General features: G+C 52.4%; 6 protein-coding genes, 4 non-coding genes and 1 pseudogene across 13 annotated transcripts; 4 read left to right on the top strand and 7 right to left on the bottom strand.

Moving 5' to 3' along the window:
- Positions 1-9,188: 9,188 nt before the first annotated feature.
- LOC136138390 (E3 ubiquitin-protein ligase TRIM47-like) lies at positions 9,189-21,266 on the bottom strand (annotated as a pseudogene).
- Positions 21,267-25,542: 4,276 nt separating this feature from the next.
- Positions 25,543-38,017, bottom strand: KCTD2 (potassium channel tetramerization domain containing 2). The gene is made up of 6 exons (XM_065897519.1): positions 37,679-38,017; positions 35,951-36,059; positions 33,328-33,419; positions 28,936-29,031; positions 26,713-26,838; positions 25,543-25,572 (listed from the first exon to the last, which is right to left on the bottom strand). The coding sequence occupies exons 1-6, from the start codon at positions 38,015-38,017 to the stop codon at positions 25,543-25,545; spliced, it is 792 nt and encodes a 263-aa protein (XP_065753591.1).
- A 313-nt stretch (positions 38,018-38,330) lies between these two features.
- On the top strand, positions 38,331-43,320 carry ATP5PD (ATP synthase peripheral stalk subunit d). 2 transcript variants are annotated; one of them, XM_065897278.1, is made up of 6 exons: positions 38,331-38,343; positions 39,916-40,046; positions 40,330-40,426; positions 42,604-42,675; positions 42,914-42,976; positions 43,120-43,320. In XM_065897278.1, the coding sequence occupies exons 2-6, from the start codon at positions 39,925-39,927 to the stop codon at positions 43,249-43,251; spliced, it is 486 nt and encodes a 161-aa protein (XP_065753350.1). In that variant the 5' UTR covers positions 38,331-38,343; positions 39,916-39,924; the 3' UTR covers positions 43,252-43,320. The 2 variants fall into 2 exon arrangements, with proteins under 2 accessions (XP_065753350.1, XP_065753351.1); XM_065897279.1 differs by lacking the exons at positions 38,331-38,343; positions 42,604-42,675 and having other exon boundaries at positions 39,925-40,046.
- An 8,406-nt stretch (positions 43,321-51,726) lies between these two features.
- TRNAR-CCU (transfer RNA arginine (anticodon CCU)) lies at positions 51,727-51,799 on the bottom strand. The gene has a single exon. It is a non-coding gene; the product is annotated as a tRNA-Arg (tRNA).
- Positions 51,800-52,322: 523 nt separating this feature from the next.
- On the top strand, positions 52,323-52,395 carry TRNAR-UCG (transfer RNA arginine (anticodon UCG)). The gene has a single exon. It is a non-coding gene; the product is annotated as a tRNA-Arg (tRNA).
- A 327-nt stretch (positions 52,396-52,722) lies between these two features.
- Positions 52,723-52,795, top strand: TRNAR-CCU (transfer RNA arginine (anticodon CCU)). The gene has a single exon. It is a non-coding gene; the product is annotated as a tRNA-Arg (tRNA).
- A 457-nt stretch (positions 52,796-53,252) lies between these two features.
- On the bottom strand, positions 53,253-53,325 carry TRNAR-CCU (transfer RNA arginine (anticodon CCU)). The gene has a single exon. It is a non-coding gene; the product is annotated as a tRNA-Arg (tRNA).
- A 3,322-nt stretch (positions 53,326-56,647) lies between these two features.
- Positions 56,648-63,857, bottom strand: MRPL58 (mitochondrial ribosomal protein L58). Of its 2 annotated transcripts, none has more exons than XM_065897516.1 (6): positions 63,656-63,857; positions 60,610-60,646; positions 58,199-58,258; positions 57,536-57,618; positions 57,261-57,430; positions 56,648-56,988 (listed from the first exon to the last, which is right to left on the bottom strand). In XM_065897516.1, the coding sequence occupies exons 1-6, from the start codon at positions 63,839-63,841 to the stop codon at positions 56,904-56,906; spliced, it is 621 nt and encodes a 206-aa protein (XP_065753588.1). In that variant the 5' UTR covers positions 63,842-63,857; the 3' UTR covers positions 56,648-56,903. The 2 variants fall into 2 exon arrangements, with proteins under 2 accessions (XP_065753588.1, XP_065753587.1); XM_065897515.1 differs by having other exon boundaries at positions 56,869-56,983; positions 63,656-63,841.
- Positions 63,858-68,327: 4,470 nt separating this feature from the next.
- CDR2L (cerebellar degeneration related protein 2 like) lies at positions 68,328-77,674 on the bottom strand. Its single transcript, XM_065897648.1, has 5 exons — positions 77,596-77,674; positions 71,402-71,514; positions 70,945-71,093; positions 70,183-70,347; positions 68,328-69,219 (listed from the first exon to the last, which is right to left on the bottom strand). Exons 1-5 carry the CDS (start codon positions 77,672-77,674, stop codon positions 68,328-68,330), a joined length of 1,398 nt encoding a protein of 465 aa, XP_065753720.1.
- A 9,434-nt stretch (positions 77,675-87,108) lies between these two features.
- HID1 (HID1 domain containing) lies at positions 87,109-106,415 on the top strand. 2 transcript variants are annotated; one of them, XM_065896888.1, is made up of 19 exons: positions 87,109-87,256; positions 92,940-93,089; positions 93,655-93,825; positions 94,448-94,561; positions 95,145-95,251; positions 95,499-95,615; positions 97,996-98,209; positions 98,411-98,467; positions 99,299-99,439; positions 99,588-99,678; positions 99,889-100,040; positions 100,145-100,223; positions 101,723-101,887; positions 103,081-103,308; positions 103,552-103,658; positions 104,145-104,225; positions 104,811-104,902; positions 105,063-105,221; positions 105,491-106,415. In XM_065896888.1, the coding sequence occupies exons 1-19, from the start codon at positions 87,191-87,193 to the stop codon at positions 105,552-105,554; spliced, it is 2,355 nt and encodes a 784-aa protein (XP_065752960.1). In that variant the 5' UTR covers positions 87,109-87,190; the 3' UTR covers positions 105,555-106,415. The 2 variants fall into 2 exon arrangements, with proteins under 2 accessions (XP_065752960.1, XP_065752959.1); XM_065896887.1 differs by having other exon boundaries at positions 87,191-87,256; positions 94,445-94,561; positions 105,491-105,554.
- Positions 106,416-107,116: 701 nt separating this feature from the next.
- OTOP3 (otopetrin 3) lies at positions 107,117-113,924 on the bottom strand. Its single transcript, XM_065897534.1, has 6 exons — positions 113,447-113,924; positions 113,220-113,356; positions 112,039-112,097; positions 111,635-111,753; positions 108,999-109,813; positions 107,117-107,811 (listed from the first exon to the last, which is right to left on the bottom strand). Exons 1-6 carry the CDS (start codon positions 113,841-113,843, stop codon positions 107,641-107,643), a joined length of 1,698 nt encoding a protein of 565 aa, XP_065753606.1. The 5' UTR covers positions 113,844-113,924; the 3' UTR covers positions 107,117-107,640.
- Between the last annotated feature and the right edge of the window lie 2,144 nt (positions 113,925-116,068).

Below are 116,068 nucleotides of genomic sequence, written 5' to 3'. Positions count from 1 at the left end.
TTTTCAAGGCCAAGAGGTAAATATTTTAGGCTTTGCAAGCCAGAGAGTCTCTGTCGAAACTACTCAACTTTGCCATCGTGGGCAAACGCAGCCACAGACAATATGAAAACAAATGAGCATGGCTGCGTTCCAATAAAGCTTTATTTATGGACACTGAAATTTGAATGTCACCTATCTTTTTTTTTTTTTTTTAATTTGGCCCTGCTGCACGGCTTGCAGGATCTTAGTTCCCCAACCAGGGATCAAACCCGGGCCCCGGCAGTGAAAGCGCAGAGTCCTAACCACTGGACCGCCAGGGAAGTCCCTGAATGCAATTTAATTTTCAGGTGTCACCAAATCTAATTCTTCTTTTGATTTTCTTCCCCATTAAAAAAATGTAACAACCTTTATTAGCTTACAAGCTGTACAGAAACAGGCGATGGGCCATAGTGTACCGACTCCGGATGGATTGAAACAATTTTGTGATGAATCTCTCTCTTGCCGTCACTAGATCATAGGCTCCGGGAGGGCAGGGACTGAGTCTGTCTCAGCTCATCACTTTTGTCCCCACTGTTTGACCTATGGGAAGAATATTCTTCCCTCTTTTTCTAGCACCCCTCACTCAGCTCATTGAATGAGTGAATGAGTAAAAGCAGCCAGGTATGTAGACTGACTCGCTCAACCCTCTCTGAGGTGGGTACTACTGTGTTTCTCTTTTCTTTTCAAGTTGGGTGTTTATTATTTCACTCCGCTGCTTATGTACATTTGACATCAATTATTCTGTACGTATCAAATACTGCATCATTTTACAAAGTGAAATCAACATGCTGCCTGTAAACCTTCTGTCTCTGGGATTCCCCCGTCCTTGAGGACAGTTCTGCCTTCCACATAGAAGACTGGGGCCGCTGGGGCCCTTTCCCTCCCCTTGGTCCGCCCCCTCCAACCCCTCACCCCCCACCCCCGCCAACACACACACTTAGTCAGATGCTGCCTCCTGGCCCTTCATACCTTCAGCATCTCCGTCCACCCTGCCCAGCCCGGAGCGGGCTGTCTTTATCTCTCCCTGAGTGGCTGCAGCAGCTTCCTGACCACTCTTCCTGCTCTAACTGATGCTCCCCTCCCTCCTCCAGGCCGGCGCTCTGTCCAGATCCGCTCAGCTATCTCCTGCTGAAACCCCGCAGTTTCTTCCCACTGATCCTGGATAAACCCTAAAGACCAAAGAGGCTGTTTACAAGACCCTGCGCCATCTGGCTCCACCCACCTCCTCAGATTCATTTTCAGCCATTCTCAGCCTCTCTCCCCAAGCTCCAGTCATGCTGGGATTCTCTTTGCTTCCTAAAATACAGAGGTGGGTACTATTGTTATTTTGCTTTTTTTTCAGATGATGGATCTAAGGCACAGAGAGGTTAAGTAACTTGTTCAGGGTCACACAGCTGTAAGGGGCAGAGCCAGGATTTGAACCCGGCACGTCTGGCTTTGGAGTCCAGATGCTTAACGAGCACATCATGTTTGCTGAGGACTGTCATGGTGCAAGCTCAGTAATGATGTGGCAATAAAACCGGTCTCCACCCTCCACCAGCCACCACCCCGCTTCCACCTGGCACACCCTCCCCATCTCAGGTCAACTTCTTTTCTTTAGGGACACCTGGTGTGGGATGGCTCCTTGGTCATCTCTTCCCCTGAGGAGCCTTAATCTTAGTGTGTGGCTAGATACACTCACCACCATGACTGAACTTAGGGTCTGTCCCCTCTACCCCCTCAGGCTGCGCCAGGGCAGAGACAGGGTCTATCTTGCTTCCCACCACCCCCTCCGCCCCTCTCCTCCCAGGAGCCCTGTGCCTAGCGCCCAGGAGCCACACAAGACACATCTGTGGAGCACTGGAACAAACTGGGTAGAAACCTAACCATTGGTGTCATCTCCAATTGCATGTAAAAACACAAAAGGCACCAAGGTTCACACTCTCCAGGCAGGAAGCATCTGTAGCAGGAAATGAAGAAGATTCAGCGGTCAGAAACACTTGGCAGGGAGCCAAAAGCCTTTTAATGGGTGCGTTTGGGCTTCTGACACTTTGATTGTGATATTGGCAAGGCTGAGCAGCGAAGCAAACATTATTTAACTTAATCATTTGAAGCATCGGTGTACATACACGTTACCAACAACGGGGCATTATAGGCGTTTGCAGAATGACTGTTCTGAGCTTGCAGGACAGTTGGCATCCCTGACACCTCGCCCTGGTCCAGCTATGAAATTCCAGACATGTGACACCCCGTCTGGGGTGAGATGAGTGAAGCACTTGCCTGGAGCTCACAATGTACTGGGACACCAGCAAAACTCAGTGATCAAGATCAATGATAACCTAATAATAATTTAAAGGTAACATTTTTAGAAAATCAGACCAATAAAGTATGGCCAATGGAGTGGTCACTTGGCTTCATGAGTAAAATTTTGTTGGAATCAGGGCTGGGATTAGTGCGAGGGGTATGGAGCAGGTAGTACAAGCAATGGGTCAGGTCATAAAAGATGGGTCTTTTTTTTCTTCTTCTTTTTGGCCACACTGTGCGGCTTGTGGGATCTTAGTTCCCTGACCAGGGACTGAACCACGCCCCTGGTGGTGAAAGAGTGGAGTCCTAACCACTAGACAACCAGGGAATTCCCAAAAGATGGGTCTTTATTTACAATTTTGATATTCTGTCTATCATGGATTTTTGCATTAATTTTGATTTTGTCGTATATTGCCTTAAAGTATCATTTACTTTGATTTCTGAGTTTTCTGGCACCTGCTCTTGAATGTTATGCCCTTGGTGAGGGTCTCACTTGCTTCACCCTAGTCCTGTCTCTACCTGAAATGCCCCCATTCCCCAAGCACCTGGTTTGAGAAGCCCTGGGAGTTGTATAACCTTCAGCAAATATGGGTGATATCTCGATCCATGCTTTTTAAAAAAATCTGTTATTCAGGCTTCCCTGGTGGCGCAGTGGTTGAGAGTCCACCTGCTGATGCAGGGGACGTGGGTTCGTGCCCCGGTCCGGGAGGATCCCACATGCCGCGGAGCGGCTGGGCCTGTGAGCCATGACCGCTGAGCCTGCGCGTCCAGAGCCTGCGCTCCGCAGCGGGAGAGGCCACAACAGTGAGACGCCCGCGTACGCCAAAAAAAAAAAAAAAAAAAAAAAAAATCTGTTATTTTATTTATTTATTCATTTGGCCTTACTGCACAGCATGTGGGATCTTAGTTCACTGACCAGGGATCAAACCTACGCCCCTTGCATTGGAAGCACGGAGCCTTAACCACTGGACCGCCAGGGAAGTCCCAGTCCATCCCTTTCTATAGGTCAGGAAACAAGGTCTGTGTCTGTGTCTCTCCCCTCACACACCTGCTGGAGGGTCCTCAGCCTCAAAGAACCTTCAGGTGGGACTTCCCTGGTGGCACAGTGGTTAAGAATCCGACTGCCAATGCAGGGGACATGGGTTCAAGCCCTGCTCTGGGAAGATCCCACATGCCATGTCGCGGAGCAACTAAGCCCGTGCGCCACAACTACTGAGCCGGCGTGCCACAACTGCTGAAGCCCGCACAAGCGAAGCCACCGCAATGAGAAACCCACGCACCACAACAAAGAGTGGCTCCTGCTCGCCGCATCTAGAGAAAGCCCGTGCGCAGTAATGCAGCCAAAAATAAATAAATAAATAAATATATATATATATATATATATATATATATATATATATATATATATATATATATATATATATATATAAAGAAGAACCTTCAGGCTAGAGGCGAGATCGAGATGGAAACCCGGGAGGAATAGGCAGGTCCTTTGCAACTATCTGGATGCAGTAGGTGCATGGAACTGGCTTCAGGAGGAAGCAAACGGATGGCAAAGGGAGAAGCAGGTGAGCGGCCATGCCCGGGCCACTTGCACCCAGCCTGGCCTGACCCAGGAGAGGACCTGAGTGGCCTCCGACCCTCCAGGGGTTATGCAACGGAGGCAGAGCTGAAATACCCGGCCAGGCGCTGGTCTGATGGAGAATTCCCACGTGAAGCAAGGTGGGTGTGAGGACGGATGCATGCAGAGGGCGATGGCAGCAGAGGGGGAAGCCCACCTGGCTTAGGGAGAGGAGGGTTCAAGAGTGGCTTTCTGACGCGGCACATCTTAGCTGAGACTTAAGGACTAGGGAGGAGAAAGTAATCAGTAATGAGGAGGAGTAAGGAAGGGGCTGAGGGTGGAAGAGGGCTCCCAGCAGGGGCGATGGCAGGTGCAAAGGCCAGGAGGCAAGTGCTTTGAAGAGTAGAATGGAGTGGGGGCTGGTGATGAAGCCCGTGAAAACGAGTGAAGACTGATGTTTGGCAAGGAGCTGGGGTGGGGTGGGGTGGGACTGGGCTAGCAGGGAAGGCTGGAGAGGGTCCACCTCTCCTGAGCTGGTGGGACCTGGTCCAGGTTACCACCAGGTGCCTTCCTCGCTGGAAGAGGGAGGAGTTGAGCATAAGCCCTGTTGGGTGAGATGCTCCCAACAGCATCAGGTGCCCACTGCATGCCAGGCAGGGCCTCTGCCAGAGGCTCCCACAAACATCCTCTCCCTTCCACCTCCAGCCTGAGCACACCCTCTCTTGGGGGAGGGAAGGGTTAAGGCTCCCTCCCAAGGCTCCTGCCATCTGATCCTGCTTCCTGCTCTGTCCTCACCTGTGGGATGGGATGGTGAGACGATGGAAACCGTTGATGCTGCCAGCCTCCTTCGGCTCCGTACTTTAACCCTTCCCCTCCTGAGTCAAACTTATGGTGACATCCAGGAAGCAACATCTGTGGCTCTGGCTGGGTTGCCACTTGCCACCCACCTCTAGAGGGAATCAGGGAAGGTGTTAAAGACAAAACAAAGATATAGGACAGATGTGTAGGATGTAATATTATGCAGCCAGTGAGTGAACAAGCCATTTTTGTATTTTGAAAGTAACTTTGGAAAATGCACAATACGAGTTGTAACTATCTTTTAGCTATCTCCATCTTCAACATCTACATCTGTATAAGAAAAGAAGACTGCAAGGTGGAATTTCCTGGTGGTCCAGTGGTTAGGACTTGCACTGCCAGGTGCACAGGTTTGATCCCTGGTCTGGGAACTCAGATCCCACAAGCCGTGCAGCATGGCCAAAAAAAAAAAAAAAAAAAAAAACACTGCAAGGAAATTCTCCAGGAGCGGTTATCTCTGGGGGAAGGAAGTAGTGATCTCGGAGAGGCAGCAGTGAATGGTGGCATGAAGCGAGATCTTAATTCCCTGCCCAGGAATTGAACCTGGGTAGCCTGGATGAGAACCAGGAATCCCAGCCACCACACCTGCCCTGCCCTAGGACCCTCCCCAACATGCGTGCGCAACTTTTTCCAAGATGGATTACAGCCCAGAGGCCTATGGGACGGCCAAGGTATCACATATTATGGAGTAGTGCTCCCTCCTCTTTGACCCCCAAGGAGCCTTTCTGCACATGTGCAATGTTTCCCTTGCCCCAAAGATGGGAAATATATGACCTTGTGATCTTTTAACAGGGTTTAACCCCTCTCTGTCCCTGCCATAAAAGCATCCAATATCCAGTTACCTACCCTATTCCTGTTGTTTCTTATATCGAAGTGCAGATCTTGAAATATAGACAGGAGTCTGGTAAATAAGTATGTAGTCCTGGAGCCCGTATGTCTCTTGCCTCAGGAAATGTAAACAGGGGGTTGGTAATGAATGTCTGGCCTGGAGCCCATCTTCTTCTCACCCCAAGAAGTGTGAACAGGAGGCCAGTTATAAATGTCTAGTTTGGGGCCCACCTATCTCCTGCCTCAGTAGGATCATGATAGGAATATTTTATTTTCTTTTGTGTTTCTATATTGTGTACATTTTCTATAATGAATGTCATAGAAGAGGTGGTATAGCATAGTGATTGAAAAAGCAGACTGTATGGGTTCAAATCCTGGCTCTCCAATTTATGTACCTTCAAGACCTTGGACAAGCCACTTAGCCTCTCATCCTCAGTTTCCTCCTGCATACAATGGGGAGAATTAATACCTATTTATAGTGTTGTTAGGATTAAATGAGTTCATATTTGCCATGAACATTTCATTTGCCATGCACAGGGCCTGGCACGTAGTAGGCACTATGTGTTTGTTAAATAAAAGCAAAGTTACTTTTGGAGTTCCCTTGGTGGTCCAGTGGTTAAGAATCTGCCTTCTAATGCAGGGGACGGAGGTTCGATCCATGGTTTGGGAACTAAGATCCCACATGCGGTGGGGCAACTAAGCTTGCATGCCACAACTAGAGAGAAGCAACGAAAGATTCTGTGGGCCACAACTAAGACCCAACATGGCCAAATATAAATATTTAAAAAATATACAGGTTATTCTTTAAAAAAAGCAAAATTAAAAAAAAAAAGCAAAATTACTTTTATAGAATATGCAAAAACTTTAATTTAAAAATTATCCAAGTAATACAGGAACACAGTCTTCTTGTAAGGAATAACATGGGAATTTTTAAAGTGAAATAATCCTTGGGGAAGGATTAGTTTACAGCCTGTCTGGATTCACATTAAAAAAAAAACTTTTTTTTTTTTGTCTTCGTTGAGTCTTCATTGCTGCACGCGGGCTTTCTCTAGTTGCAGCGGGCGGAGGTTGCTGTTCGTTGCAGTGTGTGGGCTTCTCATTGCGGTGGCTTCTCTTTTTGCAGAGCTCGGGCTCTAGGCGTGTGGGTCTCAGTAGTTGCAGCACGCAGGCTTAGTAGTTGTGGTTCGTGGGCTCTAGAGCACAGGCTCAGTAGCTGTGGTGCATGGGCTTAGTTGCTCCGTGGCATGTGGGATCTTCCCGGACCAGGGAATCAGAACTCGCGTCCCCTGCATTGGCAGGTGGGTTCTTAACCACTGCGCCACCAGGGAAGTCCCTGAAAAACGTATTAGTTGAGTGCTAAGGCAGGAGCAGGAAGGCATGAGAAGTGTGTGGGTGGCATTCCAGGGACAATCCCCTCCCTGCTCGCTCCACAGTGGGGGAAAGGGCAAGGCCAGGATTCACCAGTGTGGATTATCAGCACTGGCTGATCCTGCGCCCCAAAGCTCCCGCTTTGGTATTTTCCCCCAGGAAGCAAATGCTGAGCCAGGAACCCTGACATTCTGGTTTGCTGGCCAGCCTCACTGACATGCAGGCCTACTTGTCATTTGGCTTTTTGAAATATTGGCAAGTATCTGACGACCCCCAGAACTACCATTGTGGATCCCTCGGGGCCTAGGAACTTCAAATCAGGAACTGTTTAAGAAAGCAAATGGCATGCTTCTGATACGGATTTCACACCAATGTGTGCCTGAGGGCATCACCGTTCCAGCATCACGCACCACGTGAAGTGTCCCTGAGAACCAGGAGGAACTGGCGAGGGTAGCCCCCCTCGTCAGCTCCCTGATGGGGAAGGACTCAGATCCACGCAGCTACACAGTTACCTCCTTAGCATTTCTTTCTTTCTTTTTTAATATTTTTTTGGTTGCACCAGGTCTAAAGTTGTGGCAGGCGGGCTCCTTAGTTGCAGCTTGCCAGCTCCTTAGTTGTGGCATGCGAGATCTTAGTTGCAGCTTGCATATGGGATCTAGTTCCCTGACCAGGGATCGAACCCAGGCCCCCTGCATGCGGAGCAAGGAGTCTTGTCCACTGTGCCACCTGGGAAGTCCCCTCAGCATTTGTTGACCTCAGCCCATAGATTAGGAAGCGTGCAGCCTCTCGCCCAGGAGGAATAGGTTTTGGGGGTGGGGAGGCAAGATTTGAGCATTTTGGCATGCAAGCTTTCTGTTGAATGCGAAAAAGTTTAGATTTCATTCCTACCCATCCACACCAGTAGCAGCCTGTGAGGATGAAAGAGATTGGACTGGTGCTGAGCGGAGCCTCCAGGGAGGAAGGTCAACGTGAGCCACAGCCCAGGTTCAAGGCAGCCAAAGGGCGCCCCACCCTGTGAGGCCGTCAGAGCGCACCCAACACCTGCTGCGTGGCCGCCCTGCCAGGCTCCACAATGACGGCCCCCCCAGTGAGAAACTAGGGTCACTAATTTCTCCGAGAACAGGCCAGGCGGGGATGGAATTCAGGCACACCCTGGTTCTGGATGATGTGGCCCCAGGGATTTTCTCCCCCGTGACTTGTATCATTTCCTCTTGAGAGCCAATCATTAACCTTACCGAGGCCCTCACATGAGAAGCCACAGAAACAAGTGACTGGTTGAGGCTGGAAATGCCCAGGCTGCTTCCCCAGAGGGGCCGGGTCCCCAGTCACACGCCTGCCAGGGTCGCAGGGCAGGGGCCCAGCCCAGGCCCAGCCTCTCCTGCTGACTTCTACACACCCTGCTGGGCAGGTCAGATGGCAGAGGCCTGCATGTGGACGAAGCCCCTTTGCTTTCCGGCAGTGCTACCCACGGCAGCTGAGTGCCCTCTGCTTAGGGATGGGGGTGGGGAAAAGAGCTTTCAGGAACGCTGGGGAAGGTGCAGGGGGGTTAAGGTTTTCCCACCCGGACAGCCTCAGTTCCACACCCCCTCCATGCTGTAAAACACCTGTTGTGTGAGAAAGTCTGCTGGGCAGCAGGGTCAGGGGCACCAGCCCCGCCTGGACCTAGTCCCTCAGCCTTTTTTTCGGGGGTGGGGATGGGGTGGGGTCTGGGATAGTCATGGATTCCTTGGCTTAACTTCCCAGCCTCCAATTAAGCCAGTAACACAGACAGAACACCTCTACCCTGGTGGGTCAGGCGCCAACCCTCAGTCTGGCCAGCTGCGGGGGAGGAGCCGGAGAGAAGCCACCTGGTCAGAGCCCCGCCCATTCTCGGGCAACAAGGCCCTGGTGCTGAGTAGCCAGGACCAACCCGGAGAACCTCTGATGGGGTTTGGTAACTCAAGCGCGGGGGAGGCCGTGCATCCTGGCCAGAAACCTCCCCGCCGCCCCGGAGGCCACAGGGCTGTCCCCAGTCCAGGGGGCTCTCCATTCTGGTTCAGAGCCCTTCTCCCGTGACGGTGAGGCCAGAGGGGTCGGCCTGTTTTCTGGGATTCCCAGGACCTCCCGGGACCACTGGGCAGGCACCGCAGGTCAAGTCCAGGCAGCGGGTCGGGAGGCAGGTTCCCCGCCCACCCCTCAACCACGGGCCAGGGGTCCCCGCGGGCCGGCCACCCTCCCCAGCGCGCCCCGCCCAGCGGGCCAGCCAGCGCTTGAGTCCAGCTTTATTGGCCGCCGCCTACGCCCCCGGGCGCTGCTTGAGGGTGACCGAGGTGCCGCTGCTTACCATGACTGCGGGGTAGAGCGGCTCCAGGAAGGAGGCCAGGAAGCGGTAGATGAGGCTCACGCCGCCCGCCACGCCATAGGAGAGGCAGCCGGCGCCGCAGTCGAGCGCCACGCCGAGCGTGCGGTGGTAGCCGCCGTGCAGCACCGTCTGCGTGTTGTGTGCCACACGGAGAACTTGAGCGAGTCGCACTCCAAGCACCACGAGTAGGGGTTGCGGCCTAGCAGGTAGATGATGTTGCGGCGTGGGCGGCCGCTGAGCGGGGGTGGGGGGGATGCGGCGGTAGGTGACGCCCAGGCACGCCCACGAGTTGGACACCTCGGCCTCCCACTAGTGGCAGCCCTCTGCCAGGCCGTGCGAGCACAGCACCTGCGGCCACTGCTTGAAGCCGCCCGGGAAGGGGCCGCCCCCGGCGAAGGGCTCCAGGAGGATGCCCAGGTTTAGCACCGAGTGGGTCTCCTAGAACAGGAACAGCTCCTCACTGGCCGTGGCGGGGTGGAAGTTCAGGTTGCAATAACCTGGGGCAAGGGGGATGGGAAAGGAGGCCAGGGTCATTGGCCCCGGGTGCAGAGTGCTGGAGGCCCAGGGAGGGGCCGAAGCCGCATGGCTTTTGCACAGAAGTCACCAAATGCTTCCACCCCCAGCTCCCAGAAGTGGCCCCTCTATACCCCCCTCTTTAAGTCTCCAACTGTGGCCCCCTGGGGGTGCTGACATAGTCCGGAGGAATGATGAGTTGGGTGCTGTCCAAAGGTCTGCCTTCCTAGAGAAGTTGCGAACCGAGAGTCCTCCTATCTGCCCCCCTCTCCCAAAACCCTAACATAATCTCCTTTTTTGTTTGTTCAGGGCACAAGATTGAGTGGGACTGAGGGAGGGTCAAGAGCTCCTGGAGCAGGTCACTCAGAAGGGTTCATCAAAGGCAATGCAACCTTAACCCTGGAGATCTCAGAGAAATCACCGGTGATTTCTTAGAGAATCACTTGGCCCCTAGCCCAGCCTGGGAGAGGGGCTGCAGGGACATTAAGTGAAAAGGGAAATTGGCTGAGGAAGAAATGGGCTGGGTCGTCCAAGCTGGCTTGGCTAAAGTCCAGGGGTGGTCGGCAGGCACCTAGCTGAGGGCAGAGGTTGTGCCATATCAGGGCCACGGGGGGCTGCAGAGCTGGCCTCTGGGTAGTAAGTGAGGCCTTGCCCACCCATGGGGGTGGGACAGGACGGCCTTCTCCCCTTCCTATCAGGGCCTTGGAGTCACGGGCCAAGTCCTTCTGAGGTCTCCAGCCCAGAGTGCGAGGTCAGGGCAGGAGAGAGCTGGCACCTCTCTGGAGCCCTGGCCTGAATGGAGGTGGGGCTCGGTAAGTCAAGGCACCCAAGGGCCCTGTTCCTTTCCTTCCCACCCCTGGGGCTGGACCCCAGTACTGAGGACTCACACTTGAGAAGTGTTTCCCTGTCCACAGCTGGGGGCAGCACCTCATAGGAGTTCCTCTTGATGCCTGGGGAAGATGGAGGGGCTTTGCTGAGGACACTTTCACAGCCCAGCATCTTTCCAGAGAGAGGCATGGGCTTCTAGGAGGTTGAGTTACCTGGGGAAGGTGCACACAGACAGGCAGGGTTCTCTACAAGTGCCTGGAATCCCAACCACTGCCCTGTAGGGCCGGCCCACACCCAGAATGCAGGTGAGTCTTCAGGAGTCCCAGGCAACCAGGTACTAACCAACCCTTCAGGAAGAGCTGGTTGATGAAGCTGAGACCCACGTCCACCAGCCGGGTCCGGAGCTCTGCCAAGGTCTCTGGCAGCAGGAGGAAGCTCTGCTTCTCCTTACACTTGGTGCTCATCAGGGGTTCCATGCAGGCCGGGAAGTGCTTCAGCCTGGGGAACTCCTGCGTGCAGGGCCGGGCTGGCAATACCATTTGTTAGCCAGGCCCCAAGCAGATTCCAGGAACTCCTGCTTATGCCAGGGGCTTAGCGGTCCCCAGAACCATGGGGCAGGTGGAAAAGCTGCCCATGTTCAAACCTGGACCTCTTTCTCCCCTCCTCCCGGTTTTCTGGACATCTTAGGTTAGGGATGTTAAAGGCACAGCCACTGTGGCCTAGTGGAGGTTGTGATGGGCGTGGGGCAGAGGTGGGGGTAGGGTGGGGCCTTGCCTGCAGAAATTGCTGGTGGCTCTGGTTGGCAAGCAGGGTGTGGAGCCAGATGCTGTCCCCCCTCCAGCTTCAGGAGGCGGTTGTGGCTCTGCTGGATGGAGCCGCCCAGCTTCCCCAGGGCGGCCGCCTCCTCTTTCTCCATGAAATCCAAGACCTTCATCTGCATCTGTTTGACCTCCTGGATGACCTCCGAAAAGCAGGCGTTCACCTCATCCTGAGCTGTCTGGATCAATTTCTGGGGGGTGGAAGGGCGTATAGAGAGGCATCTCTGAGCCCCAAGCCGGTACCGCCGTTGTCTTCTGCTTAGGCATTCCGTCTCTGTCCTCCTGGCCTCACCCCATTCCCTCCAAGCCCTGAGAGGTCCCCTCAGTCTGGGCTGCAGCTGGGGGTGGACCAACCTTACCGAGAGAAGTGCCACCTGGCCCCGGCGCTTTTGGCTGTCAGAGGTGACGACCGGCATCTGGCTCTCCACGTTGGCCTGGACCTTCTGAACCTTGACCTGGGGTGAGAGGGTGGGGTGCAAGAGGAGAGAGCCACTGATTCAGAGAGGTGCCCCAGCAGAAGCGCTTCTGTAAGCAGCCCCACGTCAAGCCCAGAAGAGACGGACCTCTTACATTCTTTGTTTTTTTTTTTAAAGAATCAATTTTATTTAGTTAGTTATTTTTTGGCTGTGCTGGGTCTTCGTTGCTGTGTGCAGGCTTTCTCTAGTTGCGTTGAGCGGGAGCTACTCTTCATGGCGGTGCATGGGCGTCTCATTGCGGTGGCTTCCCTTGTTGCGGAGCACAGGCTCTAGGCGCACAGGCTTCAGTAGTTGTGGCTCGCGGACTTAGCTGCTCCGCGGCATGTGGGATCATCCCGGACGAGGGATCGAACCCATGTCCCCTGCATTGGCAGGTGGATTCTTCTTAACCACTGTGCCACCAGGGCAGTCCTCACCTCTTACATTCTTAAGAGGTTTGAATGAGAATGAGGATGGACAGAGCGGAAGGGTAGATGGCCCAGGGCCACCCCTCTTTTTTTTTTCTTTGGCCAAGTGGCATGGCATGCGAAATCTTAGTTCCCCGACCAGGGATCGAACCTGTGCCCCCTGCAATGGAATTGCGGAGTCTTAACCACTGGACCACCAGGGAAGTCCCTGAGGGCCACCCCTCTGCTCCTGTTCTCCCACTCCCTGAGAGACTCTCTCCTCGTTCTTAGGTATCAGGTTCTTTGTCCCTGACAGTGATGACCATTGGGTTTCAGATCACAAGAAGCTGCTGTGGAGGGTTCAGTGACTTGAGAAGCCTGAGAGGCAGTGGGGCGAGGAGGGGCCCATCAGATATGGAGCACTTGGCTCCCTGGGCAGTGCTGCCAGGCCCAGGCAGCATTATGTTTCCAAGTTCCACATAAGCCTTTAGTCTCACCTGTTCCAGAGGTGGGCACTGTCATGTTTTACAATCCGCTATAGGACAGTACTATTCCAAGGGCCTGTCTATGAACTGTTGCTGACCCAAAACAGAAGAAGCAGCTCCTGCCAGACTGTAAACCAATGCGCTGCTTCCTTTGTTGAGAAAGTCTCGCTACGAAAAAAGCATCAGCTGAACCGCAGAGTGCGATGAGCTGGCTTACATTCCGGCACAAGCTCCATTCTTGCCAGGGACCATCAACAGGTGGCTACATTGGAAGAGCACAGTTCTAGAATATACATGATAGAATGTCTAAAATATAAGTGTTCCATTATAAAAGCAATACAAATACAGTAAACAAAATTTTAAAATAGAAAAAAGGGGGATTCCCTGGTGGCACAGTTGTTAAGAATCCACCTGCCAACGCAGGGGACATGGGTTCGAGCCCTGGTCTGGGAAGATTCCCACCTGCCGCGGAGCAACTAAGCCCGTGCGCCACAACTACTGAGCCTGCGCTCTAGAGCCTGCGAGCCACAACTACTGAGCCCGTGGGCCACAACTACTGAGCCTGCGCTCTAGAGCCTGCGAGCCACAACTACTGAAGCCTGTGTGCCCTAGGGCCTGTGCTCCGCACAAGAGAAGCCACCACAATGAGAAGCCCATGCAGCACTATGAAGAGTAGCTCCCGCTCGACACAACTAGAGAAAGCCCACACGCAGCAATGAAGATGCAGGGCAGCCAAAAAATCAATCAATCAATAAGAAAAAAGGAAGGGATTCACCCAACTGAACATGACATGTTTGTATTTTGACATGTTCTCTTTCAGCCTTTCCTTTTTCTGTGCAAAAAAAATTTTAATAGGATTCATCACAAATAATTTTGGATCCTTATTCATTCAACTTGCCATCACTTTTCATGTCCTGGCAGGACCCTCGTGACCATCTTTTTTTTTTTTTTTTGGCCACGCAGCACCGCATGTGGGAGCCTCGTGCGCAGACCAGGGATGGAACCTGTGCCCCCTGCAGTGGAAGTGTGGAGTGTCAACCACTGGACCACCGGGGAAGCCCCATCGTGACCATCGCTGTAATGGCTGCATAACTTTCCTCCGAGGAAAGGGGTGCCCAGAGCTTCTGAGAGACTTTCCCTTTCCGCAGAGGGCTCCCGAGTGCCCTGGCTCCTCCCCTCCCCCTCCCCCCAGCCCCCCAGCCCCGGCCTCACCTCCTTGCCGGCACACTCCTCCTCCAGGGGGATGGTGTCGTGGTTCTTGTGCTCCTTCAGCAGGCAGGCCCCGCACACGCAGCAGCCTTCTGTGCAGCAGTACAGCCTCTGTAGCTTGTGGTGCTTCCGGCACAGCCGGCTCTTGAGGTCCCACACGGGCTCCAGCAGCTGGTGGCCCTGGAACACCTGGTCCTCGAAGTGGCTGCGCAGGTGCTTCTCGCACAGGGAGGCCATGCACCGCAGGCACGACTTGACTCACTTGAGCTCCTCTGGGGCACAGAAGTCGCAGGGCATGTCTCTGGGCCCCCGACCAGGTTCTGTGAGGACCCCAAGGCCTGGCCCTTAGCCTGGGTGAAACAGGTCACCATCTCCTCCAGGATGACGTTCTTGCAGAGGCGAGGCCTGGAGGGGAAGCTCTCTCGGCACTGGGGTCAATAGAGCATCTCTCCCACAGCTGCCTGGTGGTCCCAGAAACCCTGGAGGCAGGTCCTGCAGAAGTTGTGCCCGCAGGCGGTAGTGACCGGGTTGCGGAACACCTCCAGGCAATGGGGCAGAGGACTTGGTCCTCCAATGTGGGGAGACTGTTGTTGTCATTCATCAGGAACTGGCCTTGGGGAGGTCTTGAGGGCTGGGCAGGGGGCTGCAGGGCTGGGACTTGGTCCTGGACTGGCCCTGGGAAGATAGAGCAAAGCTGTGTTGAAGCCAAGGCAGGAGTTGAGGGGCCCTTTGAGAGACACACCAGTTCTTCTCTCGGAAGCAGCTGTCTGCCCAAGGGGTACAGGGACTGTGCCATCGGTCAGCCCACATGGGGGCATAAATTGGAGCCTGTGTTCTCCTTGTCGCTGTTCTAATTCCTGGACAAGAAGGTGGATGGGAGGAAGAAGACACATCGTGACAAGGGAAAGGAGCCACTTCCTTGGCCCTTCAGAAGAAAGGTCAAAACACAAGTACTTACGTGAAACTCTCTGTATGTCAAGAAGAGCCAGAGGCTTGGCTGCCCTATGGAGGGAGAAAAAAGAACCCTTGGGCGTTCAGGCGTAGGGGCCTTGCCCGCACTTCACCAGTGCGGGGAGGATCCCCATCATTCCAGTGTGCCCTCACCCCAGCCCCTTACATCTCTTGAGGTTTGATGACCACCTTCTCACCTTTCCCTTTGGCTGCTGTTCTGCGGTCTCCCCATCAAGTTGGCCCCCCTCCTCAAGACTGCCTGCAATTTTGCTCCCTGATGTCACAGTTCAACCGTGACCAGCCCCAGCATTCTGCTTCTGATGTCAGCAGGGCAAAAGGCGTGCCACCAGACACGCTGCAATGCTGATGCGTTCTGCCCGCCCGAGAGATTCTTTGCTCCAGAGGCTTCATCCCAGGAGGTGGAGCCACTGCTGCACCTGGGGCCCCTTGCAGTGGACTTGGGGGACTCGCATTACCAACCAGAGAGGGAAGATGGCAACTAAGTGGCAGTGGGATCTTGGGCACCTGGTTTAATCTCTCAGGACCATGGTTCTCTTGTGAATCAACAGGGTTGTTGTAGAAGATACTTCAAGGCTCCTTGATCTGAAGTTGAGTGAGCCACACACTATCTGATTGGTCATCCTAAAGACTGTCGCTTCCCACTGCGGTTCTGATCCTCAGAAGGAAAAAAGGGATGAATGAAGCGGAAGACTCTTTGCACTCTGATGGCTTCTTGTCAGTGTTTGTTTCCCAGTCCTTCCAGCCCGACAGGATACATGCCCTGAAAAGTTTACAATATTTCACTCTTTTCCTCCAAAAAGTTAGCTTGATCCCACTTATTGGATAGGAATGGTAAACAGAAGGCATCCTTTTCTCATTTCCTTACCTCAGAGGAAACATTTTCAGCATTTTTCCATTAAGTATGATGTTTGCTGTTAAGATTTTTGTAGACACCTGTATCAGATTCTGTAGACTCCCTTTCCTTCCTGGTTTGCTAAGAGATTTTATCTGGAAGCATTGTTGACTTTTATCTAATTCTTCTTCTGCATCATTTGAGATGATTATAAGCTTTGCCTCTTTTATTCTGCTGATGTGGTGAGTTTATATTTATTGATTTTCAATTATTAAACGGACCTTGCATTCTGGAATGAACACTTCTTGGCCATAACATGCTGGGCTTTTTATAGATGCTGGATTCAATTTGCTACTATTTTCTTAGGATTTTTGCAACTATGATCATGAATGAGATTGGCCTGTAATTTTCCTTTTATGGAATGTCCCTATCAAGTTTTGGTGTTAAGGTATGATAGCTTCATAAAATAAGTTGGGAAGTGTTGTTTATCACTTATGTGGAATAATAAGATTGATATTACTTCTAACTTAAATGTTTGGTAGAATTCCCTGGTAAAACCACCTAGGACTGGAGACTTCCCTGGCAGTCCAGTGGTTAAGACTCCACGCTTCCACTGCAGGGGATGCGGGTTTGATCCCTGGCCAGGGAACTAAGATCCCACGTGCCGCTCAGACAAAAAAAAAACAAAAACAAAAAACCCCACCTAATGGAAAACAGTATAGAGGTTCCTTAAAAAACTACAAATAGAACTACCATATGACCCAGCAATCCCACTACTGGGCATATACCCTGAGAAAACCAAAATTCGAAAAGAGTCATGTACCAAAATGTTCATTGCAGCTCTATTTACAATAGCCCGGAGATGGAAACAACCTAAGTGCCCATCATCGGATGAATGGATAAAGAAGATGTGGCACATATATACAATGGAATATTACTCAGCCACAAAAAGAAACGAAATTGAGCTATTTGTAATGAGGTGGATAGACCTAGAGTCTGTCATACAGAGTGAAGTAAGTCAGAAAGAGAAAGACAAATACCGTATGCTAACACATATACATGGAATTTAAGAAAAAAAAATGTCATGAAGAACCTAGGGGTAAGGCAGGAATAAAGACACAGACCTACTGGAGAATGGACTTGAGGATATGGGGAGGGGTAAGGGTGAGCTGTGACAAAGTGAGAGAGAGGCATGGACATATATACACTACCAAACGTAAGGTAGATAGCTAGTGGGAAGCAGCCGCATAGCACAGGGAGATCAGCTTGGTGCTTTGTGACCGCCTGGAGGGATGGGATAGGGAGGGTGGGAGGGAGGGAGAAGCAAGAGGGAAGAGATATGGGAACATATGTATAACTGATTCACTTTGTTATAAAACAGAAACTAACACACCATTGTAAAGCAATTATACCCCAATAAAGATGTTAAAAAAAACCCCCAAAAACCCACCTAGGCCCAGAAAATCTTTTGTGGAAAGGTTATTAATTACATATTCAATTTCTTTCAGAAATTATGTTGTCTATTTATTCCTGTGTCAATTTTGGTAAATGGTGTTTTCCTAGGAATTTGTCCATTTCCTCTAAATTTAAAAATTTGGGGGGTATAAAGTGGTTCATAATATCCACTTATTTTTATTTTTTGGCCGCACTGTGTGACTTGTGGGATCCTAGTTCCAGACCAGGGATTGAACCCAGGCCCTCGGTAGTGAAAGTGCAGAGTCCTAACCACTGGACCACCAGGGAACTCCCTATCCACTTATAATTTTTAACATGACATGAAATTGGCATTTTAACCATTTTGGTGTACAGTTCAGTGGTACTGAGTACCCTCACCATCACCACTATCTTTATACAAAACTTCTTCATCACCCTTAACAGAAACTTTGTAACCACTAAGCAAAAATTTCCCAGCCTCCCTCCCTCCAGCTCCTGGTAACCTCTAATCTACTTTCTATCTCTATGATAACTCTATCTTTCTATCTCTATTCGATATTTTGTATGAGTGAAATCATACCATATTTGTCCTTTTGAGTCTGGCTCATTTTACTTAATGTTTTCAGGGTTCATCCACGTTATAGCATGTATCAGAATTTCATCCCTGTTGATGGCTGAATAATGTTCCTGCTGTCTCTATATAAATACATTTTGTTTATCTGTTCTTCTGTTGATGGACATTTGGGTTGCTTCTACCTTTTAGCTATTGTGAGTAATGATGCTATGAACATGGGTATACAAATATCTGTTTAAATCCCTGCTTTCAGTTCCCTTGGCTATATCCCTAAGAGTGGCACTTATAATCCTTATAAAGACTGTAGGATTTGTAGTTGTGGCTCCCTTTCACATTCCAGATATCCTTTGTATTTTCTTTTTTCTTAATGAGATAAACTCTCTAGGAGTTTATGCATTTTATTAACCTTCTAAAAGAATCAGCTCTGGGTTCTGATGGTTGTATTGTATGTTTGTTTGTTTTTTATGTCACTGATTTCTGCTCTTCTCTTTATTATTGCTTTTACTTCTTTGGGTTATTCCTTCCTTTTACTTTCTTTATGTTGAATTTGCTTTTCTAAGTTCCTGAGATGGTTGTTTATGTAACAATTTTTAGCATTTCTTCCTTGTTAATACATATGTTTTCCCATTTAAGTACGACCCTTATTGCACCTTATACTAAAGAGTATTATTATCATTCAGTTCAAAATGTTTTCTGATTTCCATTGTGATGTCTTCTCTGACCCATGAGTTATTTAGAAGCATGTTGCTCAGCTTCCAAAAATACAGATATTTTCTAATTATCATTTTTTATTATTGATTTCTAACTTGATTCCACTATAATCAGATGTTATGCTTGGATTTAAATCCTTTGACTTTTTTAAAGACTTGCTTTACGGCTCAGAGCGACACGGTCAATGTTGGTAACTTCCACGTGCACTTACAAATTCAGAACGTGTTCCGCAGTTATCTGATGTAGTGTTCTACACATTTCAGTTATGACATTTGCCGATCACGTTGTTAAAAGCGTCGGTATCCCTATTGGTTTTCTGGTCCTTTTAATACTAAAAGATGTGACAAAATTCCTAGTAGTATTATGGATTTGCCTATTTCTCCTTTTAGTTCTATCAATTTTGAGGCTAGAACATTAGATGCACACAAATTTATAATTATTATGTTTTCCTAGTGACTTGTTTTACCATTATTGATTTTTTATTATTCAATTTCCTCCTTCCTATTATCTGGGTAGTTATACTTCTATTATTTGGGGGGGGTAGTTACATGAGAAATTATAACATGCATCCATGGCTTATCAAAGTCTAATGTTAAGTGTTACTTTAATCTTAAATAATGCAAACCCTTAGAATTCTTCAACTTCATTTACCTCATCCCAACTTTTACTATGGTTGTGTATTTTCTCTTTATATATTTTAAAACTATAAAGTGCTAAGAATGCTTAAATGGTGTGTAATCTATATATCTCTATATATCAATCCATGTACTTACCATTTTAATTGCTCTCCATTTTTTCCTATGTCTCTAGCTTCTGGGGTCATTTCCTTCTTCCTGAGGAACACCTTTTAGTATTTCCTTTAGTACAAGGTCTGCTGGTGACAAATACTCTCAGGTTCTGGTTGTCAAAGTTGCTTTTATAACATCTTCATTCTTAAAGGATATCTTCATTAAGGATAGAATTCCAGGTTGGCAGCTATATTCTTTTCAGCACTTTGGAGATTTAATTCCACTGTCTTCTGGTTTATATTTTTCTGTTGAGAAGATGACTGTCAGTCTTACTGCTGTTCCTTTGAAAGTAACCTCTTTCCCCCCCCCCACTTCTGGTGACTTTTAAGATTTTCTCCATATTTTGTTTTCATCCAGTTTGTTATTTCTATGTGTGTTTTTATTTATCCTGCTTAGGACTTGTAGTGATTCTTGAATACGTGGCTGCCTTTAAAAAGGGGCTTGATTCTGGCTCAGCATTTCCATCGCCCTGCCTCTGCCAGGTTCTTTTTTTTTTTCCCCCCTACTATTTATTTATTTATTTTAAAAACTTATTTATTTGTTTATTTGTGGCTGCATTGTGTCTTCGCTGCTGCACGCGGGCTTTCTCTAGTTGTGGCTACTCTTCGTTGAGGTGCACAGGCTTCTCACTGTGGTGGCTCCTCTTGTTGCGGAGCATGGGCTCTAGGCCCGTGGGCTTCAGTAGTTGTGGCTCGTGGGCTCTAGAATGCAGGCTCCGTAGTTGTGGCACATGGGCTTAGTTGTTTCGTGGCATGTGGGATCTTCCCGGACCAGGGAATCAAACTCGTGTCCCCTGCACTGGCAGGCGTTTTCTTAACCACTGCGCCACCAGGGAAGCCCTCTACTATTTATTTATTTATCTGGCTGCGCCAGGTCTTAGTTGAGGCACACGGGATCTAGTTCCCTGACCAGGGGTGGAACCCGGACCCCCTGCATTGGGAGTGCGGAGTCTTAGCCGCTGGACCGCCAGTGAAGTCCCTTTGCCCAGGTTCTGATGAAGCTCCCTTGGCCGCTACAGCAGCTGCTTGGCTGTCTCCTCCCTGCCTCCAGCATTCCTCTCTCTCTCACTGTTCCAGGCATGCAGTGGCTGTGCAGCACATGCAGCAAGTAAGTGGACGTCTGCTCGAGCCCTGGTAGAAGTGACAGAGCTGAGCATCACATCCTTTCTGCACCTGCCAACCACACCCTTCTCCAACTTCAGGGTCTAGTTCAGAACTCTGTGGAGCCTTCCGAATCCTCCCCCCTCCAAACACCTGCTTACTATCCATCATAATTGCACAAAGCAGGCATGTTTTGAGGACGTTTAGCTCTTTGATTTGCCAACTGTGAGACGGTGCACATGCAAAGGTTATCAGAATGAAATGTGAGTAGAAGCAATAGCCCAAACTTAGACATAAAGTGATCCAAGAATATCCAAGGGAGCTTGCTCACAACTTCCTTACAGGTAAGCTAAGAAATACAAACTATTGGTCTTCTATTCATTTTGTGTTTTGTTAGAATTAACAGAAAACGGACCAGTTAAAAAATACTCAAATTTAGATATGACTTAGATTTTGAGCTGCCAAATTTGACTTGGGGAAAATAAACACAGAGGAGGTAAGAGTCACAAAAGCAAGCCCACGAGGGCAAAAGGTACAACTCACAAGGGCAAAAGCGCATGGAAAACAATGATCTCAATGAGAATATTTTTACGTGAAAATGAAAATAGAAAAACGATTGAATTGCATTGTATAGAAAACTGACCAAGGAATTAAACTGGCTAAATAGAGTAACAGTTCACTCCAGGGGAAAGCTTCACTGATGAAAATCCTTCTGTGTGGCGTGATTCTTATTAAAAATTTAGCTCTGGGCTGCCACCTGGGCTTTATGACGGAGCGGATTCAGTCAAACTCAAATAACCTGTTGTAAACAGCGCCGTATGGAGCCTCCAGCAAGCTCCAACAGGAGACTCACCATGCAGACTCCAGGGTGTTGGAACAGAACCATGACTCCTTTTACAGATAACTCTTCTTCTGTTGAGGGATAGCTCCAGCTACCTAATCAGGGGAATCAAGTGACCGTGTGGCCTGTGCTGCCCATCACAGCCCACCAAGCCGATCTGAGGAGTAATTAACACAGCCCAGAAATAGACGTGACTGTCTCTCAGACCTGGGAACAATGACTGTTTGCAGTGTCTTGTGTTGCGGGGAGGATACGATCATGTTTGTGTAAAGAGTAGTTGCGTCTTGGGACTTCCCTGGCGGTCCAGTGGTTACGACTCTCCGCTTCCGCTGCAGGGGGGCGTGGGTTTGAGCCCTGGTCGGGGAACTAAGGTCCCACGTGCCTCGCGGCGCAGCCGAAAAATTTTTAAAAAAAAAGGAAAGAAAAGTAGTTGCGTCTTGTTACATGAAAGCACAAAGCTGTTCTTATGAAGCTCAAATATGCATAGAAGCGTGCTTATGGGTACGGAGCAGCCACAAAGGTGGCAGAGCGGCTGTTAACTCTCAGCCCCAACCCACCCAGACTGCCCTGTGCTGCTGGGGCCGGGAAACTTCTGAAGGCATCCTGAGAGGGAGACGGCAAGGCTGGAGGGGAAAAAGGAGACGTGGCCCTTCCTGTTAGAGAAACCACAGCAACGCAGCTTTGCCCTGGCGGCAACGGCTGGTCCCAGCAGTGCGGTTCATTTGCGGTTTTCCACGCTCCCAGCACCAGCCTCACTGAGCCCTGAGATGGCAGCATCCCTCTACAGGGCCCCTCCTCCAAGCCTCGACCGTTTAATGCCAGCCTCTTCCCTTTGCTCCCCAGTCCCGGGAGCGATAGCTGTGTCCTGCGACCACTACAGCTGTGACACCCGAGTCCCCTGGGCCCTCTCCTTTCTCCACCACCTGTCGACGACGGCTGTGGTCTCCCGTCGGAGCTGTTACAGCCACACACCTTGCTCAGTACCTTTCTGTGTACACACCACCTCCCCAACTGTAAGCGCCCCACAGGAGGGACGACCTAACGCCTTTTGAGGATCCCACACCCCGCCTGACACCTTAGGGATCAATACTTGACGTGCTGGTGACTCCATTCTCACCTCACGTTTCCTACCCCTCCTCTTCCTTGCAGAGAAAATGGGCACCCCGTCCCTTATTCTCTTCCAGGAAGACTTTTTTCCCTTAAACACCACCTCATGCCCACCCCCTGTCTCTTTCCGGCTCTCTGGTGGGAAGCCCATCTGTCCCCACCTTCTGTTTCTGGGCGCTCTCTGGGTCCTTTCAGATGCAGTCAAATGAAAGCCAGGAGGAAGAAGGCCCAACACCCCCTCAGGCAGTTTTAGCAGCAGGAGAAATCAGGGCTTTGTAAGAAGCCCTGCTAGAAAAAGGTGCAGTGAAATTCATCCCCTGACGAGAGCATGACAATCACCGACAGTGAGTGACAGCAGGAACCCGGGAGCTCGCAGTATCGGAAAACATACACCAAAGCTTTCAAGATTCAGAAGTCTGTTTCATGTCTTTATTGACCAGAGAGAAAAAAAAGGGTCACAGCATTTCAGACTTTATTCAAACACACAAATGGTAACAAAGGGCACCCACAAGTGACAGGCATGGTCCCTAAGGCCTGGCTCAAAGGCCATGCTGGAGGGTGTGGGTGACTTCTCAGCCCTACTCCCTCAGCATCTCTGTCCCTTCCTCCTCTGCACCTCACGGACACCCCTGAGATCAGTTAAAATTGTGCAGAAACTAAGTTACTCTAGAGGAGGTTGGGCCCTGCCTCACTGCCAAGAAAGAGCAGGTTCTGAGGAGAAGATGGAAGCGGGCTTCGGGGTCATCACTCAGGAGACGCCAGGCTGCTCCCTGGGTCTGGCCTGCATCACCCACGGCCTCGGACCTGGGCAGGGAAGGAAGCAGGGAGACACTCCCCACGTGGCAGCCCTGGGCAGCTGGAGAGCGTGGGTCACTGGTCCTGTGATACCCCCCAGCCCATGGCCAGACCTCCGCCTGAAGTTACTCCCCCGGAGGGAGAAGGCTTTCAAGAAAAAAACACCAACTAGGTTCATAAAGAGCTTGGGTAAAACACTTTTCCAGAAACCCTAAGAAACGAATCACTCTCAGATTCCTGGAGCATTGGAACAACTGAAATTGTCATGGGGTTGCCGGGAGGAGGGAAGCTTGGTGAAAGGCAGCCCTCTAGTTCCTCAGATCACTTAGCAAGGGGCTCAGCAGTCTTTTCGCAGGCTCCACGGTGGACCTCTGAGAAGCACGATGAAAGAAACAATGCGTCCCGAGGGGCTGGCCCACGCCTCCTTGCTGGCTTGGGACCAGAGGCTGATCATCAGGTGAGCCCCAGAAAGCAGATCTGATTGGCCACGAGGCCCCAGATGCAGCTGCTTTCCCTCCTTTCAGTCCGTCGGTTCTTATTCAGGGTTCTTATTCAGATCGGCCAAAGAGCACCTCGCCCATCGTTCTGTGCTACTCAGGGCAGCTTTTCCTTGACTCACTCAAAATCTTATTTTCCCTGAAAGATGACAGGATGGACATCTGTCACCTTTCTGAAGGGGTGACTGTTTTTATTGTAGGTAGAAGTTCCTCTAACATTTTACAACTGTAAAAATCCTGGGCTCAGGCCAGGCTTCCGAGGAGCCGACGTGCACGTTCACGTTGGTGTGCAGACCCAGCATGTCAGCAGACGCCCTGGACACACACTTCTACCCTACTCTACAGACACGTGAGGGCAACGTGCGAATCCTGGAGAAGGGTTAGGCCACCTGGGCAGGGGCAGGTCACAGGCTCGGAAGACATCTGGCTTAGTCGCTAGTCATTTCCAAAACACCATGACCCCAGACCCACGCAGTAAACAGCTGAGCTGTGGAGCAGAGAGAACCCCAGCTTCGAAGGCGCCTAGGAGCCATGGGCTCGAGGGGGCCTTTATGGATGGAGCATTCCCCACGGGCACCTCCCCCTCCTCCAGACCATCTGCCACCCTAAGAAAGTCCCCCGGGGCAAAGTCAGGATTCTCTGGCCCCTTTGCGTTCCATGACTGCTCATCGAGACTCAAAAGCTTAGAAAGTCCAGTTACCAGCTCCGAGGGCACAGCCCAAAGGAGGGCTTTCCTCCTCTGGGTCCAACAGCGTTTGATCCTCGACGCCTTGGCACTCCACAGAAAGAAGTGGTGGTGAGGGCTAGGTCAGAGATGGGGGAGTCCTCAGACTGCCCAGCAAACCCACACACACTATGGGGGATGGTGGGGGGTGGGGCTCACTGACGCCGCCCAGGTCAGAAACCAAGAGACACAAATATCGCACTTTTGGTCAAGGCATTTCCAAGAGACGATCACAAAAATGATACCACTTTTGGATACAATATAACACATTTGGCAACTTTCAAAGAAAACAGCCGGCCCCACCCCAAGCCATCGAGGGTCCAAAGTCCCTTTACCCTCAGCCCCAGTTTAAAAAGTCAGGGAAGGAAGATGGGCCAATGGAGGGCAAGAAAAGGCTGCAGGAGCAGTTACAGCAACTACCTAAAGCGCCTGTCTGTGTCTCATTCGGCGCAGGTGCCGCCTGCCTCAAACCTCTTCTTGGGGAGAAAGCAAGCTATCTGGGGGGGTCCAAGCTGCTGGAGACAAACGACGCAAAGCTGAACATGGTAGCAGCTGGGTGCCCCGAATCCAGAGCTGCGATCCCCAGTCTCCAACCACCACCAAGGACACCCTATCCTCCCCGTCCTCCAAGAGGCTTTGTTCATAGGAATGTGGGGTACTCTGGCAACTCTATCCAAACCTCAGTTCAACAACCTGAAGCTAGAACCCTTTGCATCTGCTGCATTATTTGGGGGTGCATGGGCCGGGAAAGATGGTGTTACAAAGCGGTGCTAATGTCCGACGTGGCCCACTCAGGCGGAAACATGGCACGGCGCAGGGAAAAACCTCTTCCTTTGCTCCAGCTTCCTTGAAGCACAGCATATGTGCAAAGACCCAGGCCTTCCTCTTCCCCTCCCCCTAGCCCTAGATCAGCTCCAGCTGAGAACCCAGCCCAGCTGCTCTTGTAAAGATATGTTGTAACATTGGCTAAGAAAACAGAAGCAGGTACTGAAAAGGTATTCTGCAGCTGGAAGCGGCCTCTGTCTTCCGGTTCCTGTGGGTGGGGCTGGGGTTCCTTTGGTTTTGACCAGAACACTTCTCCACCAGGGGGCCAGGCTCAGCTTTGCTTTGCAGTAGCTCGGTTACTGTACAGGAGCAAGATTTAACTTCACAGAGGTGCTCTGCTGGGTTGCTCTCTCGTCGGTTAGGACTCCGGACTTTACATCCGAGATCCTCTCTCCTGAAGAATCTGGAAGGGGAAGGTGGGGAAGAGGGCTGAGGCTTGGAGGCTGGATGCAGACTGCTTTTGGGCGGTGGTTGCTTACCGGACCGCCAAGGGAAGAGAAAGAGCCCCAGAGCCGCTTTCCACTGGACCCCGCGGAGCAGCACGACAATCGCTGTTACCCCAGGAAGCCAGGCAACCGCCCCTGAAGCACTGCAGTTGTAAAAGACTTTGGCTGAACACGGCCAGGCCTAAGCTTACGTGCTGTTGGACCACTTCCCTGTGAGAAAGGACACGGTCCGGGCTCACCACATACTGATGATTTAGAAGCATGTATGCGTGTCTGTGTACGAGGGGGCACAGTGGAGGAAAAAAGATAACAGTGTGCAACCATTTTCCAGTAACTTCAGGGCGTCAGGGGGCGGGGGGAATCACAAAGGTAACCAAACACCTTTTCTCTTGAGATGGCAGAGAAAGAGAGAGAGGGAGAGAACAGTTTCAAAATATAAAGGTAAAATACTTTCCAATTTTGAGTTTCAGAATTCTCACCTTCTAGTAATTAATGGCCATAAGCTTTTTCATTGATTTGACAGAGGCTGGGAAAAGACCACCCTATTTTGGTTCACGTGTCCTAACTAAAAGCCTCTGTCACTGCTCCAAAAGTCCTGATTTAACTTACAACAGTCAGGGGCTCCCCTGGTGGCGCAGTGGATAAGAATCCGCCTACCAATGCAGGGGACACAGGTTCCTTCCCTGGTCTGGGAAGATCCCACATGCCACGGAACAACTAAGCCCGTGCGCCACAACTACTAAGCCTGCGCTCTAGGGCCCGCGAGCCACAACTACTGAAGCCCGTGCGCCTAGAGCCTGTGCTCTGCAACAAGAGAAGCCACGACAGTGAGAAGCCACGACAGTGAGAAGCCCGCACACTGCAATGAAGAGTAGCCCCCGCTCGCCGCGACTAGAGAAAGCCTGCGTGCAGCAACAAAGACCCAACATAGCCAAGAAAGAAAAAAAAATTACAACAGTCAAAAGGCCAAAATGAAGGGGAAATGCAAAGCTGGCTTGAGAAGGAAAGGGAAGAACCTGTGAGCAACAGTTCAGGCAAGGCCTGCGCAGGGGCTGGGAGCAAAGGGTCAGAGACGGAAGTCGGGTGAAGGAACTTACCTTTGCCTTCTCGCTCGGCTCAATGACTATGCCATTGGTAGAATTATTTAATTCTCTGGAGACAACACAGAGGAATTCTGCCTGATCCTCATTTCCATAGTTATAGGAAGATCCGATGCTGATTAGCTGATAAAACAAGAATATGGTGAACATACAATTAGTGATCTTAAAATATTTAAGTGGCACACAAATCAAACCCTCCTCCTCACTGAACTTTTGTTGTTGTGCTCCTCAAAGGATGAAGAATTCTCTGGGTCTATCAAGGCCCCAGGGGATAACTGGATCCCAGCTGTGCACCAGGCTTCCCCAAAGAAAAGTGTGAGTTCTGCCACTGTCCCCTCACCCAAGCACTTGAAACAGTGCCAAAGGCAGCAGCCAGGATTGATACGGTCACATTATTCCTTCTAGCAAACACTGAGGGGAAACAGAATGCTTCTGTGAATGAAAACGGACACTTGCTTCAGCCAAAACACCTACACAGAGCTGGCTCATCTTTAAGCAGAAGTCCTAGACAGGAGACCGGTGCTCGGGAGGCTCTGGAAAGCACCACGCGCGAGTCACTGAAGAGCTGCTCTAAGCCAAATGCTGCTGGAACTTCTAACCTTTCTGGTGAATTGAACTCAGGCTCTAGTCTAAAGAGGAAATACAGATGCAGAGAGGGAGAAGCTGAGCCCGAGGGTGTGGTCATCCTGGCAAGTCCGCAAGGCCTCAAGTCGGGAGACCATGGCTGACTTGCTGTATGACCGGGCTGCGGACACCTCAGCCTTCCTGGGCCTTAACTTCCCCCTCCGTGTAATGGAGTCAAAGGGAGCGGACTTGGTCCTCCCACAGCACATCAATAAGATGAGAAAAACAGGATAAATTATTCATTAGTTTCACAAAGAATAGTTTTAAAAAGTTGTTATAGGGACTTCCCTGGTGGCACAGTGGTTAAGGATCCACCTTCCAAGGCAGGGGACACGGGTTCGATCCCTGGTCCGGGAAGATCCCACGTGCCGTGGAGCAACGAAGCCCGTGTGCCACGACTACTGAGCCCGAGCTCTAGAGCCTGCGAGCCACAACGAAGAGTAGCCCCCGCTCGCCGAAACTAAAGAAAACCCAAGTGCAGCAATGAAGATCCAATGCAGCCAAGAATAAGTAAATAATTTTTTATTTAAAAAAAAAAAAGTTGTTATAATATCCTTTGTCTTTGAAACTTTATACTAGGGAAAAAATACTTCTGGAGTGGAAGTATGGTGACACTTTGAAGAACACCTGAACAAGAACTAGGCTGCCACATACAGGCAGCACTGATTCTGCAGTGGAGCTAAGCGTGAGGAATCATCAATATTGGTTCTGAAGACAGAGACACCTGTGTGTTTGATCTATAACATGATACTGTTAACACATAGAGTAACTGTTATTTAAGAAGGTAAGCTTATGGTGACAGCTCAGCTGACCTCTTAAACTCTACCTAAAAACAGGCATGATTCACTGAATTTATAACAGTCCTATTCGTGCTCAGTCTCCCTGTGTTTTGAAGACAACAGATGAACAATTCTGCCATCTAATGGAAGAAAGCAGTAAAATCCCGGCTCTCAGACACTGTTTTGATGCCTCGGTCAGGTCACTAGCACAAAGCTAAAGAAGAGAGACCCAGAGTGAATGGAAAGGACCTCGCCATCCTCCTTGATGTCTGATCCCTTCACATCACAGCTGTTCACCACGCCGTGCCTGGTGGATGGCGCACAGACTCGGAATGATGAAGATCTGACCCTGGGATAAGCGAAGGGAGGGTTGCTGCCAAACCCTAGTCTTCTTTAGCTACTTATTCTAGAATGTGTCAACAAAGCACTTTTTTTTTTAACATCTTTATTGGAGTATAATTGCTTTACAATGGTGTGTTAAGTTTCTGCTTTATAAACACAGCACTTTTGAAAGGAATCCCTCTGAGGGAAAAAAGCCCAGAGAGGCACTTTCAAGCCTAAACAAACTGGCTGGCTCTCTCTGGGCAGAACCACGCAGAAACTCTGGATATGAAGCTGGGAGACATAAGCCTACCCTCAGCTCTCCCCAACTCATCACGTCCCACCGCGCAAAGAATCCACGTGGAGTGGCTCTTTCTCCGTTTTGGAACAGGATCACATCCGGCCCCCACCCGACTCCCAGGGTGATTAACTGGCTACAGGCGGCGACTGGCTCCGAGGCTGAGATACAGGGCTGCTCCCACGAAAGGAACATTACCTGTTCGAATTTCCAACCGTCAGACATAGTGGACACCATCTGCGTGAGCTCCTCTTCTTGGCACTGCAGGACTCTGTACACGTGCTTCACGGGGCCCTGTGACAACCACACACAGACTTTGAGGACCGGTTTCAAGGGCACAGCAGTTTGCAGCTGCCTCGGTGAGACTCTCCAAAAAATAAAGACTGGAAAGGAGTTTGCCTGGAACTTTTTCTTGGCGGCCACCCGCCATCCCCTTTGCAAGCAGTACTGTAGTGTGTCAGTAAAAACTTTACCCGAAAAGAAAATAGGGGCCAGAGCGTGAATAAAATAAAATAACCCTGAACAAGTAGAAAATAAGAGTAAAACTGCTCTGGACAAGAAAGCCACATTTTCTTCTTCAGTCACTATAGCTGACACACACGCTGAAAATGCAGACCTTATCTTGGTTTATTCAGAATGATACCTTATATACGGGAATAATACATTAAATAGGGACCCCATAATGTACACATGTTCAAGCTATTCTACCCTCTGCTGAAGCTACCTGGAAGTGTTTCAGTGTCACACGGTAACATTCCTGCTATAGATACGCGTATAATAAAAAAATATTTGGTCTTTGTTCCTGGTTCCTTGCACAGACCTCCTAAAACCTTTGGAAACTCCTGAGGGACAGGAGTGTCTTTTGGGGACTTCCCTCGTGGTCCAGTGGGTAAGACTCCTCACTCCCAATGTAGGGGGCCCAGGTTCGATCTCTGGTCGGGGAACTAGATCCCACATGCATGCCACAACGAAGAGTCCAGCATGCCGCAACTAAAAGATCCCTCATGCTGCAACCAAAACAAACAAACAAATAAATAAATAAATGGGGGGGAGTGTCTTTTGTATGCTAATGAGCTAGTCACCAGAAAGACTGAGGGAGTTAGAGGATTAGAACTTTCAGCCCCATCCTGTGACCCTGGGGGAAGGGGGAGGGACTAGAGATTGAGTTCAATTACCGAAGGCCAATGATATAATCAACCTTCCCTACCAAATGGAATGTCCTGAAAAAAGCGATGGGGTTCAGGGAGCTTCCAGGGTGGCAAACACATCCGTGTGTTGCGCAGCTGGGGGGTGGCGCGTGCTGACTACACGGGGACAGAGGCTCCCGTGCTCAGGACCCTTTAGGACTTCACCCCATGAATCTCTTCATCCAGCTGTTCATTTGTATCCTTCATAATAAACTATAGTAAGTAGAGCATTTCCTGAATTCCACGAGTTAGTCTAGTAAATTACTGAACGTGAAGGGGGCATTGTGGGAGCCCCCGCATTTGTCGCCAAGCCAGACAGAGTGCAGGCGGCTGGGGACCCAGACTTCTGACTGGCATCTGAGACCCGTGGAGTCTGACGCTGACTCTGGGTGGTCAGGGTTAGGACAGGATTGAACTGTTGGTCACCCAGTTGGTGTCAAAGATTCAGAGAAAGGCCACTTGCTGGCCAGACTCAACTCTCTAGAACATAAGTTAGAATGGAAAGCCAAAAGGCAGAGCAACTCAAATGCATGCCCCACGGCCGTAGCACTAAGGCCCCTGCACTTCACTGACACTTGTGATCTGGCCCATGGGGGACAAGACGCCAGTCACGAGAGAGCCAGGGTGGCTGCAGGGAGGCAAGCTCGCCAGATGGAAGCTCCAGTTCCCAGAAGGACAATTACAGGCGCACAGGAGGACTCGGTATTTAGCAATCTGGGACCATTCAGTGTTGGGTGCAAAGCGGCACACTCACTGCCCATCCCAGAGGGCATAAGGCACAGACAGCAACCCAGGTTCACAACAGTGACTCCTGGTCATGGAGAGAGGGGTCAGTATGTTCACTCAGATTTTAAGGAAATACGGACTGTTTCCTTAAGAATGATGAAAACTTAACACTTTTTCAAAAGGACAAGCTGGCTTCAGCTACCTAGAAAATTCATTTTAGAACAACTTAGGGAATACCGGAAAAATAAAAGCAGCTACTGATCACCGAGTGCTACAAGCCCCAAGCGTGACACCCTTCTCGTCTAGTGTTCACTGCAGTCCTGGAAGGCAGGTGTTGGCTTCCTTCTACACATGGGACGCTGGTGTTCGGAGCACAGTATCTTGCCCAAGCTGTACAGCGATTAAGTGGATTGGAGGTAGAGCTGGGACTTGAGCCCAGATCGGCCTGACAACATTATAATCTTTCTTGTATATTTTGTCCTTCTAAATGAGGTACAGCGACCATTAAACAAGGTGCTAAGGTAAAAAAAAATTTCTTCCATGTAAAATACAGGACAAATCTTCTGACAATTCCAATTACTCTAGCCACGCATTTTGGAAACAACCAGATGTTTTATATTGTAAGATGGAGAGCATCCGAAAGACCTGAGAGTGGCCACAGCTGTCCAAGTCCCAGGTATTTAAGATATCTCTGCTGCCTCTTTTTTATTCTCTGCCAAAGTAAACCACTGGTGCTCTCAAATGCACCAAGATTAATCACCTAGCAAAAAATACTACCACGGACAGCAGAGTAATAGAATGGTGGCAGCCAGTAAAAGAGATGTGAGGTCACTGAGAAAGGGCAGAGTAGGTCCCCCACATCTTGGGCTTCGCCCTATCGTCCGCCACGTGCGTCTCCTTTCAACGCAGACAAGTTAAAGGAGATAACGAAAGGAGATAACGTGTTTGAAGGGACAGCCACGGAAATCCACACTCAGCCTTAGAGCCACTTGGGACAAATGCAAAAGGGGACGTCATTGAACAACATCAAATCCATTGCCCAGAGCTCCACTAAATAAAGAGGACAGATGGAAAGATCAATTAACATCAAAAGGGTCTTGACATTCCTAGAATAAAAAAGCTTCCAACTGGGTATAAATCCACAAGCCTCAGAATCTAGAGAACTAATTAACTGCTGTCATCAAATAGAAATCTAACGATGCTCTCAAGGAATCTGCTAATGGCAAAGAACTGAGAGTGTTCCGGGGCCATGATTCGAATGGTTTCAAATGACATCCTCTATGGTACCATCAATATTTATAGTAAGCAATCAAAGGGGTTTTTTGGAATGTGGAAAACTGAGGATGAGGCAATATTCTCAGAACGTCTCATCTATTAAGTGTCTATAATAGTGAAAGATGCCATGTAAATATACGATGAGATGGCAGAAAGATTGGTGACACTAGATCATATTTCATACGGTAATCTGCAAACCAAATACAAGTTCATCTTTGAACATTAAAAAGAAGCCTTTCAGCCGTTGGGCAGATGTAAGAGAACTAAATGAATAAGCCTTTCCACCTTTGCAAAGTGCTAGAGATAAAATGTATAAAAGAGTTCATTTTTTAGCATACGTGTCCGTTATTCATCCAGATAATTCCATTTAGAGCCAGAAAAATTTTGATATATGAAGTCTTACACAGAAAGAGCAAGGAACTATTTTTTACTTTTGAAAAGGAACATATTGCCTTCTTATTTCAAGGAAAATTCTATATTGCAATAGATTAGATCTCAAGAAAGCGACCACCGCCAGTATCTGATGGGATAAGAGGTAAGTCATGCTGGAGTCCAACTCTGCCCCGTTACTGCAGCTAAACTCTCTTAAAATAGAGCCTAAATACATGAAAGGGAGTGTCTGTGTTTCTCGCTAGACTTTAAGCTTCTTGAAGGCGTGGACCTTCTCCTATCAGTTGGGGTCCCCAGGGCCTAACAGAAGCTATTGTCGCCACTTACTTAAGACACATGATGGGTGATGCGACATGAAATGAGGTAAGAGTGCCTCACTGCCTTCCGTTCTGTTCTCAAACTATGCGGCAAATTCTGTTTGATTTTTGTTACTATATCTACTAGGTTAACATAAAAATCCAGACTTCATAATAAAAAGAGAAGCTTGACATTATTTTCTTAGAAGCATGCTTCACAAACCACTTGCAAAGTCTACGCCATGACTGGTTTCAAGAGGCTGTCAGGAGCTCGATGTGACATGGCCACAGGCTGAAGGCTGGTCCTAATTAACAGAAGCCAACAGGCGGAAGCAAGACCTTGTTTGGCCTCCACGTGGACATGAAGGGAGACAGATACTCCGCTGGAAAGAACAGGCTTTGAACCTCAAGTGCAGTGGCTCCTCCCACTGCCAAATGGAGAGCAGCCACAACCTCCCGCTCTTCTAAGGGGACACGGGGCTGTTTCGTCTCCTTTGTGATTTCTTCTCCTCTGTTTCCTTGTTCTGAACAAGTCTGGCAGAGTACACGCTGTCTGTCTGGCAGACGGACGGTGTTCCGCACAGAGACCTCCGGCTCTATGGGGAAAGGCAGGGCTCTGGCCAAGCAGCACATCATCCATTTCAAATCACACCCAGACACATGGACAAAGAGAGCCACTTGGGATATCTTCCCCTTAAGAGTTCAAAACCCATTACCTGTGAAGTTCTGTTCTCGTTGTCCCGTATCCTTTCCTTAACAAGTCGCACGAGAGACGCAATGTTATAAAACTCCGCTTCCTCCAGCACACCTAGAAGGACCAAAACTGTAGTTAGATGTGTGTCAATTCCCCAGAAAACGGCAGGAAGAGGCTGGAGTTCATGAGCTTGTTAAGAACTCTATCTTTCAAATGCAAGTCTAGTCTAACTCCTTCAGCCTGGGAAATGTTTCTTTGCTGTTTGGTGTGCACCCGTGACCTTTTCCCCAACGGCAGTGAGTCAACAGTGCTCTGTTTACTCCGTTTCACCCCTGCAGTTTCCCACCTGGCACCTTCCCCTGCTCTCCCTGCACCTGCCCGTGAGCTGCAGGACACCTTTACCATATGTCACTTAGTTCCTGGAACTAGTCCCACTGGACAACTCTTGAGCTTGCAATTTCTGCCCAGTTTGTCCTAAAAATGACCAAAGGTCTGTGTGTGTGTGTGTGTGTGTGTGTGTGTGTAAATTTATGTGGACCAAATTTAACAAGATGCTTATTATTTGAACAATATAAAAGGCAGTCATTGAAAGAATCCCATGCATAGGACTTCCCTGGCGGTCCAGTGGTTAGGACTCGCAGCTTTCACTGCCACGGCCCTGGGTTCAATCCAAAAAAAAAGAATCCCATGCTAAACAAAATCAAAGGCCTGGGCTTCCCTGGTGGCGCAGTGGTTGAGAATCTGCCTGCCGATGCAGGGTACACGGGTTCGAGATCCAATCTGGGAGGATCCCACATGCCGCGGAGCAACTAGGCCTGTGAGCCACAACTACTGAGCCTGCGCGTCTGGAGCCTGTGCTCCGCAACAAGAGAGGCCGCGATAGTGAGAGGCCCGCGCACCACGATGAAGAGTGGCCCCCGTCGCCACAACTAGAGAAAGCCCTCGCACAGAAACGAAGACCCAACAGAGCCATAAATAAATAAATAAAACAAAAACAAACAAAATATCAAAGGCCTGAGACAGGATAACTAAATGGGATGTGTGATCCTGCACCAGGAAAAGAATTTGCTATGAATACCATTAATGGAAAAACTGATAAAATTAGACTATAAGCTATAGTTAAGGTGTTCATCAATATTAAGTTTCCTGAATTTGATAACTGTATTGTGGTTATGTGAGAGAATGTCCTGTTCTTGAGAAGTACACACTGCAGCATTAAGGGGTGAAGTCTGTAACCTAGTCTCAAATAGTTCTGAAATAAAAACTAGAAGAGGGAGAGGAAAAAGAGTGGGGAGGAGGAAACAGAGAATGTATCGTAATGCAAATATGACCAAAAAATGTTAAAAATTGGTGAATCTGGGTAAACGGAGTTCTTTTCTCTAAATCTGAAATTATTTCAAAATGAATTTTTTTAAGGCATTAGAAAAGATTCCTCTTTTCAAGAAACAAGAGTACCCATGTGTTGGTAATTGCTGAAGCTGGATGGTGGGTGGGATTTACTGCACTATTCCCATTACTTTGTGTGCATTTGAAATGTTAAGGAAAAAAAAAAGGGAGGGTGGTTCCTCTTTTGACTGGTTTTAACAGCAGTGTTCTGCAGCCACTTCATTAATTAGCACGGCCATTACAGCTTTCTCACGCAGAGCTGAAGCTCCCAGGTCAGGGTGCCCTGGCTCTAGGGACAGGCCCCAGTCTTCAACGGAATGCCTCAGTGAGACCAAGATAGCCTTTTATTTTTTATTTATTTATTTTTTTAAACATCTTTATTGGAGTATAATTGCTTTACAATGGTGTGTTAGTTTCTGCTGTATAACAAAGTGAATCAGCTATACATATACATATATCCCCACATCTCCTCCCTCTTGCGTCTCCCTCCCACCCTCCCTATCCCACCCCCAAGACAGCCTTTTAGAAAGATGTCTAGACCCACTTACAGTCCAAATGCTCTACAAACGAAAAAGATGAGTCAAATAACGATGCACCTGACAACGGGCTGGAGAATGAATTAGGTCAGATGCAAAAATTTACAAGGAAGCATGAGACCAGTCTTAAAAGAAATGAGGCCAAGCCTTTATTATTTTTTTTTTTTTACAGCTGCAAGTTCAAACTAAAGTTGAAAGTACGAATAGCTAAATGTCAGAGATTTGTTGCTTCAGGCTGTGGACATTCACGGCTAGTAATAAGTAAATGTAAAAAGGGGTCCTGACAATTCTGCAGGTTCAGAAAAAACTCCAAAGCTATCTCCAAAGCTGAGCTACGTAGCTTCCTTCTCCCAAAGGAGGCTGAAGCGAACCGAAAGGGGCTCCTTCAAGACCCTCTCAGATTAGACTAGGTAATTGGAGGCTCCCTATTTATTTTCGTAAAGGTTTCCTACACTATCTACTGCACATGAGTTTGATGAAAACCTCAAAATTCAAATCTCAGGACTTCCCTGGCGGCCCAGTGGTTAAGACTTCTCGCTCCCAATTCAGGGGGCACGGGTTCAATCCCTGGCTGGGGAACTAAGATCCCACAGGCCGCACGGTGCGGCCAGAAAAAAATAAAATAAAATAAAATCTGTGGGAAAAAAAAAATTCAAATCTGTGAAACAGCTTTAAAGATTTGACCTGAACTTTGAAAACGCCCAATGCAAACATCGTTCTTACCTTCTTCTGCCAACTCCTTCGTAATGATGAGCTTCCCATGGCGGAGGTAGTTCAGGATAGGACCAAAGTAGGTAGGGTCCCTGTCAATCAGATAGGCCCCTGTCTCGTCCTGCCAACCAAACATAAGGGTATCATTGTGGAGCTTTCAGGCTAAGTCAGGGCAGGGTTTCCACCTCTCTGTCACAATGCACGAGTGAGAGGGCAAGTTTTGCTAGATATTTATCACAAACTATTGGCAAGAAGCCTAGCTTTGTGTATCTTGTACTTAAAGATCATTTCAGGGAGGGTGTTACAGATGTACAGTCATATTCATCATCTAGGCATTAACTTGAACTTCTAAAATTTTTACTCTGACGCAATTACCAACACTCTTCCTTTGGGATACTTGCTATAAAGAAACCGAGGAAGAAAACGCCATAGTTGCATGATCTAAATTTTTGCTTGAGATGGACATTCTGACTTCTCTATTGTGCCTGAATCACATTCCTAATTCGAAGAAAACCTCTGTTCGGTTGGCAATGCTCCAGAACTCAGGGCCAACAACCGTGGGAGTCTGCACTGGCAGCTGTAACTCACACACTCCAGATCTGTGCCCACAGGAAGCTTGGCACAGCCAGGACTTGGCTCTGAGCAGTTTTAATCCTACTCATCTTTACAGTAAAGGGAACAAGAAGAAACTGGCTTCTACTGCAACAAGGACAATTTGGGGTAGCTCAAATAATTCCTTTAGAATAAGCAAGGTTTTGGAAACTCTTTAAAGTTAGGGCAGGACAGGTTTCCTTCCATCTGAGATTTATTACAGGAGAGGCAGGAGATGAATCAATGAAATCAACCAATGTTTACCCAACCCTAGCTCTGTTGCAAGGTAACAGCTAAGTGCTCTATGGGATACAAGGCGCTGTAAGCAATGATCAATGCTTTTAAGTCGGAAACTAAAAGATGAACGTGTAAAGTTGAAAAAACAACTCAGACAACAGCTCAAACTGAAAACGGGTTAGGCGCCTTGTCACCTCTCAACTCTCTGGTTAGCAGCCATGCAACTTGCCCAACAGCACTCTCTGGGTTTCATTTTCCCTGGTCTGAACGGGTCAGCTTAGGTTTGCACTGGCAAATGACAACCTCTTTCCAAGGAACGTATCTGATCTCAAATATCGACCTAAAACAATGACAGTTACCAGACAGGAGCTCAGGGACCAGGACCACAGGAAAGAAGTGTGATATCATGAGAAGCACTTCCTGCAGCTGTCGAAGCCATCATCAGACCCAGGCTTTCACCCAACTTGGCAGAGGGGTCCGAGAGGAGGTCTGAGAAAGCTACAAAGATGCCTTAGCTCACCCTGACCCAGTTCTGGATGCATCTGGCACAGGCCACCGGTGAGGGGCTGACGAGAAGCCAGGGGAAAACTCATGCAGACCTGAGGGGCTGGGATGAGAGGTGCAGAGAGGAATACGGAGAAGGGGTGTGGAGTGGGTTCTCGTGGGTGAAGGTGGGCACAGTATGGGGAAGGAGCCGCTGAGAACGAAGGGTGGCGTCAGAGAGAAAGCCCGCGTGCGCCTGAGGATGGGGGAGAATAGCCCCGGGGGCTAGCCTGGCGGGGAAAGAGGAGGAGGAAGGGGTCCCGGCCCGAGGTGCCCGCCAGTGAGAAGCGTGTTGCAGGAATCGGGGGACAAGCCTAGGAGGAACGAGGGGGTCTGAAGGCCGGGGGCGCGCCCGAGGGCGGGGCACACCTTGTCTGAGTCCAGCTCCGGGTCCTCCTGGCAGCAGAGGCGGCAGAGAAAAGACTTGGGCTCTCGGCCTAGGGTCTGCCTGGTGGTCACGAAGTAGGTGCCGCCCACGTTCAGCCGGACCCAGCGGGCGGCTCCACCGCCCCCTGCCCGCTCGGGCGGTCCGGGACCCGGCTCCAGCGGCTGCGCGGCGGCGGTGGGCTGGCGGCCGTGCCCGCGGGGCGTGGGGCCAGCGGGGCGAGGGCTGGGGGGCCCGCGACCCTGGCCGCCACCGTCGCCCAGCCCACTCCCGCCACCCCCTCCCAGCCCCGCCATCGCCGGGTCCAGTTGCAGCTCCGCCATCTTGGGCCGCCACCGCCGCCGCCGCTGCCCGCGCGCCGCCGGGCCGGCCCATCTCTTGGCAGGGAGAGCCGGGCCGGCCCATCGGCGGGGGAGGGGCCGGCGGAGAGGGACGGGAGCGCCCCCAACCAGCTCCCGGGGACCCTGGCAGTAGAGGCTAGGCGCCCGCCTTCGGGGACGGGACTTCCGGAACCAGCCCCCATCACCATTGGCTGACCTGAGAAATAGGGCCCGCCCCCTTGGCTTTGGGGCTGGCTGAGGGGAGGCTTTCCGGTGACCCACTTCCGTTCCTTGGTGGTGTGGACTGTGGGCCGCTGGGGTCGGTGAAGGTGAGTGAGGTTTGGGGCGTTAGGTCCGACCCCAGGGGGTTCCTCTGATCTGCCGCCTGCAAACCTCGGCCCGACCCTTGTCGCGCCCCTACCGAGGACATCGGGCCCTGCGGTTGCCCTGCTGGCAGTGTCCCGGCTGTAGCTGCTGCTCCGCGCTCCCTTCCTTTACCCTCCCCCGAGCGCGAGGTCGCAGGGGCCAGTCCGTGACCCCGCCGCGTCTGACTTAGGCACTTCCACTAACCTTGTCTCGTCCAGCCCTACCCCAGCCTGGCCGACTTCAGTAGTCCGGTTTGGAGGATGCGGAAACGTTGCCGGGAGATCGTTTTAGCTTGCTGAGTGACACCCAGCCGGTTGGAGGGCAGTGCCCTTCCCTCCTGAAGGTTTCAGCATTCGAGCGTGTGGAGCTTTCAGAGCTTCTCAAGTGCAGGGTTCATTTACCGATTCAGCAGATATTCACTGAGCACCTCCTGTGCAAGATCTGTTCTAGGCGCTGGGGATTCAGCAGTAAATAAAAGACAGCAATCCATTTATGAAGCCTATCTTCTGTGCTTGGAAAAGTCTCTGTAAGGGCACTTATTTCTCTGGTGTATTTAAAGGTCACCTGCCCCTCACCTCCACTCCAGGAAACATAAGCTATCCTGAGAGTGAAAGGAAGCGGCAGGTGTTGGACACGTGTCTTGAGATCCTGGGGAAGATTTCTTCCATCTTCCTTGTGATCCAGCCCATAACTTGTAAAGACCTTTTGACATTTCAGTCTTTTTCCTAATGTTTGACATTGACCTTATTTAGTTTAAGTTGACTATTTTCCCATATCCTATCCTGGTTTAAAAAGAAATGGCTGTAATCACTTTCCATCTTCTCTCACATTCACGCATGTATTGAATACCTTTTTTAAGCGTATTGCCAGTATACTCAGGGTTTGTGCTAACACTGCAGGGGACCATCAGACACGAATAGGAAGGTGCAGGTGTATTACTAATCTGACAGGGAGCGGGTAGAGAGCCCCTTAAGTTTGTATAAGATGGTAGAGCAAATTGATGTGCACAATTACATCTGATATTTTTAACAGCCTTCTTAGGTAAGCAGGGCTATTATCCCCATTTTTCAGGTGAGGAAATTTTGGTCGAGAGTCTGCCCTATTTAACTAAGCCTTGTTGAAATGGGGGTATGTGTCAGGTTCTATGCCCTGGAGAATCAGTGAATAAAACGCAAACTGAGTGGAAACGCATTTAAATTATTTTATGTAATGCATGACCATTGCATTACCAGTATTTCCAAAGGTACATGGAGTGCAAACACTAGAGAACTGGGCTTTGATAGGTTAGGAATTGGGGAATAGAGGGAGGACCATCTAGTGGGGAGAGAATATATTTATATGCCAGGTTGCACACCTTGAATTTGAAAAGGTAAATTGTCCTCTTTCTGATTTAGTAATCCTCATTCCTTTAGTTGACAGATATACCCACTCATATGATGCTGATCTATTTCTGAAATACCTGAATATTTCTAAGATGCCCTTCAGACGATTCTCTCCAAGAGTCCTGTTTTGATCTGACCAGTTTTATTTTCTAGGATCTCTAGATGGCTGGACGGAAACTTACTCTAAAAGCCATTGACTGGGTAGCTTTTGGGAAGATCATACCCCCCAACCAGAAGGCTGTTGCTAACTCCCTGAAATCCTGGAATGAGATCCTCACCTCCAGGTCAGTACCTTGCTGGGAGGGAGCCTCTTAACCTGTCACTTAATGTGGAAACAAAATGTGCTTTGGAATTGCACATGAATTTTTCATGTTCTTCCGGCAGAAAGTATAAAGAAATCCATGCATTTTCCAAATACAAGTAATTTGTTTGCATTCCTTTGATCTCCCTCCAAGGGAAGAGTGTGATGATAGCCCCAGGCCATAGGAATAAGGAACAGGGAAATTGCTGTGTGAATTTTTTGTTGCTCATGGAACAATCTTAACTTTTGTTTTTCTACGTGATCAGGTTGGCCGCTCTGCCTGAGAAGCCACCTGCCATCGACTGGGCTTACTACAAGGCCAGTGTGGCAAAGGCTGGCTTGGTGGATGACTTTGAGAAGAAGGTGAGACTTCAGGCAACTAAAGTTCTGGTCTCGTAACACATCCTGCTTAGGGAGCAGGACGGTGGACAATTACACATGCAGGATGACAGGGAGGAAAGAGGGGTGAAATTAACACCCAGAATCCAAAGGAGGCTCAGGAGAGATGGGTGTGGCTAGAGGTCTTGTGATGATAGATTTAAATGGTAAATAGGTGCAGAGACTTCAGGGTCTCTTCATTCAGCAGGTTTCTTATCCAAGGAAACAGTATGGCAGAGCCTTAACCTGGGAGCCAGAGGGCTCTTGAGCTGGATGTTTCTGCCCAACTCTGAGTTCCTTCTTAGCTCCCCACCTGTCTCCTTTTAGAACAAACGTAACATTAATTTTCTATCCTTTTACTGTTTTCCTCTTTTCTCTGCTGTCTTTTTTAATGTCCCTTGTAGCTGTGATCTCTTGCTCACCTATCCTCTTCTGATGTTAAATTTCAACATCTGTAGTTTGTTGATTCAACAGTTGCTTATTGAGGGCCCACTCTGTGCCAGGTGCAGTGCTAAGTGCTGGGGCCACAACACTAAGCTGTCTTCTAAGGAGGCCATCTCCTCCACCTCCATTATGCAAACATGACTTACGCCAGTCCACTACGGTTTCTTTTAAAAGAGAAATCGGGGGACTTCCCTGGCGGTCCAGTGGTTCGGACTTTGTACTTCCACTGCAGGGGGAACAGGTTCAGTCCCTGGTCAGGGAAGTAAGATCCTGCATGCCGTGTGGTGCAGCCAAAAACAATAATAATAATAAATAAATTTTTTAAAAAGATGAAAATCAGAGATTTTATATATTTATCATTAGAGAGCGTTGTTACACTGTAGTAATTAATGCTGAACCCTAGTGTAGTGAAACCCAAAGTGATACATTACAAAAAAATAATTTTCTAAACCTGTGATCTGGGTAATACGGAGTTGCTGCTCAACATCTAATAAAGCTCTTACTTTCTATTGTGAATTATAGAACACTACGTTTTTTTGGCTGTGTTGGGTCTCTGCTGCTGCGTGCGGGCTTCCTCTAGTCGCGGCGAGCGGGGGCTACTCTTCATTGCGGTGCGCAGGCTTCTCATTGCGGTGGCTTCTCTTGTTGCGGAGCAAGGGCTCTAGGCATGCAGGCTTTAGTAGTTGTGACATGCAGGCTCAGTAGTTGTGGCTCATGGGCTCTAGAGCGCAGGCTCAGTGGTTGTGGCGCACGGGCTTAGTTGCTCCATGGCATATGGGATCTTTCCGGACCAGGAATTGAATCCGTGTCCCCTACATTGGCAGGCGGATTCTTAACCACTGCGCCACCAGGGAAATCCTAGAACACTACTTTTTATAAAGCCATATGTTTTTAGGGAAACTTAGGAGTGACCTAGAACTGATAAATGTGTAAAGTAAATTTTTCTGGATTTTTGTATATAATCATCTCTAGAACTCTGGACACTGAGGATTCATTATGCTGTGGTCAACTTCAAATACTTTCTAATTCCAAATATCTCAATGAATGAGCCTTGTCTTTTACAAATATATGCCAAGCTGGGCAACATCAATGGATTTTCTAAAAATAATGTGAACTGGGCTTCCCTGGTGGCGCAGTGGTTGGGAGTCCGCCTGCTGATGCGGGGGACACGGGTTCGTGCCCCGGTCCGGGAGGATCCCGCATGCCGCGGAGCGGCTGGGCCCGTGAGCCATGGCCTGCAGAGCCTGCGGGTCTGGAGCCTGTGCTCCGCAACGGGAGAGGCCACAGCAGTGAGAGGCCTGCGTACCGCAAAAAGAAAAAAAATAAAAATAATAATAATGTGAACGTCTTCTGTTTGATGTTATTTGAGTGCAATAAAAATGCAGAATTCTTTAAAAAAAACAAATCAGAATTTCTTTAGAACTGCAGGGTTCTTTGAGGTCATCAAGTCCAACTCTCTTTATCAGGTGGAGAAACTGAAGCTCACTGTAATAAAGAATTGTCCAAGGTCTCCAGTTAGTTATTGATGGGGCAGAGAAGAACCTTGAGCTTCCATTGGTTGTCTAGTAATCTTTCCACTACGATGCCCTAGATGCATGCTGGTTTCCTCCCTGAACGGAGAATGTGTTTTTATACGCTCTATTACGATTAGCAGCTTTGAGCCCTTTTGTGGGGGCTCTTGGTTATATTAACGACAACTCACTGTCACTGTTTTGTAGTTTAATGCCCTGAAGGTTCCTGTGCCGGAGGATAAATACACTGCCCAGGTGGATGCTGAAGAAGAAAAAGATGTAAGTATCGGAGGCTCTTATTTATTCTAAAATTCTCTTAATTCCTGACAGTTCTGTTTCTTCCTAGTAAGGTTAAGGTGGAGTGACTTTAAAGGATCAATCAAAAGGAATGAACTATTAATAAACGCAATAACATGGATGAACCTCAAAATAATTATGTGAGTGAAAGAAACCAGCAAAGGAGTACATACTGTATGATTACGTTTCTGTAAACAGAATTTCTCCCTTCTCTTAAAAGGTGAAGATTTGTGCTGAGTTTTTGTCTCTCTCTAAGACCAGGATTGAGGAATACGAGAAAGAGGTAAGGATGAGCCTAGGCCTTTGCTTATATTTCCTCTCCTTCACGGCCACACATCTTTCACCCAGTGGGGGTAACCTGCCTTGGATTCTTTCTTGCATCTCTGCAGCCCTATTTATCTTAACACAGTTCCCGTCTTTTTCTAGCTGGAGAAGATGAAGAACATCATTCCATTTGATCAGATGACCATTGAGGACTTGAATGAAGTCTTCCCAGACACCAAATTAGATAAGAAGAAGTATCCCTACTGGCCTCACCAGCCAATTGAGCAATTATAAACTTGAGTCTGGGAGAAAGCTCTGGCCCTTGAATTATAAACTCTGGACGTTAAAAATAATTATATAGTGCTGTGTGTGTCTGCTCCTTTGCGGCTGAGATAGTTAAACTCTGGAGTTACCTCACTGGGAGCGGAGTTTTTGTTAAAATGGAAAGGTATGCCTATAGGTGTGTGCTGTTGCCTAACGGTAAGGGCCTGTAGGAGCCAGTTGCTGAGCCCCCAGGGCTGCTGAAATCTTAACAAATAACAGTAGGGTCGATGACAGTGTTTTTCACTGGAATATGGTAAAGAGGAATCATTATCTATTGATTGCCTTGAACTTTCTCTTTGCTTTCAAACCATTGATTCCTAGGGAGTGCTTCCTTCTACGTGTCCATCAGTAAGTCACATGCAGATGTAACAGCAGGGCGAGTAGCAGCAGGGATCTACTTTTCTGTACTTCAGCTCTTCAGTTTAAATGTGGTATGAAAAGAAATTTTGTCACAAAGTTAAAACCTGTTATAGCTTTGTATATGAACATAGGAAATTATTTTAATTCCATCGTTTCATTAAAAAAGATCCTAGTATTGATTGTAGTTAGCAGGACTCCTGAGCGATGCCAGGAAATGTAGGTGGTTTAAAGTAAGATGAGGTGGTGGGGGCTTCCCTGTGGTGGGGGCTTCCCTGGTGGCGCAGTGGTTGGGAGTCCACCTGCCGATGCAGGGGACCCGGGTTCGTGCCCCGGTCCGGGAAGATCCCACATGCCGCGGAGCAGCTGGGCCCGTGAGCCATGGCCGCTGAGCCTGCATGTCCGGAGGTTGTGCTCCGCAACGGGAGAGACCACAACAGTGTACCGCTAAAAAAAAAAAAAAAAAAGATGAGGTGGTGGGAAAAGTTCTATTGCCCTTGGAAGTCAGAGGACCTGGTATGCCTAATTGCTTATGCCTGCCCTTGGCCATTTAGTTGCTGGTTCTAGACTAATCGTTTACCATCTCAGGACTTTCCTTTTCTCATTTACAAACATCACGATTGTAATGAGAATTAAATGAGGTAACCTGGGAAGTTTCTTGGTAAGAAAGTGATCTAAGCAAAGGCATCTGGCTTGACATGGCTTGATATGGCTTAAATCCTGTAGGAAAAACCTACCGAGGGGCTTCCTTGCTGGCGCGGTGTTTAGGAATCCGCCTGCCAATGCAGGGGACACGGGTTTGAGCCCTGGTCCGGGAAGATCCCACATGCCGCGGAGCAACAAAGCCCGTGAGCTACAACTACTGAGCCTGCGCTCTAGGGCCCGCGAGCCATAACTACTGAGCCCGCACGCCTAGAGCCCGTGCTCCGCAACAAGGGAAGCCACCGCCTGCGCACCACAACAAAGAGTAACCCCCGCTCACCATAACTAGAGAAAGCCCAGGCGCAGCAATGAAGACCAAAAAAAAAAAAAACCTACCAGGGGAAGGGTAATGTGCACAGGCCAATAATTTTGTGACACTTCTGCCAGAGATTCCAGAATTTACTGGAGAAGATCAACAGTTGCTGATAACGCTCAAAAAAGTAATGTAGTCTTAAAGGACATAAGCAGAGGAAGCCTGGGGCACTATCACCCCTAATTTGTAGGGCAGGGGCTAGGCCGAAGGTAAACTGTAATTGAGGGGCAAGGCATGTTCCACTTAGAGCTGCTTTAGTCGTAACATAATCTGATGTTCAGCAGTAGTCCTGCCAGATGGATTTTAATGCACAAAACGAGTACCCTTCGCTCCCTCCCCCCAGGCTGTGAATCATTGAACTGGCACCCAGCCATCCAGCTGAAGATACAGGGATTCAGACAAGTGAACACATGGGAATCTTAGAAAAAGCCATTGAGTTTGCTTTCGGAGTGTGGTTAGAACGTGTGTTCAAGGGAAGAAGCAACATGAGTCCTATGAAAGTTTTGTGACATAAAGGGAGGGGTCCCTAGCACTTGAGGGAGAGCCTTTGGAAGACTCACAGGAAGAAACAACAGTGAAAAACTGACAACGTGCTCTCAGTCCAAGGCATTTAGGAAGGATTGGGGCACTTTTAAGTGTTATATCCTGAATCATTTGAAGTTTTTGCATTGAGCATGCATTGATTTTACATTAAAAATTATCACTAGTAAAATAGGATTATGCTTTTCAAGTCACAAGAGAGAAAAGTACATCCTATATGGCAAAGGTTAAAGAAATCAGCAAAAACGTAAGTAGCATAAATACAGAACCAAGCATACTTAGGATGATTATGGATCAGTAAAGACCCCTATTAGAAGGCAATAATTCAGACTGGGTCAGCTAAAATCCAACTACAAGTTGTCCATCCTTTAAAAAAAAAAAGGCAATTCCCTGGTGGTGCAGTGGTTAGGACTCGGTGCTTTCACTGCTGGGCTGGGTTCAGTCCCTGGTGGGGGAACTAAGGTCCCACAAGCAGAGGCGTGGCCAAAGAAAAAGAAGGATACATTGGCTATATCAAGGGTTCCAACTCCTTACTCTAAAAACCGGCATTGAAGGAAAAAAAAATATGCATTTATCCTGCTTTAATTTAAACAATGGTATTTCAGGATAAACTAGTAGACCTAGTTAATGATAGAAAGTGCTTTACAAACTATGTGGAAAGAAAGCAACATTGGAAAAAGCACTATTTTGTAATCCCTAATGAAATACAGTTGACCCTTGAACAACACGAGTTTGAACTGCATGGGTCCATGTATATGTGGACTTCTTTCAATAAGTACATACTACAGAACTACACCTCCAAGGTGGGTTGAATCCAAGCTTGGTTGAATCTGTGGGTGGGAAGGGGCCACCTGTAAACTTAGATTATTTGACAGAGGAGGGTCAGCAGCCCTAATCCGCAGGTTGTTCAAGGGTCAACTGTAGTTTATTCAGGCAAAGATCATTAATGGATGAGACCGTAATATGAAAGTCTGATGAAGCACTTGACAGTGATCAGGCTGTCACCTCCTGATGCCAAGCCCATATTAGGTACCTTCTGACATATTAAATACACAGCACCATTTGAAAGTATTTTTGCCAAAACGTTGAACCTGGATTTAAAAATCAAGGCATTAAAAGTAACTTCCAATTTAGAAGAAATATCTGGGATAGAGGAACAAGTTAAATGACACCACAAAGAAGATAAATCCAAAATGTGGGACATTTTACAGGAAATCTGACCTTTTGTTTTTCAACATGTCAATGGCATGGGGCAGGAGAGGAGGGAAGGTGGGGCAGCTTTAGATTAAAAAGCGACCCGGCATCCAAATCCTGTGTGTTTGGACCTTATTTGGATCCTGATTTGCACCAATCAACTGTAAAAAGATAATTAAGAGATGACTATTGAAGTATGTAGGGATAAAACGATGTGATGTCTGGGATTGCTTTAAAATACTTAAGAAAGGGCTTCCCTGGTGGCGCAGTGGTTAAGAATCCGCCTGCCAATGCAGGAGACATGGGTTCTAAGCCCTGGTCCGGGAAGATCCCCCATACCGCGGAGCAACTAAGCCCGTGCGCCACGACTCCTGAGCCTGCACTCTAGAGCCCACGAGCCACAAGGACTGAAGCTCGCGTGCCTAGAGCCTGTGCTCCACAAGAGAAGCCACCACAATGAGAAGCCTGCGTGCGCAACGAAGAGTAGCCCCCCGCTCACTGCAACTAGGCAAAGCCGCGCACAGCAACGAAGACCCAATGCGGCCATAAATAAATAAATGATTTAAAAAAAAATTACTTAAGAAAAAGAAAAGGATAAAAGGGATTAATAGAGTGAATGCAACAAAATCTTGATAACTGATGGATCTAGGTTGGTTCATTTACTATTCTCAGTTTCTGGGTATGTTTGAAATTTTTCATAAGAATTTTTAAAGCATGGGCAAAAATGTAGATTTATAATATTACTCTCTAGCAAAGTAGAAATCGAGACAAAAACATGACATGGGCCAAACGCAGCTCTTAATAAAGGAGACCACATGAAAAAAATAATCATTGGAACCTTGATGTACTGAAAAAAATAACATCAAAACCATATAAAGCAAAAAAGTTGAAGAGAAATTTCTAGAAACATAACTTTTAAAGATTTTAACATACCTTTCTATTTTTGACATTTGCAAGACAAGTGAGACTAGAGCAAACTATAATAAAGACTCATTTAATAGCTTATATACTAAATTCTATGTCATACGAACAGAATAACTGGAAACCGATAACATTAGACAACCAACAATTAATACCCACAGTATAAACACAATAACACAAAACAATACAGAAATGCAGCCACTTGGAAACTGAAACTCTCCTAAATCTTGGATCAATGAGAAATTAAATATGTAATTACAGAATGTTTGGAAGAAAAAATAATATGAACATTTCATATTAAAACAAAGCAAACTGATGGCATTAAATTGTGTCGTAGAAAAACATTTCATTACACAATACATTTTGATTACAGAAAAAAATCAGAAGATATAGATAAGAAAAATAGAAAATATTGAAAAATTAATAAATTGGGTTATAAGTTAATACTCTCATATTAAGTATCATAAAAAGCTAAAGAATAGGGATTTCCCTGGTGGTCTAGTGCTTAAGACTTCACCTTCCAATGCAGGGGGTGTGGGTTCAATCCCTGGTCGGGGAGCTAAGATCCCACATGCCTTGGGGCCAAAAAACTAAAACATAAAACAGAAGCAATATTGTAACAAATTCAATAAAGACTTAAAAAAAAAAAAGCTAAAGAATAATTAGATCAATGGAAAAGAACAGAATGTTCAGGAAAAGTCCATACTGTATTAGGATTAAGTACAGTTTACCCCTGTACAACCAGTGTTTGAATTGCAGCTCACTTTCATGCAGATTTTTTGAACTGTAAACACTACAGGACTACTTGATCCGGGTTGGTTGAAGCTGAAGCTCGGCGCCCCTAACACCCCCCCCACCCCACCTGCGTTATTCACGGTATATGCATATAAGTATTTACTAAATAATTTAAGTAGCATTTTGAATCATTGAGGAAAGTCACTGATCTAAGTGTTTAAATATTTGTAAAACAGGAACAGATCCTTACTTGACACTTAAAAATAAATTCCAGTTACAGATGTAAATGTTAAAAAAAAAAAAACCCACAAGAAACAACAGGAAAAATTGTAGGTGAATATTTATATAAGCTTCAGGTGAGAGAATTTTTCAAACACCAAAGCAGAAACCAGAAACTACAATGAAAACAATGGATAGATTTGGGTGGGGCGGGGCGGGGAGTGGTTTTCAGGCACTTGGGGATCCTGCAGGCATCTTCAACTTGAGATAATCAGCCCTGAATTCATCCCTTCCCCATCTGTCTTGGGGGGTGGCACCACTGTCCCCCAAAATCCTGGGCACCATCTTGGGCTCCTTGTCTCCCTCATCCCACAGCAGTTAGGAACCATATCCACAGGTTCCATTTCCTGAACATCTGTTTTACTTCCCTCCTCTTGGTGTCCCTGCTATCGCCTCCATTCACGGTTTGCTTATTTCTTCCCTGAACCATACATCTTTCCCTAAGGGATCTCTCTGCCTGCACCCTCACCTGCCTCTAATTCATTCTTTTTTTTTTTTTTTTTTAATATTTATTGGAGTGTAGTTGATTTACAACGTTGTCTCTAATTCATTCTTTTAAAAACAAATATTTATTTACTTATTTTTGGCTGCGTTGGGTCTTCATTGCTGCACGCGGGCTTTCTCTAGTGGCGAGCAGGGGCTACTCTTCCTTGCGGTGCGCGGGCTTCTCATTGCAGTGGCTTCTCTTGTTGCAGAGCATGGGGCGCGCAGGCTTCAGTAGTTGCATTACATGGGCTCGGTAGTTGTGGCTCACGGGCTCTAGAGTGCAGGCTCAGTAGTTGTGGTGCACGGGCTTAGTTGCTCCAGGGAATGTGGGATCTTCCTGGACCAGGGATCAAACCCGTGTCTCACTAGCATTGGCAGGCGGATTCTTAGCCACTGCGTCACCAGGAAAGTCCCTCTAATTCATTCATTTTTTTTTTTTTTTTTTTTTTCTAATGCGGTACGTGGACCTCTCACTGTTGTGGCCTCCAGGCTCCGGACGCGCAGGCTCAGCGGTCATGGCTCACGGGCCCAGCCGCTCCGCGGCATGTGGGATCCTCCCAGATCAGGTCACGAACCCGTGTCCCCTGCATCAGCCGGTGGACTCCCAACCACTGCGCCACCAGGGAAGCCCTCTAATTCATTCTTTACCATGCTGCCAAGGGGTCTTTTCAAACTGCAAGTATAGTTATTTTGCTCCTCTGCTTAAAACCCTCTGCCGGCAAGATCAAATGTAAATTTCCTTACTCCAGGGTTCTCTCTTCGTACATTGTTCTCCTTCCTCCATTACAGCCATAGCAGATTGCTAACTGCCCCTCTCACGCGCCCCTTACCTTCAGACATTTGCGATTCCTGTTCGTCATCCTAGAAGGTTAGGAAAATCTAGAGGATTCTAGAAGATTCTCTGTTGAGTGCCAGTACTATACCTTAGTCATATTTATATTTCCCAGGGCTTAGCACTGTGCTTGGCATTTAGAAGAATCTTAATATGAATTCCTTATGAATGAAAGAGAAGAAATGTAAGATGAAATTTGAGCCTTCAGGGGTTCACGTCTGGTAGGAGAGTATCACACAAAAACCTTGAATAACGGAGCAAGCTAGTATCATAGTAAATGGTGATGACCATGACTTACAGAGCACACACTACGTTCCAGGGACTGTTCTAATCACTGAGCATAAATACTCCTCACGATAACCCCATGAAGTAGGTAGTGTGTCACCCAAGGTATTAAAGAAGTCCTCTGAAGGTGACGAGATTACCAATGGTACCTTTGCCGTTCTGTACCCAGAGGCCTTCTCTGACTACTCAACTAATAGTTTCCCATCACCCTCTTTATTTTGAAATCCTCCTGGTATTAGTTTACTGTCTTTTCTCTCACTTGAATGTTGGCTCCGTGGACGCAGGGCCTGGAGGATGGTTTTAGCAGTAGCCCCAGCTTTGCAGCCTAGGCCTGTGATGCTGCAGCCACGCAGCGGGTCTTGGGAGCCAGAGAGAGCTGGAAAGTATCATCCCTAAAACTTGGAGGCTGGCTTAGAGCAGAGAGAACAGGAAGAATTCTGGATGACTCTGGAGAAGGGAGAGGGGGATTCTGTACTTCTAGTTTGTTATTTCTTTCTACAAAAGTACAAGGAATGGTGGTTTTTAAACTTTTTTGAGTCAAGGACTTATGAAAACCTGACGAACAATACAGCCTCTCCCCGAGTAAATACAGCATCCCCAAAGGGCACACAGTGCGATAGTCAACTTGGATACACACCCATAGCTCCTCAGGGCTTCAAGGTAAAAAAAAAAAAACATCCCTGGTCAGAAAAGTACAGTTAAAACAAAAATTAAACATTTTACCAAAGGATAATTATATATATATATATATATATATATATATATATATATATATACACACACACGACAGTGTGAAAATCATAAATGTACATCTCCCCGATAATCCTTTAATTTATTTATTATTGAAATATAGTCGATTTTAAATGTTGTTAATTTCTGCTATACGGCAAAGTGATTCAGATATGCATATTATATATACATGTTATATATATATACACACATTCTTTTTAATATTATTTTCCATTATGGTTTAATCACAGGATATTGAGTATTGTTCCCTATGTTATACAGTAGATAATCCCTTTTTATTTTATTTATTTTTTATTGAAGTATAGTTGATTTTAAATGTGTTAATTTCTGCTGTACAGCAAAGTGATTCAGATATATATGTTATATATATATAGACACATTCTTTTTAACACTCTTCCATTATGGTTTAATCACAGGATATTGAATATAGTTCCCTGTGCTATACAGTAGGACCTTGTTGTTTACCCACTAATCCCTTTTTAAATACTCCTGGGATCACCCGATGTGAGCGTGCCATCTTTTCCCCGCGGGACTTGGGTATACTCAAGAGATTGGCAGTTATCCCCACTGTCCAATGCGCGTGCTGTACACACGAGCTTCGTTGCACCCCTCCTGGCCCTAGCACAGGGCAGTGTGGTGGGTGCCCTCTCAAGGGAGACAGAGTCCACACCAGGACTGAGGGCATGGAGGTGGGCGGCGCCACACACCGCCTGCCCGTCTCCCGTGGAGGGTTTAGGGGGCAGGGAGGGACGGGCTAAGGTGTTGCCTGATTTTAACTTTATAGCGGTGGACTCACACAGAACACGCTCGCTTCTTTTGCACAGAGATTTGTAGCTTGCAGAGCCCTTTCACCACGTTGTCTGTTTAGATGCCAACCCAAAGAGGCAACAAGAAGTGGGGTACCATTTTCCGTCATACCTTTAAAAGTATAGTCAGGTTCGATCAAAAAGAAAGGGCAAATTAATTGCAACAGAGACATACACACACACCCGCACACACACAAATGGTCTTAAAAAGAGAAAATGTGCGACACGCAGTGGTTAAGCCACCTCACCCCAGATGGGACTCGAACCCACAATCCCTGGCTTAGGAGGCCAGTGCCTTATCCATTAGGCCACTGGGGCTTCTCGCAAGCGGCGCCGGATCACATGCCTCTTGAACTATGAGGTCGCATGGCTGCGTAATGACGTCAGCCCGGAAGTTTCCAGGTGCAAAGCCCGTTTGGACACGAGCCCTAACTACCAGGTCCAGGTGACGGAAGTAGCTGCTGTGAGAGGGTCCGAAGGGCTCTACGTGTCTAAAACAAGGGCAAGGACTGGGATTTGGTTGCGGTACAAGAGTGCTATCTTTTCGGGACTAAGACGTTTCGACCACGAAGGGGCTCAAACTGTTAATCCGAAGTCAGACATTTTATTCATTAGGGCACGCGGCCTCCTCGCGAAGTAGGAGTCACCCGTAGACTTATTTGGTGACCCAAGGCCGCACCAGCGCTGACGCCAGATGCAGGGACCGCATTGTGGTTCTTCCTCCGCCACACCTGGGACACACTTTGTGGTCAAACGCACACGGTCGTTTCTTGCGCCAACGCCACCTTCAAGGGGGGGGGGGGTGCACTTAACTATCGCGTTGCGAGCCTGTGGGCGGCGTGACCGCGTGGCCTAACGGATAAGGCGTCTGACTTCGGATCAGAAGATTGAGGGTTCGAGTCCCTTCGTGGTCGGCTTGGTTTTGGATGAGGGGCTCCTGGCTTTGGTGGCTCAATAATCCTAACCCGCTTCGTTTGCGGTTTCACCGCCCTCTTCGCGCGTCCTTCGGGCATCTTGACGCTCACCTTCCTGCCCCCCGGCACTGCGCGGTCGCCTCACCTTGAACCTTAACTTTTCTCGTAGCCCCGCGCGTGTGCCCTCCGGTTGTCCTGCAGGCTGCCCAGGGCCGGCCCTCGTTCTTCGGGTCCACTGTGCGGCGGGCGTCATGGCAGGCCCGAGTGAGGCCTGTGCGCGTGCGGCTGCACGTTACCATGGACCACGTGGTGTACCCTTGTTATCGAGCCCCAGTGGCCTAATGGATAAGGCACTGGCCTCCTAAGCCAGGGATTGTGGGTTCGAGTCCCACCTGGGGTGGCGTCAGGGTTGGAGAGTTTCACCCCGAAGTAACTTTTGTGCTCGCATTGCGCGGGCCTCCGAGGCTGTAGCCTAGGGATCTAGGGACCCAGGGGCTCCCCACGCGCCTGGTCTCTGCTCGCCTTCTGCCGTGCAGCGTACCAGGGCCTCATTTGCAGCCAATTAGTTGGCGTGTCCCAGCCTCGGGCTGTGTCCCGCACTCCCCCTTCGTGTCCTGGTGACGTTACACCCTTACTCTGGCCCTTTACCCTCGGCCTGTGAGCTGTCCCAAAGTTGGTGGCTTCCAGGGGCGCAGGGGTGCAGTCACTGGCTTTGGGATCTCTCCTTGCGGAACCGGTTGTTCGGTCTTCCACTCGCGGGCCCGAACGCAGTGTGTTTGGAGTCTTCAATGCGGTGGAACCACAGCGCAGGAATTCCAGAGTCCTTTACGGACGGAAGGAGCCAAAAAAGGTACCCTTACCCCAGGTGGGACTCGAACCCACAATCCCTGGCTTAGGAGGCCAGTGCCTTATCCATTAGGCCACTGGGGCCTGCACTTCACACCCTTCTGGCCTCTCTCCCCCTAGTAGGCGGTCTGACCCCGGGCCTTGCAAAGCACGACTTAACGGGGGGCCGAGGCCGCGAGAGGGTAGGCTCTCAGGTGCTCACGGTCAACCGTTAGGAAGAAACCACGGTGGGAAGTGAACTCACCACCTTCTGCCACCCGCACCCGGAAGCACAGCGGGGCCTGGGAGGCCGGTGCTGAGGCTGCTGGACACCTGGACCATGGATGGCGGGTGAAGGCTGCCGTTTGTAGTCATTTCCAAATTTTACCACCATGGCCATTTTGTCCACCTCTACAGAACTGACAGAAAATCCAAGAATTTTAGGAAAAGGTAGTGTAGGAAGGGAAGGAGAACAAACTAGTATCAATCACAAATACTGAAACACAAAGTCAAAATCCCCCATCATGAAACGATGTACAACGGGGAGGAACAAATCCTTCCAGTCTTAATAGTAGAAATATATATGTACGCAAATATATAATATACAGGAAAGAAATGGATCACCCAACTAGATACTTGACTCTAATATTTTGTTCCTTTAAACTGTTATGCAAAAGGTAATACAAATACAGAAAAAGCACATTTTAAAATGTTACACACGTTTAAAATCCATTACTAAAATTCACGCGGATCTGAAAGATATAACAGGAGAAGCTTTAGCCAAGAGCAGTGTTCACTTCCTGTGGTGCCTGCGTTGAGACCTTTGCCTTCCAGGGACTTGGAGACATTCTTTTTTTTCTCTCACCCACATATAGAGTCTGCACAAACCCTTAATACCAGCAAGAAAGAGGAATGTACTCCACCTGGCTCCAGTCTCCAGCCTTGAGAATGTCCTCCTTTCAGTTACTAATTGGTCTGTTTGCTGAGGTGTAACATCCATGCAGTAAGGTGTACAGATCTTAAGGTCATGGCTGGATGAGATACAGAACAGTTCCTGCGCCGCTGAAGGCTCTCTTATATCCCCTCCCCATCAGTCACCACTGCCTCCGAGTAAATACTTCCCTCTCGTTACCATAAATCGGTAGTTTTGCCTGGTTTTGAGCTTCATACAAATGGAATCATATTCTTTTATAGTCTGGCCTCTATCACTCATCATTGTGTCTGTGAGTTCACCCATGTTCATTCTTTTGCCCTCAACCTTTTTTTTTTTAAATGACAGGTCCTGCCCTTGTTCTCCACTCTCTGTCCCCTGGCTTTTGTTTCTCTTTACCTCCTTCCCCTCCTCGAATATCTCGAATGCTTTTCCAGGTCCCTTCACGTGCCACCAATGTCTTCTGAGGGCCTCACAGGTCCATCACTAGGCTCGAGTTTAACCAGAGAGATGCCCTCTCTGGTTTCCCGCCACCATCGTCTTGCCAAGCGTCTCCCTGCCTTGCCTCATCTTTAACTGCTCCTCCATTCCCAAGACTCTACTTGTCCCGTCCTGCATCTCCAGCTTTGACCTCACTCCCCAGCTCCAGCTCCATTCCCTCTCCTGGCTATCTCCACCTAAGCATTCCTCCTCAGGCCCCACAAAGTCAGCTCCTCGAAGGCAAAACCATATCCATCATCCAACCATTCTCCCAAGCCTGCTCCCTCGGTGACTTTCCTGGCTGAAAGCTCAGCACCCTTGTCACACACCAGCTCGCACTCCACCCAAGCCAATCTTCTGTCCCTTTTGCACCTGCTATTTTCTCTCCATGCCAGTAGCCACTGCCCTAGTTCCAGGATGGGTCCCTAACTGCTCACATGGGTCTGTCCATCAACCTGTGTCCACTTCCCCGCAGTCTTTTCTCATTCAGTCACAGTCAGATTAATCTTCCCCTGACAGCCTCTGTAGGGGTGGAGTCTAAATGTCTTAGCTGTCACATTTAAGGCCTTTCTAGGCCTGGCTCCCACTCAAGGTGGCAGGTGTGTCTTCCACAGCTCCTCACCCCCTGGCTTCCAGCCAAACTGGAACTGTTTAATCATGGCTAAACTGTTAATTATGGCTAACATTCCCTGGGTATAGGCTCAGTGCCACTAACCACTACCACCCTACGAGGTGGGCACTAACAACATCTAACAACATCATCCGTAGTTTATAGATGGTGAAGCTAAGGTTCAGAGAGGCCGAGTAGTTTGCCCAAGGTTGCACAGCTGGGGGTGGTGGAAGTCAGCAGCTGATCCAGGGCAGCTGGCTTCACAGCCCATTCTCTCAATACTATGGTTTACTGTCCCGGCAACAGGCAGGGCCCTTGGCCATCACTGGAGCCTCCAGGTGACAAGCTCTTACCTTGCTCCCTTGGCCAGCCCCTCCCCTTCTTCCATCCCATCTCAAGCACATCAAGTACATCTTCACTGACCATCCAGCTGGAACTAGTTCCTTCCCAAAATCTATTTAGACCTTTCTTGTGTTATTTACCACGTTTTAGGTCACGTTACCCAGACGAATCCATTTTTCTTCTCAGCTTTTATCATCCTCTGATCAAATGGAAGTTCTCCGGAAGAAGGACTCTGTTTTGTTCGTTGCTGATTCCCCAGGACCTGGCCCACTGCCCGGTGTTCAATAAATATTTGTTGAATTAATGAACCAAAGAATGCTGCACTTCCTTGTATATGAGCCTCAGCTCCCTACTGGGCTCTGAGTCCCTTGAGGACAGGGACCCTATCTTCCACATCTTTTGTATTTCGTAAGAGTCATTTATCGGGACTTCCCTGGTGGCACGGCGGTTAAGACTCTGCCTGCTAACGCAGGGGACACAGGTTCAAGCCCTGGTCCGGGAAGATCCCACATGCCATGGAGCAACTAAGCCCGTGCGCCACAACTACTGAGCCTGTGCCCTAGAGCCCGCGCTCCGCAATAACAGAAGCCACCGCAGTGAGAAGCCCGCGCACTGCAACGAAGACCCAACGCAGCCAAAAATAAATAAAATTTAAAAAAGGAAAAAAATCTAAATTCCTCAATTTGAACCTGAGACCCTGCACCTTGAACTTCTATCTCCCCCTCCAGACTCACCTCTCACAACGACCTGGACAAATTCCCCATTCAGATGGATTCCTCACCATCTCCTCCACCCCAGCCTTTTCTCTGGTCTCCTTTATTCACACTATTCCCTTCAACTGGCATGTCCTCCCGGCTCTCGACTGATTAATATTCTAGCCCTGTCTCCAGGCCCAGTTCTGATGCCCACGCACCTGTCTCAGCCCTTCTGCCCCATGTTCCCAAAGGGCTCATCCCTCTGTGCTCCTCCGGGGCTGTACAATCAGCCAATAATTATTAGGCAGATTTAAACTGAGAGAAAAGGGAGGGATTCTGTTCTGAAGCATTCTGAGAAGCGGAAGCCCACTGAGTTTAGAACTTTATTGCAACTAATATATTAAATGGATAATAGAGGTTTGACAACATGGTAATTGCCTGTAAAGACCTCTGCAACCACTGCCTACAACCCTCATTCCAGATGAACATTCCTGAGATGGTTCCAATGTTACAGACAAGCACTGACAACAAACAACACACGCGTCTCCTGATGGTGTTAAAGCTCCCTCGGTGGCAGCTGCTTGGAGGCCCTAAAGAGGGTCTTTGCCAGCTCGAGGGGATGATTTCAGTCCACATCTACCCTCCTGCTTGTCTTTATGGCAGAATTTATTCTCTTTTTTCTCAGCCTTTCCCGATTCATGTTTTCTATCCTGAAAACAAAGAAAAACACAATTACGCCCAGATGCCCAATCAGTGGTTATCAAAGTGGTGAGAGGAGCTGCCAGCTGAGCGGGAAGCAGAGCAGCCGAAGCAGCAGGCGCCGGCCCAGAAGCCTCCACTCCGGGTCCGAGTCTCTCCCATTCCCGGAGCTTGTCCACCTGCCTGCTGGCAGGTCGTGGGCTTCACCGTGCCTCCTTTCTTCCCTGTGTAGCCCCTTGTCCACACAAATTGGTTTACAGAAGCTCAGGGAATTTTCCAGTACCTGATTTTCTGAAGTACAGCATCTTCTCTGGATGGCTCCTTGGCTGGCTGGCTGGCCTCAGTAATCATGTCTCGAATTTTCTGTAGGCAATCTGCCAGATTTCGGAACTGATAGCGGCTGCATTCAGAGGTAAGGATCAACTCTCCTGCCCTGTTGATCTTATTTTTGTGCTGCGGAGAACAAAGGCAAAACCAGAGTTCTACAGAGTAAAGGCCTAAAAGTGACTGAGGGTTAAAGAGAAAGGAAGGGGCCCGTGGTTACGGGCCCGTGGTTACCGTGACCGCCATCTTCTGCCGTACGGGCTCTGCAATCCACTCGGCGCTGGCCAGGTGGAACCTGACTTCAGCCTTGGAATTTACTGTAAATAAAGGGAGGGGGCACGGGTCACTGAGACGCTCGGGCAGGCTCAGCGCCCGGGTGGCTGGTGACCACCGGATTCTGAACCACAGGGAGGTGAGACACCCACCCGGGGCTGTTTCTATCCTGTGTGAACTCGGGGATACAAACTGGGCTATGGAATGAGCCTGCAAAGACAGTGAGGCACATCCAGACACAAATAAACTTCCAGGAACAAAACGCCTAGTGCTTTCTTCCTCTTACAATGTACTGGGTTCTGAAAAGACTGTGGGGGGGGGGGCGGAGCAGGGAGCGGGTCCAGGAGAACGAAGGAAACCCGCTCTTGGAGCCGGCTGCCAGCTCACACTGTGACTTCCCTTTGCTTAGACTCCCAAGCCAGTCCTAGTCCTAGCAACCCACAACGGAGAGTCTGAGAATCAGACCACGTTCAGAAGAATAAAGAGCGTTATTATATAAACGGGCGGTATTTAAGCTTCTGAAAAAAAAAATCCCTTTACTGCCACATGAATGTAAACACAGAAGTCCTCAAGTCCATCTCTCAGAAAAGCTTTAACGTTTAAGAAAACAAGGCACCGTTGTACCTTTGTTAACATTCTGGCCCCCAGGACCACTACTCCGACAATAAGATATTGTCAAGCGATCTGAAAAACAGAACACACACCAACAAAATATTATCACAGGGCGAAACATGCAAACTGCTAACTTACCATCGACGTCAGTATCCCTAATTCGTCTCTCTTTCAATGACGTGACATTCAGATCAGTAGTCAGAGATTAGTTACAGATGTCAAAACTAAAATCAAGGGCCTCCCAAGGCCACGGAGAGAGCAGAGGAGGTAAAATTCCAACCCAGGTTGTCTGCTTCTGGTCTAGTATGTTCCACTAGATCTGACTGCCCTTGCTTTTTGCTGTTAGTTTGTTTTAAGGCAAGGCATCTTGGGCTTCCCTAGTGGCTCAGTGGTTAAGAATCCGCCTGCCAATGCAAGGGACACGGGTTCGAGCCCTGATCCGGGAAGGAACCACATGCCGTGGAGCAACTAAGCCCGTGCACCACAACTGCTGAGCCTGTGTGCCACAACTACTGAAGCCCGCGCACCTAGAGCCCGTGCTCTGCAACAGGAGAAGCCACCACATCACTGCGCACCGCAACAAAGAGTAGCCCGCTCTCTGCAACTAGAGAAAGTCCGCGCGCAGCAACAAAAACCCAAAGCAGCCACACACACACACACACAAAAAGCCTTATTTTAAAAAAAACAAAACAGGGCTTCCCTGGTGGCGCAGTGGTTGAGAGTCCGCCTGCCGATGCAGGGGACGCGGATTCGTGCCCCGGTCGGGGAAGATCCCACATGCCGCGGAGCGGCTGGGCCCGGGAGCCATGGCCGCTGAGCCTGCGCGTCTGGAGCCTGTGCTCCGCAACGACGGGAGAGGCCACAACAGTGAGAGGCCCGCGTGCCGCAAAAAATAAATAAATAAATAAATAAATAAAAATAAAGCAAGGACTCTTTTAAAAGCTCAAGTTAAGGGACTGAGTTTAATGTTCTATCCTGAAATGCAGTGGATGTGGACTCCCCAGAGGGGAGGTGGCTCTCATTCCTCGTGAGTTGCGCGTGCACCCCTGGGCCTCGGTCGCGGTCAGTGGATGAAAACACCTGCTGGGTGAATGAGCGCTCCATTTGGAGCTGGGAGCCCCGTCTTCTAACACCAGCTCATCACTGACTGACTTTGTGACCTCCACAAACTCCCACCGCTTCTCTGGGTCTTGGTTGGTCTGTTTTGGATCTGTAAAATGAGGTTTCTTCCTTCTATTTTTGTAATTCATGAAAAGCAGCCTCGTGGTATCTGAGGGAAGCCGGGAAGGCAGAGCAGCAGAAAAGTTCCAGAAGACTGGGTGGCGAGCTGCAGGGGCTTTGGGGGGCGAGGAATGCGGCCCCGTGGTGGTGGAGGGCCGGCCTCAGCGGGCAGCGGTGACCTCGCCAGATGGCTTCTGAGAAGCCCTTTGAAAAATCAAATGAACTCATTTTTCTGAACAGGTGAGGAATACGTGTGGTTCCGCGGGGGGAGAGGGGGGCGGTTCTACCCCGGGGCTGGCGGCCTTGTCTGCATCCGTACAGGCCAGCCAGGCACGGGGAGACCTGGGCCCCTCTCAGAGAACACGAGCAGAGGCAACTGAGGAGCGGCCACTCGGCCATCTGCCTGCCCGTCCCCCCGAGGCTGTCAGGAGACAGCCTCCCTTCTCTCTGGGTCTTGGCCTCCTCCTGCCTCAGGGCACAGCTGCGGGCCTCAAACTGCTGAGCAGCCGCAGGGCGCCGGCTCCTCTGCTGTAGACCGTGGTCACCTGGCCTCCCTGTTTCAGGGTCACCCTGAGCAAGGGCCACCAGGAGCCGGCGCCTCTGGCTGCTCTCCTCTCACGGTCTGCGCGCGCCAGAAACTCTCTGAACCTCAGGAGGGTTTTGTTTGTTTCTTCACAGGCCACGCCTTAGGCTTGATGGGCACAAAATTATGAAGTTATGCAAGTGGTTTACAGGGAGAAGTCCCCACTCCTGCTCCCCAGCCACCAAGTTCCCGGTTTGTCCTTTCCCCTCCCCTCCCCACGGCAGTCCCTGTATCCAGGGTCCTTCACATCCTCGCAGATCTACGTGTACATCCAGAAATGTGTCTTTCAGATATATGTAAGTGAAACACAAATGGTAGCTCACTATACAGATGCTTCCGTACCTTACTTTTTTCAAATAACAATCAATTCGTCTATCGTAAAGACTGTTCCGCGTCACAAGACCATCAAGAGCTTTCTGTTCGTGCTGGGCACTGCACAGCACTCTGGAGTGGCTGCCTCATCGCTTTTCTTTTCCTTTCTATTCTCAACAACGCTGAAAGGACTCTGCTTTTGTAACTCCAGACAGTTTCTTTACTTTCATTGGTTTGGAGAGACCTGGAAGGAATGTGTGAGGGGCAGAGGAAATGACTGATTTTTTTATAAGCCCAAACTACTCACCTATAGGGATGTCGTAGTTGGCTTGCTCTGCATCATCCTGTAATGTAAAATATACGGCGTCAAATAAATATTACCTACTGGGCGACTCCTAACTGTTCCAGGGCAACAAAGCAGAAATGATGTAAAGCCACGACATGAATGTAATACAACTATTTTCAGGTCTCCAGCAAAATCGTATCAGGATGACAGAAACATCGTCCCCAGACGCCAGAGGTACTGCCTCAGAAACACTCCTCCAGGGAAACGGAACTGACTCCTCCAGCCTTCCCTGCCGCCGCCCCCTGACTCCACTTAGCTAGTGTCGGGAACTACCAGCGCCCAGGGGAGGCAAGGTGCCACGGTACACGTACATCAGGCAGACTCCAAAAGGAACACCCTCTGCCAACCTGGAGCAACAAACCATGGGTCCCCTGTTCCTCCCCAGACCCCGGGAAGCTCGCATGTGAGGCTGTCTGCCTTCAACAGTGACTAGCACATCTGCCTTGAGGGTTTGTGTCAAGCTGACCTACTCACCCCAGGACCTCTCACCTTCACGTCTCTCCTGAGTTGTTCTTCCGAAGCCTCAAATCCTCACATCCACAGGCCCAGTGCAAACACTACCCACTCTGAGGCTCTTCTGTGCCCCCAAGCTCAAAGTGTCTTCATCTGTCCCCGCTCTGGCTGCGTTCATCACCCACCACCCCGTTTTTGCGGGGGGAGGGGGGCCCCGGGCCCCACCCCTACCCCCCCGCTGCACCGCATGTGGGATCTTAGTTCCCCCACCAGGGACCAAACCTGCGTGCCCTGCACTGGAAGCTTGGAGTCTTAACCACTGGACCGCCAGGGAAGTCCCTTCATCCCTTTTCATCTTAGAATTATCTGGGGGTGAAATCTCATCCTACTCCACCTCTGCATCGTAGAGACCCTGGGCTGCGTCCTCCTTGAAGCACGCTCTTCCCTCCTTCTGAGCTGGCCTCTCCAGTTTCCTCTTACCTCCCCGTGACTTTCTCACTCTCCTTTGCTTGCTCTTTGCAACCTTTAAAAACTCTGAAATGTCCTGAAATCCTTCCTCTTCTCTCTTTTCCTAGAACATTCCATCCAACTCCTTTGAAAATACCACCTTTGGGAATTCCCTGGCAGTCCAGTGGTTAGGACTCAGTGCTTTCACTGCTGGGGCCCCTGATTCGATTCCTGGTGTGGGAACTAAAATTCCACAAGCTGGGCGCCACCAAATTAAAAACAAAAAACAACAAAAAAACCCAACTTTGTTGATGACTCCCAACCTTCTGGCTCAAACTCAAACCTCTTTCTTGAGGTAAAGCCAACTGCTATTCGAGGTCTCCTCTCTCGAGTCTAACAGATGCCTCAAACCTCCTCACAGAGGACCTCCCTTCCTAACAACCTGAAGTAGCTCCCTGGCTATCACACCAAAACACTCTGGTCTATTCATTACTTCTCGCTCTCTGATATGTTTTCCCCATTTGTTTACTGTCTGCTCCTTCCGCTAGAACATAAACTCCATGAAGTGGGAACTCTGTTTTATCGTGGAGGTATCTGCAACGCCTGAAACAGTGTCTGACACAGTAGGTGCACGAGAAACTTTTTGTTGAATGTATGAACAGACAAACGAATGCTATTACCGTTCTGTCGTCTCCATTAATGGCAACACAATCCTTCCATTACTCAAGGCCCTAGACCTCAATTCCTCTTTTAATCTCACTTCTCAGGGAAAATCCATTAGCAAATCCGGTAGGCTTTCCCTTCAAAATTTATCTAGAACCTGACCAATTCTCATGACTCCTATTGCTTCCACCCTGCTTATCATCTCTTGCCTATAATATTGCAATCTCCTCACTGGTCTTCCTGTTCTTGCCATTCTGCAACCTCTTCTCTAGAACAGTGATTTTTGTAAAACTAAGTTGGATCATTCCGCTCTTCTGCCTCCATCACATTCAGGGCAAAACTAAAGCCCTGTAAGCCCTATACAAAGGCCTCCCCACAGCCTTCTCCCCTTCAGCTTCATATCTGAGCCCCCTGCTCAGCCACACTGGCCTGCTTGCTGTTCCTTGAACCAGCGGAACATGCTACTGCCTTGAGGGGGGTGGCACCTGCTGTTCCCTCCGCAGGGATGCTTCTCTCCCTGCTCTTCTCACGGCTCCCTGCTGCCTTGTTTCTCCCGAGTCCTTACTCAAGCATCACCTTCTCAGAGGCCTCCTTGGACCAGCCTACTTACAACTGTAACCCCACCCCCTACCTTAGCACTCCTTCTCCCTTCCGGACTTTATTTTCTCCGAAGTACTTATCACATACTCTATGTTACTGATTTTCTTCATTGCCTGTCTCCCTCCATTAAGCAGATAAGCTCCACGAGCATTAGGATTTTTGTGTTTTGTTCACTACTCTGTCCCCATGTCTAGCATCGTGTATACACCATGCTTTCAACTGAAGTTTGTTAAGTGAGTGAATGAATGAATAAGTGAATGAATGAATAAATGAATGAACGCTCTCTTCCAATCCTGTAGGTGGAAACTCCACAGAACCGGGTGGGTCCAAACTCTCCTGCTCCGGGCCCTGATACAGCGCCTGCACACAGCGGGCTGTCAATAAAGGTATCTTGAGGCAACGAACCAGAAGCTCTGTTTCCTCAGGCGTGCTGGGGTTACTAGAGGCTAAGGACCACGTCACTTGCTAAAAGGCTCCAAAAGGGAGCTACTTGGCAGCTTCCTGCCTTAATTGTCCTCTGTGGACGGCATTTCTCCCTTGGGACGAGAATTTGGGCCTGAGGGACGGGGAATGAATGCGGAAAAGCCGGTGGTCTTGTAAGAAGCATAGCCAGCATGCTCTCCCGGCGCCGGCACACCTCGAGCCACACTGGGGGCAGCCAACCGCCCAGCCGCCCCAGTCCCCCGGTTGCTCGGGCAACCAGCCTCCTCCCGCGGCGACCGCCATGTTTGAGCGCGTCCGTCTCTTGGATTAGCAGCACGCCCGGCCAATGGGGCCCCGGCTGCCCGACGTCACCCAGCAAGAGTCCAGGAAACGCCCCTTCCGTCCGGCCCTCCCGGCTCACCGGAACCCTCCAGGCGGTGTCCGAGCCCCGCGATTTGGGGTAGAGCTTGTCCAGACTGTAGATGCTCTGGAATTCGGTACCCTCTACCTGTTTTTTCAGAGTCCGGTGGGGGCAGCGCGCGGGCAGCGGGAGCAACCAGGATTCGGCTCGGTTCAGGCCCCAGCACAGCCACCGTACGGCCGCCATGTTCGGGTCTCGGGGCCGCTTCCGGTGGGCGCTTTCTTCCGCGGTCCGTGGGCTCGCTCTTCCCTCGAGACTTTGGTTCCGCTAGACCTTTAGCGCCTGCCATGGGGAGGAAGCGAGCCGAGCTCCCGGCGTTGATCTCGCGCGGAGCTTATTAGAGGCTTCTGGTCGGCCGCCTTCAGGAGGCCTGGTTGGTGCTTTGAGGGCATCTGCTGCGATGGGGAAGACGTTGGCCAGACAGCGAGCTCTCAAGGGAGCCTCCTGGTGAAAAGAACCCCCGGATGCCGTGTCCCCCAGAAACACCACTTTTCTCCCTGTCGGTCTGTGCCTTCCTGGACCTATGTTCCCCCAAATCTCACAGCATCAGCGAAGCATGCCCAGGTTCATCTCCATCCCCTTTACTCTTTGCCACTTTTTTTTTTTTTTTCACATCGCTCAATCTTATTTTTGTGTCTGTTGCCTGTCTCCCAGCCGGAATGTAATCACCTCCAGGAGGGCACTGGCTCATTGCTGGATCCCCAGTACCCAGAAGCTGGCACGTCATGGGTACTCAATAAATATTGTTAAAAGGGATTCTTTGGGAAGGTGTTTTTGAAAGTTGAGTTCCGCCAGAGCTGAGTTTTAGTAACTTCAGGCTAATTCACAAGACAGCCTAAAAGCAAATCCCTGCTGAGCACCTGTGTGAAGGCTCTGTAGGACAAATAACAGGATGGAGGAGAGGCGGGCAGGTAGAGAAAGAAATACTTTAGACAGTGGACACCCGCCCCAGCCCGCCTGCTTTGTGGAGCTTGGTGGCAGTTTCTCCAAGCCAGGAGATGAGGGGAGGATGGGGAAGTAGGTAGAGATTCAGAGAGCCACAGACAGCCTAAGCAGAGACCTTTCTACAGGATTGTTAAAAAATGAACTTGAAAACTGAGAAGTTCTAACTCTGAGAAAGGTTTAAAATAGAGCAAGCAGTGTTTGGAAACAGGTAAATGTTAGCTAAGTTGCTTTGTCGAGAGGCAGTGTGGTAAACGAAAACAGCTCAATAAATGTTAGTGATTATTAGTAATACTAGTGGTTATTTCTTAATGGCGGGTTCTATTTTTAGGAAAAGCACAATTACCTAGAAAAACATGTCCCTGAGATTGCGGCTCTTTGAAATAGGAGATTGTCATCAAGTCAGGGCTTTACCATCTTAGCCTCATTGATAAAGGCAAATTCTTTAGGAGAGAAAACAAATACTTCGCAAGCACTGGCTTTGCAAACCCAGACTAGGAAGGGAATGGCAATTGACATGCGCTTTTGGGGCTCTAGGCTTTAAGGGGAGTCTCCTGGGACCCTCCCTGTCTGACTTAATCCCATGACCTCAGAGGGAACAGAGGCGTCTCCATGGTGACTGGAAAAAGCTGCTCAGGGGAGCAAAGCCAGGGACTTGCCCAGGTTGACGGCTCAGGGATTACGAATAAAACCACCATCCCATGGCATCACTGCTCTGAGGCTGGGCTCCAGCTCTGCGCCTGACCCAGAGTGATAGGGAAAGGAAGCTGTAGGTTTCCATGGCCCCAAATAAACAGCCTGCTCAGGCCATCTGGTGGCCTGGATTGTGGGAGAGGAGGGGGTAGAGGAGAGAATGGAACAAGCTACCCTGTGGTGGATAGAGGAGCAGCTGGCAAGCTTCTTTCACCTGCTGCTGCCAAGAACCATCCAGCATAGAGGCCCTTCTGGGAGAAACAGTCCTGAGAGGTGCCACCCGTTCCCTTAAAAAGGGGGCACTGAAGGCTGAGGCCAGCCTTCTTCCCTTCTCTGGTTCTCCATAGGTTGAATGGGTGCTTCAGGAAGGGGACATGCATGGGGGTGAGAAGAGGGGAAGAAAAGATAAAGGATCATCAAGCCATTTCTGGTAGCTGAGGAGCTTGCAGACACCAGGCCTTCTCTATAGCTGTGAGTTGGGGTACCACCCCCATGTAGAGGGGGTCCACAGGATTTTCCTTTCTTCTTTTCTGGAGTGCCCTAGGTCAGACTGGCTCTTAAAACTCAACATTACGTGGAGGTGGGGAACATGCAGTATCCCACAATGGGATTGATCAGGTCTGGGTTCGACTATTTCTATGTGCTTTTTTTTGTTTTTGTTTTTGTTTTTTTTTTTTGCCGTATGCGGGCCTCTCACTGCTGTGACCTCTCCTGTTGCGGTGCACAGGCTCCGGACGCGCAGGTTCAGCGGCCATGGCTCACGGGCCCAGCCGCTCCGCGGCATGTGGGATCTTCCCGGACCAGGGCAGGAACCCGTGTCCCCTGCATCGGCAGGCGGACTCTCAACCACTGCGCCACCAGGGAAGCCCCTCTATGTGATTTTGAATTACTAACTTAACCTCTAAGCCTCAGGATCCCCATCAGTAAAACAGAGATTTTACCGCTGCCTCATGAGGTTGCTGAAGGCCAGGGTGATTAAAAAAGCAAAGGAAGGCTTCCCTGTTGGCGCAGTGGTTGAGAATCCGCCTGCCAATGCAGGGGATACGGGTTCGAGCCCCGGCCCTGGAAGATCCCACATGCCGCAGAGCAACAAAGCTGGTGAACCACAAAGCAGGTGTGGGTTGGGAGGCGGGATTTCAAAATCAGTACAGCAAGGAGGGTCCACCCCACGGGGTACCCTGCAAGGCAACGTGACCGGCCTAGCTGGTACCCAACAAATATGGAAACTTCCAAGAGCCTGCTACTTAGAGCTGTTTGGCTGCCAATCACGGGGGTGGTGAAGCTCAGGCTGTGCCCCTCCCCCTCCATAGATAGCTGTGTGATGGGAGGCGGGTGTATGAGATGCGCAGAGACAGGACCATGGCTCCATTTCTGGCTTTAGATTACGGGTGCGTTTTTTATTAAAGAAGAGAATAAAGCATTTGTAAATATATTTCTCTCATGTATACTTCGAAGATGACGCTGGTCAGCAGCTACAGAACCGGGGAGCAAACGGCAGAAGCCCTTCCCCGACCCATCCCATCCCACCCCACCCCCTCCACCCTAGGTGCCGGAGACACACGGATGGCTGGGAGCTGCCCAGCTCCAACGGACCAAAGGTTCCAAGATGTGTGAATGGAAGGACCAGCTGACAACTCTCATCACAGTGCCGCCTGGAAAGCAGGGTGGCGCCTCCAGGGAGGTTGGGCAGGCTTGTTAAGAAAACCCTTTACCCCTTAGAAACAAATAAGGCATGAAGGTTCCCCACTGGGCTCCCAGCACAGAGGCCGGGGCTACTGACTTCCACCGCGTTGTATGGCTCCTCTGATTTCTAGGGTCTCAAGAAGAAGGAACTGGGAGCCCTGAAGAATTTCTCAGGGCAAACGGGGGACCTGGGCATCTCTTAGCTGAAGCTCTTAGCTGAAGCTGGACCTTCTGAAGCCTTAACAAAAGATTAAACCCCTGACCCAGCTGGGTCCTCAAAAGCAGGCATTGTATGGGAAGGAGGAGACATGTTCCCCATCTGGTCCCATTTCAATACTGCCCAGTGTGGGGTGAGACTCTCGGGCAGGCCCCAGTAAAGGGGGGCAGGGGGGGATGCTGGGACCATGGGCTGGTGGCACACATCCAGGACATTCTGGGGGTGGCAGGCATGACCTGCAGTGGGGTGGGCCTGGGGGGAGCAGGGGAGTGAATGAGACACATCATGGTCCCTGAGATGGGAACAGGCAGAGGCCAAGCTCGGTGAGTCAGAGGAGGCATGCAGAGATAGGGGGCTCCCACTGCCCAGACCCCCGGAAGGCTTGATACCCAGAAGGCATTTCCAGGGCTGGAACCCGGGGAGGCTGGCTCTGAGTTGACTGGCTACAGATCTGCAGTGGGCTGAGGACCTCCAGGGAGAAGCCCGCCCTCACCAGGGCTGGAGTCGGGCCACTCGGGCCTGGCTCAGGCTTTCTGCTCTGCATGGCAGGGGCCGTCTCTGACCTGGTCAGGACCCTCGAGGTGGGACAGCTGGTGCTAAGGGAATAACAGTGTGTCACAGCTGGAGAAGCAGTGGGTGGTCCAGGAGACCCCTGGAACCTGCAACAGCTGGCTCTGGGGTCCCCCTTCAAGTGTTTGCAGTTGTGGCGAGGGGTCAGGGAGACCCTGCCTTGCAAAAAAAAATCTCTCAAAAAAATAAAAATAATAGAACTTTGAAAAAAGAAAGCCAACTGGTCCAGAATGGCTTTCAGAAGCCTGGCCACAAATCTGAGCACAAGGCCCAGGGTCAGGGAGTGGGGGCTGGGAGAGCGGGCAGTGGGGACATTTGGCTCGCAGACTCTTGGCTGTGCCTCTGGGCTGGCGCGGGGTGGTGGAGGGTCCTGGGAGGCGAGAGGTGTTGACAGCCTCCCCCGTCAGCAGGGAACGGGTGTCCCTCGCATGCTCCCTGGGTCAGAGAGCAGCCTCCCTCTGCGGTGTATTGCTGCTGAAGGGCTCCCTCTCTCACCAGAGGCTGCACAGCCCAGGTAAGAGGGACCCCACGGCCTGACCCCGGAGGAGGCCACTAGCCGGGGAGCCTTCACTTGCTGCTGTGCGTCTTGACTTTGGTGGCGTTGATGTCGGCCTTGGTCTTCTGGATCCTGGAGAAGATCTCCTTGAAGAGCGCCTTGTACTCGGGCTGGCTCTGCTCCAGCCGCTTGTCCACGGCCTCCACGTGCTGGCTCAGGCTCTTCTCGCCCGCCTTGGCCTCCCCCTGGCCCTCCTCGCTGCCCCGCAGGTCCTTCCACGAGCTGTCCCGGGAGATGGGCCGCGAGGTCTGCACGCCCGCGTGCCGCACCCCCGCCCCGTGCTGCCGGCACTTGCTCAGCAGCTCCTCGTACTTCTCCAGCAGCGCGTGGTACTGCTCATCCACCTCGCGCAGGATGGACATGCCCCGCTTGCGCACGCTGTTGGCGTGCAGCGTGAGGTTGCCCACGTGCCGGCCGGCCGGGTCTTTGGCCACGATGGCGTTGAGAGCCGTGTCGCTGCAGCTCTTGCGCACGGTGTGGCCTGGGGACGCGGCCGGAGAGGAGACCCCGTCCTGGGTGCCCGAGTCGTCCCCGCTGCCCGGCTGGGGGTCGTCGGCTTCAGGCGCCTGGGTGAGGGGCGCCAGCAGGGCCTCGGCCAGGTGGTCCTCCCGGCCCAGCAGGTAGGTCTTCGCCTGCTTCATCTGCTGCAGCTCCAGCAGCTCGGCCTCCAGCTCCTGCACGCGGAGGCGGCAGCCCTCCATCTCGCACAGCCGCCGCTCCAGCTCTGAGTACTCCTGCAGCACCGCCGCGTATTCGTGCTCGGCCCGCTGCTGGCGCTGTCGCTCCTGGCTCACCTGGGAGCGCAGCACTCCCACCAAGGTCTGCAGCCGCTCGTTCTCCTGCTCCAGCGGCCGCGGGCCCAGCTCCAGGGAGGAACTGTGCAGGCGGAAGGCATCCTCGCACCTGGGAGGGAGCAGGGGCAGGTGGGCAGAGGGTGGTGGGCACGGCCAAGGCCCCGGGAGTCCAGCCGCATCTCTCTCCCCGACGGGGCTGGATAGGCTGCCCCACCTAGAGTCGCTCTCGGCCTTTCTACCCCTGCTCTCTGCCCTGGGAGGTTGCCCTTAGCTTCCGCCAGGTTTCCTGGCTCTCTCTTGGGTTCAGCCAATGGGAGGCACTGGCAGGAGGGCCAGGGGGATGGGGGCAGAGGGAGGTCACGGGGAATGTCTCCCCCTGGCCTCCTTTCCTGGTTACTGCAGGCCAGACAGCGCTCTCCCTGCCTTCCAGGTTCCAGTAACCTCCCTTCTCCTGCTCCCTTCAGGCCTCAGGATGGTAACAGCTCCTTGCTACTGCAACCCCAGGGTGCTGCAGTGTCCCCCTGGTCTCCCCACACCTTGCCCACACCTCTTTATTAAGCACTCCTCAGTTACTCTGGGCGGAGGCTATCTGTCTCTTGCCAGGACCTTTATTGAAACACCCACTAAATACACCGTGTGTACAGTATTCTTACATTAGGAAGTCATCCTATTCAAAAGACTTAATGAGAACTGAAAGGTATAGTTAACCCCTCCTGAGTGAGAATTCTGGCTTACTAAACAAACAGGTGAACTTGGATAAGACACATGATCTCGGAGTTTCAATTTCCTCCTCTGAGTAGTGGGGACGATAAATCACACCTTAAGGTACTGCCGTGAGAATTAAATCACTTAGCAGAGTGGTGGGCACACGGCCAGTGCTCACAGGAGCCAGCTGCTGACTGTCGTAGCAACAGGAGAAGCCCCTCCGATCGCCTGGACAATGCGGCAGCTCTCCTTCCCACCTGCTGCGGGGCGCCTCCCCGCCCTTCCCTGCCGTGGTTGGCAGCCCCCGGGCACTCGGAGACACGGTCCAGGGTCCAGGCTGCTGCCCTCGAGTGGCACCCTCACCTACCGGGGGCTGGCGCACAGCTCCTTGAGGCAGGGGAAGGTGTGGATGGTGCGCCGGCGCTCTCGCTTCTCCCGCCGCACTCGCAGTTGCTCCAGGTCCCGCAGCTGCTCCACCTGGGCCTGCAGCTCCTCCACCTGGGTCTGCAGGCGCTCGATGGTCTCTGTCAGCCTGGGGATGGGGTGGGGGACACACGCATGGGAGGGACTTTAAGGGGACGGGGCCAGCCCTCCTCACTGCAGCCCTAGGGGGACTTGGGGGTGGGGGACAAACAGGTGACCTTGAGCCATGCTGCCTGGTGTTGAGGTCAGACAGGGAACTCCTTGTATGCCCAAGGACCCACTCTTTTCGCCCGCCTCCCAGGCCGAGCTGACCATTTCTCCTCCGTGTCTCCTCGGTTCCTTGTACACCCATCTAACCACTTATCACCCTATCAAATAAAATATTTTGCAATAAAATATTTACGTGTCTGCCTTCCCTCCCAGAGGGCGGGACAGTGTCTTTGCATCCCCATCACTGTATTCCCCAGTGCCTAAAACAGAGCCTGGTGTGTAGCTCGTGCTTAAAGAAGGTTTGTGTCCTGAATGTTAAGCCAGCCCAAATCGACAAGGACAAACTCACTACCATCCCAGGTTCCCAGACCGGGGCTTCTGAAAGAAGGAGACTGAGTCACACCCACTGGTCAATACGCACACATGTACACCCAGCCCTGGGCCTCTCCTTGGCCATCCCCAGCCCCCGGCTCCCAGCCCTCCACCCGGCCCTCACCCGTGGATCTTCTGCTGGGCAGCCTTACTCTCCAGCACCAGCTTCTGGTTGGTCAGCTCCAGGTCTCGGGCCGCCAGGTCCAGCTGTTCGTACACTTTGGCGTGCTGATCATTCACGTGCCGCAGCGTGTCCAGCTGTTTGGTCAGGTACTGGGGGTGGGGGTGGGTGAGTAACCTTTCAGAACTGTGTCGGGGAAAATGTCTCCGCCTGGGCCCTCCTCCCACTTCTAGGAACAGGTTTGCTTTGGGGTATTCGTCTGCAGCAGCGGGAGGTGTCAAGATGGTGGTGCAATAGGGCTGCCTGGGACAGTTGTGCAGGTTGTGAACTGCACAAGGCTGTCGGGCCAAGGCTGGGCCTGCTAAGAGGGCACCTTTTCCTAAGGTGCACAAAGGTACACACGGGCCGAGGGGTCCTCGATGGGTGGCGGAGCCTGTGCAGGGCCCGTGTGGCCCCTCACCTCAATCTCCTGCACCTGCTCCTCGTTGGTGGAGTACATCTGCTGCAGAGACTGTTCCAGCTCCTTGTTCCTCTCCAGCAGCGTCTTCCCCAGCTCCGCAGCTAAGTGCAAGTCTGGGGGGGGAGGGGGCGGGGGGGATATGAGCAGCTGAGAATGAAGTTGGAGGACCCCCGCCATTCCTGTTCTGAGCACTCATTCTGGGCTGGGCCTCTGGGGACCCTGAGAGAACCAGGACCCAGGGGCCACCCCTGGGGAGACTCCAGGCCTGGAAGGGGATGTAAGCCACAAGCTAAGCCTGTGCATTGGCTGTCACTTCTGCCTGGAATGTCCTCTCCCCAGACACTCCCAGGGCTCACCCCTCTCTGCCTTTAATGTCACCTTCTCCAGGAGGCCTTCCTCAGACGTTGACGTCATTGACCTCAAAACTGCACCCTGCCCCACGCCCCACTCCCTCCCTGTTTCATTTTTCTCCTGAGCTCATATCACCACCTAATTTACCAAACAATTTGGACCCTTTTCTTGTTCATCTCCCTTGACTAAATCGTAAGCTTACAGGGCAGGGATTCTGCCTGTTTTGGTCACTGATATTCCTAGGACCTAGAACAATGCCTGGCACAGAGCAGGTGAATAAGAAATCTTTTCTGAAAGAATGAGTGAGTGGAATGTGATAAGAGCATCAGCAGACATAGGGGCAAAGTGCCCTGGGATGATAGGTAAGGGAGAGTTCAAGCAGGGGACAGTGGGAATCTCAGGCAATGAGCAGCCTTGGAGTTGGGTTCGGAAGGGCGGCTGGAGCTTACTGAGAGGGGGAGGGGCAGAAGGGCTTGCTGGGTGTTAGAACTGGACACGGCTTCAGGGCTCTTTGGCCCAGGACTTCCCGGGTGGCACGGTGGTTAATCCGCCTGCCAATGCAGGGGACACAGGTTCGATCCCTTGTCTGGGAAGATCCCACATGCCCCGGAGCAACTAAGTCCACATGCCACAACTACTGAGCCTGCGCTCTAGAGTCTGTGAGCCACAACTACCGAGCCCACGTGCCACAACTACTGAAGCCTGCGCACCTAGAGCCTGTGTTCCGCAGCAAGAGAAGCCACTGCAATGAGAAGCCCGCGCACCGCAACAGAGTAGCCCCCGCTCGCAACTGGAGAAAGCTTGTGTGCAGCAACGAAGACCCAACGCAGCCAATAAATAAATATATTTAAAAAAAAAAAAAAGAGAGAGAGAGAGAAAACAGGAAAGTAAAAAATGGTGCAATAAAAATAAATATTAAAAAAAAAAAAGCTCTGGCCCAACCTCCTTATTCTTTGGATGACAGGTTGAAGAGGAAAGAAGAATAACCTACCCAAGGTTTCATTACCTGGGTTACAGCCACATTGGAAGCAGAATTCACATCTCCTCATCCCAGTTGGGTGCCATTAGGTCCTAGTGACACACGCCCCTCTCCAAAACCTTCTCCTTTCCCTGGGCAGCAAAACCAACCTCTTCCCCCAGTAGCCCCGATTCTTGTACCCTGTGGGACCGGAACCTCCTCTCCCCAATCCCAGCCAAAGGTAAATGAACACCTATCAGAGAGGTCGGGAGGGAATCTGGCCTGTCTTTAGGGGGCTGTATCGTGGGGAAGGGGAGGGGTTAGAAGGGAATGGCAGGTGCTGGAATCCCTAAAAATTCTCTCAGTGGGTCTGAAGTTGGGCGAGGTTACCTAGACATTTGGGGTGGATATTTCCCCATACATAGGCCTAACTCCTTTTAGAAGCAAAGGGTAATATATAAAATAGATAACTAATAAGGACCTACTGTATAGCACAGGGAACTCTACACAATACTCTGTAATGACCTATATGGGAAAAGAATCTAAAAAAGAGTAGATATACGTACATGTATAACTGATTCACTTTGTTGTAGAGCAGAAACTAACACAACACTGTAAATCAACTATATGCCAATAAAAATTTTAAAAAGAAACAAAAGTTAACGTTTGTAAATATATTATTATTTATATTTAAATATATAAATATACGTGTAAGGGAAGCCTAGGATCGGATTGTGGTCTCAGAGAGGAGGTCAGATCAACTTATGTTGTGTGCTTGGTGGAAATTCAGCAAGACCACCCCTAGTTCGTGACGAGGGAGGCACGCCAGCTTCCTGCTCTCTGTAACGGGATGGCGGACATTTGGCTCATCCACAAACGCTATCAAGTAATTCATGCATACGTGGAAAAGAACAGACGGTCACACTAACTTTTTTTTTACCCTTGGGAACTGTCAGGTCGTCTGTGACGAGGCCGCTGCTAGGGATGCTACCTCCTGCACTGGTGTGGGAGGACAGGCTCTGTGGGTGGCCTGCATGAAGCCCCTGAAACTTAACCTTGAGTCCAAGGTCAGAGGCAGAGTGAGGAAAGGCCAAGAACAACTGCACTTTATGCTCTTCCTTCCAGGTGAGCATCTGAGCTGTGTGTGTATTCCTACTGCCAGTGGGGTGGGCTGGGGCAGCTGTCATACTGCAAGTCATACTGTAAACCGGGGATATTGAAGGCAGCGAATGTGACCCGGGCCGCTTAGCGATTCCGAGATGCGAGGTGCAGGAAGGGAACACAATAGAAGCGGCTTGGGGAGAATCCCAGAGACTGTCTCAGGGAAAAGGGATCACAAATGCAAGCTAAGCTGGTCCGAGCTGCCAGGAGGGATCATGAGAGACGTCTAGAAGCTGCAGGGCAGGGAGCTGAGTAGAGCCAAGTGCTGGGGAGAGGACACCAGCTAGATGAGGGCTGGGCATGGCTTCGGCTTCGGGGAGGGTGCAGCTCCCTCTGGACCAGAGGGGGAGGGAGTCCTGGGAGTGGGAGGACAGGGGAGCTGGCTAAGCCAGAAGTGGAATCTGGAGTAATGAACAGCCTGTCACAGCCAGATTAATGGTTACACTGGACCAGGCCAGGGAAGGTACTGAGTCTGAACTGGCATCTCCTCTGCCTGGACCCCAGCATTTTCTGGGGTCTCCTGCAGTGGGCTGCAGCAGTTTTGCCCTCTGAATGCCAGCAGAGGTGTTGCCCAGGAGCAATGCCCCAGAGCCCTAGAGAGAATGGCTGGGAGCCAGGGGATGTCTTTGAAGAGAAATCCCGAGATCCTACTGCCCCTCCTGGTTGGGGTCAGGGTGGGACCCCCCCAGACTCCAGAGAAGAGAGGTAGGGAAAGGACAGAGGACACAGGGAAGAAAAGACAAAGATAAAGGGGGCAGAAGGAGGCCAGCTACCACCTGGCAGGGCTGCAGGGGTCCTGTTCACAACCTCCGGGGCACCAACATCAGGAACCCTGGGTGCGCAGAATTGGGGTCCGGTCACCTCCCTCCCCTCGCCATGTCAGAGTTCTCCCCTGAGGCTGAGACTCAAGGTCAGGAGCCCAGGACCTCAATTCTGTGACTCAGCAGTCATCTACTCAGCCTGGAAAGAGGTACCCACAGGGCCGGCCACACCTCGTCCAAGGTGGGGGAGGGAGGCAGGCAGAGAGAGAGAGTGCCAGCGCTTAATAATTAATGGTTTTTTCTATTTTTACTGGTGCTCGTGGCAGTGGGCAGAGGGAACACAGTGAGAAAGGAGGACCCTGTTTGTCCCAGATGCCTGCCTCCACTGGGATGGAACAGCATCAAAGTCAACCAGGAGCCTGATGGGCAAGCATCTGAAAGTAAAGTTGGGGCCCGTCCTCAGGGGAGTTGGGGCTAGCTGAGAAAAACCATGTCTTGGGACACTCAGAGGCAACTTGGGGGCAGCTGGGCGGGAGAGAATTTGGGGATCGGGTGTGGGGAAGGGGGAAGGAACAGGTACCCGATCCCCCACGTGTCTGGCCTTTGGCCCGCGTTCACCCCACCATCCAGCCCTCTGTGCCGGTCCCCATGGGGTGCCGCAGCAGCTGTGCCTGGGACTTCCTCCGACCCCCACCCCGGCACTCCAGGTAATTCCTACTTTGCAGTCATGCGTGGTCTTTTCGCATGGCTCTGTGCCTCGGTACAAGCACCCCCTCCACTTAGACTGCCGGCCTGCTTCCTCTGCCGGGGCGGCGCGGGAGGGCCCTCTTCACCCTCCGGCTCGGAGGGGTGTGTAAGCCTTTACGCATCTCACAGCAGAAGGCCCTCATTTCTGTTCTCACTGTCCGCAGGGGCTCACTGCTGCAGAACCCCTGTCGCTCCGTCACAGGTGCTAGTCTGATCCCATTTCTGCCTCCTCTGCCGGACTGTGGAGGCTGCGAGGGTGGAGATCACGTCCCAGGCTCAGCACAGCACCTGGCCTACGGCAAGCAGACGTTTGGCTTCTGGTGGAAATCTCCAGTGTCTTCTGAGACTGTCTCATTTCTGGTTTCCCTCCTCGTTCCTGGGCTCTGCCTGCTACTCAGGCTACGAGGCAAGGCTGACTGCTGCAGACCAGTAAGGCCAGAAAAGCAGGGGCCTGTGGGGCCCATTCCCAACCCCGGACCCAAAGCATGGCTGCCCGGCCCAGCTGGAATCTCGACATCTCTCTCCCTCTCCGGATGCAGCACATCTCCCACCCCTACTCCCTAGCTCCTTCCTCCCACATCTGGGCCGGGCACAGTGCCAGGGACTCCTTTAGGGGTGCGGGAATGAAACGGGACAGCAACAACAGCAGCATCCGCCCCTAAGGAGGCCATCTTCCCGGGCACTCAGCTTCCAATCTTTCCTTCTAGGCCCGCCTCTTCCATGAAGCCCTCTCACCGCATCCTATCATCCCCACTCAGTTACAAGCCCAACTCTACCTACTCAGGTGCACCCAGGAGGCCAGGGGTGGGACTACTCCCAGCTCCCAGGACAGTGTCTGACACTTAAGTGGAGCCTGATATGTGTTTGTGTAATGTGAGGTTTTGGGGGTAGTTGCCCAGGATGGGGAAGGGGGTTGTTGCAGCCAGGACTGGGCATTTCACGCCAGGCAGGGAGGCTGAGGGTAGCCTCTAGGACACAGAGGTGCGGTCCAGCCCAGCATCCACCCCCCCCACCCCCACCCCATCCTACACTGGTCCCGCAGAGGCTCTGATTAACCCACGGTCCTGAACACAAGGGCAGCGCCTCATCTACCGGCAAATGTGGCCACGTGGGGATATGGGTCAGGGCCGGAAAACAAAGGCTCCAGGATCTGGCTAGATGCCTCACATGAGGGCAAAGGCAGGCGTCTGGGCCCCATGGATGGAGACCCAGAGCAGAGGGTGTCCGCACACACTGAACCAGACTGTGTCCACACCCACCAGGCTTGCTGGGTGACTGTGGTCACTTCTAGAACATGTTTCCTAGCGCCTCCAATTCTGACCATCCAAGAATGAGGCACTTTTCTTGGGAGGAGAGGTTGGATTTGATCTCACCCAGCAGGCCCTGGCCCCGACCCTCTTAGGCCTCCTCCTCCTTCCTGTCCTAACAGCCCCACCCCCTACTTGGAGTGACGTCACCTCGGCCACCTCATCAACCCCCTTCCAGTCGCCCTCTCTGCCTTCAGATGGGAGAGAGGGGAAAGTGACTCCCTGTTTACTCAGGCTCTGATCTGGGGCACTGCTCAGAATGCCCAAATCTGATCCCCTCCAAACCTTGAGCCATTTGGGAGAAGGCCAGCAGGGGAAGGACCAGGGGACTCCTCCCTCTGGAAGGCAGATTGGACTCCTAGTAGCCTCCGCTTCTCCATCGGCAAAGTGCCGGCACCCCCATCACCTCCCAGGGTAGAGGGGAAGGGAGTTGGGGAAACTTTCTAGGAGCTCAGGAATCCTGGCAGGGAAGTGTGCCGCTGGATTTGGAATGGGGATAACTTCCTCCCCCCTTGGCCCCCCAAAACCCCTCTCAGCAAAACAACCAAGGAGCCACCTCCTGACCTCCAAAGACTTCCAGCCAGTACTCTCAGACCCCCCCAACAATACCCGGGGCGCCTGGGCAGTTCCTGCCTCTAAGACGGGGTGGGCGAACTGGCTGAAGTATGCCCCTGTTGTTCGGGCAAAGAGGAAGACCGCTCCCCCCATTTTTGCAGGTCTTCACGCGTTTGGTTCGGGTCTTCCCGGGCAGCGCCCCCTCTCTCCACGTCCCCATTCTCCAGACGCATCTCCTCTCTCAGTCCGGCACGCCGGGTGCAGCCCAGCCCTCCCCGGGGTGGTACCGCCCAACAATGGAGAAGCGGACAGGGGTCGCGGGGCGCGCCCCGCTTTCCTGCCCCCTTTGCTCACCCTGCTCCAGGTCCTGCTGGTCGTACCAGGGCTCCTCTTCCTCTGCGGTGAAGTCCTCCATCCTGGCGGCCCTCCGCATGGCCCCGCAGGCGGCGGGCTGCAATTGGGCGCTGCGGCGGCGCGGCTCAGGGCCGGGGCGCGGGGCCCGGGACAATGCGGCGGAGGCGGGCCGAGCCTCCCGCGTCGCGGACTCGGGCTGCAGTGCCCCCGCCCGCGCCGCGCCCCCTCGCCATCGGCCGTCGGCCTGGCGCCCACAGGGGGCTGGCTCGCTGCCGCGGTCTGGCCCGGCTGGGGTCCTGCAGAGCCCGGGGCACCGGGCGGCGGCTGCACAAAGGGTGGAGGGGCGGGGACGGCGGGCGGGACGGCGGCAAGGAGGGCCCAAGCCCGGCCGGCAGGTCTGGGGCGCTAGGAGCGAGCGGGTGCCGCGGCGGGCGCCCCCTGCCCGACTCCGGCCAGCGCTGCCCCCCGCCCGCCCGGCGACACCAGGAGCCGCCGCTGCATCTTGGCGGGGTCCGCCCCGCGCTTCCCGAGCGGCCCGCTTCGCGGGGCGGGGCCAAGCGCCGATGGCCAATCAGGAGACGTATGCAAAACTGGAGGCGGGGCCGAGGGCGGTATCTCCGCAGCGTCGAGGTTCGGCTGCTGCTGAACCAACCCCACCTTCCCTTCACCGTCGACTCCAGTTTACATCTCAATGCCTAAAATCATTTTATTTTGTTTACCTATTGTTGTCTCTCTCTCCCTGTAGATCTCCTGAAAGCAAGGATCTTGTCGCTCTTGTTCACAGCTGGCTCTTCAGTGCCTAGAGCAGGCTGACCTACTGCTACCTTCCACGGACACTCTTTGAATGAATGAAAATTAATCAAAAATTACCTTTAAGGGCTTCCCTGGTGGCGCAGTGGTTGAGAGTCCGCCTGCCGATGCAGGGGACTCGGGTTTGTGCCCCGGTCCGGGAGGATCCCACATGCCGCGGAGCGGCTGGGCCCGTGGGCCATGGCCGCTGAGCCTGCGCGTCCGGGGCAAAAAAAAAAAAAAAAAAATTACCTTTAAGAAATTGTGTTTAAATGCCTGTGGCCTGAAACCTCACTCCAGGAGTGGTGCACTTTGACTGTTACCTCCATTCTGGGCCTTTCCCTTTGAGGTCCTGTTTCCCTCTCCCTGGGATTCATATCCTATACCCAACTATACCCATTAAACTATATAAGTGTCACTTATCCGAGCATTCTTTCCTTAAAGGAGTTTTCAGACTCAAGTATACATGTAACTCACTTTTATTAGGCCCCACCATGTGCTGGTACTGTTGAAGCACCCTGAGTATAACCGACTCTGAATCTATGTGGCAAATACATCAAACAAAGGACTTGTATCCAGAATATAGAAAGAACACCTGCGAATCCACAAGAAAAAGAAAAACAGCCCAGTAGAAAAGTGGGTAAAAGACTTAACCAACACTTCACAAATGACCAAAGTGACCCAATCAACATGTGACAAGTTGTTGAACTTCTTGAGAAGGAGCCACGGTTGTTTCTGTAACAAATTACCCCAAATTTAGTGGCTTGAAACAACACACACTTATTATCTTACAGTTTTGTAAGTTAGAAGATTGACATGGCTCTTGAAGACTGAAATCTAGTTGTTTGCAAGGCTTTGTTCCCTTCTGGAGGCTCCAGGGAAGGGTCTCTTTCCTTGCCTCTTCCAACTTTGAGAGAGGCTGCCCACGTTGCATGGCTCATGACTCCCTTTTCCCATCTTGAACGCCATCAACAGCAGGTGACCCTTCTCACACTGGATCACTCTGACTTGTCCTGCCACCTTCTTCCACTTTTAAAGACCCTGTGATTACATTGGGCCCACCTGGATAATCCAGCATAATTTTCCCATCTCAAGATCCTTAATTTAACCACATCTGCAAAATTCCTTTTGCCATGTGAAGTAACATATTCAAAGATTCTGGGGATTAGGTTATGGATATCTTTGGGGGTCAGGATTCCATTTACATAAAGTTCAAAATTGGCAAAACGAATCTAATCAGGATAGTATTTGGCCTTGGGGAGACGTGGGGGAACTCTGAGGGGCCAGGAGTGTTTTATTTCCTGATCTGGGTGTTGGTTACACACAGGTGTGTTCATTTGTGAACATCATTGACCCGTATACTTACGTGCACTTTTCTGAATGTTATACTTTAATAGAATAGTTTACTCAAGAAGAAGGAAAAAAACACCCTATGGCTAAGACATGGGTAGTTTCTGCTCTCGTGTAGCTTACATTCTAGTGGGGATAAATAAGTGATTACAACCTGCAATGTGCTGTGAAGGAAATTAACAGGCTTCTGTGAGAGAGTCTGGGGGGAAGGTTCAGGAAAGACTTCCCTTAGAAGGTGACATCTAAGCTGATACCTAAAGGATAAGATGGTGCCAGCCATGCCAAGCTCTGGGGGGAGGGTGTTCCAGGCAGAGGAGACAGCAAGATCAAAGGCCCTAAGAGCTCGACATATGTTAGAAACTGATGGAAGCCCAGCATAGCTGGAGTGGAGAGGATAGAAGACAGATGAACTGGAGTTAGGCCCATGGGAAGGAGTTGGGATTTTTTTTTTGTTCCCAAGTACACAGAGAGAACCAATAAAAGGCTTTTCGTTTTCAGTTGTGAAATATCACTAGCAATTTTGGAGCATGGATTGGAGGGGGGCAAGAGTGGAAGCAAGAAGACCAGTTTGGAGGCTTTTGCAATCATCTAGAAGGGAGGTAACAGTGTGATGCGCAAGGCTGGTGGTAGTAGAAATGGAGCAAGATGAGAAATATTTGAGGTGTAGAACTAAGATGTGCAGATGAATTGACTGAAGAATCAGAGTGATGCCTTAGACGTCCGGCTTCAGTAACTGGGTGACAGTGATGCCATTTATTGAGATGGGGACAAAATGAATCTAAGGGACGAACACGTTGGGTGGCTGTTCCACAGGGATCTGGTCACATTCCAAAAGCACCAAATCCCTTCCCATTCGTTCATTTCTTCATTCTGCAGCTGTGTGGAAATGTACCCACAGGAGCCAGGGAGTTTAAGGAGTCCCCAGAGGAGAGAAGAGGCAAAGGGCTGAGGGCCACGTCCTGTGCAGCGAGGATGATAGCAATGAAAGGCAACCCTTCAACCTGAAAAGTCACCGCCAACGCCTACAGCTAAGGATGGTTTCAGCGATGCCTTAGAAGACCCCCATGTTTGAAAACATCCAGCTCCTGGGTCATCTCTCAGCTTTTGGCCTTTACCACACTGACCACACCCTCAGCATGACCAAAATACCCTCCCTCCCTGTGGACACCCTCTCCCTGCCCCAACCACAGAAGCATTGCCTGGCAGGGATAAATAAATGTCACAAAGGCTGAATTCTTATTGCTGCCTGAGCACGGGGTGGAGTGATTCAGGCTGGAGTCCCTGGATCTCATGAGGCTGGTGTGGGGTGGGAGTGAGCTGAAGCTGGGCAACCAACTCTGCCGGGTTGGTGGAGCCTCCCTGTCCCCTCTGCAGGGGACAGAGGGTAGAGGCTGGGTGGCTGAGAGGTGTGGTGCCTGCTGTCTGCCAGGCCTGTGCTGGGCCCTTTGCCTTGGTTGGTTCACCAGTGGTGCCCAGTGGGACCACTCCCAGTGCCTTCAGGGCAGACTTGGTATTTCCTAAACTATGCTGTGAGGAGGAAAATCAGATCTACCTTTTATTTTTTGCGGTACGCGGGCCTCTCACTGTTGTGGCCTCTCCCGTTGCGGAGCACAGGCTCCGGACGCGCAGGCTCAGCGGCCATGGCTCACGGGCCCAGCCGCTCCGTGGCATGTGGGATCTTCCCGGACCGAGGCACGAACCCACGTCCCCTGCATCGGCAGGCGGACTCTCAACCACTGCGCTACCAGGGAAGCCCCAGATCTACCTCTGAAGAAGGAAATTCCTCAGCTTCCCTGAGCTACCAGCCAACACGCCCTGGGATCCATTTCTGGCCTTTCCTCTAAGCAGGGCAGAGTCAAGCCCAGGGGTGGGAAGTATAAACTACCCGACCTTGGTAACCCTCAGAGCCTGGTACCTCATCTGCGTGTCAAGCAGACCTATTTCGTGGTGTTCCTTGTCAGGGGCATCAAGACTCGATGCTGATGGTCAGAGCCTCGGTGGATTCGATGTCCCCTCAGCCTTGGGCACTATGATTCCCCTGGGGTCAGTTTCACACTCGGGCGACCAGGAGCGCTCCCCGAGCTCTCACCTGAGCTCCTGAGAAATGCAAGCCCAGATGCTGGATTTGGGACCAAAGCACAGGTACGGAACCCCGGGAGAGCTAGGATCCGGGACTTGAAGATGTAACCGCCCTCCCCGAAGAGAGTGAGCGCTGCCCCCTCCACCCCCAGCCCAGCCCAGCCCAGCCCAGCCCAGCCCACCGGAAATGACGGCGCGTGCGCAGGCAGCACTGACGTTAGAGAGTCCCGGCGCTCCCAGTCACACGGGTCACCCTGGGGGAGGGGCAGGGTGCCCAGCCCGCGCCTCTGGGCCTTCGGGGCATCCACTGACACCACACGCTGCTCACCTTGGGTGCTCCCACCCCTGCAGGCCGCGCTCCCCTCCCTGTCCCCGGACCCGTGATTTTAGCGCTGGGCTTACATTGCACTGAATGATATTGCCGCATCTGTCCTCTCCACCATTCTGAGGTCAGCGCCTGGCGGGGAAAGGCACTCAGTACATTTCAATGAGCGAGGTCATCTGGAGTCCAACCCCCTTTCCCCCGTACACCATCGGAGTGTGTCCCAGACAATGTCTGTTCTGAAAGGGGAATTATGTTAGAGTCTCACAAGTCCTTGCGGTCAGGAAGTGCTTCTGTGTGTCTACCCCCAAATCCCTGCAGTTTAAACCCTCCAGGCCTGTCATCAGCACCCTTATGCTGAGGGTGTCCCTCCTGTGGGGTCATTCTTACTTTTCCTCCTTTGATACCTCCTCATGGAGTTGTTGGGAGGGGCTGTAAACTCTTGGTCTGAGTTAACACAGGCCAAGGGCTTAGAACAGTGACGGGGCCATATGAACGCTATTCAGTGTTTGCTCTTAGCATCATTATTATTGTAACTTTTTTACCTGGAGGATCCACTCCTTGCCTGTCACTACCCCTCTTCTGGCGGGGCTCCCGACGGGGGTGCTGGGGAGACTGTCCAGGGACTTTACCTTCCTGGTGGGGGGTCACGGGGGCAGGCCTGAGACACAGGCCTAAGAGAGCTGTGGAGAAGCTCCAGGCACATTTGCTCACTGCTGGCTGCCTGGGCTCCCACTGCAGCACAGCACTCGGTCCACTGTATGGGATCCAGCTCGCTCCCAGCAGACTAAAAGCTCCTTGAGGGCAGGGACTCCAGCTGGCACATAGCAGGTGCCTGATGAAGGAACAAATGGATACTCTAAACCCAGTGGCAGAATCATATTCCTTGGCCCACCTTCTTTATCCATCTCCACCCCAGAACAGATCCGCTTGCCCTACCTGAAAGGCTCCTAAAGGCACTAAAAAATGAATCTGAAAAACAGTGGGTGAAAATGTGCCTTTCCTATTGACTGAAGTGGATTCCCAAAGTGGCTCCATCTTCTGTGATCGCCCAGGAGTTCTCTTCATTCAGTTATCCACTGTGTGCTAGGCCAGTGCTAGGTGCTGGGGATGTAGAGAACAAGACAGACCCAGCCCTGGCTCTCATGAAGCTTGCATCTCAGTAGAAGAGGCAGACCTAAATCAAGCAAAAAGGCAAAAACATTTAAGATGGTGGTAAAAGTTTTAGGAAACACACTGAAGGATGAACTAACAACAGCTGGGGATGGGAAATCTCTCAGGGAAAGAGACGTTTAAGATAGGACCCTAAAGCATGAGAAGGGGACAGCCGCGTGAAGAGTGGGAGGAGTGATGTCTCAGTCAGAAGGAACAACTTGTACAGAGATCCCGGGAAGAAAGAGCTTAGAGGGTCTGAGGAAATAAAGGAAGACCAGTGTGGGTGGAACCTGGGGCTTGGGGGAGGGGGAGCAGGGCCCAGATCATGCAGGGCCTTGGAGGTCACAGTGGGACCCGGAGAGAATTGACCCTAACAATGGGCTCCGAGGTGTTTTCAGTGGGGGAGAGTCGTGAGCTGCGGTTCACAATTCCTCAGGCTGCTCTGCAGGGAATAGATTAGGGGAGGCAGGAGTGGTGGCTGTGGTAGACAGGAGATGGTGGGGGCCCTGGCAAAGGTGAGGGCGGCAGAGATGAGGGAGGTAGAACTTGTGATATATACGTCTGGGGGATGACATCATCGGGTCTTGGTGACGGACTGGAGGAGGGGTTGACAAGAGCTGACACTGGATTTCTCGTTTGAGAACGTGGGAGATGTCATTTACTGAGATGAGAAGACGTAAAGACAAACGTTCGGAGAGAGATGGATTGGGCTTGGGAGGAGGAAGTGTGGAGGATAGAATCGCCCACAATGTGGCAGTTTCAAACGTGGCGCCAACTTCTTTGACATGTTTTCCACGGGGAGGTGGGTCCCCTCCCCTTGAATCTGGAAGGCTTGTGATTGCTTTACCAATAGAGTATGGTAGAAGTGACTATATGTATTATTCCCAGGCTGGGTACCAAATGGCCATGCAGCTTCCTCCTCTTTCTCGAGGGACACCCTTGAAAATCATTTATTTATTTATTTATTGACTGCGCCACACAACATATGGGATCTCAGTTCCCTGACCAGGGATTGAACCCATGCCCCTGCAGTGGAAGCGCAGAGTCCTAACCACTGGACACCAGGGAATTTTCCCTAAATCACCCCTTGATTAAACTCAATTTGGCTGATCTGTCCACTTGTCCATGGGTGACCAATAACATGTCAGTGCCACCTGGAGTTCCTGGTTGCAAACCACAGGAATGGCTCGGAACAATAGGCAAGACCAAAGCGTTCACAATTAATCCCTTGGAATGGTCGGTTAGCACCTGCTCTTGGTGTTTGTATTTTTTATTGAAGTGTAATTTACATACAGTAAAATTCACCCCTTTTAGGTGTATAGTTATATGAATTTGACAAACATATACAGTCATGGAACCAGCACCACAGTCAAACCATAGAATGTTTTCATCACTCCACAAAGTCTCCTCATACCCTTTCAACGGTCAGTCCCCTCAGCCTGCTCCAGCCCACGGCAACCAGTGATCTGTTCTCTGTCCCTATATTTTGCCTTTTCCAGAATATCATATAAATGATATAACACAGTATGTTGCCTTCTGTGTCTGACACAGCGCTTTTTTTTTTTTTAAATACATGGACTCCGATATTTTTTTTTAATTTTTAAAAATTTACTTATTTTTGGCTGTGTTGGGTCTTCGTTTCTGTGCGAGGGCTTTCTCTAGTTGCTGCAAGCAGGGGCCATTCTTCTTTGCGGTGCGCGGGCCTCTCACCATCGCGGCCTCTCTTGTTGTGGAGCACAGGCTCCAGACCCGCGGGCTCAGTAGTTGTGGCTCACGGGCCTAGCTGCTCTGCGGCATGTGGGATCTTCCCAGACCAGGGCTCGAACCCGTGTCCCCTGCATCGGCAGGCAGATTCTCAACCACTGTGCCACCAGGGAAGCCCCGGACGCAGCGATTTTGAGATTCATCCACATTCTTGCTACCTGTACCAGTGGTTTGTTTCTTTTTATTGCTGAGGACTAGTCCCATTGTATGGATGAACCACAATCTGCTGATTCACTAGATGATGGACATTTGGGTTGTTTCCAGGTTTTGGTGATTATGAATGAAATTGTTATATGCATTACACAGGCTTTTTGTGTGGATATATGTTTTCATTTCTCCTCGGGAGATACCAAAAGTGGGATTATTGGGTTGTATAGTAATTGTATATTTAACTTTTATTTTTATTTTTGGCCTCGGGATCTTAGTTCCCCGACCGGGGATCGAACCCATGCCCCCTGCATTTGAAAGGTGGAGTCTTAACCCCTGGACTGCCTGGGAAGTCCCTATATTTAACTTTAGAAGAAAATATAAATGCTCCCCATCCTCACCAGTATTTGTATCCTCAGGTTTTGTTTTCGTTTTTAACCTATTCGAATAGTTATGTAATAGTTATTGTATTGTGCCTTCAATTTGCATCTCCCTAATGAATAAGATTCAGAGTTTTTAATGTCACTCTGGCCTGGACTGGGGCTGGTGATTTGTAGGGTGGACTTGATTTTTTTTTAACGCCAAATAAAGGTACTATTCATTTGTTATCTTGAAGTGATTAGAAAAGCCATGGAGCGTGTCCAAGATTTCATCCAGGGCAGGGAAAACCCACCTCTGGAGCAAGGACAGAGCTATCCTGTCCAGTCTGCTCATTCAGTGACATGGTGACATCCCTGTCTCCCTCCTCCCTACCTCCACACCTGTCCTACCCTGCCTTTGTGCCTAGACGGTGCACCCTTCATTTTTTACTCGTGGAGTTCCAGTTTAAGCTAAATGTCACCTCCTTTTGAAGCAGCTAGGATTTCTAGAAGCTTCCAGACACACCATGTAAGACGATATTATTGAAAAAATGCAGCCTCTTTTGGGGCCAGAGTTGAATTTGCTTTTTTGGCTTTGTTCCTTACCAGTTATGTGACTTTGGACAACTTAACTGCTTTGAGCCTCAGTTTCCCCCAGTGTAAAATGGGTATAATACCTATCTCAGAGGTAGGTTTTTGTTGTGTAAGAGATGTTGTTGTCACTATTATTATTATTATTAATTTGCCTCTATCAAAGCCTCACTGGGCTGAACCATGGTTAATTCGTTCCTTGTTTCTCTCCTTAGCTAATTGCTCTTAAAGGGCAGACCCTGTTACTTAAGCCCCCTCTGCCCCCACCCCTGACACAGTGTTGGTAAATACTAGTCCCTCAACCTATTTGTTGAAATGGATGAACCTAAAAGGGTTCTCAGGGAACACAGGTGGCCAGAAAGGAGTTGTGGGACTCGGAGGGACCTCGCGCTCTCATTAGACCGCGGAGCTGCTTTCTTGGAGCAGGGGCACTGAATCAGGGCTTCTCTTCCACAGAACGGAAGGCTGAGGGCTTGTGACTGCAATAACAGCCGGGCCGTCTGGACATGTGGGTTTGACAGGTCAGAAAAAGGGGAACTAAAAGAGAGGATGCTCAGAATGCGAGTACAGGGACTGACAAGGAAGAAACGGGAGAGGGCTGGCTTTGAAAGTGTGGGCCCAGTGATGGCGTGGGGACCAATGGTGAGGATGGGGGCAGGGGACGGGAGGCTGGGAGGGTTGCGGGCCCCGGGGGCTGGGTGGAAATGGGAGAGACCGAGCGGGGATAACGCTGCCACGCAGAAGAAAGGTCGCAGAGGCAACCGGTCCGGCTGGGAAAGACCCGGGGAGTGGGGCAGCAGTGGATCGGAGGGGCAGACCCCGGGAGCCGGGAATGGGCGGTGCGGGGAGCGGCAGGTGCGGGGGGCGGAGCCCGGAGAGGAGGAGCCAGGAGGGGGCGGGGTCGACGCCGGGCGAGCGGGTGGGGTGCGCCGGTCCGCTCCTGCGAGAGCAGCTGGGCCCGCGGAGCTGGAGCTGGATACCGAGCCGGGGCCCGGGCGGGAGTCAGGGCCAGGGCCGGGCCGGAGCGGGCTCCAGCGATATGGGGTCGGCGGACTCCAAGCTGAACTTCCGAAAGGCGGTGATCCAGCTCACCACCAAGACGCAGGTGCGCCCGGGGCCCCGGCCTCCCCATCCACCTGCCGGGCTGGGGGCTGGGCAGGGCTGGGGGGGCTGCAAGAACTTGGCTTGCCGGGAGATAGGGGGACCAGATGGCCAGGAGGGTGACGCTGAGGCCAGGGCCGGAGCGAGACCCCTTGGCCTGTATCCCAGGGCTCCATCCCCTAGCCCCCACCCCCGGCCTTCTCTCCCGGGAACATCCCTTTTCCCGCAGCTGCTGCTGCCACCTTAGGCTGACGTGTGCCTACTCTCCAAGCCGGCGTCGCCAATGTCCGCCCCTCTGTCCACCCCCCTCCCAAGCCCCTCCAGCCTCGCATCTCCAGCCTCCTCCCCCGCCCCAAAACACCTCCCTGCTCTCCTCCCTGCCCCTCGGTGCCCGCGGGTGCCGGAGGCACAGACCCGGCTGACTCAATGCAAACAAAGCCGGCCGGCGCCCTCCCGGATCCGCGAAACAGCTGGTTCGCGGCAGCGGCCGCGGCCTCGCTGGGCCCAGGTCGATGCCCACGGCCAGGGAAGGCCCAGGTCTTGCTGGGAACATGCAGAGTGGCGGGCAGCGCTGCAGCCTGGCAAGGGGACCTGCTTCCAGCTCTATGGAATCCAGGTTCCCAGCTGGGGACCACTGCTCCAGGGGGCTCCCCCTTTGAGGCCCAGCGGTGGGGTTGGCTGTGTTTGCAGGTACCCTCTGTTCTCTGGGTCAGGGCTAAGAACGGTCCAGGCTGCCCTTGATACCTGAGGGCATCTTTCACCCTAGGCCATGCTTGCACTCTCCCCTGAGTCCACAAGTGGCACAGAGGCCACCTCCTTGCCCCCAGCGCAAGGACCTGGCCCCAGCAAGGCTTCTTCCCTGCCCACCCCTCTCTCCTCACTCTTGGAGCCAGGCTGCTCTGGCCACAGAGATGCCCAGCTCTCACTCCTCAGATCCCCCGCTTTCAAGGGAGTCAGGACCTGCCGCCATCTGGGACTTTCCTCCTACGCCCGCCCCCAGGGCTGTCTCTGGCTCTAGGCGATTAGAGTGGGTTCAGGGGAGCCATTTCCCCACAGCCAGCTGGTCACAGCTGCAGAGGCCAGGCCTCTGGTCCCACACTCTCTCGATCCCACAAGAGAAAGGTCAGGAGCCCGGCAAACAGCCCGGCTGGAGAGTCCAGCCCCAGCTGAGAGGCGTTTGATGGAAACCAGGCCTTGCTTCTCTCCACTTCCCCCATGGCTCCTGGTTATTTCTGGCGCTTGGATCTGAGGGTGGCAGGTGGGCCAGCCTCTCAGTGCGGGTCCATAGGGAGAGGAAGGAAGGGAGGCCTCCATGTTTACCTACCTGGTGGGGGGGGAACACCTTGTTGGAGGAACGAGGTATGGGCTGTAGCCTCAGCAGCCAGGGTCCTTTGCCAGGCCAGCAGGGCCACGTCCCAAAGGATCTGCGTGGACAAGATTCCTATATGCTCCGGTCCCCTCCCCAAAATACAGAGTGCCTTCATCTTTCCCTGGCTGTGGCCCTGTGACAGGGCTGACTGAGATGGTGCTGTCTCGTTTCCCAGCTGGGGACAGTGAGTTGGCTTGGGACAGGACTGGAGCCAGAGACCAGCCTGGGTCTCCCTCTGGAGGGCCCTGGGCCCTGCAGGTGGGAGGGGGCCTGGGCTGCCTGGAGGGAGAGACCCTCAGGAATGAGGCCACCTGCCCTATGTAGTGACCCGGCTTGGGCAGCTCAAGAGATGGGACCAGATCCGAGATGGCGTTTCCAGACCTTGCCACTCGGAGTCCCCAAGGAGATTCAGGCCAGTTGTGTCCACAAGGTGTCTTCCTGTCCCAGGCCTTCAGAGGCTGTGCTGTGAACACAGATTTTTGCTCTGAGCAGCAGACAAACAGACCCAGCACCTTTTCCCGTGGCCTGGGCCGGAGCTGCCACCGCTCGGCCTTCCCTGCCTTCCTGTGCTGCATCCTGTTTTCTTCCTGCCTCGGGCTAGGCCTGACCCTGGTCCTGAGGGCCAGCAGCTTTGGCTGTGTTTCCGGAGCCTTTCCTGGTGTGGGTGGGGCCCTGGCGGGGGCACATTCCTGGACCTGGGACCCTCTCCTAGATCCTGCCCATTTGGAGATTGTTTGCCATAGGTCAGATGATACCGGGTGGGTCCATGTTTACATGTGTGCACATGTACGTGTGTGTGAATGCCGTTGTGACACAGTCCTCCGGTACAGGTCACCCTTAGCAGGCTAGAGCATTGCTGGTCCTTCCCTTCTCCCCACCACCAGAGAGGTTCAAAAGATGCAGCTGGTCCCCCAGGCTGGCAGGGGCTTTGGTCTGAGCAGGTCCTGGTAAAGCTATGCTAAGAATATCTGGTTTCCCACCAGGGTAGCTCAGTGCCCCTGGCAGCATGGGCCTGCCCACCTCCAGCAAAGAAATTGGCTTGGATTTTAGAAGCTTCCTTGCGTTGGGTGGAGCCCAGCTGGGGTAACTGAGGCAGGGGCTAAGCCATGTCCCCCCTCCAACAAAAGTTCCAGTGACCCTGGCAGTACCTGTAGCATCAGGTTAGCCTGGTATGATCAGGTAATGGTCACCAAACTGAAGTGTCTGAGCCACAGCTGGGACCAGGTGGGGAGGCCCAAGTTGGGGATGGGGGAGGTGAAAGTCTTTACTCTTGAAGTTCAGGGCCAGCTCCCAGAGCTGGGACTTTCATCTGCTTCAGGTCTGGGCTGCCCTGGGGCCTCCCAAGTTCCCTCCCAAGGCTCTCTCCTCATTTTGAATTCAATCCCCAGGTGACACTTACCTGATGAACTAGGTCAGAGGTCAACTCCACTTGATGAGTGTCTGCCCCTTTAAGGGGGTAGTGGCTATGTGGGAGGTGGGGGAGGGTGGCATCCCAGAGGTGTTCCCAGATGGTGGGGGGCTCTGCACGTTTTCTGGGATGTTCCTTCCCCACTCCCGCCCCGGCCACCCACACGGGGATGTGTTTCCCCTGGATCCCAGTGAGTGTCAGAGAGCTGTCTGGACTGAGGGCGTGTGGGCCAGCAAACCCCAGCCCCAGGGACCCTCCTTTGGTCTTTGTTCCTCTCTGCCCGGCTAACTCGCTCTACCAGTTCTGGAACTGAGCACGTCCTGGTGCCAGGCCTGCCCTGAAGGCCATGGCCACATACTGCCCTGTACCTCAGAGGGGGGCATTGTTTGGGGGGTGGGCTAGGGTAAACCTGGACCCTGGGGAGGCTTGTGGCCAGGCCTGAGTTTGGGCAGCCCTACTGGTGCTCAGCTCTGCCCCGTGGCGGGGCTGAAGGGATCTCTCTCTAGGACTAATTACAGCCTTTGGCTGAACAAATATTGGCTGAGTGTCTTCCATATGCCTCAAGTGCACGGTCAGGGAAGAAGGGCTGATGGACTAGTGGGGCCTCCAGGCAAGCGCACCCAGACCTGTTGGGGACTATGAGTGACTGAGGGGGGTTCCAAGGTGGGAGGGAGCCCGCTGGTCCAAGCTCTGGGAGACTTCTTGGAAGAAGCGGCTTCAGAGAACAGAATTATTTTTTAACAAGATTCATATTTTTTTCTGATGGTAAGACATGCATATTGCATGCGGGTTTGTGGTGTGGTAGCAGGGCCCCATCATCAGCCCTTTCAGAGAAGACAAAAGTCTAGGTTGATTGGAGCAACCCAGGAAGATCTCGTGCAGGAAGTGCTATTCAGAAGAGTAAGAGTGTCTTGGACGCCCCTCAAACCGATGAACATTCAAAAGGAAAAAATAGTAATACATGTGCTTACAGAAAAATATAAAGAAAAGAATAACCACCCCATGAGATAATTGCCATTGACATTCTGTCATTTTCTTCTAGGCTTTTATTCCTGTATCATTTAACACAAAATTGTGATCATCCTATAGTTAGGTTTTAAAAATAAATGTATTTATTTATTTATGGCTGCGTTGGGTCTTTGTTGCTGCGCGCAGGCTTTCTCTAGTTGCAGCTAGCAGGGGCTACTCTTCGTTGTGGTGCACGGGCTTCTCATTGCAGTGGCTTCTCTTGTTGTGGGGCATGGGCTCTAGGCATGCGAGCTTCAGTAGTTGTGGCACGTGGGCTCAGTAGTTGTGGCGCACGGGCTTCGTTGCTTCGCGGCATGTGGGATCTTCCCGGACCAGGGCTCGAACTCGTGTCCCCTGCATTGGCAGGCGGATTCTTAACCACTGCGCCACCAGGGAAGTCCCCTATCGTTGGTTTTATATCTTGCCTTTTTCATATAACGTTGTACTGTGAGCATTTTCCATTCATTCATATTCTTTGAAGACGTGATTCCGATGGCTGTGTAATATTCCACTGTATGCGGGTGCCTTAACTGTTCAAGCATTTCCCCAGTTGTTGGTTATTTAGGTTGATTCCAACTTTTCACTGTTATCAACCCTTCAGTAAACATCCTCATACCTGCACTTCTCAGGCCATTTCCTCAGGAAAGATTTCTACAAGTGGAGTCCATGATTCAAATTGGTTGTCTATATGACCGACTATATAACTTAAAAGGCATACGTGTGTTGAAGGCATGTTGCCTTGATAGGACCGGTGGGACTTTGGGATGTGTTAGAAGGGGCGGGCGTGCTGGGAAGAGGGGAGAGTCTGAGCAAAGGCAAAGAGGAAGTATGGCAGGGCTGTGTTGTTGAGATAGTAAAAACAGGTGTGTGTGTACACACATACCTGTGCACACTTGTGTATGTACATGTGTCCATGTACGTGTGTGGCTTGTATGTGCGTTTAGGTGTGATCTTGGCTGACTCTCTGGCCGAGGTCTGGACTCTGCAGGCAGTGGGGAGCCCTAAGATCTTTGTTGAGGGAACAATGCCTTTGGTGCTGTGTGTTTTTTTGTTTTTTTTTTTTGCGGTACGCGGGCCTCTCACTGTTGTGGCCTCTCCCGTTGCGGAGCACAGGCTCCGGACGCGCAGGCTCAGCGGCCGTGACTCACGGGCCCAGCCGCTCCGCGGCATGTGAGATCTTCCCGGACCGGGGCACGAACCCGCGTCCCCTGCATCGGCAGGCGGACTCTCAACCACTGCGCCACCAGGGAAGCCCTGGTGCTGTGTTTTGAATGCGTGTTGGGGACAGCGTGGAGGTGGGATTGAGGGGGTGAATTTGGAGGTGGGGCCCTGGCAAGAGGGGCCTGAACTGCAGCACAGGTGGTGGGTACCGAGAGGAGCAGATGTTGTCAGAGAGCCGCGGGATGACTCCTTTAGATTTGGCATCTGTTGGGTATACCAGCAGAGGGTGGAGGCTGGGGCCAAGGGGGCAGCCTGGGTGAATGGAAATGAGCATATGTCCCCTTGTCTTCTTCCTAGGGGGAGGGGCACAGCCTGGCTCTGGTCCCTGGGCGCTTGATTTGGGGGTGTGGCCTGGGGAGGCCCCCAGATGGGGAGGGCCTGCCAGAGGGGGATGGAGAGTTACTCAGGGTCACACAGTCCCTCAGGGACTGGGCTGGGCTTTGGCTACTGGATTCAGTGTCCAGCTGGCCCCTGACCATCTGTGTCAAGTGTCCCCAGCCTGCCTGTGCCACCCGGGGCTCATGGTGGCTGAAGGATGTCTCCCATGTGGGAAGGCTTCTGGCACCAGCAGGGATGGAGTAGGGGGCTTCCCTTTCGGGGGCTCCCTTGGCTAAAGGGTGGGCAAACTGTGGACCTGCTGGCAAGAGACCGTGCAGCTCTGGATACCGTATCTCCCCACAGCCTGTGGAAGCCACTGATGACGCCTTTTGGGACCAGTTCTGGGCAGACACGGCCACCTCGGTGCAGGATGTCTTTGCACTGGTGCCGGCAGCGGAGATCCGGGCAGTGCGAGAGGAGTCGCCCTCCAACCTGGCCACTCTGTGCTACAAGGTGAAGGGTGCCCGGGCCCTCACTGCCACTCCCACCTGAGCATTTCCCACCCTCCCAGGGAGGCTGGAGCTGGCCCAGCCCTGTGGTCCAAGAGGGAAGGCACCCAGGAAATCCTCCGTCCAGGTTGGAGTGGTCCCAAGTCTTCACTCACTTCTCCCCCTGGCTGGGCTCTGGGGGAAGTGATGGTGCCACTTCCTGTGAGGACTGCCTGTGAGGGCTGCCTGTGGGTGACACTTTCCATAGGTCAGCTCATGTAGCTCACCTGTGTGGTTGGTACTGTCAATGTCGCCATTTAACAGAGGAGGAAACTGAGGGCCAGATGGCTGGTCACTTAGCAAGATCTCAGCCAGTGAGTGGTGGGCTGGGTCTCGCTCCCAGGATGCTCTAAGCTGCTCCCTGGCCCATGTCCCATCCTCCTGGGCTGGCTGACCCTGTCTGGAGAGGCGGTCCGGTAGGGTGGCCCCACTGTCTCTCCCCCTCTGAAGCCTGGGGTGCCCAGCCTGACCCCAAGTGCCAGGGCCCCACTCCCTAGCCTGCCAGCGTGCCTCTCTGCCCATCCTCGCAGGCTGTTGAGAAGCTGGTGCAGGGAGCTGAGAGCGGCTGCCATTCGGAGAAGGAGAAGCAGATTGTCCTGAACTGCAGCCGGCTGCTCACGCGCGTGCTGCCCTACATCTTTGAGGACCCTGACTGGAGGGGCTTCTTCTGGTCCACAGTGCCCGGGGCCGGGCGAGGAGCGGTCTGTGGACCTGGCCGGGGCTGGGCGGGAGGTGGAGTTGTGGTGACAGGGAAGGAACCCCTTCAGGGCCGGCCACATTCCTCCAGACCTCTTCTGGGGTTTGGGAAGGGCAGATGTAGGGGCGGTGCGGGTGCTGCTGAGAAGGGGGGCCAGCTCTTCCTCCTTGAGCCCCCGCTTTCTCTCCCATGGGGATCTCTGCCTCTACAGCTGGGCAGAGATGGGGGCAGGGCAGCTGGGCCCTCCCCCCCCCCGCTGCCCCACCCCCTCCCTGGCTTTCTGTCCAAGCAACTGGCAGGGGGGTGGGGAGGTGGGCAGTGATTCCCAGCAGGGCTGAGGCTCTAGAGTTTAGGGGCCTCACCTGTCCCCTCCCAGTCAGTGGGAAGGTCTCCTCACTGGTCCCAGCCCCGCTTCCCCACTCTGTCCCGCTTCTGCCTTGGGAGGTTTGGGGTGATTAGGGGTCTACTTCCGGTTCCTTCTCCCACCTCTTCCTCCATCCCTCTGCCCGCAAGTGTCTGCCTGGGCCCAGACCCCGTCCTCCTCCCATCCCCCCTCCAAGTCCTGGGGCCACCTCTCCTTAGCCAGCTACGACTGAGGGGGCCTATAGGCGCTGTGTCCCAAGCAGGGAGAGGACGATGACGAGAATGCGCGGCCCCTGGCTGAGTCCCTGCTCCTGGCCGTCGCTGATCTGCTCTTCTGCCCAGATTTCACCGTCCAGAGCCACCGGAGGAGCACCGTGGTGAGAGCCCCCCAATCCCCGCCCCCCGGGCCGAGGAGGGCTCTGGTCCCAGGTTGGGGCCGCTTGAAATTCCCTTGGGCAGGGGCTGCTCCAGGAAGGTGGGGCTGCCTGGCACGCATGGTCCCGGGGAGGGGGCGGTGGCTGGCACGGCTGGAGGGGAGCCAGCTGGTGCCCGGCCCTGCCCGCTGCATCCAGGAGATCGGGCACAAGCACCCATTGTCTTGGCCTGGGCCGTGGGTGGAGGAGTGGGGCTTACACACAGGAGCCCTGGCCCTCTCACTGCCCGTGGACCCGTGGACCGGACCTTGACTGTTCTCCGTCCCCCACTCCCACGCACCACCAGGGGCACCTGATTCCGTTCTGCTCCCTCCCTGTCTCTCTCTCCCTGTCTCAAACTGGATTGAGCAAGTACCAGACTGAAGGAAAAGGAGCTTTCAAGAGGTCGAGAACATTCATTTCTTCCCGTGTGCATTAGCACCTGGGGCATTTTGAGGGTCTGTCTTTAGGAGAATATGAGGGTCTTTGCCCCCAAGGATAGCGGGGGGCTTGGGTTGGCCTGATTTCTCTCTGACCCTGTCCCCAGGACTCGGCGGAGGACATCCACTCTCTGGACAGCTGTGAATACATCTGGGAGGCTGGCGTGGGCTTTGCTCACTCCCCCCAGCCCAACTACAACCACGACATGAACCGGTGAGCTTGCTGAGGAAGTAGCTGGACCCCAGGCCTGGCCCCCTGCACGGTTCAGAGAGGGAACCACGCGTGGGGTCTTCCAAGGAGACCCTGCCCGCTCGTGACCCAACTTCAGCCTCACAGGGATAAAATGGAGTCATTTCTTTTCATGGACCTGAGCTGGGGCGGGGCCGGGTGGGCGCGCCCTCCTACAGGAGAACTGCGGTCCTCAGGTACTGAACCCTCTCCTCTGTCCTCCCTGCCCAAGGATGGAGCTGCTGAAACTGCTGCTGACGTGCTTTTCTGAGGCCATGTACCTGCCCCCAGCTCCAGACAGCAGCAGCGTCAATCCATGGGTGCAGTTTTTTTGTTCCACAGAGAACAGGTGAGGGGCCCCTGGCCTTTCTTTCCATTTCTCCTCCTCTTGGTTCCAGGCAGCCCAGCGCTGAGGCCGTTTGCCAGCCCTGTGCGTCTTATTTGAGGGGATGTGCTGCCCCCTCGTGGTGATGACCTATAAGAACAGTCACACCCTACGCCAGCTCTGTCCCATGTCCCATTGGGGGGCCCTGGGTGACCCATGCCTGGGCCCTCCATCTAGAGCCCTGCTATCCAGTAGAAATATAATGTGAACCACACATGCAAGTTAAACATTTCTAGTAGAGACCTTTAAAAATAAAAAAGAAACAGGTGACATTAATTTTAATAATGTATTTCATTTAACCCAATATATCTGAAATATTAGCATTTAACACGTAATCACTATACAAAATTATTGAAATGTTTTGCATTCCCTTTTCATAGTGAGTTTTCAAAATCAAGTGTTTAGTTTACATTCACAGCACATCTCACTTCAGACCAGCCACATTTTAAGCTCTCCATAGCTACATGTAGCTTGTATTGGACAGTGTAATTTATTTTATTTTTATTGGCCGCACCGTGGGGCTTGCAGGATCTTAGTTCCCCAACCAGGGATTGAATCCGGGCCCTCGGCAGTGAAAACACCGAGTCCTAACCACTGGGCCGCCAGGGAATTCCCTGGGCTGTACAGTTTATTCAGTGGGTGGAGAGGGGGCGTGATAAATACCCTGAAGGGTGGGGAAGCCCTGCCCACATGGGGGCATTTATGGGCAGTGGGGGGCATAGGAGCACATGGAGGTGACCCATGGCTGGATTGAGTATTTAGAGCAGGTACACGTGCTCCAGCTGTGCAGCTCCAGCTGTGCGCTGGCTGCACAGGGGTTAGTGCCCCTCAGTGTCATGGTTCACCCTCTTCTAGACTCTTATTCCCACATGGCAGGCCTCATCCTTCAGGTTTTGCTGGCTGGCTGCCCCTTTCCCCCACCCCAGCCCCCAGCTCCCAGAAGGAGCGAGAACCCAGGTGACTCCCTCCACCAGGCACGGTCAAAAGCTGGCCAGAGTTTTCTTTCTCACCAGCATTATGGGGCAAATGGCCACTTTGCCACTTGATCAACCCCCTTGGGTCTCAGTTTCCTCATCTGTAAGATGAGGAGCTTGACCTCTGATATCTTACAAATCTCTGAACGGAGTCATTCTGTGGCCTGGGGGCTGGGGCATGGGGCACATGCTTTGCCTCCCAAGGGGAAGCCCGCCTTCCCTGTGGGCCCTCCAGCCCTTCTCTGAAGCCCCAAGGAAGGGTACCTGCCCCTCAAAAACGTCAGGGGCATGTCCTTTATACATTTGCCCAACCCTGTAGATCATACAGCGTCAAGAGTGAACCCTGGGGACTTCCCTGGTGGTCCAGTGGTTAGGACTCAGTGCTTTCACTGCTGAGGGCCCAGGTTCGATCCCTGATCGGGGAACTAAGATCCCACAAGCTGTGGTGTGGCCGAAAAAAAAAAAGAAAAGAGTGAATCCTGATGTAAGCTGTGGACTCTGGGTGAAAATGATATGTCGATGTAGGGTCTACAGTTGTAACAAGTGTACCACCCTGGTGGGGGATGTCGATAGTGGGGAAGACTGTGCACGTGTTGGGGCAGAGGTTTCACGGGGGAAATCTCTGTGCCTTCCTCTCAATTTTGCTGTGAACCTAAAACTGCTCTAAAAAGTATTTTAAAAAATAATTAAAGGGCTTCCCTGGTGGCGCAGTGGTTAAGAATCTGCCTGCCAATGCAAGGGACACAGGTTCGAGCCCTGGCCCGGGAAGATCCCACACGCCGCAGAGCAACTAGGCCCGTGAGCCACAACTTCTGAGCCTGCGCTCTAGAGCCCGCGAGCCACAACTACTGAAGCCCGCAGACCTAGAGCCTGTGCTCTGCAAGAAGAGAAGCCACGAGAAGCCCGCGCACTGCAATGAAGAGTAGCCCCCGCTCACGGCAACTAGAGAAAGCCCACGCGCAGCAACGAAGACCCAACGCAGCCATAAATAAATAAATAATAAATAAAATTTAAAATTAATTTAAAAAAACAATAGGCTTCAACCCCTGGGGGTGAAAATCTAAGGGGTGTGGGCACGCTATCCTACAAAGAGCCCCTCAGGACTGGCCATCCCACTCTTGGTAATAAATTCCTTCTGGCCTTGGCCCAGCCTGGCCTGGGTCCCAGATGCAGGCAAGGATGAGGAGGGGTCTCTCCTTCGTGGGAAGGGATGAACTCCTGGCCCGAAGATGGCGGCCTGGCACTGAAACCCTTGTGGAATGAGGGGGCTGGCCTGGCTGACCCTCCCACCTGGCCACGGCAGGGGGCGGAGGGAGGGCTGGGCTGGTGGGTGGGGTCTCTGAAGCCCCGCCCCTCCTCTCCTGCCGCAGACACGCCCTGCCCCTCTTCACCTCCCTCCTCAACACCGTGTGTGCCTATGACCCTGTGGGCTACGGGATCCCCTACAACCACCTGCTCTTCTCTGACCACCGGGAACCCCTGGTGGAGGAAGCTGCTCAAGTGCTCATTGTCAGCTTGGACCATGACTGCGCCACGCCCACCGTGGACGGTACCACCACAGGCACAGCCATGGATGATGCTGACGTAAGGACGGGAGAGGGAGGGCAGCCAGCCCTGCCTGGCTGTGGGCGGGTGGCACGCCCTCTAGCGGAGCTGGGCAAAGGATATCCAGTGGGCACCTCGTGGGGGTATCTGGGGTCAGAGGGGGTACTGCTGCACTGCCTAGGCCTGGTGTAGGGGCAGGGGGTGAAGGCACCTGCTCACCCCAGGCTCCGCCCTCCACAGCCTCCAGGGCCCGAGAACCTGTTTGTGAACTACCTGTCCCGCATCCATCGCGAGGAGGTGAGTCCAACGATGCCCTTGCTCTTGTGGGTTCTTGATTGCCCACCCTCCACAAAGGTTGTGGCCTTGCAGGGTGTGAGGGGATGCAGATGAGATGGGGGTAGGGAGAGTCCTGACCCCTATATGAAGGAACCACGGTCCCCGTGGACTCAGGCCACCACAGGTGAAGTAGTGATGGCAGGACCGCGAGGGTCTTGAGACTCAGAAAAGGGCTGATGGCCTCAACTGGGTGAGGGTAGCCGGGAAGACTTCCAGGAGGAGGCGGCTCTGATGTCAGGTTTGGTGGGGGAATGACAGTGGGCGGAAAGGCCAGTCCCACCTGAGTTCCTGTGTCTTGTGACGTTGGGGGAGGTCCTTGTGCTCCCAGAGCTCTAACCTCTGCAACTATGACATGACATGGGGACAGTAACTGTGCCCTTGCCTTGTAGTGAGGATTAGTTGAGAGCACAGCCCAGCAGGCAGCAAGGTGCTCAGTGAATGACAGCTCTCTGAGGATAGAATGCTCCTCACGTGTCACAGGGCGATGGGGAGGGGTGGAAGGATGTCACCTGTCAACAAGGAGTCCAGGTGGGCACGTGAGGAGGTCACTAAGAGCAGATGGGGAACCTGTGGTCTGGCGGAGGGGCGGGGTGCTCTCTAGACCTGCCCTGGACCCAGCTTCTGAGGGGCTGCCCTCAGGACAGCTGTTGATGACACTGGCATCTGGGCCCCTCAGGCTCTAGAGGTGGGATCAGGCCCTGGGGGGCTCGGAGGCATTTGTGGGAGGCCTGGCCAGGAAGCCTGGATTGTAGGGAGCCGGACTCGACAGGCCCCTGCCCTTCCCCCACCCAGGACTTCCAGTTCATCCTCAAGGGCATAGCCCGGCTGCTCTCCAACCCCCTGCTCCAGACCTACCTGCCCAACTCCACCAAGAAGATCCAGTTCCACCAGGAGTTGCTGGTCCTCTTCTGGAAGCTCTGCGACTTCAACAAGGTGGGCCGGCCTCGGGGGCCCAGGCTGGCGGGCAGTGGTCTGCCTCAGGGATGGGGACAGCGTCTGGGGAGGCTCCCGGCAGAGGGAGAGGGTGGGGCAGAGCTGCCCCTCCCCCTGACTCTGCCCATCTGTCTCCGCCTCCCCCCAGAAATTCCTCTTCTTTGTGCTGAAGAGCAGTGATGTGCTGGATATCCTGGTGCCCATCCTCTACTTCCTCAACGATGCCCGAGCAGATCAGTGTAAGGCTGGGGTGGGCTGAGGATCCCTGGGGGGTTCCTCGCGGAGGGGCAGTCTCGGCCAGTCTGTCCTGCCTCCCAGCAGCTCAGGCCTGGTGCCCCGACCTCCCGGGAAGGGCTTCTCCCTTTACCCCCAAGATGGGTCCCTGCCCTGGGCTCCTTTCCTCCCCTCCCCACCCAGCGTGGTGACCCCTCCCATGCCACGTGCCGCAGCTCGGGTGGGCCTGATGCACATCGGCGTCTTCATCCTGCTGCTTCTGAGCGGGGAACGGAACTTCGGGGTGCGGCTGAACAAGCCCTACTCAGTGCGCGTGCCTATGGACATCCCGGTCTTCACCGGCACCCACGCCGACCTGCTCATTGTGGTGAGGGAGCTCCCGTCAGGACCTGGGGGTGTGGTGTAACGTCCCCTCGGCTGAGTCTGGAGGCGCCAGGGACCCCATGGCTGCTCCTCTGCCTCCCCGCACAGGTTTTCCACAAGATCATCACCAGCGGGCACCAGCGGCTGCAGCCCCTCTTCGATTGTCTGCTCACCATCGTCGTCAACGGTAGGGGGCCCCAGAGCCCGCCTTCCCCCATGCTCACCACCAGGGGGCGCCAGGCCACAGGTTGACCTGCCGCTGGCTCCCTGGTTCAAACCGGCTGGGTACAATGGAAACATTAGGGCAGCCAAGTATGTACTGGTCAGTTTTCTAGTAGCCATATTAAAAAGGAAGAAGGAAAGAAAGAGAGAGGTGACAATAATTTTATTATATATTGAATTTAATCTGTTGTATCCAAAATACCATCATCTCAATATGTAACCAGAATACAAAATTATTGAGATATTCTCCATTCGTTTTGGAATCCGGTCTTCCAGATCTTGTGTGTGTGTCCCATGCGTACAGCCCACATCCATTAGGGCTACGTTTCTAGCACTTAATGGCCACATGTGGCTTGCGCCTGAGGTATTGGACTGCGCAGGTTTGGACGAGGGCCCCGCCCACAAGCAAGGGCTGTAGATGGCTGCCTCCGAGCTGGGAGGGGGCTCAGGCTGACAGGGGCACGGGACCCAGCAAGGTCGGGGCCCAGGGCTGGGGCGGCATGACTTCCGCGTGGCTGCTTTTTGGAGAGGAAGGTCCTGAATGGGAGGGGCTGACTTCTCCGTGGTCCGGTTTGGACTCCAGGGTGGGTGGGATGTTGTAGGGCCTTGGCGACCTCTAGCTGCATTGTTGGACTGTGAGTTCTGGGGCCAGAATCTCACCTTCCATCACTGGCTCCGCCCCACAAATCTTCACTGAGAATGCACTTGTGAACAAGGTAGCCACCAACCCTGCCCCATCCCGAGGGAGAAAGGCACAGGGCAAGGAAGCACACAGATCAATCTGTGACTTCAAGCCGTGTGCAGTGTCGCACTGCCGACTCCCCCTTCACAGGCTGTGCAGAAAATCTCTGTCTAATTATATATGGAATATCAGCTTGACATTCTATTAAACTTTTTAAAATAATATTTTTAGTTTTTGGCTGTACTGAGCAGCTTGTGAGATCTTAGTTCCCTGACCAGGGATCGAATCTGGGCCCCCTGCAGTGGAAGCTCGGAGTCCTAACCACTGGATCGCCAAGGAATTCCCAGCTTGATGTTCTAGAAAGAGTTAAAGATCCTGTGTTTGTATCCCTGCCCAATCATTTTATAACTGGAGAACTTTGGACAAGTTTATGAACCTCTCTGAGCCTCAGTTTCCTCAACTGTAAAATGGGGACGGTCCCCTCTCTGTCCACCTCCCTCTCAGATGCGGGGAGGAGTGGGGGAGATGGAGTGTGTGAGTGGCTTTGTAAACGGCGGCGGCTGTCCACAGGGCAGGGGCCGGGGTGGAGCCCTGGGGCTCTGCAGGAGGCATGGCCAGTGTGGCTTTAGCCTGTGGCGCTTGGTCTTCCTGACTTTTCGGGGGACTTCACAGGCAGGGGGCAGGGAGGATGTGGGAGCAGTAGCATCGTGTCCCACCCAGGCCCAGGATGTGCTGGGGTGGTTGGTGGGGGCCCCAGGAGTGAGCCGACCCCTCCCCTGCAGTGTCCCCCTACCTCAAGAGCCTGTCCATGGTGGCCGCCAACAAGCTGCTGCACCTGCTGGAGGCCTTCTCCACCACCTGGTTCCTCTTCTCTGCCGCCCAGAACCACCACCTGGTCTTCTTCCTCCTGGAGGTCTTCAACAACATCATCCAGTACCAGTTTGACGGTGAGGCACCGGTCCAAGCCCCTGGCCTGGCCTCGGGGGCAGGAACCAGAGTGGGCAGTGGGCGAGGACACCTCCCCATCTGAGGAGGGCACAGCCCTCCACCCCCGTGTTTGTTTGTCCAGCGTGCATTTATTGAGCACCTACTGCATACCAAACCCTGTGCCAGGTGCAGGGGATTCACTGGGGAACAAAGCAGAGTGCCCTCTGCCCCGTGAGGCTCATAGCTGGGGAGGGAGCACGGAGCGGGACTTCAAACAGATGGTCACCCAGACAAACAGGCCATCTTAAATCTGTTGAGAGGGAAGTGCAGAGTGGCATGGTCCTGCTGGGTGTCACAGATGCCGGGCTGCCTGGTGTCAGTTAGGGCCTTGCCACTTAGCTCTGTGACTGTGTGCACATAGCCTCTCTGAGCCTCAGTTTCTTCATCTGTAAGATGGTCATAATGATAATTCCCAGAGTCTCCATCTCAGAGGATATTGAGAAGATTAAGTAAAATAATCCCAGAAAAGTACTTAGCACTTGCCTGGTGAACTAAATGTCAGCAGTTATTATTTCCCAAATAAGTAATATTTGCACTGATCTATGAGGGATGAATGGGGGTGGGGAGGGGTAGAAAAACATGGGGGGAGCACAATGTATGCAAAGGCCCTGGGGTGAGATGTGTTGAAGTGGAAGCAGAGCAGGGTGGTGAGAGGCAGGGACCAGAGTGGTGGACGGGGCATTGAAGGCCCATAAAAGCGTCTTTTATATCCCCGGGAGCCAAGGGCGTTCAGCGTGGGCGACAGAGCACAGGCACACGCCATATCGTCCTTCTTCCCGGTGACCTGACTTGGGGGACAGTCAAAATATTGAACAGCTGGCTTGGTGGGACACTGACACGCTGGGCCCGCCCCACTCTGCCAGCTGTTACCCCTTAGTGCTGGGTGGTGAGAGGGTCCGGAAGGTACCAGGGAGGGGCAGGGGCGGAGCTCAGCACAGAAGCTCTTTTCCCGAAAGGTAGCCTCCCGGTGTAGCCTCAGACCACAGACGCTGCTCGACGCCAGCCCTGCCTGGCTCCCTCTCTTCTGTGCCCTGTGCTGTCGCCTCCCCCTGCGGTAGACACCCTCCTGTCGTCCAAACTCCCCCTCCCACGAAGACACCCAGGTGAAGGGGGTGGCAAGGGGGCCTCCCTGAGACACGCTTCCTCCCCACAGGCAACTCCAACCTGGTCTACGCCATCATCCGAAAGCGCAGTGTCTTCCACCAGCTGGCCAACCTGCCCACGGACCCGCCCGCCATCCACAAGGCGTTGCAGCGGCGCCGCCGGGCTCCCGAGGCCTTGTCCCGCACCAGCTCGCAGGAGGGTGTCTCTATGGAGGGCTCCCACCCCGCTGCCCCCGCCGAGCCGGGCACCCTCAAGGCCAGCCTGGTGGCCACCCCAGGTCCGGTGCCGGCGAGGGGCAGGGTGCGGTGCAGTGGCGGCGAGGGTGGGGGTGGAGGTACGGGGGGCCCGGGTGGGGCAGCTTGGTGGGGGGACCGGGCCTTGGGGCTGAGCGTTGGGGGGTCTGGCACAGCATCTGTGAAGTGGGGGGAAGTTGGAGACTTTCGGGGCCGGCCCCAGGCAGAGGCTTTCTAGGGGGAGCACTGTGGCAGGAGTCCTCACGGCTCCCCACCCCACCCCCCAGGCATTGAGAAGCTGACGGAGAAGTCCCAGGTGTCAGAGGATGGCACCTTGCGATCCCTGGAGCCTGCACCCCAGCAGAACTTGGCAGAGTACAGCCCAGCCTCGGAGGTAGGTGCGGGGACTCCTGGCAGGGCTGGGTGGCGAGGCTGGGCTTTCCCTTTCTCCCTGGCCTCCAAGGTGTAGGCCGGGCCGGAGCACTGTGTAGCAGAGGGGCAGGTGCCCAGTGCCCAGGGCGTCAGGCTTGGCACTGATGACTCTCTGGGGATGGGGGTGCCTTTCACAGACCCCTCCCTTGTTTATTGGTCACGGGCTCAATCCCTTGGCCTTGAGACTCCTCACCCGTCAGCCTTATCTAGGCTGGGCTGGCCTTTACCCGGTCTGCTCAGTCAGCTCCTGGCCCTAAACCTGTCACTGGGCTGGGCAGGGTCAGGCAGGGCCTGGGGCCCAGGGCAAAGGTGCTGGGCTGGGCTATCCCCTGCTTTGGGAGTGAGCCCCCTCCCTGCAACATGGGCCAGTGGGGAGACCTCATTGCCCTCCCCAGCCCCCTGCACCCTCTCCCCACATCCCTCTCTCTTATTCCTTCCCCGGGACCAGGAGCCCAGCCAGGCGTGGCGCGAGCAGCGGCGACTGTCCAGCGCATCAGCCGGTGGGCAGTGGAGCCCGACGTCGGAGTGGGTGAGGGTGGGACAGATGGTACAAGGTGCGGGGGTGGGTCCGGGGCTCCTGGCCCTGGGAACAGCTCAGGAGAGGCTTGGATGGGAATGGGTCCAAATCCAAGCACTGGCCCGGGTCAGCTTAGGGGTCAGTCCTGTCTCATGACCTTGGCTTCTCTGGCTTGGTTGCTTCCTGTGTCTACACTGTCCCAGAGTTTGTTCCCCAGCAGGGTTAAGCTTCAGTTATCCACAGCCCTTTCTTAGTAAATCACCCTTTCCAACTTCCTTCCCCAAATCACTTGCCCACTCCCTTACGTGATTCCTGAGATCACCACTAATTGCATTTGCACGGGGATAATAAATGTCCCTACCTCATCAGGCCATTGTGAGGATCAAAGGGGATACTTTCTGGCACACAGGACACGCTCAGTGAGAGGCCCCGGCTCTCCCCATGAATAGCAGTCACTGCCCTGTACCAGGCCCCTGCTGTGATGAGCGGGGATGCCTTCTGCCCTGGGGAGTCCGTGGTTTCAGGTCAGGGGTCAAGCCTATGCCACAGCCTCTGGGGGCTGTTTTGCCAGCCCAGGAACCCCAGCCCCTCCCCCAGGTCCTCTCCTGGAAGTCGAAGCTGCCGCTGCAAACCATCATGAGACTACTCCAGGTGCTGGTTCCCCAGGTGGAGAAGATCTGCATTGACAAGTGAGGCTGGGGGCGGGGCTGGGCGGGCTGGGCTGTGAGGGGCCAGCCCAGGCTGCGCGGGGGTGTGGCCGGGAGCATGGGCCTCGGGGGTCCAGGGTGAGCCATCTGCTCCCCTTGACCTTCAGAGTGGGCACACTGGAGACCCTCCTCTCCCTGGCAGGGGCCTGACGGACGAGTCAGAGATCCTGCGGTTCCTGCAACATGGCACCCTGGTGGGGCTGCTGCCCGTGCCCCACCCCATCCTCATCCGCAAGTACCAGGCCAACTCGGGCACGGCCGTGTGGTTCCGCACCTACATGTGGGGCGTCATCTATCTGAGGTGGGCCCCTTGGGGGTGGGGCAGTTACCGGCCTGGGTGGGTCTGGCATCCACCCGAGGGTCAGCTCAGTGGGGCTGTGCCCCACTAGGGTAGTGGGGTTAATGTCAAGACAGTCAGCCAGGATGGTCTTGTCTGGTGGAGGGTGGGCACCCACTTCCCCAGGGGCAGGGGGCAGAGAACATCAGGGTGGGAGGACGACAGCCTCGCTCCTCCCCAGTCTTTCCTGCAAGGCCTCCCGGCACCTGGGTGACGGCCCACTCCCTCCGCAGGAACGTGGACCCACCTGTCTGGTATGACACAGATGTGAAGCTGTTTGAGATCCAGCGGGTGTGAAGATGGAAGCCTGCAAGGGGCAGGGACCAGGGGAAGCCGGGGACCCTGGTCCCCCGATGTTCCCCCCGACCCACCATTCTGAGCTTTAAATTACTACGGTCAGGGCTGGGGGCTTGAGTGGCTGAGTCCTGAGTGGCAGAGCCAGGAGGCCCCTTGTGGCTGGGATGGTGGGGGGCCCCCCTGCCTCCAGGCTGGATTGAGAGGAACTTTCTGTCTCCAGGACTGCAGCCCTCCACCAGGGGCCCACCTCACTCTGGCTCCCCTTCGGGACCCGTTTCTGTGCTGACCCTCAGTGCCCGCCTGGCTCCTGCACTGCCCAGCCCTCTGCCCTAGTGGGCTGCCCAAGAGGGAGTCTTGGGTGGCCCCTTGAGGCACCTGGGCAGGGTAAGGGGAGCCTTTCCGAGCCTCCTAACCTGAAACCACCTGGTCCAGGCCCGGCTCGCTGCCAGGACCCCGGGAAGAAGGAGGGTGACCAGGCTGCTTGTGGAGGAGGCTGGGGGCTGACAGGCACCGAAAGCCAGATGAGGGGACCTCACGCATTTTAGGGATTTGGAGTGGGGTGTTGAGGGTCTCCTGCTATATTCTTCTGGGTCAGTGAATATAGCCTGGCTGGCTCTTGTACAGTAATGGGGGCGAGGGAATGGGGGCAGGGGACAGCTGACCAGTCCTCCCTGACCCTGCCCACCACCTGATGACTTGCGGGGAGGGGGACCAGGATACCAACGCCCCATCCTCCTGATTCCGGCTTCTTGGTCTCCCTCACCCCACCTGTGTCAGTACAATCTTTGCTTTGTACAATCGGCCTCTTTACACAATAAAACCCCCCTCTCCATGCCCTGCGTCTTTGTGCTTGGAGGGGAGGGGGTCAGGCCATGGCTCTTGTTCTCAGGGAAGCTGGGGACTCTGCCTCCCAGAATCAGGCCCCAGAGGGCCCTCGGTGCGCACCTGGGAACCAGCGTTTGTCACTTTCTTGGGTGGGGAAGTGGAGGGTTGGACGCCCCAGGCTGTGGCCCCCCCGAGAGAAAGAGCCCACACAGGAGAGGCAAGGGGCCTGCCTCCCAGCCTCCTGCACGGCCCCCAGGCAGCCAGTGAGACAGCGCTGGGGGTCCAGCACCCAGCTGCAAGGGGTACAAGCCTGGCCTGCAGGGTCTGGGGCTACCGTCCCTGCGCCTCACCCTGGGCCTCACCCTGGGCACAGTTCACTGTTTGCGCTGGGCTCAGGGAGATGGATGGGCTGTCAGTGCCTGCCCTCCCCACCCGATGGCTCAGAGGATCGGCAGGCCTGGGGTGAGCGGCTACAGAAAGTCACCGGGGGCTCCGTCCTGGGGAGAAGGTGTGCTGGCGAGGGGTGGGGGGATGCGAGAGCCCCGGCTCCTCTCTTCCCACCTCCTCCCATGCATCAGACAAGGGGAGGACCATACGAAGGGTTGAGACCCCTCGTGGCCCAGAAATAGGATTGTCCCAGCCCTACAGCCCTGCCCAGGAGGACTGTCCCTTCCCACCATGTACACAGAGTGTCCTCTCTGTCCCCGGGAACAAATGCCAGGAAGCCCGAATGTAATCGATCAAACAAACAGGGTTTATGTCAGCGGGAGAGAGCTGTTGACCCCTGCCTAGCAGCTAATTAACCAGCTCATTAGGAGACGGGGTGTGTGGGGAGAGAAGGGCAGGGCTGCCTGCCCAGCTGCGAGCTTCCGGATGTCCTGGGCTGAGCTTGGACCATGCAGGAGGCAGACCCCCAAGGCCTGGCCCGGTAGGGGTGCCCCTCCCCAAACTCCCCGGAATCATTTAGGGCTGGCCGTCCCTGAGAGTAGCTGTGTGGGCTTCCTGGGGCTGCGCTGATTGTGGTGGTGAGCAGGGGGCAGGTGTGTGCTCAGTCCCGGGTGTGGGCCTTAACAGTTCAGTGTCCAGGTCCTGCCCTTGGCCTTGGGCTGCCGTGACCACCCGCCCCAGAGAGGATCTGGGGAAGAGGAGGCTTTGGGGAATCCAGGCTGGTCTAGGTCCGCCTGGAATGGGGCATCTGGGTTACGTTCTCCCCAGCCTTGGCACTTCGGGGGTGTGCAGGGGGTGGGTTTCTTGGGCGCTCTCAGGCTCCCAAGTAGACCTCCACCAGCACCCCGACAGAGTGCATGCGGTAGAAGACGCCCAGAGGCAGGCCGAAGTTGACGATGGTGAACCATGTCCGGTAGCCATAGAAATCCTTTTCCAGCCCGTTCTCGAACTCCGGGTGTATGCCAAAAGCTGGCATCATCCACAGCTGGGGAGGAGAGGGGGTTGTTGAGTGGGGGAGGGGCTCTCCCATCCCCCAAGGCCCTCAGCTCACGGGAGGCCCCAGAACCTGCAGCTCCTGCGGCATACCCCCCACCCTAGCATCCCCTCACCCTTAGGCTTTCAGAACCAGCCCCTCTCCCCCTATATCCCCCTCACCGCATCCCACAGAAGGCCTCAGCCCCCTCCTTGGCCTGCCTGGGGCCAGCCTAAACTCCAGCTGGATCCCGAGACCCCAGGCTGCCACCACCACGGTACAACCTGCTCCACCTGGGCTCCCCTGGGCCCTCATTTCCATCACCTTTTTCTGCTCTGGGTTCATTCTTCCGCTGTCATGGCTCTCTGCCCGCTCCACCCCGACCCTGCCTCCTGTCCAAATTCTGCCCGTTTCTCAAGGCCCAGATCAAACTTTCACAAAGCCTTCCTTGGCCACCTGGGCCCACACTTCCTTCTCTGAGCTCCGACCACACTTTGGGGCCAAGTTATTACTTATGCTCTGTCTGGACCAGAGGTTTCACCCTCTGAGGTGTTTCCAGCACAGCTATTACCCTCATGGGCTAAAACAACCTGGAGTTGTCCCGGGACTGCCACTTGCAGGCTTGTGGGAACACGGCAGGTCAAACAGCCTATGGCTCAGTTTGCTCATCTGTGAAATGGGGCCAGTAATAGTGCCTGTTGCATGGAGCTGGTGTGATGATTCAGAGAGATGCACGGAAAGGTGGACTTGGAACTTAGCAGCCGCCGGGCCCCGAGCAGTCATTGTCAATACCTTCCCCTAGAGATTCTTTAGAAAAACAGGGCCTTCTGATCTCTTCCTTTGACTCAGGTCAGTGGACCATTAATTATTTGGTAATTCTCTGACTGGTCCCCCTGTGTCTCCTCAGCTAAGCTCCCCGAGGGTAGAAATCCTATATGTATGTTTGTAAATAGCACTTAGCTACATGCTTGGCACATTCATTCATGCCAGGCACCTTGCAGGGAGCTGGGGGACACGCCCTACTCTCAGGCGGCGTCGAGCTGGTTGGAAAGGGGCCTGTGTCCTTGACGATCAAAGGGACAAGCCGGTCGCCCTCGGGACAGTCAATGCACAGTCCCTTGATCCATCCCTTCCTGAGCGAGGCTTTCTGGGGCCTCCTCGCCAGCTCCACTCCCAGGCCTCCCGGCCCCGCCACTCACTGTGATGTTGCAGAGGATGAGGAAGAGTGAGATCTCCTTGAGGGCCCGCCGCTTCCAGTTGAGGTGGCTGTAGGAGTGGATGTAGGCCAGCGAGGCCTGCCGCAGGTCCTGGCCCAGCTCCAGCAGGGAGCCCCTGCGGGGAGGCTCAGCCTCCCACTTCCCCGCCAGGCTCTCGGGAGCTGCCTCCCAGAGTGGGCGCCGGTGCAGGCCCTCGATGATGAAGAGGTTCTGGGCTATGTGCTGCAGGATGAGAAGCAGCGAATAGGCCAGGATGAGGTGGTTGAGTAGCTCGTGGGGGCGAGTGGCCACGATGGCCACGATAGAGAAGTAGGAGATGCCCATCTGGCCCAACGCCGCGCCCATCAGCAGCACCACGTCCAGGCTGCGGGTGGGGTTCTTGAGCGTGTCTAGCTCTCGCTCCTCCAGCCCATGGATGGCCATGCCCGCCAGGCACGCCAGGCTCATAGTGGGCAGTGCGGCTGCATGGAAGCCGTAGTAGATGGTGAAGTACTGGCGCGCGATGGCAGGGCCACTCGCCTGGATCTGGAAGAGCACGAAGACGCACGTGCCTGCCACCAGGACCAGCAGCCCCAGCACCGGCCCTAAGATGGCCCCGTGCAGGTGGAAGGGCGGGGTGCCGGGGTGGGAGCCCGTGTGGGGTGTCAGGCGGCGGCCCACGTTCTTCCACATGACGAAGAGCATGCCACAGCAGATGAGGGAGTACTCGGTGCTGAAGGGGTAGAGCATCAGGTAGCCCTTCTGGAAGACCTCACACGCGGTGACGTTGAGGCACAGACAGGTGTTGGTGTTGTTGCCTGGGAGGGGGCAGGGCAGGAGGGGACAGACGTTCAGGTGGGCCTTGCTCTGAGGAAACCAGATGCACAAATCAATCTGTTCACCTCCTGGATTATGGCAGAGGCGGAAGGGACCCAGCCACCCATTTTACAGATGTGGAAACTGAGGCCAACAGAGAGAAGTCAGAAATCACAGGATGGTCATTCTTTTTTTTTTTTTTTTTTTTTTTTTTTGTGGGACCTTAGTTCCCCGACCAGGGATCGAATCCGTGCCCCCGGAAGTGGAAGCGTGGCGTCTTAACCACTGGACCACCAGGGGAGTCCCCAGGATGGTCATTCCTTGACAAAGGGATTCTAGACCTCAAGTGCCAAGCTTAGGTAAAGCATTTCACACATGATGTCTTTGGTGCCAAATGTCACCTCTACAGATTACTTGCTGAGCGCAGGGGGAAGCCTGTAACCTTATACTGGGAGGATCTGGCTGACACACCACGACCATCAGCAGCGTCCACTGCGGGGCAGACATCTTGCCTTGTGATGAGGCGCCCTGCAGAGGGCACGGTATCCCCTGTGGAATGTTGGTGTCCAAAATGCTCAACCCAAATCTAATCAACACTTTGGTCCATACTTCCCGTTTCTAGGAAAAGCAGGGGATTTGGGAACAAGTCAAATGCCACCACGAGGAAGCAACCTGACAAATCTCAATGTCATTAGGGGAAAAGAGACTGAACTGGGCCACCAAATGTACTGCACGTTTGAACAAACCATCTTTAAAAGACATTTCATGGGCTGATTGGAGAAAGTCGAACAGATTGATACAGAGGATGGGGATGAAGTTAAGGCATTTTGTTAGAAATTACAATGGCATTTGTGCTAATGTAGGGAACGATATGATTTTAAAGACGTGCATACTGAAATATTCTGAGATGAAATGCCAGTATTTCTGCAACATAAGTAATTCAGCAAAAATACTGGAATGCATACGGCAAAATGTTAATAATTATTACATCTAGGTGATGGGTATGTCCTGTTCTTCTACTCATCTGTATGCTTGAATTGTTTAATAATAAACAATCCATGATGTCACTTGCCGAAAATTCTCTTTGCACAGGTCTTCTGAAAAATGGATCTGGAGCATAAAGAATGCCCACGGTATACAGGCATGCTGAGATTTATGCAATGGACGTGTGAATGCATGAGTCTGCTGGGAAGGTTTGGCTGTACACAAGTCAGGATGGTGATGCCACCCGGGGCGGGGGGAGGTGTATACATACAGGTGTGGCTGAATCCCACAGACGGAAGTGTTCCCATGTAGGTTTAAGGGACATGGCCTCTAAGGGCAGACTGACAAGTAGGGCACTGGGTACATGGAACAATCCAGGGAGTTCTTTCTGCCCAGAAACCCTCTGTTCTTCCTTATATGTCCAGGTACCTACAACTGTGTTAGGAAGACATTCCTTTCAGTCTTGAAGGCTTTTTGGTTTCTTGCAAGTAAAATGCAAATACCAGGGGTAGAGTGCATACCTGGGCTTATCAGTGAATAGCTCAGCCAGGATTAGTGGTTAGCTTACTGATAGCTAGATGGATGCCTGGAGCGGGCTTGCAGAGTGCCAGCACCTGATGGGGCAGGCCCAGAATGGGGGCAGGATGGGTACCATTGGCAAATGTCAGTTTCCGTTTAGTCGTGATCTGGTCTCTAGAGCTTTCTCCCAACTCTGCAGAGTCATTGAGCCTCACCTGTTGGAGGGAGTGTAGCGTGCACGCATGTGTGTGTGTGTGTGTGTGTGTGTGTGTGTGTGTGTACATTCAGCGATTGGGGGGCAGTCATGGTCTCCTCTGTACCTGAGAACTTTTCCATGAGGGCGCTGAGCTCAGTCTCGATCTCATGGTGCATGGAGTCGTTGGTGACGGCCAGAAGCCACAGCAGCAGATTCGTGGCCAGCGTCAGCATCAAGCCACACCTGGAGGAGGTGCTACACTCTGCCACACAGCCTAGCCGGCTTCCCGGGTGTCCCACGTTCACCATCACTGCCTTTGGGGTGACCACTCTCTCCCAAAGCCAGATGCCATCTGCCATTAGAACTTCAGGAGGGGCAGCCCTAGGGGCTACCTGGGACCCATTCCCAGACTAACCGATGATAGCCCCAGGGCCACCCTGTCCAGGGAAGCTGTTGGGGGGCCAGCATGAGTGGGGGACAGGGGTATCCCAGGAGCTGTTGGAAGGAGAGAAGGTGCCCGCATCTTACCTAGTGAAGTTGGTCTGGATCTGGACGCAGTCCTTAGAGTGCTTCCAGAGCACCCAGGTCTGAAAGAGAAAGGGCCTTGAGCCCAGTGGCTAGGGGTGGGGCGAAGGTTGGTGGTGGGACTATGGGGCATGTGTTCCAGTTGCATGTGTGTATTTACAATGGAAGGGACAGTGAGGAAGCCTGGGTTGGATTTGTGGCTCCAGGGTTTCCTTGCTGTGTGGTCTTGGGCCAGTGGAAAAACATCTCCGAGCCTTAGTCTCCTTGGCTCTAAAATAGCACTAAAATGTCTATCAGGGGAATGCCTACTTATTGGGGCAATAAAAAGGATGATGCAAACAAAACACATAGCACAATGCCTACAGATCAGGAACTCAGGAGGGAGTTGGAGATTCATTAAGAGTAGCTCTGGGGACTTCCCTGGTGGCATTAAGAATCCACCTGCCAATGCAGGGGACACGGGTTTGAGCCCTGGTCCAGGAAGATCCCACATGACGTGGAGCAACTAAGCCCATGCACCACAACTACTGAGCTTGCGCTCTAGAGCCCGCGAGCCACAACTACTGAGCCCATGTGCCACTAGAGCTTGTGCTCCGCAACAAGAGAAGCCACCGCAATGAGAAGCCCGCACACCACAACAAAGAGCAGCCCCCGTTTGCCGCAACTAGAGAAAGCCCGCGCGCAGCAACAAAGACCCAACGCAGCCCCAAATAAATAAATAAATAAATAAATAAACCTTCTTTAAAAAAAAAAAAGAAGTAGCTCTGTAGGGCTTCCCTGGTGGTCCAGTGATTAAGACTCCATGCTTCCAATACAGGGGGCCCCTTGGTCGGGGAACTAAGATCCCACATGCCGCTCGACCAAAAATATAAATAAATAAATTGTATTTAAAAAAAAAAAAAAAAAAAGGAGAGTAGCACAGTATATCCGGGGGTGTAGATTTAGGTGCACACAGGTACGTACAGGCAAATGTACCTATAGGTGCCTGCGTTTCAGTGGCGCAGTGTGTGTGTGAGGCTGACACATGTAGGTAGCATGGGTGCGGGCACACAGAGGCACGTGGAGGGGCGCTGTGGTGCGTGCGTACATACTCTGGGCCGTGTGGGTATTTGCTGATGTGCCTGTTTCTAGGCATAGGCCGGGGTGCGTACGCACGCGGCGAGGGGGTGCGAGAGGCGGGTCACCTGGATGCCGATAAAGATGATCTCGATGGCCGGGAAGACGAGCTCCAGCTGTGACTTACAGCGGATGTGGCTCATGCCGTAGCCCACGCGGAAGACGTTGAGGCAGATGCTGCAGCTACCAAAGAGCACCAGGGAGCCTGGCCGGGCCAGGGGGCCGTTGGCACCTCCCCTGGAAAGAGCCCTCCCTCCCCACCCCTCTGCATCCACCCAGGCGCCCCGACACTCACCGCGCACCCAAGCGGGTCCCGCGTGCGGGTCCCGGTGGAGCACGGCTTGCGGCCGGCGGGTGGTCCTGGCGGTGTAGTAGAGAAGCCAAAGGAGGGCCAGGGCCTTCAGCGCCGCCAGCAGGATCCACACATCCCCCAGCGTGATGGCCACGTTGTTGAAGATCATGCTACAGATGAAGGCTCCGCCCAGGAACACCACGTTGAGGGCCAGGAGCCCCGAGAAGAGCTGCCCGGCCTTCTGGGCCTGCCGGTCCCGGCGCAGCAGCAGTGAGAAGTGCCGCAGCAGCCAGGACCTGTTGAGGGGCGAGGCGGGGGCCCTTGTCTGCTCGGCCCCCGTGGCCACGTGGTTCTCCTTGGCCGGGGTCTCTCCAGTCTCCTGTGCTTCTGGAGAGGCCATGGATGGAGCCTCAGTAGGGGCTGGGGAGGGAGACAGGGTTCTGGCTGGCTGCCAAGCCGTCCTGGGCTCAATTCCGCTTCTGCCTCTAAGCGCTGTGGGACCTAGGCAAGCTAAGCAACCTCTCTGGTCAGGACGTTGGAAATGATAGCAGCTGCCCCATGTGCCTTACGGGACCCGAGAAGATTGAAACAGACCAGGGGATATGGAAGCCCTTTGTGCTCCATATAAACATAGGGTTTATTTCGACTGGCTTGAGGACTGCCTTCCCCCCACCCCTACCCTCCTGCATCAGTGCTTGATCTTAAGGTGGAATAATGATGTCTGTCAAGGCAGCCATGGGGATCTGCACAGTGCTTGGCCACTGGGCAGTTTCCAGGGCTGTGACTTTTCACCACCAAAACGCAGTTTGTGCCCTCTGTCTTCTGGAAGGAAATTCACTCCTCAAGTCAGGGAGAGCAAGTAGGTGTCCTCTCTTGTTCCGACTCTGATTAGTTGGGCAATGGTTGCCTAGAGTGTTGGGTTGAGAAGGATCCTGAGGCTGAGCGTGGGTCTGGTGGGAAAGAATGCTGTGATCTGAGATAATACTCTATTTTGCGTACATATGGGTGTATATAAAATTACTTTTTAAAGAAGTCTTTTTATTGAACTTGTTACAATATTGCTTCTGTTTTATGTTTTTTGATCTTTGACTGCGGGGCATGTGGGATCTTAGCTCCCTGACCAGGGATCGAACCCACACCCCCTGCATTGGAAGGCAAAGTCTTAAGCACTGGACTGCCAGGGAAGTCCCTAAAATTACTTTTAAAACATCTGGAAGACACCCATCAAGTTCACAACAAGAGTTTCTTCTGGGGAAAGGAGGAGGGCAGTAGCATTGGGAGAGGTTTAATGTTCTAGTTTTTTTTTTTTTCTTAAAAAAAAAATTACTGGGACTTCCCTGGTGGTGCAGTGGTTAAGAATCTGCCTGCCGATGCAGGGGACACGGGTTCAAGCCCTGGTCCAGGAAGATCCCACATGTCACAGAGCAACTAAGCCCATGTGCCACAACTACTGAGCCTGCGCTCTAGAGCCCGTGACCAACAACTACTGAGCCCACGTGCCACAACTACTGAAGCCCGAGTGCCTAGAGCCCGTGCTCCTCAACAAGAGAAGCCACCGCAATGAGAAGCCCGCGCACCGCAACAAAGAGTAGCCCCCGCTCGCCGCAACTAGAGAAAGCCCACGTGCAGCAATGAAGACCCAACGCAGCCAAAAAATAAACAAACAAACAAACATTACTTATGTAATTAAAGTTAATTTTAAAGCACATTAAAGGTTTAAGGAAAAAGTTCTGAGATTGAATGACAGTGTCTGCCATGAGCATGGGACACGTTGGGATGAGCATGAATGCCATGACCTTGACTTTCTTTTTTCTTTGGCTGTGACGCACAGCTTGTGGGATCTTAGTTCCCTGACCAGGGATTGAACCCGTGCCCTCGTCAGTGAAAGCGCAGAGTCCTAACCGCTGGACTGCCAGGGGAAGTCCCATACCCTTGACTTTGATAGAACTGACTTCCATCTGTACCCTCCCTCAACTCCTTGAAGTCTCATGAATGTACAGCTCAACATGGGGAACAACATCCTGACCCTTCTCTTTCCCTGAGTGTCTCCTGCTACTTTCTCACTTGCCCCAAGCTTTCATTCAGGCCGACCCCTTTGTTACCCTTCACTTGGACCCAGATCTTGGGTCACCCCATACCTGCAGCTCAGGACCCCTTCCTGGAGTCCAGCACACTTCTCCCGTGGGCCCTTTGAGTACTCATAATGCTGCACTGGAGTGCAGGGATGCCCCACTGGTCTGGGTGCTGTCCTGGTGGGAAGGTTCCTTCACCACTCCCTGCTGTCCCAGGTGCTCTCCCTTGGTCCCGCTGCTGCCCTGGCATCCCTGGTGCTCTGGGCTCAGGGTCCTAGGGGCTCAGGGTCCTAGGTGCTCCCCCTTGTCTAGGCTGCAGGAGGCCTGCTTTCTAATTCACTGTCAAAGCAAGCGGAGTCTCCATCCCCATGTCTCCCAGCAGGGAACCAAGTGTCTGCCTTGCCTCTCCCCTCGTCCCTGTGCATTCCAGCTCAAGGACTGCTCTGAGATTTTTCTTTACCACAAGCACTACCCTGGTCCACGGCTCCCTCTTCTCTCTCCTGGACTGGTCTCCCTACCCACTACGCCTCTCCCCTACTTCCCCTGCAAAGGC

The sequence above is a fragment of the Phocoena phocoena genome, chromosome 19, assembly GCF_963924675.1.
Source record: "Phocoena phocoena chromosome 19, mPhoPho1.1, whole genome shotgun sequence".
Taxonomy (NCBI): Eukaryota; Metazoa; Chordata; class Mammalia; order Artiodactyla; family Phocoenidae; genus Phocoena; species Phocoena phocoena.
Note: the sequence above shows the minus strand (reverse complement) of the source record. Positions and strands in the feature narration are given on the sequence as shown.

Excerpts from the sequence above, each read along its gene's own strand:
- KCTD2 (XM_065897519.1), bottom strand. The coding sequence starts at position 38,017 with ATGGCGGAGCTGCAACTGGACCCGGCGATGGCGGGGCTGGGAGGGGGT. Across the intron at positions 33,420-35,950 it reads GAAGGAGTTGGCAGAAGAAG|GTGTGCTGGAGGAAGCGGAG; the intron begins GTAAGAACGATG and ends TGGTCCTTCTAG. Across the intron at positions 29,032-33,327 it reads ACGAGAACAGAACTTCACAG|GGCCCCGTGAAGCACGTGTA; the intron begins GTAATGGGTTTT and ends TGGTTGTCACAG.
- ATP5PD (XM_065897278.1), top strand. The coding sequence starts at position 39,925 with ATGGCTGGACGGAAACTTACTCTAAAAGCCATTGACTGGGTAGCTTTT. Across the intron at positions 40,047-40,329 it reads AATGAGATCCTCACCTCCAG|GTTGGCCGCTCTGCCTGAGA; the intron begins GTCAGTACCTTG and ends CTACGTGATCAG. Across the intron at positions 42,676-42,913 it reads ATGCTGAAGAAGAAAAAGAT|GTGAAGATTTGTGCTGAGTT; the intron begins GTAAGTATCGGA and ends TTCTCTTAAAAG.
- MRPL58 (XM_065897515.1), bottom strand. The coding sequence starts at position 63,841 with ATGGCGGCCGTACGGTGGCTGTGCTGGGGCCTGAACCGAGCCGAATCC. Across the intron at positions 60,647-63,655 it reads ACACCGCCTGGAGGGTTCCG|GATGATGCAGAGCAAGCCAA; the intron begins GTGAGCCGGGAG and ends TTTACATTACAG. Across the intron at positions 57,431-57,535 it reads GGCAGAAGATGGCGGTCACG|CACAAAAATAAGATCAACAG; the intron begins GTAACCACGGGC and ends TGTTCTCCGCAG.
- CDR2L (XM_065897648.1), bottom strand. The coding sequence starts at position 77,674 with ATGCGGAGGGCCGCCAGGATGGAGGACTTCACCGCAGAGGAAGAGGAG. Across the intron at positions 71,094-71,401 it reads AGCAGGTGCAGGAGATTGAG|TACCTGACCAAACAGCTGGA; the intron begins GTGAGGGGCCAC and ends CCCCACCCCCAG. Across the intron at positions 69,220-70,182 it reads GAGCTGTGCGCCAGCCCCCG|GTGCGAGGATGCCTTCCGCC; the intron begins GTAGGTGAGGGT and ends GCTCCCTCCCAG.
- HID1 (XM_065896887.1), top strand. The coding sequence starts at position 87,191 with ATGGGGTCGGCGGACTCCAAGCTGAACTTCCGAAAGGCGGTGATCCAG. Across the intron at positions 98,468-99,298 it reads CCCGCATCCATCGCGAGGAG|GACTTCCAGTTCATCCTCAA; the intron begins GTGAGTCCAACG and ends TCCCCCACCCAG. Across the intron at positions 100,041-100,144 it reads ACGCCGACCTGCTCATTGTG|GTTTTCCACAAGATCATCAC; the intron begins GTGAGGGAGCTC and ends CTCCCCGCACAG.
- OTOP3 (XM_065897534.1), bottom strand. The coding sequence starts at position 113,843 with ATGGCCTCTCCAGAAGCACAGGAGACTGGAGAGACCCCGGCCAAGGAG. Across the intron at positions 113,357-113,446 it reads GGGACCCGCTTGGGTGCGCG|GCTCCCTGGTGCTCTTTGGT; the intron begins GTGAGTGTCGGG and ends TGGCCCGGCCAG. Across the intron at positions 112,098-113,219 it reads TCATCTTTATCGGCATCCAG|ACCTGGGTGCTCTGGAAGCA; the intron begins GTGACCCGCCTC and ends TTTCTCTTTCAG.